This window comes from Bubalus bubalis, chromosome 1, assembly GCF_019923935.1.
Source record: "Bubalus bubalis isolate 160015118507 breed Murrah chromosome 1, NDDB_SH_1, whole genome shotgun sequence".
NCBI lineage: Eukaryota > Metazoa > Chordata > Mammalia > Artiodactyla > Bovidae > Bubalus > Bubalus bubalis.
This window is the reverse complement of record NC_059157.1, coordinates 180402573-180513486: the sequence shown is the minus strand read 5'-3', so window position 1 is coordinate 180513486 and position 110914 is coordinate 180402573. Positions and strand designations below refer to the sequence as shown.

At 46.4% G+C, this 110914-nt stretch overlaps 2 protein-coding genes and 1 non-coding gene across 3 annotated transcripts; 1 reads left to right on the top strand and 2 right to left on the bottom strand.

The window, feature by feature from the left end:
- The first annotated feature begins 6176 nt into the window (after positions 1-6176).
- On the top strand, positions 6177-41701 carry SRPRB (SRP receptor subunit beta). Its single transcript, XM_006051417.4, has 7 exons — positions 6177-6389; positions 6992-7086; positions 7921-7998; positions 12126-12208; positions 23137-23273; positions 32770-32824; positions 40517-41701. The coding sequence occupies exons 1-7, from the start codon at positions 6236-6238 to the stop codon at positions 40728-40730; spliced, it is 816 nt and encodes a 271-aa protein (XP_006051479.3). The 5' UTR covers positions 6177-6235; the 3' UTR covers positions 40731-41701.
- A 6670-nt stretch (positions 41702-48371) lies between these two features.
- RAB6B (RAB6B, member RAS oncogene family) lies at positions 48372-106213 on the bottom strand. The gene is made up of 8 exons (XM_006051418.4): positions 105759-106213; positions 76646-76704; positions 57888-57941; positions 57586-57691; positions 55970-56081; positions 54933-55026; positions 52032-52098; positions 48372-50526 (listed from the first exon to the last, which is right to left on the bottom strand). Exons 1-8 carry the CDS (start codon positions 105826-105828, stop codon positions 50462-50464), a joined length of 627 nt encoding a protein of 208 aa, XP_006051480.1. The 5' UTR covers positions 105829-106213; the 3' UTR covers positions 48372-50461.
- Positions 68029-68100, bottom strand: TRNAC-ACA. The gene has a single exon. It is a non-coding gene; the product is annotated as a tRNA-Cys (tRNA).
- Positions 106214-110914: the final 4701 nt, after the last annotated feature.

Sequence of the window (110914 nt, the reverse complement as noted above, 5' to 3'; positions counted from 1 at the left end):
TGGAACCTCATCTTGCTAAAAATCGTCCCTTGACCCCAACTTCATGGCAGTCGCTGCCCTGTCTCCTCCTACTCTTAGTGGAGCTCCTGAAAGGTGGATTCTCATTAATGACTGAACACAGAGAAGTCAGTCTTCTGTTCCACCCATGTGCCTGAAGCTACTCTGGTCAAGGTTACTGCCCACCTGCCAGCTGTGAAAGCCAATTAGTTCTTTTATCCTTGAGTCTGTTTACTAACTTGATACAGATGACCACTCACCCTTCCTTGGAACCCTTTCCTAGCTTCTCTGGTATGGGAGCCCTAGGCTTTGGTTCCCACCTCTCTGTCCTTTTGTGGTCTTACTGTGGGCTTATCCTACCAGTTCTGAAATGTAGGGTCATCTTCCTGGGGCTCTTCTCTTCATCCAGTGCTCTTTCCACTTTCTAGGCCCTCTCTAAGCAGCGAGAATGACTCCCAGGCATCTATATCTGTAGTTCTGACCCCTGCCCGCAGCATCTAACATGCACACCTCCTCCTGCCTGTGGATCTGTACTGTAAAGTTCTCACAGTAACCAGAAGCCCAACAAATAAAAAGGGAGGTGATCATTTTACTCCTTCCCTCCCCTACTTCCCTAAGCCAGCTCTTGTTCCCATACACTTCATAAAGACAGAGTCTGCTACCCACTCACAGGAGTCATAAACTGAGGAGTCAAATTTCAATTCAGTATTCATTCTATATCTAATGTCAGCAAGTTCTGTTGATTTTGCCTCCTAAACAACTCTTCAAGTTTGCCCCTTTGTTTCCTAACTCCTACCACAGTTTCACTTTACAGTCAGGGACAGAGCTACAGGTAGGGGGTTTCTAAACACAATGGTCCACAGTTCTCAACCTTCTGGTATCCAAAGAAACAGACCTTGGGTCTACTTTGCAGTCCAGACCTGAGGTTCACCTTTTTATACACAGCCTTGCTTTGCTTTGAGCCTAACAACACTGCCTTATGTAATATTCACCTAAGCTCCACCCTTACCCCAAATCCTATAATAATTCTTTCTTATCCTTTGTTTGTTGAGATGTCCCAACCATTTCTCTGGCATGTAGTCTGTCTTACTCCAGTGAATCAACAAATCTAATTTTATCAACAACGCACTGAGTACCTACCATGATCCAGGCACTGTTCTAGAGACTGTGAACACAGTAATGTATATTATAGTCTCTAAAAATAACTTTGTTCTGTTATTTATTATTCACTCTAGATTGCCTTGTCAGTTTATCTGTACAGAGAAATGTCTGAAATCATGTTCACCAGATACTATTGATATAACAATTAAGGTGATTCCTGGTTTTCTTCTTTGATCTTTCATTATTTCATTATTATACTGAGTTTTTAATATAAAAACATGTCCCATTTTAATTATTTTCTTTTAAAAAAATCCTCTATTTTTTCGAAGAAACAGAGTTAAGGAGATAAGCCAGAGTAGGGGAATCACATGATTGGTGTCCTGAGTCTGGGATAGGTTCCGTTGTGATTTGGAACTGCTGGGAACAGGAGAGGGAAAAATTCATTCAGTGAATGAGACATTTTAACTGATGAAAGAGAAGGAAAATTGTCTCTGCTGGTTTTGCTGTAACTCTCCATCTGCTGATAGAATCAGGGAGCAGAACACTTTCAGCCAGCAACAGTCAGTGTTGGTACGTCCTCCTTCTACATCCATCTCCACAGAGCTCCCAGGAGCCTTCGGAGTCCCCGAGGTGACAGGACAAGGAGCCACTGATGCCATCCTCTGCTGCCCTCATTACTGAGACTGACAGCCCCACCTTCTAACTCAAGTATGGAAGGTGTGCACATCTCTTCCGCCTTCATAATACCCAGAAAACAAATGGAAAAAAAGAGTATGACCATGTGTTATCAAACCCTTGCCTCCTCATTCCCAAACTGCACCACCAAAATGGTACTTGTTCACTCACATGCTCTGACTGAAAATCCTTATACAGTGAGGACAGTTCTGGTAGGTGTTCTCTGTGTCTGGCCCTTCCTCCTTCACTGTATTTTTAGTCACTAACAGAAGTTATTATTAATAAAAGGAGGTGTGTGTGTGTGTGTGTGTGTGTGTGTGTGTTGGGTGTTGGGTGGTGAATACAGAGCAGGGATTGGGACCACAAGAAGGAAAAGAAATAGAATGCAGTAAGATTGCTGTCAGTTCTGATCGTTTTAGTTCATAATGTTAATTTAAAATAAAATAGTTGGGGATTTCTCTGGCAGTCCAGTGGTTAGGACTCTGAGCTTCCAATGCAGGGGGCATGGGTTCCATCCCTGGTTAGGGAACTAAGATCCAACATCCTTAGTGAGTCCAAAAAAATTCCCTGGTAACTCAGCAGGTTAAGAATCTGCCTGCAATGCAGGAAACCCTAGTTTGATTCCTGGGTCAGGAAGATCCGTTGGAGAAGGGATAGGCTACCCACTCCAATATTCTTGGGCTTCCCTAGAGGCTCAGCTGGTAAAGAATCTGCCTGCAATGTAGGTGACCCGGGTTCAATCCCTGGGTTGGGAAGATCCACCGGAGGAGGGCATGGCAACCCATTCCATTATTCTTGCCTGGAGCCTGGCGGGCTACAGTCCATGTGGATGCATAGAGCTGGACACGACTGAGCACTAAATATATATATATATATATATATATATATATATATATATATATACACACATTAGTTGGATTACTTACTTTAACTTCACATCCTAAACATTTTCTCTTAATCTGGAGTCCTTATTGCCTCCCTTTATTGATGAAATGTCCTGGAAAATGAATTTTACTGTGTTAAAGCATACAGTGAAGCATAAAGGAGCCCAACAACCTGGGATCAATGGATAAGTTACTCAACCCATCTCAGTTTGCCCTCTGGAAAATTGGGATGGTGGGCCATTGTGAGGATTAAACAAATTAACAAATTTAAAGGATTTAGAAAAATGCCTGGCTCTAGCAAGCACTCATTGTGAGCAGTTATCCTCTTTACTGGGGAAACAGTGGAAACAGTGACAGACTTTATTTTGGGGGGCTTCAAAATCACTGCAGATGGTGACTGCAGCCATGAAATTAAAAGATGCTTACTCATTGGAAGAAAAGCTATGACCAACCTAGATAGCACATTAAAAAGCAGAGACATTACTTTGCCAACAAAGGTCCGTCTAGTCAAGGCTATAGTTTTTCCAGTAGTCGTATACGGATGTGAGAGTTGGACTATAAAGAAAGCTGAGTGTCCAAGAATTGATGCTTTTGAACTGTGGTATTGGAGAAGACTCTTGAGAGTCCCTTGGACTGCAGGACGATCCAACCAGTCCATCCTAAAAGAAATCAGTCCTGAATATTCATTGGAAGGACTGATGGTGAAGCTGAAACTCCAATACTTTGGCCACCTGATGGGACTCATTGGAAAAGACCTTGATGCTGAGAAAGACTGAAGGAGGGATGAAGACAGAGGATGAGATGGTTGGATGGCATCACTGACTCAATGGACATGAGTTTAAGTAAACTCTGGGAGTTGGTGATGGACAGGGAAGCCTGGTGTGCTGCAGTCCATGGGGTTGCAAAGAGTTGGACAGACTGAGTGACTGAACTGAACTGAAGCAAGCACTCACTGTGCACAGTTAAAGAGGATCTTTACCTCCTTACCATCCCCTCCTTGTCCCCCCGAGAGCTCACTTTTCATTCAAGCCCTCACCATCTGTTACAGGAATGCTGCTGATCACTTTTAGGACATGATTTACTTCTGTGTCGCTGACTCTCTCTTCTCAGGCTTCTTTGTGGTGTCCCCTTTCCTCCTCACTCTTCAAACTCTCCACGATTTTTTTTCCTTCTATTTAAAAAAATTTTTTTACATTCACATAAATCAGCCATGGGTGTACATGTGTTCCCCATCCTGACCCTCTCTCCCACCTCCCTCCCCATCCCATTCCTCAGGGTCATTCCAGTGCAGCAGCCCTGAGCACGCTGTCTCATGCATCGAACCTGGACTGGCTATCTATTTCACATATGATAATTTAGATGTTTCAATGCTATTCTCTCAAATCATCCCACCCTCGCCTTCTCCCAAAGAGTCCAAAAGTCTGTTCTTCACATCTGTGTCTCTTTTGCTGTCTTGCATATAGGGTCATCATTACCATCTTTCTAAATTCCGTATATATATGTTAATATACTGTATTGGTGTTTTTCTTTCTGACTTACTTCGCTCTGTATAATAGGCTCCAGTTTCATCAACCTCATCAGAACTGATTCAAATGCATTCTTTTTAATAGTTGAGCAATATTCCACTGTGTATATGTACCACAGCTTTCTTATCTATTCGTCTGCCAATGGACATCTAGGTTGCTTCCACGTCCTGGCTATTGTAAACAGTGCTGCAATGAACATCGGGGTACACGTGTTTCTTTCAATTCTGGTTTCCTCCGGTGTGTACGCCCAGCAGTGGGATTGCTGGGTCGTATGGCAGTTCTATTTCCAGTTTTTTAAGGAATTTCCACACTGTTCTCCATAGTGGTTGTACTAGTTTGCATGACCACTTGTTTACGTATGACTCCCAAATAAAAATCTGGCACCTACTGCTGACACTTCACATTTGTTTACCGTATCGCCTGCATGATATATGATTTTAGACTTCCCAGAGGCACTGGAAATTCCATGTACCCAAAATACAGGCAGTTTTCATTCTGGCTCTGTCCCTGGCTCCAAAGAACTTCAACTGAGTTCTCTCATTCATGCTGAACACTTTGATCTTCCCAGCAATACACACAAAGTGTTTCAGATGCACTCTTGCTAGCTCTTCTTCTCCTTAACTCAGCTTGTACAATTAATCACCAAATCCTATATATTTTCCTTCTAAGTGTCTCTCATAACTGTACCCTCCTTTCCACACTTTCCACACTTCCCTGGTTCAGACCCTGTGCACTGTTTGCCAAAACACTGCAACAGCCTCCACCTGGTCTCCCTGCCTGTCTTTTCTCTCTCAAACCGTAGTACTCCCTTATCTGCCAATACACTATTTCACTCTCAACTGAAACTTCTTATTGCATTTAGGTAAAATCTAGGTTCCTCAGTATATCTCCCAGTCCCTTCATGTCTAGCTTTTGCAAACATTTCCTGCTCATCTCCTGCCAATTCTGCTGAAATGACAACTGCTTAATAACAGACTGCAAACTGGCAGCTTCCAGACCAGCCACTTCTAACTCTATGAGGTGTTTTATTTAGGCCACAAGTTTTCATTACTTGCTGAAATTTTAAAAGTGGAAAATTTCCCTTAAAAACCTTTTTTTCTGGCTTCTCTTAAAAAACTGAAGTACTGGACACCTTGGTCCCACATACCTGTCTGGCAAAGTAGTGGCTGTCGCTTAGGGCAGAGTGACAATTTTCAACAGCCCCAGCCCTTCTCTTTGATTTTCCTGGCTGCTTCCCTTAATGTATGTCATCTCAGGGGCAGCTCTACATTAAGGGAAGTGGCCGGGATTTACAATTTAGTGGTGATGGTGGTGGTGGTGGTGGTTTAGTTGCTAAGTCGTGTCTAACTCTTGAGACCCTCCAGGCTCCTACGTCCATGGGATTTCCCAGGCAAGAATATTGGAGTGGGTTGCCATTTCATTTTCCAGGGGATCTTCCTGACTCAGGTACACTGAATTGCTCTTTCGTTTCTGCACAGAGCACCCTTTCTCCTATTACACCTGCAGAGGCTAACTTGTCCTTCAAGTCTCATTTCCTGTCATTTTCCTCCAGTAGCTTTTCTCTGAACCCATGTGGCTTAAGCGCCCCTTTATTCATCCCCCATACCTCACCTTACACCCTCTGTCACACCTTGTGCCACACCTTATATTCCGATGAATGTAATGCTTGAGTTTGTGTAATGCTTGAATTCCTCACAAGATTCACTTCACCTCAGGAAGGGAGCGACTGGAAATCCTCAGGGGAGGTTTCTTGAGCCATTCATTTCATTCATCCATCATTCTGTCAACAACCATGAAGAGAGAGGGACATTTGACTCATATTCTAAAGGATGAGTGTGTCGCTCATCCTTCTGGCTGGCTGCTTAGTCAGTCTTTTGCTGGGAGTACAGTGTCCAAGAGAACTACATCTCCCATCAGGACCTTCGGTATACCAGCCTGCGAAGGAGGAAATACAGCTTAGGAACTACCACTTCCATAATGCTCCGCTTCGCAGGCCTGCGCAGAGCCCAGGGCCACGTTGCTTTCGCGGTGCCGGGTAGCGTGATCTCAGCCATGGCGTCCGCGGACTCCCGGCGGATGGGGAATGGCGGCGGTGTTGGCGGAGCCTTCCAGCCATACCTAGATTCTTTGCGGCAGGAGTTGCAGCAGAGGGACCCGACGCTGCTGTCAGTCGTGGTGGCGCTCCTTGCGGTGCTGCTGACGCTAGGTAAAGAGGTGGCCGGTGGATATGGCGGGTGCGGGGCGGGCGGGGATCCGAGCTCGGACTGGGCTTCTGTAGACCGCGGAGCAGAGGTGGCACCTGAAGGGCGTCTAGAATGGGAGACACAGCTTATATACTCCTGCCCTCCTGCCTGAAGCAGCAGAAACAGCACAGCGTTAGAGGGGATTTCCCGCGACCCCCAGAGTGATGTCCTGGTCCTTGGGCACGGGTTGCTAGCCCCTGTACTGCCTGAGCGCCCCGTTCTCCCCTTCCAGTGCTCTTGCTACCAATACTCAAGTGGTTTTCTCTCCAAGTTTGAGCATCCTGTGTTTGCGAGCCGGGCGCCGGGAATATAGAGTTAGTAAGGCAAGGTTGCACTTGAGTATACTGGCGGGGTAGGGGATGCAGAAAAGTTGACAGTTGATGGGTGGCTGGCATTCAGCGGAGTCCTCAAGAACAACGATTATAATGGTGGTAATAACAGTGAAAGTAAGTTCCAAATGAATGAGGCATGCTATGGTAGACCTCTTAATTTCCTCCAGCCCAACCATATATGCGTATTGTTGATAATCAAGGCGTCATTTTGGTTGTTTTTCTCTATTCCACAGTGTTCTGGAAGTTCATCCGGAGCAGAAGAAGCAGTCAGAGAGCTGTTCTTCTTGTGGGCCTTTGTGATTCCGGGAAAACATTGCTTTTTGTCAGAGTAAATGCTTTGATTTATACCTCTCTTAACACTTGATAGGAAATTTTAGGGCACCGTATTATTCCTGTTAGGTTTACTTTGGGAAAAAAGCTGTTGCTGACAAATTGGAAAATTAATTTTTGGCTTACTTGGGAGAACGAAAAGACTCTGAAACTGGAACTTCTTGGCCATTTTTATTCTCTTGCACCAGATACCGACATATTTAGCCTTTATCCCATTTAAGGGTTTTATATACTAACTACTTTCATGCCATAGCTAAGGATACCAGAACAGCTGAAGAGATAGATAGAAGACATTTATCTGTATGCAGTGTGTAATTCTTCTGAGAATTTGTCAAAGAAACTTTTATTGGCTACTTAGGCTTCTCTTCACTAATATTTATTTCTAGTCTATGTAGTATTTTTAAATGTTTGGTTTTTGCTACAAAGAGTAGCGGAGGCTTTCTCTTTATTATTATTCTTTTTGAGAGTATAAGTTATTTTCCTTTCCACTAAAGAAATATAATCTCTAATCATTTCTGATGATTGTAAATGTTGAGAAGGTTGGTAAATTTGGCCACTAACCATTTGAAACTACTATTTGAAAATAATAGTTTAAAAATAATAGTTTCCCCCCTCTCATTAAGGAGAGGGGAATGAAGTTTGCAGTTTATTAGATTTTTCTACAAGCAAAGGGGGGAAAAAAATCAGTATGGTCCTTTTTAGCTATTGTAAGCAACATTTGTTTGTTTGACTTTACGCCTAGGAGAGTTAGAGCAGAGTTACACTCTTTAGGTTTGCTATTTATATGTTTGCTCGGATCTCCTCACATATTGCGTTTTGCTTTGTTTTACAGTTGTTAACAGGCCTTTACAGAGACACTCAGACTTCCATCACTGACAGCTCTGCTGCCTACAAAGTCAATAACAACAGGGTAAGAGGTTCCTAGAATGTGGGAAGTCTGACAGTTTTATTTTACTTTGGTGTGTCAGGAAAAGACATTTCTAGGGTAAGTTAGTCTGAGGGCATAGGTACCATTCATAGCTTATTTTTCTGGATAAATAATGTGCATGTGACAAATTCTTCTCTTGATCATCCAAGCAGTGAACTTAATCATGCTCTCACCTTCTCTGTTGTACCGTATGCATGTTGATGTTATATCACATTTTATTAGCTTATATTTCTGTGTCTTCTTTCCAGCTTTACCTTGAGTTCTTAAGAGTGAGCATTAAGCCTTTTTCTTTAGTACATGTATATGGGACAGAATTCAAAAGGTTTAAAGGGTATTTGGTGAAAAGTCGTTTTGCTTTTCCTGTCCCTCCTTAAATAAGTCTTCTCCTTGGAGGTAGTAACTTACCATTTTCCTGGGTAGCCTTCCAGATGGTCAGTGCTATCCAAACAGATCTGTCCTCTTTACTTTTTGCTTTTATAACACTCTGTCCCGCACCTCCCTTTTTAAAAATTGAACAGTATAATTGATACAGGTTGGGTTTGTTTTCATTTTTTTCTTTCTCATTTCCATACATAGTACTACCTGGTTGATTTAGGAGCTGAATATTGTGAGTATTCCGTTATGTGACTACCATACAATTTTTTTTCTTTCTTAAAGCCTTTACTTATGAGACATGACAGAAAAATCTTGTAGGTACACATGGAAAAGTAAATCATAATCATAGTTGAAAGTGAAAGCAGATTGATCAGAAAACTTACTTTTTTTATTTCAGTTCATGTGGAGTTTTTATTTAATAAGAGCCCTATTAATAGACATTTAGGTTTTTTGTTATTACAGTCTTGCTTTTACAAATGGAGTTGCAGTGGAAATCTTAAAGAGTGTATATGAGTATATTTAAAAAATACCAAGAAGAAATCATGAGGAGGACTTTTTATGTACCTGTATGTCTCTAGAATGTAGACAGTGACTGCCAAGCTGATTTTACTGCTTAATAAGTATTTAGTGAGTGATCAAAGATAAAGAGACATCCTTTTAAATGTCTTATAGATAGTTTTTCTTTTTTCAGTAAAGACAGTGTTTCTGACTCAGACCTTTTTAAATTCTCAAGGATTCAGATTTTGAAATTTAAGATCTGAGAGATCTTTAATTCTTAGGATACATGTACTGGAAATTTAAAGTAGAGTATTCCAGGGTATGGTTTAGACCTGTGCTTTCCAATGCAGTAGCCATTGGCTGTTCATGACTAATGAACATCTGAAATGTGACTAGTCCAAATTGAGGGCTGCTATTAAGTATAAAATATACACCCAATCTTGAAGACTTGGGATGAAAGAAAGAATGTAAAATACCAATTTTTTAATTTTTTTATTATGTGTTTAAAAAGATAATTTAGATATATTAGATTATATAATATATATTATTAAAATTTTACCTGTTTCTTTTTACTTTTTTTAATATGACTATCAGAAAACTTAACATTACATATGAGAGTTGCATGTTTCTATTGAATATGTAAAGCATTCTTCTTTTTAACTTCTCTTCCCACCCCTTTTATGTTTTAGATTGGCAGTCCCCAACCTTTTTGGTACCATGGAAAGTACCATGGTTCCATGGTTCCGTGGAAGACAGTTTTTCCACGCACTGGTACTGTATCCCTGTACCCAGGGTTCCCAGTTTTAGATCTTGTCTCTCAAAATAGTAATGTATGTCTTGTTTTTTTAACCTTTTGAATTCACACTTTTTATTTTTTTAAATAGTCAGAACTGTTTGATGCTCTATTCAGTTTAGTCGCTCAGTTGTGTCCGACTCTTTGCGACCCCACGAATCGCACCACGCCAGACCTCCCTGTCCATCACCAACTCCCGGAGTTCACTCAGACTCACATCCATCGAGTCCGTGATGCCATCCAGCCATCTCATCCTCTGTCGTCCCCTTCTCCTCCTGCCTCCAATCCCTCCCAGCATCAGAGTCTTTTCCAGTGAGTCAACTCTTCACATGAGGTGGCCAAAGTACTGGAGTTTCAGCTTTAGCATCATTCCTTCCAAAGAAATCCCAGGGCTGATCTCCTTCAGAATGGACTGGTTGGATCTCCTTGCAGTCCAGGGGACTCTCAAGAGTCTCTGTTACACAAATACAAATGAAATTACTGTTGATGTGAACTTGACATGAACATACACAGTGCATTTGACTATTTTCTGACAACTTTTTTTTGGACATGTCTATATTTATTATTATACAATAAAAATGTTTTCAGTTACCCATTGAGAATTCTTAACTGATATTTTTGTTAATTGCTACCTCTGATTTCCCTAGTCTCCAATATTGGGAGATTGTTAAAAAAATTTTTATTGGAGTATACTTGATATCAGGGCTTCCCTGTTAGCTCAGTTCGTAAAGAATCCACCTGCAGTGGAGGAGACCCTGGTTCGATTCCTGGGTTGGGAAGATAGCTGGAGAAGGGATGAGCTACCCACTCCAGTTTTCTTGGGTTTCCCTCGTGGCTCAGCTGGTAAAGAATCCACCTGCCATGTGGGAGACCTGGGTTCAATCCCTGAGTTGGGAAGATCCCCTGGAAAAGGGAAGTCTTTTTCCCTTTTCCCCACTCCAGTATTCTGGCCTAGGGAATTCCATGGACTATATAGCCCATGAGGTCGCAGAGTCGGACACAACTGAGCAACTTTCACTTTCACTTTTATACTTGATTTACAATGTTGTGTTATTTCAGGTGTAGTAAAGTGAATCAGTTGTACATATACATATAGCCACTCTTCTTGTTTTTATTTTTAGATTCTTTTCCCATATAGGTCATTACAGAGTACTGAGTAGGGTTCCCTGTGCTATACAGCAGGTTCTGACTAGTTATCAATTTTATATATAGTTGTGTGTGTATGTCAGTCCCAGTCTCCCAGTTTTTTCCTATCCCCGCTTTATCCCCTGGTAACCATAAGTTTGCTTTCTACATCGTGATAATACTTCAGTATTTTAAATAAGTTCATTTCTACCCTCTTTTTAGATTTCATATATAAGCAATATCATGATATTTGTCTTTCTGTATCTGACTTACTTCACTTAGTATGACAATCTCTAGGTCCATCCATGTTGCTGCAAATGACATTATTTTGTTCTTTTTTATGACTGAGTAATATATCTTATGGATTGTTTATATTGAAAGTATGTGATGTGATGCTGATTATGCAGTGTGATAGTGGGTCCAACCTGAGGTCCCTAGACTCTTACTGGTATTAAAAAAACAAAAAAAAGTCTTACATACTTTGTATATTACCTATAAAAGATCACACAGACTAAATTACAAGTCACAATATATTTAGCAGTAATTATGTCAAATCTATGCATAATGCTGACTCCTTCCTCCTAAATAGTGGTTGAGGCTCGCTGTGGAGAAAGTAGGAACATCTGAGAAATGATCCATTGGTCTGATACATGTACCAGGGCTATACTCAAATCTTAGCATTGAGCATGGCCACATCTGCCTTGAACTTGAGCTCAAGAATGAAAGCTTAGAATGAGTAGCATGTAAGTGGGCAATAGTCAGTCTGCTCAGTGGGGCACAACTCTGCCTTGTTCAGTGATTGTCACCTGAATCAACGATTGACACAAAGTATTAACAGAACAAAAAAATGGTGTGTCTGGTGGACATATATTTTAAAATTAGATTGCAGTAGAAATATAAAAAGGTGTTTTGTTTTTATAAAGGTTGGATGTCCAGTAACATGCTATCTGATAAAGTATAGGTTCTTATATCACATTATTTAGCTTGTGAATATTTGTTACTGTTTTTCACATGTTTTTGCTTTTGTTCATACTGGTATATTTCCCCAGCTCCAGATGGACTTTCCTGACTTCCCCATACAGGGTCAAGTCTCTCACATACCCTTAGAACATTTATCAGAGTTGTAATTTTACATTTTCCACAGCCTTCTGTGGTCTATAGAGGATGCTCTGTGAACATTTGATTGATTAATCAATTGCATTGACATTTTTGATTAATTAATTAGGTACCATTCACATACCTGAGATATGTTGTGAAAAATTTATGTTGTGAGTGTGAATCAGTACCACAACATTAATATTGCTGCTGCTATCCTTAGGGCACTAACCTGACCTTGATTGACCTCCCTGGACATGAGAGCCTGAGACTTCAGTTCTTGGAGAGATTTAAGGCTTCAGCCAGGTATGTTGGAAGTGGGATGGGCTTGTCTGATATCTGTGTCTCAAGGCCAGCCATGTAGTTTGCCCTTGTGGTATGCTGGAGGCAGCCTCGTGTCCTGGAGTGGGAAGAGCATGCACCCTGGGGTCAGCATTTCTGGGCTGCAAGCCTGCCTTCACTTGGATTATATTAATGTTTGAAAGTATTTCTCAGGAGGTTCAGAAAGTATTTACCCCTTTTATCGTGTCAGTAAATTTTTCATTTACTCTGAGGACAAATTTAATAATGTGTAGAACTATTAAAATCTGAAGAAGAATTTTAAAGCTAGATGGAATCCTAGAAGTTATTAAAATCCAACATTATATATTTCTATCCTTAAATTACCTAACATCGATGGTTGAAAAGTATGGAAGAATATTTTCATATTTCTTTTAGTATTGTCCTAGTGTTACTGTCTCTTATTTCCTAAATTTCTGTTGTTTCAGTTTAAGATGCTTTGTTCTTATTTAGTCTCCAACACTGATAGAAACTTGAAGAAAATCAGAATACTACATTTCATTGATTTTTAAAATCTATGACATTGGAATGCCACTAACAGTTGATGGTATCATAGTTCAGTTGGCAGTATTTTCTTTCTTAGTCAAACCTGAAATAATGTCTTTTAATTGATGGAAGCTTTGTTTTGATGGAATAAGTGAAAATTTCCTTATTTTTGAAAATGTCATATATTTTGTTGTTGCTTCCTTGCCCACAAGGTGGTGATGATGAGCAGTCTGTCAAAATTGATATTGTTACTTGATTTTTTTTTTTAAAAACCTATTTTTTAGAGAATTTCAGGTTCACAGCAAAATTGAGCAGAAGGTACAGAGATTTCCTATATAACCCAACCCCTACACCTAGCATCCTTCGCCTATTAGCAGCATCTTTCACCTAGTGAAATTACAAATGTTCACCCATTTGTTACAAATGGTGTACTTACATTGACATATCAAAATCACACCATCTGTATTTTACATTAGGGTTCACTGTTGGTGTTATGCGTTCTAGGAGTTTGAACAAATGTAGAGTGATATGTATTCTCCATTATAGTATCAGAGAGTAGTTTCACTGCCCTGGAAATCCTCTGTCCTCTGCCACTTCATCCCTGTCTCCCCTGACCCCTGACAACCACTCATCTTTTTACTGTTTCCATAGTTTTGCTTTTTTTAGAATTTCAAATAGTTGGAAACATACAGTATGTTGCCTTTTCATGTTGGCTTCTTTCACTTAGTAAAATGCGGTCAAGTCTCTTCCATGTCTTTTCACTGTTTGATAGCTTATTTCTTTGTGGTGCAGAATAACATGTATCGTCTGGGTTTACCACAGTTTATTCATTCAATTATTGAAGGGCACTGTGGTTGTTTCCAAGCTTTGACAGTTCTGAATAAAGCTGGTTTTGTGTGAACATACATTTCTGGGTAAATATCAAGGAGCACAATTGCAGAATCATATAGTAAGAATATGTTTAGTTTTGTGAGAAATTCCCACACTGTCTTCCAAAGTGGCTGTGCCATTTTGCATTCCCACCAGTGATGGATGAGTGTTCCAGTTGATGTGCATCCTCACCAGGATTTAGTGGTGTCAGTATTCCGGATTTTGACTATTCTAAATGGGTATATCAGTCAGTTCAGTTCAGTTCAGTTGCTCAGTCATGTCCGACTCTTTGCAACCCCATGAATCGCAGCACGCCAGGCCTCCCTGTCTATCACAAACTCCCGGAGTTCAGTTGTACCTAATTGTTGTTTTAATTTGCATTTCTCTAATGACATAGGATAGGAGAAGGCAATGGCACCCCACTCCAGTACTCTTGCCTGGAAAATCCCATGGACGGCGGAGCCTGGTAGGCTGTAGTCCATGGGGTCGCTAAGAGTCAGACACGACTGAGCAACTTCCCTTTCACTTTTCATTTTCATGCACTGGAGAAGGAAATGGCAGCCCACTCCAGTGTTCTTGCCTGGAGAATCCCAGGGACGGGGGAGCCTGGTGGGCTGCCATCCATGGGGTCGCACAGAGTCCGACTCGACTGAAGTGACTTAGTAGCAGCAATGACATAGGATATGGAGCATCTTTTCATATACTGATTTGCTGTTTACAAATAAATTTGCTGTTTTAAATCTTGTTTGGTGAGGTGTCTGTAAAGATCTTTGACCCATTTTTTAAATTGGGTTGGTTGTTTTCTTACTGTTGAGTTCCAGAAATTCTGATCATCTAATGCTTTTTACACTGGTATTTCAACACTGGTTTTCTCCAGTGTGGAGTTTTATAGTTTTGGTTTACATTTAAGTATGTGATCCATTTTAAGCTGCTGCTACAGCTACTGCTAAGTCGCTTCAGTCGTGTCCGACTCTGTGCGACCCCATAGACGGCAGCCCATCAGGCTCCCCCATCCCTGGGATTCTCCAGGCAAGAACACTGGAGTGGGTTGCCATTTCTTTCTCCAATGCATGAAAGTGAAAAGTGAAAGTGAAGTCGGTCAGTTGTATTTGGCTCTTAGCGACCCCATGGACTGCAGCCTACCAGGCTCCTCCATCCATGGGATTTTCCAGGCAAGAGTATTGGAGTGGGGTGCCATTGCCTTCTCCACCATTTCAAGCTAATTTTTGTGAAAAGTGTAAGTTCTGTATCTAAATTCATTTTGTGTGTGTGAGTAGCTGTCTCTTCCAGCACTGTTGAAAACACTATCTCTGCTTCATTTATTGCCTTTGCTCCTCTGTCAAAGATCACTTGACTGTATAGATGAGGGTCTCTTTCTGGACTCTGTTCTGTTCTGTTGATCTATTCTCTCATCAGTACCATGCTGTCTCATTACTATGGTTTCATAGTAAGTTGGTAATGTCAGCTCTCCAACTTTGTTCTTCTTCAGGATTCTGTTGGCTATTCTGGATCTTTTGCCTCTCTATATAAACTTTAGAATCATTTTGTTAGTATCCACAAGCTTAGTTGCTGAGATTTTGATTGGGGTTGCATTGAATCTATAAATCAAGTTGGGGCGAACTGACCGCTTGACACTATTTACCCTTCCTATCCATCTTCTCAGTTCTACTTCAGTTTTGTGGATCAGAGTTTTATAGTTCTCATGTAGATCTCGTATGTATTTGTATCTCTTTCATATTGTAGGATGCTAATGTAAGTGGTATTGTGTTTTTAGTATTAAATTTCATTTGTTCATTCCTGATATTTGGGTAAGCAATTCACTTGTGTATCAACCTTGTATTCTGCAATTCTGCTATAATTGTGTGTATTAGTTCCTAAGCTTTTTGGTTTATCATTTTCAGATCTTCTACATAGACAGCCATTTCATGTGAGAACACAGACATTTTATTTCTTCCTTCTCATATACCTTTTCTTGTCCTAATGAATTAGCTTGAAATTTTAGTATGATGCTGCAAAACCAATGGTGAGATTGGGACATCTTTGCTGTGTTCCTAGTGTTAGCAGGAAATCTTCAATTTTTTCTACCATTAAATATATTAGCTCTATGATTTTTGTAGATATTCTTTATCATGTTGGGGAACTTCCCTTCTAAGTTTACTAGGAGTTTTTATATCATGAATGTTTGTTGAATTTTGTCAAATGCTTTTTTGGATCTGTTGATATGATCATGTGAATTTTCTCTTTTAGGTTATTGATGTGATTATGTTAATTGATTTTTCAATGTTGAATCAGCCTTGCATACCACTTGGTTGTTGTGATACTGTGATTTATAATGAGAAGTATGTATTTGATCTTTGTCCCTATTTCTGGAGCAGAGCTCCTAAAATCCTTGGAATTTCCTAAGTGATGAGAATGATAAAGTTGTCTTTTGTTATGTTATTGAGGTGAGTTTTGGATGGGGGCTGGGTGCCAAGAAAACCAACCATGTGAGTGAGAACTTTTCATTCCCATCCGGGGAAGGGAGAGGAGAGAGACTGGAGGTTGAATTGTGGTCAGTTGTTCAATCAGTCATGCCTGTATTTATTATGCCCTCTGTAAAAACACCAAAGGATGAGATTTGTAGGGCTTCCATGTTGGGGAATCAGAATGCTTCCACCTGCCACCCTGCAAGGCCCAAACTCCATGGGGATAGAAGCTCCTTTGTTCAGGAACTTGCCATATATGTCTCTTCATCTGGCTGTTGATTGATATCCTTAATAATTTTGCAATTAACTGGTAATTTAGTGAGTAAATGAGCTTCCTGAGTCCTGTGAGCTGCTGCTGCTGCTGCTAAGTTGCTTCAGTCGTGTCTGACTCTGTGCGACCACATAGACCGCAGCCCACCAGGCTCCTCTGTCCCTGGGATTCTCCAGGCAAGAATACTGGAGTGGGTTGCCATTTCCTTCTCCAATGCATGCATGCATGCAGAGTCCCTTCAGTTGTGTCCGACTCTGGGCGACCTGATGGACAGCAGACCACCAGGCTCCTCTGTCCACGGGACTCTCTAGGCAAGAATTCTGGAGTGCGTTGCCATTTCCTTCTCCATCTGTGAGCTGCTCTAACAAATTAATTGAATCTAAGAGGGGGGTCATGGGAACCTCTGATTTATAGCCAGTCAGTCAGGAGTACAGGTTAACAACATTGACTTTTGACTGGCTTATTAGGTCCTTTCTACCAAACTAACCAAACCAAAGAAAGGAATTGTGAGACCTTCCAATCTGTAGCCCGTTACTCAGAAGCACAGGTAACAACCTGGACTTGTGATTGGCATCTGTAGTGGAGTCAGTCTTGTGGCACTGAGCCCTTAGCCTGTGGAACCTGATGCTCTCTCCAGGTATCAGAATTGAGTTGAGTTATAGGACACCCAGCTGGTGTCAAGAGAATTGCTTGGTGGTAGGGGGAATCTCCATCCACCACGTTGATATTGGGTCCAAAACCCGTTTATCATGGTGTATAATTCTTCTTATAAATTGTTGGATTTGATTTGCCAGTATTTTCTTGAGGATTTTTACATATATGTTCATGAAAGATGGGCTTCCCTCATAGCTCAGTTGGTAAAGAATCCGCCTACAATGCAGGAGACCCTGATTCAATTCCTGGGTCAGGAAGATCTGCTGGAGAAGGGATAGGCTACCCACTCCAGTATTCTTGGACTTCCCTTGTGGCTCAGCTGATAAAGAATCCACCTGCAATGTGGGAGACCTGGGTTCAATCCCTGGGTTGGAAAGGTCCCCTGGAGAAGGAAAAGGCTACCAACTCCAGTATTCTGGCCTGGAGAATCATGGACTGTATAGTCCATGGGGTCGTAAAGAGTTGGACACGACTGAGCAACTCTCACTTTCACTTTCATGAAAGATATTTGTGTATAGTTTTCTTGTAATGTCTTGGTTTGTATTTTAAAGTAATTCTGGCCTCATAGAATAAACAAGAAAATATTCCTTGTTTATATTTTCTGAAAGAAATTGTAAAGAATTTGTATGTTTTCTTCCTTAGTTTTTTAAATTGAATATATTTGACACAATAACATTGTATAAATGTCCTTAAATATTTGGTAGAATTCACTAGTGATCCTGCTTGTGTCTAGTGCTTTCTGTTTTGGAAGGTTTTTAATTTTTGATTCAGTTTCTTTACTAGATACAGGGCTATTCAGATTGTCTGTTTCTTATATGAGTTTTGGCAGATTGTATCTTTCTAGGCATTGGACCATTTCACCTAGCTTATCAAATTTGTAGGCATAGAGTTATTTATAATATTCCTTGATTATCCTTTTCACGTCCATTTTGTGTCCTCTCTTTTTTAGTTAGACTGGCTAGAAGTTTATAAATTTTATTGATCTTTTCAAGGACCAGCTTTTGGTTTTGTTGACGTTCTCCATTTATGTCCTATTTTCAATTTCATTGATTTCTGCTCTTTTATTCTTTTTTCTATTTACTTTAAATTGCTCTACTTTTTCTAGCTTCCTAAGATGGAAGCCTAAATTATCGATTTTAGGTCTTTCTTCTCTTCTAATAAACGCATTCAGTGTTATCAACATCACAGGGTATACAATTGTAGGTTTGGGGATTTTTTCTTTTAACACTTAAATATTTCTTTTCACTTGCTTCTTGCTTGCATGGTATCTGAGAAACTGGATATAATTCTTATATTGCTCATCTATACATAATATCTTTTCCCTTCTGGCTTATTTTGAGATTTTTTTCCTTTATCTTTGATTTTCTGTAGTTTAAAAATGATATGGCTAGCTATAGTCCTTTGATATTAATCCTGCTTGGTGTTTCCGGAGCTTCCTGTGGTTTCTGTCGATCTGTGGTTTGGTGTCTGACATTAATTTGGGAAAGTTTTCAGCCAATATTGTTTTATATGGTGAACAAGAGATAAAATTTCATTTTTGTTCATTTGAAACTTTTTTCATTGGCCTTCATTTTTGAATAATTTTCTTAGCTCTTTTCACACTGAAGACATTACTCCTGACTTCAAGGATCTATTGTTGTAGATTAGAAAGCAGTACTCAATCTACTTGTCATTTCATGATACAGAATCTTATTTTTATCCTGTGTTGAGGGGTAGATTATCCTTCTGTTCAGGGATGATTTAGCTTTATTGAGGTTGGAATTCAAGTGTACTATTTCAGTTGAAATATTTGCATCTTCAGTTCTGGAAAATTCTAAGCAGTATCTTTTCAGGTAGTTCTGTTTCTACTCAGTTTCTTCTAGAACTCTCATTAGCATCATTAAGCCACATCTTTTCTGCTCTTCTTATCTCTTCTCTGTCATACCTTCCAGGTCTTTTCACCTTGCATATAGTAAGATATTTTTACCTTTATTTTGTAGTTTACTCTATCCTTTTTAGCTGTAGAAGTAGCTGTAGAAGTCTCTGCTTATCTGTTCCATTGCTGCTGCTGCTGCTGCTAAGTCACTTCAGTCGTGTCCGACTCTGTGCGACCCTATAGACGGCAGCCAACCAGGCTCCCCCATCCCTGGGATTCTCCAGGCAAGAACACTGGAGTGGGTTGCCACCTCCATCCATTAGTTCAGTTCAACTCAGTTGCTCATTCGTGTCTGACTCTTTGTGACCCCATGGACTGCAGCAAGCCAGGCTCACCTGTCCATCACCAACTCCTGGAGCTTGCTCAAACTCATGTCCGTTGAGTCGGTGATGCCCATCCAACCATCTCTTCCTCTGTCATCCCCTTCTCCTCATGCCTTCAATCTTCCCCAGCATCAGGGTCTTTTCCAAGGAGTCAGTTCTTTGCATCAGGTAGCCAGAGTTATGGAGTTTCAGCTTTAGCATCAGTCCTTCCAGTGAATATTCAGGACTGATTTCCTTTAGGATTGACTGATCTGATCTCCTTATAGTCCAGGGGCCTCTCAAGAGTCTTCTCCAACACCACAGTTCAAAAGCATCAATTCTTCAGTGCTCAGCTTTCTTTATGATCCAACTCTCACATCCATACATGGCTACTGGAAAAATCATGGCTTTGACTAGTCGGACTTTTGTTGGCAAAGTAATGTCTCTGCTTTTTAATATGCTGTCTAGGTTGGTCGTAGCTTTTCTTCCAAGGAGCAAGTGTTTTTTTAATTTCATGGCTTCAGTCACCATCTGTAGTGATTTTGGAGCCCCAAAAAATGAAGTCTGTTACGGTTTCCATTCTTTCCCCATTTATTTACCATGAAGCGATGGGACTGGATGCCATGATCTTTGTTTTTTTGAATGTTGAGTTTTAAGCCAGCTTTTTCACTCTCCTCTTTCACTTTCATCAAGAGGCTCTTTAGTTCTTCTTCACTTTCTGCCATAAGGGTGGTGTCATCTGCATATCTGAGGTTATTCATATTTTTCTTGGCAATCTTGATTTTAGCTTGTGCTTCATCCAGCCTGGCATTTCATATGATGTATTCTGCATATAACTTAAATAAACAGGGTGACAATATACAGCCTTGACATACTCCTTTTCCAGTTTGGAACCAGTCTGTTGTTCCGTGTCCAGTTCTAACTGTTGCTTCCTGACCTGCATACAGATTTCTCAAGAGGCAGGTTAGGTGGTCTGGTATTCCCATCTCTTTAAGAATTTTCCACAATTTGTTGTGGTCGACACAGTCAAAGGCTTTGCCATTAAGCCATTAAGCAACTTAATCTTTTCTATTAAGTTGTTATTTTGTTCTTTGCTTCTAAAAACCTATCTTTTAAAATTAGTAATTTTTTTTAGTACTATGTTTATTCTTTTCTTATGGTATCTAGTATTCTATTAAATAGTTTAAAATATTTTATTTACTACTTATTATTGTCTTTGTAGTTTAGATCCAGAACCCCTGTTCAAGGGGATGAGATTTTGTTGTTGATATTGTGGTTGCTGGGTTAGTTTTGTTGTTGTTTGTTGCTTTAGGTTATAAAAGCCTCTCTCCAGAAAGGATTCATATTTCCTTCTATTGGGGGCCATGGGGGTTCATTGATGCTGGCGCAGTCTTCCTGCCTCAGGATCTTACACTGTGAGAAAATGTAAATTCATACTGTGTTTCTGCGTGTGGCACAAGAGGCCTAGTGATTCAATTCTTGGATTATTTTCCCACACCACCCTCTGTTAGACTGCTTTTAAGTTCTAGGCTTTACACAGAGCATTCATGTGTTGGTCATTGCACATCTCCTAGGCATTCAAATGCTTGTCCCTAAGGTCTATTGTCTGCTCTTTTCCTGGGTTACTTTGCTTTAGCTCTGATGCCTCTTTATTTCTGGCAAATGAGGATTCTCATGTTGCTGCCTTAGGTTAGGCCCTGCCTGATCACTGTGCTTCTAGTTTGATTATCCTGTTAGTTTTATCTTTCATTTAGGCACCAATATTCTTTGTAAGAGGCGGTAAAGAATCCACCTGCCAATGTTGGGGAGACAGGTTCAATCCCTAGGTCGGGAAGATACCATGGGAAGGAAATGGCAACCCACTCAAGTATTCTTGTCAGGTAAATCCATGGACAGAAGAGCATGGGGGGCTACAATCCATGGGGTCACCAAAGAGCTGGACATGACTTAACAACTAAACAACAGCGTTCTTTGTAAGACAGAAAAACATAAACTCTGTAGGTCAGTGTGTCACATCCCTCTTCTCTCTGACCTGACTTTGCTTCATTTCCCCACCTATCTGCGTACTAGCTTACACTGAGTTCCCAGAGCATTTGTGCCTTGCACAAACTACTTTCTAGACAACCTGTGCCACAGTGATATTTTGTCTGGCTAAAATTCACTCAGCTATTACACTCTCCTTTAAGTCATCTTGATCTAGTTTTATGTAAATGATCTTCTTCTCTGTTTCCTAGCAGATACAATGTCCGTCCTAGTGTCTTACCACATGATTTTGTATATGACAATTTCCTGGACTTGGGAGGATGCATCATTTCCTATTGTCTTTTTAGATACAGTCATTGATTCATTTTTGTTATTCAGTCACTGAGTCAGGTCCAACTTTGCAACCCCATGGACTACAGCATGCCAGGCTCCTCTGTCGTTCACTGTCTCCTGGAGTTTGCTCATATTCATGTCCACTGAGTCATTGATGCTATCTAACCATCTCATCCTCTGCCATCCCTTCTCCTTTTGCCTTCAGTCTTTCCCAGCATCAGGGTCTTTTCCAGTAAGTCGTCTCTTTGCATCAGATAGCCAGAGTTTTGGAACTTTAGCTTTGGCATCCGTCCTTCTAAAGAATATTCAGATTTGATTTCCTTTAGGATTGACTGGTTTGATCTTGTAGTCCAAGGGACTCTCAAGAGTCTTCTCCAGCACCACAATTTGAAAGCATCGATTTTTCAGCACTCAGCATTCTTTATGGTCCAACTCTGTACATGACTATTGGAAAAACCATAGCTTTGATTACATGGACCTTTGTCAGTAAAATGATGTTTCTACTTTTTAATACACAGTCTAGGTTTCTCATAGCTTTTCTTCAAAGTAACAAGTACCTTTTAATTTCATGGCTGCTGTTACCATCTGCAGTGATTTTGGGACCCAAGAAAATAGAATCTGTCACTGCTTCCACTTTTTCCCCCTTCTGTTTGCCATGAAGTGATGGGACCAGATGCTGTGATCATTTTTTGAATGTTGAGTTTTAAGCCAGCTTTTTCATGCTCCTCTTTCACCCTTATCATGAGGCTCTTCAGTTCCTCTTCACTTTCTGCCATTAGAATAGTGTCATCTGTGTATCTGAGGTTGTTGATATTTTTCCTGGCAATCTTAATTCCAGCTTGTGTTCATTCAGTCAGTCATTTCTACATATAAATTAAACAAGCAGGGTGACAATATACAGCCTTGATGTACTGCTTTCCAGTTTTGAACCAATCCATTGTTCTATGTCCTGTTCTAACTGTTGCTTCTTGACCTACATACAGGTTTTACATGAGGCAGGTAAGGTGGTCTGGTATTCCCATCTCTTTCAGAATTTTCCACAGTTTGTTGTGATCCACACAGTCAAAGGCTTCAATGTAGTCAGTAAAGCAGAAGTAGATGTTTTTCTGGAATTCCCTTGCTTTCTCTATGATCCAGTGAATGTTGACAATTTGCTCTCTGGTTCCTTTACCTTTTCTAAACCCAGCTTGTACATCTGGAAATTCTCAGTTCATGTACTGCTGAAGCCTAGCTTGAAGGATTTTGAGCGTGTGAAATGAATGCAATTGTATGGTAGTTGGAACATTCTTTGGCATTGTCCTTCTTTGGGATTGAAATGAAAGCTGATCTTTTCTAGTTCTGTGGCCACTGTAGAGTTTTCCAAATTTGCTGACATATTGAATGTAGCACTTTAACAGGATCATCTTCTAGGATTTTAAATATCGATACGTGGTAGCACTGACTAGTCCTTTGTTAAATACTTATGTTTTATGATTACTTGTGCACACACTTGTATGTGAGCTTATTTTGTGTTATTCATTAGGATTGAATTGAACAAAATTAAGGATATCATTTTTTCAACATAGTGCTGCACTGTTGCATGCTCACATGCCAATTTTTCTCTTTTTCCCCTCTAGGGCTATTGTGTTTGTTGTGGATAGTGCAGCCTTCCAGCGAGAGGTGAAAGACGTGGCTGAGTTTCTGTATCAAGTCCTCCTTGACAGTATAGGTCTGAAGAACACACCGTCATTCTTAATCGCTTGTAATAAGCAAGGTACTGTCATGTTTTCTGGCAATAATAGTTGAGATTTTTTTCTGGGATTCCTACTATGAATTAATAGTTATTACTGAGGATGAAAGACAATTGCTAATAAACTATAAATTCAGGATTTTAAATCTTAAAATTTATTTATACTCTAACATTTTCTTTAGTCTCCTTTACCAGGCTATTCTAAAGAGTGACAAAAGAATAATTATTACCATTCATTTATACAGTGTTTTCTTTTTTTTAATCATAAATAATTTTAATTTATCAAGTTCATCAGATCAACAGTATGTCTTATCAGATACACAATCGAGGAAGGACAGGGTAGAGTCTCTCCTTTTAAATAAGTTTACCATGTAGCACATTTCGTCAAGGAGAGTTTGCAGAAGTCTTTTTCTTTAGCTTCATAAGAATGAAAAACTATTTAGTCTCAGCCAATAAAACTAGGCTTTAGTTTCATTACTTTTAAAACCAGATTAGAAGTGATGTCAGCATCATGAGGTATGAGACACCCTCTTTGCCTCTCCCCTTCATTCTACAACTTGTAAAACATTCATAACTCAACAAAGGTTCCTCTGCCTGGCACACTAGGACCGGAGAGATCCAGAAGTCTACTTCTGAAGGTGGATGGACGGGAATACATAAAGGAGATAGAACTCAGGGAACAGTGAAGCAAGTGCTGGCAGTCTTGGCTCTTGGCCACAGTGGCTGAGCCGGAAGCCCTAGAGATCCCTGTAGCAACAGGGAAGACAGCACACATGACTCCAGCCTCCTGGCTGCAGTGGCTCCTTTGACCACAGGGAACCTAGCAGCAGCAGGGATGGTGGGTCCTGTGACCATAATCCCCTGGGTCACAGCAGTGGTAGGTTGTAAACCTGACAACCCTAGATGTGGAGAAGGTGCCCATGACCCTGCCTCCTCCACCTTCGCCAACCCCTCCCTGTAGCAGCAGTGGCCGTCCAGGCCACCCGGGAGCACAAGCAGTGACCGTGATAGTACAATCAGGCAGAGGTAGTGGAGGGTGGAAAGTGTCAATTCTCAAATATAGCCAGAGGCAGCTCAAGTATGAAAAGTGAAAAACTTGTGTTATAGCAAGAAAAATAAAAGAAAAGCCTCTAATTTCCAACTTAGAGGTAATAAAAACAAAAACCCTTTACTTACATAAGAAAGGTATTTGCTAATTTAAATGCACTGGCAGAGGAATAACTTGTCGAGTACCATGTGAAACCACATACACAGTGTCACAAAAAGTTAACGAAAGTTCTTCAGAAACCAAACTTAAGTCATGGAAGATTGCACTCTTAACTGATAGAGAATTCAAAACAGGTGTTATGAAAAAACTCACCAAGCTACAAGAAAACTCAGGAAGGCAGTTCAGTGAGCTTAGAAATACAATTAATGAAAAGATGAAATACTTTGACAAAGATATTAAAAGTCTAAAAAAAAACCACACAGAAGTTCTGGAGCTGACTGTGTCGATAAATGAGATGAAGATGCATTAGTAAGCACTGGAAATTAGAGCAGACCTATGGAAGTGTGAATTAGTGAGCTTGAAGATAGATCTAGAATCTTACGTTAATTCTCCTACTTCATTATCCTTCATAAGAATAATGGTTATCCCAGAGAAAGAAGAGAGAATGGAGCAGAGAGCTTACTTAAAGAAATAATAAAATTTCACAAACCTGGGGAAGGAACTGTATATACAAGTCCATAAAGTTAATACAACACTTAATAACTCAATGGTAAAAGACCTTCTTGAGGGCACATTATGTTAAAATTGTCAAAATTCAATGATAAAGAATTTTAAAGGCATCCAGGGAAAAAAACAGTAACCTACAAAGGAACCCCTATTAGGCCATCAGATTTTTCAGCAGAAACTCTATAGGCAGGAGAGAATAGAATGACCTATGCAAAATATTAAAAGATAAAAACTGCTGAAAATCCTTGTAGCAAAGTTGCCCATCAGATATAAAGGAGAAATAAAGCTTGAGACAAAAGCTGAAGTAGTTCATTACCACTAGGCCTGTCTTACAAGAAATATTGGAAGGAGCTTTTCTACCTGAAATGAAGAGGCAAAAGTAAATAAAACTTAAGAGTAAGATGATAGGTAGGTAGATTCAGAAAATTGCAACTTTACATCAGAAGAGGCTGCTAAACAATTATTGCATAAAGATTAACGGAGAAAAAGCAGTAAAAATACCCACAGCTACTGGAATTTGGTAATGAACTCACAGTATAAAAAGAGATAATTTGAGATGACAAAATATAAAAGGGGAAGAGAAAAAGAACTCATAAATGGCAAATGAATATAAGATGCTATCAACAGAAAAAGGACTAAGTTATCTATGAGATGTTTTATACAAATCTAAAGGTAACCACGAAATATAAGTCTGCTGCTGCTGCTGCTGCTAAGTCGCTTCAGTCGTGTCTGATTCTGTGCGACCCCAGAGATGGCAGCCCACCAGGCTCCCCCGTCCCTGGGATTCTCCAGGCAAGAACACTGGAGTGGGTTGCCATTGCCTTCTCCAATGCATGAAAGTGAAAAGTGAAAGTGAGGTTGCCCAGTCGTGTCCAACTGTTCATGACCCCAGGGACTGCAGCCTAAGGGGCTCCTCTGTCCATGGGATTTTCCAGGCAAGAGTATAATAGAGGAGGAAGCTAAGAAAAACATGATAGTAAACCATCAACTAAGATATCAGGCAGGAACAATGGAGATAAAGAACAACCAGAAAACTAAAGATAAAATGGCAGTACTAAGTCCTCATTTACCGGTGAAAAAGTGAAAGTGTTAGGTCACTCATTCGTGTCCTAACTTGTTGTGACCCCATGGACTGTAGCCTGCCAGACTCAGTCTATGGAACTCTCCAGGCAAGAGTACTGGAGTGGATTGCCATTTCCTCCTCCAGGGTATCTTCCTGACCCAGAGATTGAACTTGGGTTTCCTCCATTGCAGGTGAACTCTTTACCTACTGAGCCACCAGGGGAGCCCCATTCATCAGTAATCATACTAAATATAAGTGGATTGAATTTACCAATCAAAAGATACAGGCTGGATGTATTGAGAAACAAGATCCAACTACATCCTGCCTCCCAGGCTCTCTGCTCTGAAGAAGAAACATAGGCTCAAAGTGAATGGATGGGAAATGATACTCCAAGAAATAGCAGGCAAAACAAAGCAGGTGTAGCCATCTCACATCAGATCAAATTGACTTCAAGTCAAACAAGACAACAGGATGAACTTATATAATGATGAAGGGGACAGTCCATCAAGATGTACTTTTTATTAATATTTAAGCATGTAAGCAGAAGCACCAGAGTATAAAAGGAATTATTAACAGATATAAATGAAGAAGTCAACAGCAATAACAGTAGGGAGCTTTACTACACACTGACATCAATAAATGGATCATCTAGACAAAAAATTAACAAAGTACCATTGGCCTTTAAGTGAAACGTTAGAGCAGAACACTAAACATTCCTTCCCAAAGCAGCAGAATATACATTGTTCTCAAGTGCATGTGGAACATTCTCAAGAATAGACAATATGTTGGGATACAAAACAAGCTCCAATAAATTTAAGAGTGAAATCACATCAAGCATCTTTTTGAACCACAAAGATATGAGACTAGAAATCAACTACAAAAAGAAAGCTGATAAAATCACAAATATGTGAAAAATAATGGTTATGCATTGTTGAACTTTGCTGTTTGATATTGGAATACATTCTTTATATGTGGTTATCTTATACATCATTTTGATGTGCATTTCTCACTTTATTATTATTTTTTACTAATGACATTACTTGCTGTTTATATTTAGTTTAAACTAGGGAAGTGAGTGTTAGACAAAAAGCATATTTGAGCTGTTTTCTTATTTGAGTTCAACATGGGTTGTAAAGCAGCATAGATATCTTGCAACATCGACAACACATTTGGCCCATGAACTGCTAGCAAACGTACAGTGCTGTGGTGGTTCAAGAAGTTTTGCAAAGGAGACGAGAGCCTTGAAGATGAGAAATGCAATGGTCAGCCATTGGAAATTGACAGCAACTAGTAGAGAAGATCATTGAAGGTGATCCTCTTATAACTACACAGGGAGTTACAGAAGAACTCATTGTCGACCATTCTACAGTTATTTGGTGTCTGACGCAAATTGGAAAGGTGAAAAAGCTTGATAAGTGGATGCCCCATGAGCCAACTGAAAATCAAAAAAATCATCATTTTGAAGTGTCATCTTTTATTCTACGCAACAACAAACCATTTCTCAATCAGATTGTGATGTGCGATAAAAAGTGGATTTTACATGACAACCAGTGATGACCAAATCAGTGGTTGGACTGAGAAGAAACTCCAAAACACTTCCCAAAGCAAACTTGTACCAAAAAAATTCATGGTCACTGTTTGGTGATCCACTACAGCCTGGTGAAAGCATTGAATCTGAGAAGTATGCTGAGCAAATCGATGTGAAGCACTGGACACTGCAACGCCTGCAGCCAGTATATGGGTCAACACAGTGGGCCCAGTTCTTCACAACACCCGACCACACGTTGCCCAACACTTCAGAAGTTGAACGAATTGGGCTACAAAGTTTTGCCTCATCCGCCATGTTCACCTGACCTCTTGCCAACTGACTACCACTTCTTTGAGCATCTTGAGAACTTTTTGCAGGGGAAATGCTTCCACAACCAGCAGGAGTCAGAAAATGCTTTCCAAGAGTTTGTTGAATCTCAAAGCACAGATTTTTATGCTACAGGAATAAACAAGCATTTCTTGTTGGCAAAAATGCATTGACTATAATGGTTCCTATTTTGATTAATAAAGATGTGTTTGAACCTAGTTATAGAATGGAAAGACTAGACATCTCTTCAAAAAAATTAGAGATACCAAGGGAACATTTCATGCAAAGATGGGCTCGATAAAGGACAGAAATGGTATGGACCTAACAGAAGCAGAAGATATTCAGAAGAGATGGCAAGAATACACAGAAGAACTCTACAAAAAAGATCTTCATGACCCAGATAATCACGATGGTGTGATCACTGACTTAGAGCCAGACATCCTGGAATGTGAAGTCAAGTGGGCCTTAGAAAGCATCACTATAAACAAAGCTAGTGGAGGTGATGGAATTCCAGTTGAGCTATTTCAAATCCTAAAAGATGATGCTGTGAAAGTGCTGTACTCAGTATGCCAGTAAATTTGGAAAACTCAGCAGTGGCCACAGGACTGGAAAAGGTCAGTTTTCATACCAATCCCAAAGAAAGGCAATGCCAAAGAATGCTCAAACTAGCACACAATTGCACTCATCTCACACGTTAGTAAAGTAATGCTCAAAATTCTCCAAGCCAGGCTTCAGCAGTACGTGAACCATGAACTTCCTGATGTTCAAGCTGGTTTTAGAAAAGGCAGAGGAACCAGAGATCAAATTGCCAACATCCGCTGAATCATGGAAAAAGCAAGAGAGTTCCAGAAAAACATCTATTTCTGCTTTATTGACTATGCCAAAGCCTTTGACTGTGTGGATCACAATAAACTGGAAAATTCTGAAAGAGATGGGAATACCAGACCACCTGACCTGCCTCTTGAGAAATCTGTATGCAGGTTAGGAAGCAACAGTTAGAACTGGACATGGAACAACAGACTGGTTCCAAAGAGGAAAAGGTGTACGTCAAGGCTGTATATTGTCACCCTGCTTATTTAACTTATATGCAGAGTACATCATGAGAAACGCTGGACTGGAAGAAGCACAAGCTGGAATCAAGATTGCCGGGAGAAATATCAATAACCTCAGATATGCAGATGACACCACCCTTATGGCAGAAAGTGAAGAGGAACTCAAAAGCCTCTTGATGAAAGTGAAAGTGGAGGGTGAAAAAGTTGGCTTAAAGCTCAACATTCAGAAAACGAAGATCATGGCATCCGGTCCCATCACTTCATGGGAAATAGATGGGGAAACAGTGGAAACAGTGTCAGACTTTATTTTTTGGGGCTCCAAAATCACTGCAGATGGTGACTGCAGCCATGAAATTAAAAGATGCTTACTCCTTGGAAGGAAAGTTATGACCAACCTAGATGGCATATTCAAAAACAGAGACATTACTTTGCCAACAAAGGTTGTCTAGTGAAGGTTATGGTTTTTCCAGTGGTCATGTATGGATGTGAGAGTTGGACTGTGAAGAAGGCTGAGCACCGAAGAATTGATGCTTTTGAACTGTGGTGTTGAAGAAGACTCTTGAGAGTCCCTTGGACTGCAAGGAGATCCAACCAGTCCATTCTGAAGGAGATCATCCCTGGGATTTCTTTGGAAGGAATGATGCTGAAGCTGAAACTCCAGTACTTTGGCCACCTCATGCAAAGAGTTGACTCATTGGAAAAGACTCTGGTGCTGGGAGGGATTGGGGGCAAGAGGAGAAGGGGACGACAGAGGATGAGATGGCTGGATGGCATCACTGACTGGATGGATGTGAGTCTGAGTGAACTCCGGGAGTTGGTGATGGACAGGGAGGCCTGGCGCGCTGCAATTCATGGGGTCACAAAGAGTCGACACGACTGAGCGACTGAACTGAACTGATAGTGATTTAAAGTTCACTGTCTCATACCTGAAGACTCCACCAAAAGCCTGTTAGAAATAATAAATGAGTATGGTAAAGTTGCACGATGCAAAATCAGAATGCAAGATCTGTTGTGTTTCTGTACACCAACAAAAAACAAGCAGAAAGAGAAATTAAGAAAACCCTATCATTTAAAATTGCAGCAAAAAGAATAAAAAAATACCCAAGAATAAATTTAATCAAGGATGGGAATTTCCTGCCAGTGATTAGGCCTCTGTGCTTTCACTGCTTGAGGGCGCTGGTTCAATCCCTGGCTGGGGAGCTAGGATTCCGCAACATGCTATAAAACTTGGTTTAAAGAAATGGAAAGATAAAGGATGTTTCATGCTTATGGACGGTAAGAGTTAACATGGTTAAAAATGTCCATTTTTTCTATAGCAGTCTATAAATTCATTGTAAAAATCCCTATCAAAATCCTTGATGACATTTTTCACATAAATAGAACAAAAGTTCCTTACATTTATATAGAACCATAAAAAACTATGAATAGCCAAAGCAATTCTGAGAAAAAAGAACAAAGCTGGAAGAAGTGTCACATACCCTGATTTCATATACTGCAAAGCTATAGTAATCAAAACAACATGGTATTTGACAGAAAAAAAGGTTAATGGAACAGAATTGAGAACCCAGAAATAAACCCACACATATAGGGACAATTAATTTACAACATAGGAGCAAAGAACATACAATGGAGAAAGGACAGTCTCTTCAGTAAATACTGGTGGAAAAACTTGTACCGCCACATGTGAAAGAATGAAACTAAACCAGTTCCTTACACTGTACACAAAAATTAACTCAAAATGGATTAAAGACTTGAACAGAAGATCTGAAAGCATAAAACTCTTAGAAGAAAACAGGAAATTCAGACTGTGACATTGGGTTTAGCAATTTGTTTTTGGGTGTATCTCCTCAGTCAAGGCAAACAAAAGCAAAAATAAACAAGTGGTACTATATCAAACTAAAAAGCTCTGCACAGCAAAGGAAACCATTAACAAAATGAAAGAGACAATGTACTGAATGGGAGAAGATAGCCAAGTATATCTGATAAGGGAGAGCCCATATAGCTCAACAACAACAAAAATGAACAGCCCGATTTAAAAATGGGCAGAGATCAGAATAGATGTTTTTCCAAAAAAGATAAACATATGGTCAGCAGGCACATATGAAAATGTTCATCACTAGTGAAGATGAGTATCATTAATTATTAGGGAAATGCAAATCAAAGCAACAGTTAGACATTACTTCACCCGTTAGAGTCATTGTTGTCTAAAAGAAATGCGGTAGTGAGGATATGGAGAAAAGGGAACCCTTGTGCGGTGTTGATGGGATGTAAATTGGTGTAGCCACTGTAAAAAACAGCGGATATTCCTCAAAAAGTTAAGAATAGAACTACCATGTGATCCAGTCAGTCTGCTTCTGGGTATTTATCCAAAGATAATAAAAACACTTGAAAATACAGATGGAAACTAAACTTTTGGTAGTAAGCACAAAAGTGTATACAAAAATTGAATCATAATGTTTCATATGAAACATATAATGTTGTAAACCAGTGTGACCTCAATAATAAGATAAACTTCTTTGCTAAAAAAAAGTTAAAATGAGATAGACTAGCTGATCTCTATTGGCGTTTTTCATACCTATTCTCATTCTATGAAGAGCCCAGTGCATTTCTTAAAGAGGAGCTAGTAATAACCCTACCAGTGACTAATCAGGAACAGTGTTAAGGTCATTAACTGACTTCTTTGTTTCTTTTATTCAATATAAAAAGAGGAAGTAATATTTATTTGGCTTTTGCTGGTGCCACACCAGTGCCTTTTATTACCAGAGTGCACTTGATGCTGTAACATAGCATTTTAGTATCAGCTGGAAATGTTAGTTTAGTTACTTATTACAGGTCGAGTATTTCTGTTGGAGTGAAAGCTTTTGTTAAAATCACAAAGCAGGTAGCTATTCTTTTTGTCAGCACTGGCTGGACTTATATGTGTTGATTTAAAATGTCTGTAGGATGTAGAAAACTTTTATGAAAGACTAGTCAATTTTAGGGTCACCAGCTTAATATATTTATAAGCATTATTATAATATAAATATTTGTGCTTACTTTGATAAAGGGAGGGAAGGATAAGTTGGGAGTTTGGGATTGATATCTATACTGACTACTATGGACTTCCGTGGTGACTCAGACGGTAAAGAATTAACCTGCAATGTGGAGACATGGGTTCAATCATTGGGTTGGGTTCTATCCCTGGGTAAGGTCATGGCAACCCACTCCAGTATTCTTGCCTGGAGAATCCTCATGGACAGGGGAGCCTGTTGGGCTCCAGTCCATGGGGTCACAAAGAGTCAGACATGACTGAGCAACTAAACACAAGCACACTACTATATTTAAAATAAATAACCAACAAGGATCTATTGTCAGGCACAGGGAACTGCTTAGTATTCTGTAATAACCTAAATGGGAAAATAATTCAAGAATAGATATATGTATATGTGTAAACGAAACACTTTGTTGCACACCTGAAACTTAACACATTACAAATCAACTATGAGAGTGAAAGTCGCTCAGTGGTGTCCCAACTCTTTGCGACCCCAGGGACTATAGCCCTCCAGGCTTCTGTCTATGGGGTTTCCCAGGCAAGAATACTGGAATAGGTTGCCATTTCCTTCTCCAGGGGATCTCACTGACCCAGGGATCGAACCTGGGTCTCCTGCATTGCAGGCGAATTCTTTATCACCTGAGCCACCAGGGAAGCCCATAAATCAACTATAATCCAATATAAAACAATTTTTTTTTAAAAATGGTGGGGCAAAGAAACCTAAATTTAAATGGGGATTTTCCATATGTGCAGGAAGTCTTGGGAAAAGACCCTGTTTTAAACAATGTCTTTTGTTTCTTTACAGACATTACAATGGCAAAATCAGCAAAGTTAATTCAGCAGCAGCTTGAAAAAGAAATGTAAGTAAAAATAAGTCCTGCTGGTTAATTGTATATCTTATCACTTTGGAAATATGCATATATTGCTTAAGGTCTTTGGTTTTGTGTGATTACCACGATTAAGCTGAAGATTAGTGTGAAATATATTTGTTTAAAAATTGACAACAGAATTAATGGAATTATAAAAAGTATTAATGGGATGTTTATAGATATTTAACATTTTCATGGAAAGAAAATCTTAGGTTTATTGAAACTGGAAGCTCAATTTGTTTTCCCACTAGTTCTAGCTATAGCTTATAGTAGATATGAAAGGTTTCAAAAACAAAAACTTTGAAAGCCATGGAAATTTTTGTTGACAGAATAAGAAAGGAACACTTCAGAAACATACAAAAATCTGTGATACTATTTTGTAACATTTTTTTGTTTGTTTTCAAGATGTGTGACAGTATCATTTGGCTTGTGTTTGACAGGTTTTTGATTCCACACATAAGTGTAATCATATGATATTTGTCTTATTCTGTTTATGTTATTTCACTTAGCATAATGTCCTCTAGGTGCATCCACATTGTCACAAATGGCAGAAATTTCTTTTGTAGGGCCCAGTAATACTTTTGTATACATGTTCCACATTTTCTTTGTTTGTCCTTCAGTGGACATTTAGGGTGCTCCATACATTGGTAGTAATGGGGCAGTGAACGTAGGCGTGCATGTATGTATATCTCTCTGAGATTCTGATTTCAATTCCTTTAGATAAATGTCCAGAAGTGGAATTGCTAGATCATGTGGTAGTAGTTCTGTTTGTGATTTTTTGAGAAATCTCGGTGCTTTTTTTATTACAGCAGTACCGATTTACACCCACCAACACTGTACCAGGGTTACCTTTTCTGCATATCTTTGCCAACATTTGTCTTTTTTTTTTTTTTCCCTTAATGTTAGTAATTCTGTCTCATTATGGTTTTGATCTGCATTTCCCTGATGGTTAGTGATGGTTAGCATTTTTTCATGTAGTTGTTGACTGTTTGTATGTCCTCTATGTCTATTCAGATCCTTTGCCCATTAAAAAAAATTTTCATTTATTTAGTTACTTTTGGCTGGGCTGAGTCTTCGTTGTTGGATGTGGGCTTTCTGTAGCTGTGACGAGTTGGGGCTACTCTTTGTTGAGGTATGCAGCTTCTCACTGCAGTGGCTTCTCTTGTTGTGGAGCTTGGGCTTCAGGACTCAAGGGCTCCGTAGTTGCTGCATGTGGGCTCAGTAATTGTGGCGTGTGGGCCTAGTGTTCTGTGGCATGTGGAATCCTCCTGGACCAGGGGTCAAACTGATGGCTCCTGCATTGCAAGGCAGACTCCCAACCACTGGACCATCAGGGAAGACCTTTTGCCCATTTTTTAAATTGAATTATTTGATTGTTTTTTTACTGGATTGTATGAATTCCTTATATATTTTGAATATTAACCCTTATAAGATACATGTTTGCAAATATTTCCCTCATTCCATAGGTTATCTTTTCATTTTGTAGATAGTTTCTTTGGCTCCGCAGGAGCTTTTTAGTTTGATGTAATCACACTTGTTTATTTTGCTATTGTTTGCTTTTAGTCTCATATCTTAAAATAACTGCCACAGTGTCAGTGTTTTCTTTTTGGATTTTTATGATTTCAGATCTTATATTAAAGCCTTTAATCCATTTTGAGTTGACTTAGTATATAGTATAACATGAGGGTTCAGTTGCATTGTTTTGCGTGTGGATATCCAATTTTCCCAGAGCTGTTTATTGAAGAGACTGTCCTTTTCCCATTATATACTCTTGTCATCTCTGTTGAAGATTAGTTGACTGTGTATGTGTGGGTATGTCTTGGGCTGTCTGTTCCATTGTTCTGTATGTCTTTTTAAAGTACCATATGGTTTTGATTACTATAGGTTTGCAATATAATTTGAAATCTGGGAGTGTGATGCCTCCAGATTTATTGTTTTTACTTGGTTACTTTGAGCATTATAGTTCTTTTGTGGTCCCATATGAATTCTAGCATTGTTTCTTCTATTTCTGTGGAAAATTCCATTGAAATATTGATTGAGATTCCATTGAATCTATCAGTTCAGTTCCTTAGGTGTGTCCAACTCTTTGCGACCCCATGTACTGCAGCACTCCAGGCTTCCCTGTCCATCACCACCTCCCGGAGCTTATTGAATCTGTAGATGGACATTTTAACAATGTAAATGAAGAAGGGATATCTTTCCATCTATTTGTGTCTTCAGTTTCTTTCGTCACTGTTTTACAGTTTACAGTGTACAGCTCTTTGACCTGCTTTGTGTTATGCCTAAGTATTTTATTGTTTTTGATGCTATTATAAATGGACTTGTTTTCTTAATTTCTTTTTCTGATACTTCATTAGTAGTGCATTAAAACAGAACTGGTTTTGGATGTTGATTTTTGTATCCTGCGATTTTACTGAGTTTATTAGTTCTGTTTTTTGGTGGAATCTTTAGGGTTTTCTATATTTAAGATCATGTCAGCTGAAGTCAGAGATAATTTTGCTTCTTCCTTTTTGATTTTGATGCCTCTTATTTCTTTTTTGCCTAACTGCTCTGTCTAGGACTTCCAGTACTGTGTTGGATAGAAGTGGCAAGAGTAGGCATCCTTATTTTGTTCCTAGTTTTAGAGGAAAAGCTTTTAGCTTCTGACCACTGAGATTGATGTTATCTGTGAACTTGTCATATATGGCATTTTTATTTTGAGGTATATACGTTCTATAACTGTTGAGTTTTTATCATGAAAGGATGTCGAATTTTGTCACATGCTTTTTCTGCATCTATTGAGATAATCATAAGATTTTTATCCTTCAGACTCTTAATGTGGTGTATCTCATTATTTACAAATGTTGAGCCATCTTTGCATTTTGGGCAAATTCCAGTTGATTATGATGCATGATCCTTTTAATATACTGTTGAATTTGGTTTGCTAATATTTTGTTGAGGATTTTTGCACCTATGTTCACAGGGATCAGTTCAGTTCAGTCACTTAGTTGTGTCCGACTCTTTGCAACCCCATGAATTGCAACACACCAGGCCTCCCTGTCCATCACCAACTCCCGGAGTTTACCCAAACTTATGTCCATCGAGTCCATGATGCCATCCAGCCATCTCATCCTCTGTCATCCCCTTCTCCTCCTGCCCCCAGTCCCTCCCAGCATCAGGGTCTTTTCCAATGAGTCAACTCTTTGCATGAGGTTGCCAAAGTATTGGAGTTTCACCTTCAGCATCAATCCTTCCAATGAACACCCAGGACTGATCTCCTTTAGGATGGACTGGTTGGATCTCCTTGCAGTCCAAGGGACTCTAAAGCGTCTTCTTCAACACCACAGATCAAAAGCATCAATTCTTTGGCGCTCAGCTTTCTTCACAGTCCAACTCTCACATCCATACATGACCACTGGAAAAACCATAGCCTTGACCAAACAGACCTTTGTTGGCAAAGTAATGTATCTGCTTTTCAATATGCTATCTAGGTTGGTCATAACTTTCCGTCCAAGGAGTAAGCGTCTTTTAATTTCATGGCTGCAGTAACCATCTGCAGTGATTTTGGAGCCCAAAAAAATAAAGTCTGACACTGTTTCCACTGTTTCCCATCTATTTCCCATGAAGTGATGGGACCAGATGCCATGATCTTTGTTTTCTGAATGTTGAGCTTTAAGCCAAGTTTTCCACTCTCCTCTTTCACTTTCATCAAGAGGCTTTTGAGTTCTTCTTCACTTTCTGCCATAAGGGTGGTGTCATCTGCATATCTGAGGTTACTGATATTTCTCCCGGCAATCTTGATTCCAGCTTGTGCTTCTTCCAGTCCAGCGTTTCTCATGATGTACTCTGCATATAAGTTAAATAAGCAGGGTGACAATATACAGCCTTGATGTACTTTGGAACCAGTCTGTTGTTCCATGTCCAGTTCTAACTGTTGCTTCCTGACCTGCATACAGGTTTCTCAAGAGGCAGGTCAGGTGGTCTGGTATTCCCATCTCTTTCAGAATTTTCCACAGTTTATTGGAAAAATCCACACAGTCAAAGGCTTTGGCATAGTCAATAAAGCAGAAATGGATGTTTTTCTGGAACTCTCTTGCTTTTTCGATGATCCAGTGGATGTTGGCAATTTGATCTCTGGTTCCTCTGCCTTTTCTAAAACCAGCTTGAACATCTGGAAGTTCACAGTTCACGTATTGCTAAAGCCTGGCTTGGAGTGTGTACAAAAATTCTAAACATTGTGTATCCATTAATAAGTTCTTGTAGTCATAGCTACTTCACCTTGAAGATTCCCTCTCTTTAGCATTTGTTATGAGGTAGGACTAGTGGTGATGAACTCCTACAGCTTTTGTTTCGGAAAGCTTTTATCCATCTTTCATAGCTGAAGGACATGTTTTCTGGGTATAGTACTATTGGATGGCTGTTTTTTTTCCCCCCCAGCATTTTGAAAATATCATCCCACTCTCTACTGACCTGCAAGGTTTCTGCTGTAAGATCCACTTTTAGTCTTGTGGAGTTTCCCTTGTTTGCGACCGTTGACTTTTCTCGTAATGCTTTGAACAGTTTCTGTCTTTGGCTTTTGTCCGTTTGATTATAATATGTTTCATTAAAGCTCTCTTTATGTTTAATCTATTTGGGTTTTAGCAGCTTAGTGGATCTGGATGTTCATTTCCCTCCCCATATTTGGGGATATGGTGTCATCTTTTTTTTTAATAAGTTTTCTGATTCTTTGTCTTTATCTGCTCTTTCTGAGAGCCCCATAATGCATACATTGGTTCCTTTTATGATGTCCCACAAGACTTTCTTCTGTCTTTTTTTTTTTTTACAGTTTCTTTTTGGTTTTATTACAGAGTAATTTCAAATTACCTGTGTTCAAGCTCTCTGATTTTTTTTGTCCTGCTTGGTTGAGTCTGCTGTTGAAGCTCTCTGAGTTTTTCACATCTAGTCATTGTGTTCTTCAGCTCCAGAATTTTTGTTTTTCATGATTTCTGTATCTTCGTTGGCTTTCTGATTTTTTTGTTTATTCTTTCCCTCATCTTGTCGAGTTGTCTATGTTCTTTTATAGCTCACAGGACTTTCAGATGATTATTTTGAATGATATGTCAGGCAGTTTGTAGATCTCCATTTCTTTAGGGCCAGTTTTTGGTGCTTTATCATGTTCCTTTAGTGGTGTCATGTCTCCCTGATCACTTATGAGCCTTATGTCCTTACTTTGGTGCTGCACATCTGAAAAAATAATCACTGCTTCTAGTCTTTATAGACTAGCTTTGTCAGAGAAAGTACTTCTCTAGTCAGTCCAGCCAGAGATCTGGATGGGCTTGCTACTGGGTTTCTTGGGCAGGTTGGGCTTGTGGGTAGGTGGGCCTGCTGCCTGGGTCCATGGAAGCTAGCCTGGAAACTGAACCTGTCTTGGCTGGACAGGTGCCTGTGTCTGCTGGGGCTGGCCTGTTGGGTGCTGGGTTCCATGACACAGGGGTGCTCGTTTCACTCTCCCTCTCCTGTGTAAATCATAGGTGTCCACGCTACACTGTGCAGGCTGGCAGGAGCAGTAACATGGCGATTTGAAACTGTCCCTTCTGCCCTCTTCAGTGCGTCTTTTCTCACTTCTGTGTTACAGCCATGTGCTGTAATCTCTGACCCCGATTCCTTAGCTCTCATGAAAGTATTCTTCTGTGTGGATGGTGATTTAAATTGATGTTTCTGTGAGAGGACTTGTTCTGAAAACGCCCATTCTGCCGTCTTGCTGGTGTTACTCTGTGGTTTCTGTCCCTTCCGAAACTGCATGTTCATCATCTGTTCTCCTATCTTGATGTTCAGTCTTTTGAGACTGCTAAAGCTAAAAAAATTGGAGTTAGATGATTTGTTTTTCTAAAATTTCTGTTGCAATTGTTGAGCATTATCTTTGGAGAAAAGTAATAATATTTGTATATCCATTTTTTGAAAATTGTATATAGCATTTTAACTTTTTTATTTTGTATTGGGATATAGCCAACTAACAAGGTTGTGATAGTTTGAGGTGAATAGTACAGGAACTCAGCCATACATATACATAATATCCATTCTCCCTCAAACTCTCTTCCCATCCAGGTTGGCACATAACATTGAGCAGGGTTCCATGTGCTATATAATAGGTCCTTGTTGGTTATCCATTTTAAATACAGCAATATGTATGTCCATCCCAAACTCCCTAACTATCCCTTACCCTCCACCCTTTCCCCCAGCAACCATAAGATTGTTCTCTGTGATTCTCTTTCTGTTTTGTAAGTAAGTTCATGTGTATCCATTTTTTTTAAAACAGTATAGTTCAAGTCTTCCCATGTTTAAAACATGTTTTCCTTGATTCATTTGCTTTTCATTCTAAAGAGCCATAGAAAAACAATACAGAAAGAAATGTTGTATTATAAAGGCAGTGAAATAAAATGTTAAAAAGTTATAAAGGTTAATATCAGTTAAATTAGGAGTCTAGTTTAATCCTGTGTTTGTGAGAATTACGCCTTATCAGCTTTGAAGCATTTCATAGTTTTCTGAATGAAAAGAGCTGAATATAATGTTTGGGTTTTTTTTCTTTTGAGTTTCTTGTAAAATATTTTACATATAAAAGAGCATACATGACACATGTATTGAGTTTAAAGAATCAGTGAGATGAAGACCCATGGACCTAACATCTTGCTTAGAGGGCCCTTTAAGGTGCTCCTCCTCAAATGCTTTTCCTCGTGTTAATTGTTTTTAAGATACTTTTCCCATATGTGTGTCTTTCTGAACAAGGTACTTAGTTTTTTGTATGGATTCTGCACTAGTTTTTATGAAATCTTACAGTACTAAGTCATCCTTTATTTTGTTAGCACATGTTCCTCTGCTTCTGGGGAGATAGACCCAGTGAGCCTTGCTTTTGCACTTCTTATTAAGGCCTGCAGGTGGCAGTTAAATGACTTAAATTGGGAAGGTATTAGTAGCTAAAGAAATTGGACTGAATATGAGAACCTGCAGTTTGTAGATTTCTAAGCTCTGTATCCAGAGAGACTCAAGATAAAAATAAATATCTACCTACCCACACTTCACTTTCAGAAACTTAAGGTTTTGAAACCAGCAGGTAATGTAAAAATATATCTTAAAAAGGCATCATGCAGGAAATCCTAGTAGAAGGGGGCACTGTGCTGAAAGAAGGTTGGTGTGACCTTGGTTCATTACTGACCCCCTGTCATCTGGCCATGTGGGCTTCCCTGGTGGCTCACTCGGTAAAGAATTTGCCTGCCATGCAGGAGACAGCCTGCAATGCAGAAGACCCGGTTTCAATCCCTGGGTCAGGAAGATCCCCAGGAGAAGGAAATAGCAATACACTCTAGTAGACTTGCCTGGGAATCCCATGGACAGAGGAGCCTGTTGGGCTATAGTCCACAGGGTCACAGAGAGTCAGACATGACTTAGCAACTAAACCACCACCATCTGGCCATGTTAGGTTGGACTGCTATCCTGTCTGTCTGAGAGAGTGACCTATAACTTGTAAAGCAAAGGATTATTTAACAATCCTAATGGCATAATTGACAGTTTTGTGATTCAGTATTTAAGTGAGTGTTGAAATATTTAATTAATATGATTTTCTAAATTAATGTGATTTAATTAATTAATGTGATTTTCTAAAGGGCTTTAATTGTTATATAAGAATTAAGGTCTTTTTGCTTCCTGATTCATTTTCCTTTTGTCTCACAGCAATACTTTACGGGTTACCCGTTCTGCTGCCCCGAGCACACTGGACAGTTCCAGCACTGCCCCTGCTCAGCTGGGGAAGAAAGGCAAAGAATTTGAATTCTCACAGTTGCCCCTCAAAGTAGAGTTCCTGGAGTGCAGTGCCAAGGGTGGAAGAGGGGATGCTGGCTCTGCGGACATCCAGGACTTGGAGAAGTGGCTGGCTAAAATCTCCTGAGGACTAGATCCAAACACAAGATGTGAATGTGTGTATGTGTGAATGACAGTTTTGGAAAAGGATTTGGTAGTCTGGAGGGAATATTTCAAATATAGTTAGGAACTTTTCCTTATTCTGGAAACACATTATTGTTGAAACCAGTGTGGAATTTTTTTTTATTTTTTAAGTTCAGTTCTCCCATATTGCTTTCAAGCTAGTTATTTGATTTGCTTTGTGTCTTCCCTTTTTAAAGTGTATGTAAGATCCCTTTAGTATATGCTTGATGTAAGGTCTAACAAGTGGACCTCACACAGAGAGGATACTATCATGAGAATATGATGTCATCTAAAGTGTTTTCTTATCCTCTGCTTCTGTGCTTTGGCCCCCTTATCCTGGAAACAAAGATGTCTTGTGTGGATCTGGGTGATTTCCAGTTGCCCTTCATGGGCAATACATGAATCTTCAGATTTGTTGGTACAGTTACAACATGGTCTCCGGACATGTAAAGAGAGGTTGCAAACAGCAAGGCCGTGCTGACAGTAGTCTGTTCTTCATCAGCTCAGTGACTTGTCCACACTCTAGCCTTGTAACACTTAAGTTTCAGAAACATTATGAATTCTTGGAGTCATTCCTAGACAATGGAACTGTAAGTGCTAAATCCCCAAATGCTACTAAAATGTACACTAGAAATGACCATTCTAGTGGTTTCCCTTAACTAGGGAACATATGGAGATTTAGAAGCTGTTCTCTTTTTCTGATGCATGAGTGCTCCTGGGCTATATCTTTATGTGCCGTTTGATGAGCTCCTATTTTGTACTCATAGCATGAATGCTGTGGAACAAATACAAGATGAAAAAAGTTGTCTGTAGATTTTTAAAGTGCACATTCACTGATGGGTTTTTTTTAAAAGCAATTTCAAAGTGATATTCTTTGCTATCTTTTTAAATGTATGGCTTTATAAATGGCTTTTTATAAATGATTAGTATATAGGCTTCCCTGGTGGCTCAGTCCATAAAGAATCCACCTGCAATGCAGGAGACCCGCCTGAGTACAGGAGACTCTGTGCACTGAGTGCAGGAGAAATGATTAATATATTTCTTGGTAAATAAAACAACCTGTGTATGGGGCTTCCCTGGTGGCTCAGTGGTGAAGAATCCGCCTGCCAGTGCAAGAGACACAGATTCGATTCCCTGATGCAGGAAGATACCACATGCTGCAGAGCAACTATCGAGCCTGTGCTCTAGAGCCCAGGAGCCACAACTGCTGAAGCCTACACACCCTAGAGCCCGTGCTCCACAAGAGAAACCACCACAGTGAGAAGCCCACACACTGCAGCTAGAGAGTAGCCTGCTTGCCACAACTAGAGAGAAGCCTGTGCAGCAACAAAACCCATCATAGCTCCCTGCCCCCCAAAATAAAAACTGTCTAGCGCAAAGCATTTACATAGAATGGTAGAGTGAATACAGGTAGGCGCACGTGTTAGAATTCAGGCCTGTCTCCACATTTCTGGGGCCTTATGATGGTAACGTACATAGAAACTTCAATCCCTACTTCAAACACTCAGAGATAAGCCAACTAAAGATTAAAAAGGAGACAAAGGTGGCTGTGGATAGGTGAAACGCTAATCCCAGCACAGTGAGGGAAGAGCCATAAAAGAGGAGGTGCAGGATGCTCCAGGAGTATGCAGTGGGACCCTCGTAACGTTGCCTTGAGGGTTCGGGAGAGGCAACGGAGAATGGCATGGAGCCAGTGGCATCCCAGTGAGTGTGGTCCCCACATACATGTGCTGTGGCCCAGGCCTCTGCCTGCTGTCTTCATTCCTGTGTGTCACTCTGGCTCTGCCTCAGAGCCCCTGCCCCTTCCCCGCTCCCACACCCTGCATCACACAGCTTGCTGCTGGAGTATGAAGTAAACCCAAGCTGACACAGAGATGCCATTAGAGTCCAGCCCTGGCGGGTTCTTATTGGGAAGTGTCACTGCTGATACGTCTTACTGTCTTTTGGACTTTTTCTTGCCTTTTCCTTATTAGCCAAGTAGTTTTAGGAAGTAGGTAAGAAGAATGAACCAGAAACTCAACAGGTATGTGATAAATGTGACATGTTCACATAATCAAAGGCAGTGCTCACCTAAATAAACATCAGTGGCTGATGCTTCCAGTAAGGGGCATGCGTGTGCTGTCAGCTGTTCTGTTGTTTTTTCCAGAGGTGAGAAATTGTTTCACTTCATTAGAGGAAGAAATACCTGAAACAAGTGACTGAAGAAGGGGAGCAAGGTTGAATTTTATTCAAGACCTTAAAGATGATCTATAGAAAAAGGAAAGATATATCTCAAACAGTGATTCTCAGATGTTAGCATGCATCAGAATTAAGTGATGCTTGGTCAATAGCTCATCTGAGGACCCCGCTTCTGAGCATTCAGTTCAGCAGTAGGCCTCGTGTGGTCTCGGGAATCTGCATGCATAACATGACCAAGCACCTGGGACTCCTGGGAGCAGTCTCACAGGTAACCTGGCCTCCTGGAGTATCACATATGCCTTCAATGTGCTTTGTTAACGTTCTTTGGGCCACGGGCCATGTTTGTTTATTTTATTTTACGGTGCCAGGTCTTAGTTGTGGTACGCTGGGTCTTTAGTTGTGGCATGCAGACTCTTAGTTGCAGCACATGGGATCTAATTCCATGATCAGGGATCAAACCCAAGCCCCTTGCATTGGGAGCACGGACCGAGTCTTAGCCACTGGACTGCCAGGGATGTCTCAGGCCCTGTTTAGTTTTACTCTCAGGGTGAAGTAAGCAGGCAGGTTACATAGTCCTTCTGGGCGCACTCATTCTGCCTCCTGACTCTGCCACAGTCATCCCATTGTTGTGGGTCTGGGCCACCGTGACTCGTCCTTGGGAGCTTGGGTTATCAATGGGAGGTCAAATTATTTTCCTGTGGCCCTGAAGCCATTCAGCCAAGGTAGGCCCATTTCTACTTGGGCTGGGAGCCAAGTATGGCTAGAGTGGAAAGAGGGCTGTCAGGTCACAGGGCCAGCAGACTCAGCCTGACTGTGTGTCACAGATGGGAACATGGCAGTGTCCGAGCCACTGCATGTTGGAGGCAGAGACTGCTCTCTGGGCCTTTGCCTCCTGATGGGAAAGAACCTGTGCTCTGCGAGTGCGGAGGTGCAGATTGCAGTGCAGTGTGCACTGACTGCCCTGGTAAACACCACCCACTTCCAGAATGGAGTCTCCAGTGGGTACAGAGCACACCTGCAGACCGAGGCTGCCCGTTCATTCCAGCTCTTTAAATGCTTTACAGACATTCTGGGGCCTTCGTAGCCCCTCTCCTGCCTGCCTGTTGGCTGGGGTTTAGTTTCTGATCAGCGTTAACTGCTGTTGCTGGGGACTACCTGGGGGCTGCCCTTAGATTTCCGTATGCTTTCTGTCTCAGTGCTCCTGCTGTGAGTAAAAGGCACTTGGCTGTGTTCTGTTGGTTTGAGATCATTTCAGCCAGAATATTGTCTTTTTCTTTTTTTAAAGGTTTGAATTTAGAATGAAATCAAGGCTTCAATTGGTTTATGCCCGTTCTCACCTAAAGGTGTATTAGCAGCAGTTACAATGCTTACCTCTTCCATTCCAGCCCTTTGAGTACTTAAAGAAAGGTGGTTGCCTCACCTGACTTTTGCACAGGAAAGTAGTTCCACTTCCTTTTTCAACTATGAAGTCCTGACCTGTTGACTACTCACACGAGCTGTGTATGGCGTTCAGAAAATGCCAAGCACTGTGCCCAAATCTGGGAATTCTAAGTGTGGCGTACTTCCTGCTTTTGTGGGCATACAGTCACATTCTCAGGTGAAGAAACAGCCCCTGCTTTCCCCTCTCATTAGCACAGGCTCCATCTTGGCTGAACCAACCTGTCCGCAACCCCCTCCCCTGCCCCCGGCCATCCCTCCCACCATGCCGCATGCCCCAGGGTGAGCCGCCTCAGTACCACCCTCACTTTGGCCCTTCCTTGTCTGGCTGCACCACCCATGCAGCCCCAGCATGGCCTCAGTGCCTCCTGGGATCCTGGCGTTCCCCACCCTCACCCCACCCACATGATCTTGTCATATGTGAGACACTTGGTGTTCTTTTGACTTCAGATATTTTTGTTTCAACTGAAATACGCTTTTTAAAAAAAAAAAAATTGGGGGTTATCACAGGATTATCAAAGCTCCTTTCTGCACCATTGGTCACTGGGTGACCAAAACACAGCTACAGTGATAGAGGAGATGGCCTCAAGCAACATACCTTGATGGCTTGCAGGGCGCTGCAGGTGGGACATTCACAACTCCAGTTTTCACACTCATGTCTGGGAAGCCCCAGCATGCTTCCTTCACCTGCTGGATGTCATGCGTGTAAGCAGGATGCTCAGGGAGACGACCCACTCCGTTTCCTGTCTGTAGTCACATTGCCCTGAATACCAGTCTTGGGGAAAAGCTGTCTAGAACAGCATTCTTCTGGCTTTGGTCTGGTCCATATGGGCATGTGCACTTGGGCTCTCAGGCCTCAGCCCCTCGACTTGCCTGGTAACGCCTCCACCTCACAGTTTACACCTGGCACCCAGGGAAGTTAGGCTCAGTGGGCAGGGAATCTTAACTGCCTACCCTTCCTAATCAGAGATGGCTTCCTTGAGGTGGCAGATTGGAGGGTGTTCCAGAAACTTTTAGAACCTTTAAAGGAGAAAGATAGTGAAGTTGAACTTGACGAAGAAAACCTGGTGATCTTGGCTTTCCCTGCGGCCCCAGGATTCCCAGCATTCCCAGTCCAGGGCAGTGGTGGGTTGGATCTTGGCCTTTGTGTTCTCTTTGGGTTGGTCCCCTGGCCTTCAGGGCCCCTTTTAGTCTGGAGGTGACTGAGACCTGAAGGGCTGTCTTAGGGATGCTCTCTAATTGGTGTGAGATGCTGCTGGAGGGCGTACGAGGTAGCTTCATCTGAAAGGTGATTATGGTTCATCTTAAATTCTTGCCTTTAAATACTTTCCAGAAATCATGGGAATAGAGATCCAGCCTCTATACCCACCCTTCCTAACCCTCAGCCATTGCAAGTGGAGAGCAGGGATGACAAGAGAGAACACAGAGCCCTGAGTCTCAGTTCTGCCTGGAGTTTCCCTTTCCATCAGCCTTCAGGCAGAATGGAAATTAAAGTTGAGCGTGTCCTGCCTTTTCCCCTTCTGAGTTGAGAGCCCAGTGAGAAGCAGGAGGGAAAAGCAAAAGGTGGTGGTGAACACCACCCAGACATGAGGAGGGTCTTCTTCATGGAGCATGCATTTGAAGAAATCTGTTTTTCCACACCCCTTCCACCAATATATGACCACACCGCTGAGAAACATGAAACAAGAGGCTTTGTGTTGAGAATTAGGACAGTTTATTGTTTGATCAACATGCTGAGTCTTCCACATTTTACACAGTTTTATGTAAAGTCAATGTGGCCATTTAAGCCTGCTGAGCCAGTGAGATGGGAATGCCATCCTTTGTGCTCCTCATGGCCAGTCACTTCCATGGGGCTGGGTGAGGAGGAAGGTGACACACACCTTGTGATACACGCTGGCCGTCAACCTACGGAGGCTTTGCACTAGAAGGCAGCTTCCAATCCAACTGCAAGGACAAACCACGCCCTACCATGAGCATCAGCAGGGGCGGGGTCGGGGTTGTCTGGTGTCCAGGGAGTTTACGCATTGAGAGCTCAAGGTTTTGGATCACTGAAATAGTTTATTTCAAACAAAAAATCCAAAGGGTGCCCTGGTGTGACAATCAGAGTGGACTTGGGGGCTGGCCCTTCTTTGCAATGGAGGAGCCTGAAATGTCCTCAGATACACTGGTCTGAGGAGCACACGTGCCCCATAGCCCTGTGTACCAGTGCACAGTCACACTTGTTACACACATGTCAGCAACAGATGAGTGAAAACACCTTGATTCTGACCGCTTGCAGTTTACTGGGTAATCAAGCGAGTCACCCTTCTCGGACCTGGTTTTCCTGCATTTCCTGCAGGAAGGGTTGTGAGCCTTCCGCCTCACTCTGCTGTGGCCAGGGGACAATGTCTCACATTCTTGGGGGAGAGGTAGTTAGAAACTGGTGCGCACTGGTTGATGCCCAGACACTTCGGCTCGGCTGCCCCTCGTGTGGCTCAGACACGCCTCACAGCCCTCCGCTACCTGTTCTCACATCCTGACACCCTCACCTGCCTTCTGCCACGTGGAGAAATGAGGCTTCTCTGCCTGCAGGACACCGAAGCCAGCGGTGCCATTATTGTCACGCCTGGTACTTGAGGGCAGGGGCTCCCAGCACTGCCGCCACCGGGAAAACGACAGCGTCACATCCAGTATGTGTCCGCACTCTCGGCTACCACCATAGCAATCCTCGTTTCTGCTGCCTGAAGCACTCGAACCGATCTGGCCATTGCTCCTCAGACCTGGGCCATCTCAGACCAACCGAGGATGCTGACAGGAAGAGTGCGGTGACAGCGACGGCATGGAGGCCTCGGACCGAGTCAGCATGCTTGCTGACCTTGGACCACATGGCTGCAGCTCTAGCACCCGAGATGCCGAGACCACCCCTTCGCTCTGGCACGTCTGCATTCATAAACACGCTTTCTGCTTTCTCCACCATATGCTTGATTTTTCAGATGACCACAGAACAGGAGCTTTACTGACAGCATTTTTTCCTTTTTTTTTTTTTTGAGATTCCTCAAAAGAGAGGGCTACAGAAGATGAGCCTGCTGTACTCCCAGGTCAAGGGTGCTCTGTGGAGAGACAGACTGAACCACTGGCTAAACTGAGATCATTTCCTAAAAGGGTCCCTCCTCTCTGCCTCGTGCTAGCCCACTTGGATCCAGCAACGATGGGATACTCTTACCAGGAATGCTGAGGAATTTCATGACATTCTCTTCAAGGGAACCTGATCATTTCATTATTGAACCTTAAGTCTGAGACAAGATCGTACCTACAAGCAAGAGGACAGTGATGGCACCTGCCCCCAGTGGGAGCCAAGGAGCCAAAGCCCTTCTGTGCTGGAGGTCTGGCTGCCCTGACAGATCCAGGAAGAGGGGTGGAGATGAGGCCCAAGGAGGGCACTCATGGAACAAGGTGGTGCCACCAGGATAAGAGGATAAGGGGAGGCAGTTGCCCTCCCCACCTCCCCTCTCCTACAGGGCTGGGAGAGCTGGGCTCAGGAGACAGGATGTCATGTATGTATTGGGAAAGGAGGGCTCACGGAGGCCACATCAAGCCACATTGTATCTACTTCATCTCTTACTATTATTCTAGGCTGTGATGGGGAAAAAAAAAAAAAAACAAACATGAGAAGGGGGCTGAGTTTCACCTTTTTAACAAAAATTTTAAAGAAAAAGTACTCTTTAGTACCAAGAAAATAAAAATCCACCATCCATTCACTGAGACCCAATGAGATCCCTGCAAATTGGGCTGCCCTAGGGGCCACAAGCAATGGCCCTCACTGCCAGCCAGGCTTGGTGCTGTCACCTGGACTCCTATGAATTCTCACGAGGTAAGTAAGCACTCTTCCAACAAGCACCACTTGGGGGGTGTGCCATGGTGGGGGTTCTGGCCCACATGGGCATGCACACTTGTGCATATAAGTACAGACAGAAACAGTGTGCATATTCCCAGGGTCTATTTTTGCCTTTAGTTAACACATCTATGCATTGTTTTATTGATGGCAAGACAATCACAAGTTTTTGGACAATATTAAGTATTTCTTATTTCAACACATTGCAGTACTTTTGGATTTCCAAAACTGATATCACAATGCAAGTTCCAACTTGAGAGCAGGAAAAACAAGAATATACATCGAGCACACGTATCTTTGTGAGAATGTGTGTGGAAGGTGTATACACAAGTCTATCTCTATATATAATTATGTACACACATATAAAAACTCAACATGTGACATTGGAATTACGTTCGTACGTTGGTCTTTACCTTCTGGAAGAGGAGCTCAGTGGGAATTCTGCTTCCTCTTTGCTTCACCTGAAGATAAACTTCTCTCTAAAGATCAGCTCTGACACACAGTCCCCTTAGCTGAGTGTGTGACAGGCCCACTGGACACAGTATCAGTGAGTCCTGCCAGGTCCCTGCTGCACTTAGTAGCTGCCATTCTGGATTAGTTTCTGAGAAGCTCCAAACTCAACATAATAACTTGTTGGGATCCTGCTTTATGGTGGAATTTACTCCCTACCATACGCCAGATAGTCATTTAGCTCGTCTATGACAAGCCTAACAGCGGCCTGGAGGAAGAGCCAGGGTTCACTGATTTTGGCCAGAGTGGTACCCTCCGCCTGGCTTTGTGCAGACTCAGAGTTGGTGAGTCTGATCTATTTGGAATGCTGGTCAGGTGGGCAGCATCACTTAGTGAAAGAGAGTTCTTTTCAAAGATTTTACAGATAGGTCCTCAAGACTAAGTCCTTCTCAGAAATGAGTCAAAAATGGCCAGGGCGGCTCTCTGGAAAGCCTTCTGGGGACCCCACCTCAGCTCTACCCTCAAGTGACCAGAGTGCTGCTACAATATCTGCAAAGGTCTGTGCACAAAAATGTCAACTGCCCTGCACCAGGGAGACAGAAACACGTCAAGAAGTCAGCTTTTCCAAAACAGCACTCAACAGTATTAGCAACCAAGGATCAGCAAACATGCATCTTCCTGGTGGCAGGTCTGCAGACCCTCCCTTCCCCCACCACAGACAGGCCAATCCTGTGTGGAACAGGCTCCAGCTTCCCTGGCATCCAAGGAGGAGGGCTTCAGGGGCACACACTGAGGTTCCTTCTGCCCTTCCCTTAGCTTCAAACCAGACACGTTTGCTGATCGTTGGACGGCTTGGTTAAAACATTTTCATGACTACATATGGTGCCCCCAATCTATAAACTACACCTTGCCCAGCCCACAGTTGCCAACAGCACCCCGTCCTTCCTTCCTGCCCATGACCTCTTGCTCTGCCAGTCACTGCGTGGACCACAGAGCACAGAAGGTTGCCTGTGGCAAGTGTCCTCCACCCCCTTCAAGGCTTTTCAGGGAGGGGAAAGAGGCAGAAGTGATTCCAGTGGGCCTGGCCTGGGCTCCCTGCAGTTCACAGGCCTTACTTCAGCTCGGGGCTGTGGCTTGTGTCCTACTCTGGCCACAGAAGGACGGAGTCAGAGCTGCCTCTTCAGAGCCCGTTTCCTTCCATCAGTGTTTGATTTAACTACGGACGGCCTGTTTGGTGAGGCCTGGTTGGTCTGGGCCAGACAGCCTGGGGATTGGAGCCTAAATAAATTGCCCAGTTAATTGTTTAAATTTATTGGTCTGAGGGTGGGAGGAGGGCAGAGGTGATGAACCATTAAAAGAGGACAGGAAGGAGGAGGTGTGTGGAAAAGGTTCTCTGTAAGTTTACAAATATACAAAAACAAAAAGCACATCTTTCAAATAAAAATGACTACATTTTTATCTGGCAAAAAGTTGTATACACATGATTTAAATTTTTTTTTTAAATTTTAAGTTTTTGGCAATCTTAATAAAGTACAATATATTACAACCAAACCAAAAAATAGTTGTTTAAGTAACAGCTGTTAAGAGTGACGTGATCCCTGATGCCCAGCCTCCCTCCCCACCCACCCGACTCCTAGAGACAGAGAGAAAAGAAAACTCCTCCTCTGGATAAGCTCATCTCCCACCCCCCTTAGGAAGCTAACCAATAGGAAGCAACACAACAAGCGAGTAGTGTCAAAGGAAGCCGGGGTCAGGCTGCATTAGCAGGAGCAGCCACCCTCGCTGGCCGGGGGCTCCTGGGGTTTGTCCAGCTTGATGTCAATCACTGCAGGAGTGGAGCTAAGGAAGATGACTTGCAGAGAAGCTCCCACTTGACTCCCGCCCCGGTACCCACTCAGCTGCCCTGAACAGCCCCTCTGTCCCTCCGCAAATACCCAGGGGCTTGCACTTCGCTTAGCCTGGGTGGGTAAGACGCAGGGTCGCCAGGTCCCACCCTTCCTCCTCTTCCCGGACCGTCCCCCACAACATTACCTCTGTCTACCAGAAGCAAAGCTTGTCCTGGGGCTGTGGGACCACTATGTAAATACAGGCTTGACAGACCCTTTCTCAAAAGCCTTCCTGGTGGGGAGCCTCGGCCTTGTTCCCTGTCAGCCGCACCCTGAAGTACACAGGAGGTGCAGAGCCTGCTGGCTGGGTGTACAGCCCACCTCGCCAATTACAGGGTTACCTGGGCCTTGCTCAGGTGGGCACAGCAACCTTGACCCCCTCACTTCAAGCTCCAGTTAGAGGGGGTCCTAGACTCTGAGCTTGCTGCTGTGAGAAGCCACACCCCCTCTATAGCCCTTTCCATGGATGCCCTGGGGAGTGTGGGTTGGAGGAGCACCAATAGGAACCGCCAGAGTTGGGCGGAAGCAGTCCTGCTATGGGATCAGTTACCCGTGTCCCAAGGCGGTTTTGTGGCCCCTATGTAAGGGCGATGGGAGAGGTGCTTCAGGAGTCAAGCAGTATAAAAAACCATGCTTCCCTAAAGACACCTTGCCCTTTCCCTCCTTACCACTTTTTTTGCCACTGGCCATGGCATATATTCTGAGTATGGCCTTGTCCATGACTTTTCCTTATTTTTTTTTCTTTTTATGGTCCCTAAACCTCAATATTCTTTTGTATATTTTTATCTTGTTTTGTGTGTATGTAGTATTACATATACATAAACATACATTTTTTATAACATGGCAAAGTATAGATAAACTAGTAAATAGACAAGAAACAACTGACTTCCTTTCCACTGGGCAAATCGGACCACCTGTCTGAGCCTCAGTTTCAGCCTCTGCGTGTGGCCCAAGGTAGAGTGGACTGGGTGAGTGGTGTGCAGACCCTTTCCCCGGGGCAGTGGGGAGGCCCCAGGCTGTGCCGGGCTGGGTTGAGGAGGCAGCTGTCTCATGTAGAGGAGGCTGAACCATGCTCAGATCATGTCTGAGTGTACAGAGGTGGAGATTCTGCTTGTCCACATGAAACACAAATCTGTGCTCACTAAACAGAAGGGAACTCACTTTTTCTCACTCCCTGCCCCACGCTGTCACTCCACACACATCCCCCTGGCACCCCCACTCTGTTCTGGAAGCTTCTTTGCTTCAAGCTGGACGGGGTCTTGAAGACCTCAGAGTTCAGCGTCATTCCTGTACATATGAGGCTCCACAGCACAGCTGCCCATCAGGAAGGCTGGCCTGGGGACCAGGCAAGGGTTTGTCCACTGTTAGAACATATCATGTGATAAATCCATGAATAAATGACTTCTGCAACATCTTTCACTCACTTGTCAAAGGAAAAGGATACTCCCTTCTTTGCTTTTCTCCTGGACATTCTCCATTCCAGGCAAAGCCGAGGCCACACGTCGGAAGAGCTAGGGAGAGGGGAGATGCAGCATGAGCCCCATCCTTCCCCCTCTGCTCCTGGCATGCCCACCTTCTGCCTCTTCTCACCCTGACCTCAGGCTCTTCTCCTGTCCTGTCCTGCTGACTGCCTCCTGGACAGCAGAGACTGCACCCTTGACAGAAGGGACTGCACCTAACTTCTCCCTCCCAGCCCCTAGCACCCCTCACGGCACTGGGCCCCAGCAGCCCTCTCACCCAGGCAGGCTGGCCTCGGGGTCTCGGGGGCTGAGTGTGGGTCATGGTGATGGCCAGGGATCCACCCCCGGGCAGAAAACGATCTAGGCCCTGGAGAGCTTCTGTCCCACTGGCCACCTGGGGGCCAGGTGTGGGGAAGTGGCTTTCAAGTGCCCTTATGACAATGACCCTCTCTTCAGGGAGTCTTGCGAGTCCACAGCATCGAGGCAGCTGGCTTCTAGGAGCCAGGGCTACAGTCAGAGTAGAGGAGACTTTTCAGAGGGAATAAGAACATGGGAGTGTGAGTGTGATATTGTGGGTTTGCTTGGGCGTGGGCGAGTGTGACTGTGTGTCCTGTGTGTAGAGGAGTGTGTGTGGTGTGGATGTGGATGTGCGGCATCTGTGTGTGTATGTGGGGGGGTGCGTGTGTGCGACATGTATGTGCACATGCAGGGTTTCTGTGCCTGTGTGTAAGTGTGCATGGAGAGCTGTGTGGTGTGTGTCTGCGCACATGTGCTCGCTGGGGCAGGGGTGGGCAGGGTGTCAGGGGTGCTGGCAGGACCTAGGGGGATGGAACCTAGGGGGATGACAGCAAGTACAAGACAGAAGATTCTGAATGCTCTTCCCATCTCTTGACAAACACCAACTGCAGGAACTAGGTGAGCTCTGGCCTTAAAACGTCACTGCCTGACTCTCTGAAGACAGGGTGAGGCTCATTCATGGTCTCATGGCAGAGCCCAGTCACGTGGGACCACCCAGGCTGGGTGACAGGACCAAACATGGTGAGGGTGAGGGCCCAAGTGGGGAAGACGCTGGTGGGTGGGGTGCAGAGAGGGGTAGGAGTGGGTGCAGAAGTCCAGTCACTACCCGAGCCTTCCTCCATGATGCCCCAGGCAGCCCCACTCCGCCTGTCTGGCTGTCAAAATAGTCACAGCCTCTGTCAATGGCCAAGTTGCCAGACAAACAGAAGCTCTAAGGGTCACATGGGGGCCTCTGAGAGTAGACAGGCTCACATTCAGAGTCCAGGAGCTTGCACTGCACGGAGACTCCTCTGAACCACCCAGGGTTGAACTGACTATACACAACTCTTGCTCAAACCATTGCCTGGCTTTCAGAATGTTCTGGAAAGGGGGCATTAGCATCTCTGTCCACTGGGGGCAGAGGCCACCTGCCCTCTGGACCACTGACCTCTGCTTCCCCGCCCTCCAGGTCTTTCCATCAGGACCGCACAGAGCCACAACCTGGTGTCTCCTGTAGGCCTCCAGGGACGGGGGAGGCTGGTAAGGGGGTGTGAGTTAACAGAGCAACACTGAGGCCCTCCAGCTGGGGCGGGGGCATCCCCTGGGTCTGGGAGCTCATTCTGTCCCTTCCCGCTCCTCTGCCACTTCCCACTGGCACAGCACTGCCCAGGCCAGGTAAACCCTCAAACCCTCACTGCGTGTGGCCAGCTGCTGCATGGCAGCTTGTCTAGTGCTCTTGGACACTGCTGGGGTGGCAGGGCAGAAGTGACCCCAGCAAGGCCCCAGTGCCCCTCCAGCCCCTGTGCCCATGCCAGTCCCCTGCCTGCGCAGCCCCCTCCTCGTCAGCTATCCAAGTCCTCTTTTCCTTGAAGACACAGGATCCTCACCTTTTTTGAACCCAAAACTCCTTTGGCAGGCTAGTGAAGGCTATGGCCTCCTTTCAAGCATGTGAAATGAATAGTCCACTGTCCATAGAATTCTCTAGGCAAGAATACTGGAGTGGGTGGCCATTCCCTTCTCCAGGGGATCTTCCCAACCCAGGGACTGAACCTGGGTCTCCTGCATTGCAGGCAGATTCTTTACCATCTGAGCCACCAGGAAAGCCCAAGTTTTATGTAAAGGAAACCATGTAGTATTGAAATAAATTTCTAAACTCTTTAAAGATACAGACTCTTGACACAGCAACACCTGTGTTCCTCAGGAATGTGTCAAAGAGCCGGAGCCGGCAGAGGACCCCCTGAGATACTGAGGGGGGAAACACTCAAGAGACTTGAGACACCAATAAAGCCAGGGGAGCTACTAACACAAGGAGTCCTGTTGCTATGCTCATGGCCACAGAAAATGCTGCCCATCTCTCAGGGGGTGGTGCAGAAACAGGTGCAGTTGTTTCCACCCAAGTCCACTGACCTGCTGAAGGCCATCTTTGAGAAGCCTCTTGCTCCGAGGCTCAGCCCTAACCCCACCCCTTCTACGGCTCCTCTGAGGAGTCTGACTCTGCGGGCCCTCCTCCTGTGAGCTCTAATCGCACTGAGGGTGGGCTCTTTTCCCCACGTCTACCTGGCCCAACACAGCCCCAGGCGCTTGCCAAGCACAACGCAGGAACCCCAAAATGCTGAGTGGATGGACTCTCCTGCATGCCCATCCCAAGTGAGGGAACAGGTAGGAAAGTGCTGCTTCTCGGCTGCCTAGAAGCTGGGGGCTGGACAGCCACGGCAGCTCAGGGGCCGCGGGGCTGGCTGCTGGGTGCAGCTGATCCCATAGCCCCCGATACCCTGAGGGCGAGCAGTTAGCTCTGGAGGAACTCACTCCCCATCGGGTGGGCCACCTGGTCACTAGCCCCTGGCACCAGAAGCCCAGTGTGGGCCCCTGGTCAAGGCAGCATGTCCCACCTGCTTCACGTTGTAACCAGTCTTCGCACTGGTCTCGATGAACATGACACTCAGTTCTTTGGCACGCTGCTCGCCTTCCTCTATGGTTATCTGCCTGGAGGGGAGATGAGGGGAACCAGTTTTCAGTAGAGAAGGAGCCCCCAGTCGGGGTGGAGGGAGTGGCCTCAGATGATGAGGGCACTTCGGTTGGCCTGAGACCAGGGCTGAACCCCAGGGCTCCCTCAGGGCACATGAGGTGCAGAGCAGAGCGGGAAGCCAGCATCCCCACTCCACTCCTTGGCAGCACTGTCCAGGCCAGGAGCTGGCCCTGTGGCTGGTGGGCTGCTGGCCCCTACCCACTTTTCCCAGGATCACCACTGCCGGAGCACACATTTGTCACACTCTGCCAGCCACAGACCACCTCTCTGGGTGGAACCACCAGCCCCATTTGCCAAATGAGCACATTGAGGTCAAAAGTAATGGCCCCAAGGTCACCTACTGCAAAGAAGCTGGGCTTTGAGCTCTGTTTTCTTCACTTCAAGGACAAGATTTTAATAAAGCAGCTTCTCATTCAGAATACTCCCTAAACGGTCAGAGTGCATTTCAGGAGGCCTTCAGTCCATGATTGGTTGCTTTATCTGCCCCAGGAGATAAGGAAAGGGAGCCAAGGTAAGCCCTATTCCTGGAGGGCAGCCTCTTTAGGGACAGTGTCACACCCAGACATAGAGCTGGACCAGGAAACTCTGTGTGTTTATGCCTGGGGACCAGGCCCTTCACACTCACCCCAGCATCAGCACAGGCATTTCCCAGGGGCAGGGCCAGTGGGAACCCGAGGGCCACTGTGTCCATGACTGAGCTGAGGCCAGGCCCAGACCATGCATTGCTGGGCTGGCCGGGCACATGGGAGTTTTCAAAGTCTTTGGGGCCCCAACGGGGTCCTTCCCAGATGCAGGGGGCTGGGTCAGACAGGGCGCTCATCACCTACAAGTCCCAGGACACCCCATCCAGGAGGTGTTGCAGAGGAGGGCGGGGGGTGGCCCAGAGCCCCCTGCACCTACCTCTTGTCAGCCAGGTCCGTCTTGTTGCCCACCAGCATGATGATCACATCGCTGCCCCTCTCTGTCCTGACATCATCAATCCACTTAGAGGTCTGCTGGAAGGAGTTGAGATCTGGAGGTGGTAAGTAGGGATAAAGCTTGGCATGAGAGGTGGCCCCATGGGAGAGGGGAAGGGTGGGTGGGGAGAGCGTGCACCCTCAGACACTTGGGCAGGGCAGCTGGGAGCACAGACCGGTGGGCCTGGACCTTCCTGAGAACACCTGGGTGTATTTGTGGAACTGTGCTGCGGGCCCCCGAAACCCCTCACATTGCTGAGCCACCCACTGTGAGGAGGTCATGGCACCTGGAAGGCCACTGGGTCATGATTCGCTCCATGGACTAGTGGCTTTCGGGCCCATCTGAGAGTCAGATCTGACTTTGCAGGCTCAGAGCAGAGTGAGGTATGAGTACAGTGGGTTTGGCTGAGCTGGAAACACTGTGACGCTGCGTGTGGGAGAGACCACGGCAGCCCTGGGGCAGGAGGGCCCTGCAGGGTGGCCTCCCACCGACAGGAGCTCACAGAGGTTTCCAAACAGCACCCTCAGGCCCTGCAAGTAAGGGGAGTAGGAAGTGGGCCTGGGAGCAGACAAAAGCCAGGAGAGGCCAGTGTTTTCAGGGCAGTCCCCTCCTCAGTCAGAAGCTGAGACAGGCTCCCAGAGGAACAGACATAGGGTGATGCTCACCACTCAGCAGCCTACAGGCCCAAGGGGAGGCAAAGCTCCCTGTCCTGGAAACCTGGGCTTCCCACAGGCATCAGGGGCCCAGGCCTCCTCAGAGCCCCGCTCCCATGCTCTCAGGTGTGCAAGGAGCCTGTGGTCAGGGAGACGGTGTGGGGAGAAAGTGGGGAGGGCTAGAGGTAGCAGGCTAGGGCATCCTCCCACCATAAGCTTGACTGCAGCCCAAGGGCTTGCGAGGTATGTGCCATGACACCTGCCTGGGGAGTGGGGCTCTGCACTGGGCCCTAGCCCTCATCCCCAGCACACAAGTCTCCCTCAGGGCTGTGTGTCTCTCTCCAGAGCAGCTGATTTGGCCAGAAGAGCCACAGGGAGTGAGATGAACAGCCCACCCATGGCCCCCAGGGACCCACTGGGCCTCCCCTCCGAGAGCCCTGTAAGGAGCTGGGGCGCTGCTAATAGAACCACAGTTGCCAGTCAAGGCTGGTCCACGGACCGGCATCTTTTCACACCTGCACGTGTACACACACACCATACAAAGAAGTTGCTCCCTAGGGGTCTTTCTGGCAGCCAGGGCCCAGGACGGTGCTGAGGGGCAGGAGAAGGGCCAGCCTTATGAGCATCTGCTCTGCTCCACACACAGGCCTCTGCTCTGAACAGGGCCACCCTGGTCCAGTATGCCGTGCCCGGTGCAGGATGGGGGAAGGCTCAAAAGCAACTCACTCTCCACTCTGAACACCTGCCTTTCTGCAGTCAGAGGACAAGCACACACACATGTATATGCACACACACACACACACACGCACACACACACACACACATGCTGCACCCTGGCTAGGGCCGCACCTGAGCCCTGGAGCCCTGTGAGCTGTCCCCTGCCCAGCACCCAGCCCCCATACTCACTTGTGATGTCGTACACCACCACGGCCACCGTGGAGTCCCGGATATAGCTGGGGATCAGGCTGCGGAACCTCTCCTGGCCGGCTGTGTCCCAGAGCTGCAGCCGCACCTGTCGCAGGGTGGGCAGGAGGTTCAGGGCATGGTGAGGTCCTCAGGGTGGGAGCGGGGGGCTGGGGGAAGTTCTGCGGTGCTGGCACTGCCAGGTCTGGGCAGGTATGGGCTTTTAGTGGTGCCCAGTACAGGCCCCAGGTGATAGGTCCCAGGGAGCCCTCCCTGTCCTCCCAGGTCTCCAGTCAGGCACTCACCGTACGATCCTCCAAGTACATGGTTTTTGACAAGAAGTCAATCCCAATAGTTGCCTGTTAGAGAAGAGGACAGAACAGTCAAAACTGAAAGGTCGCAGGCAGGAGGGCAAAAGCTGAGTCATCCGGGCAGGGACACAGCCAGCAAAAGGGGTTACCACCCAGGCCAAGCCTTGGGTGGGTTCTATTTTGCTGTCCCACACCCGAACTCAACAGTGAATCCTCTCGTCCCTCTCAGAGGAAATGAGATGAATAAGGATGAGGACAGGTTGTTTTTTAAGAGAGTGACACACTCTTTGGAGAGGAAGAGAAAAGTGCTTCAGAAAAAGGATAAGAGAACAGGGGAGGAAGCTTGCTTGTGAACAAGGCCACTGGATCTCCTGCCCCACTCAGGTGGGGGCCTGGAGTAGCAGGAGCTGCGTGGTCTCCCTGTCCCAGCCTGCTTGTGCCCTGCCCACCTCCTTGCCTCCCAGCCTCTGTGGCAAAAGCCTCTCTCCTCAGACCTGGACTTCGGGTGCCTAGCTTGGGCTCACTGCTGCCCAGGTCGGTGGGGGTGGAACGGGAGCAGGGCAGCTTGCCGGTGTGGGGGCAGAGAGCAGCTGGCTTCCCACAGGAGCATCACATCCAGCCACAGCAGCATCTTGCTGGGAAACCCCACTGGCTCTTTTCTACCCAAACCAACACACTGGAAGTCAACTGTCTGTGTCATGCCTGTGCTTCCACTCTCCTGGCATCAGGGGAGGCAGCTGGACCAGAGGGAAGGGCCCAGCACTCAACTGCTGTATGGCCTGAAACAGGCCACCCAACTTTTACGGGCCTCACCAGCACGCAGTGTTTGTGACAGGAGCCAAGATGCTGTCAACGTGGAACAGTCACCGCCACGCAATTAATAACAATGAAGATTCAGACACAGCCTGAATGTCAGGGCACCGGTGAAGTACAGTGTGGTCCCATATGATGAGAGCTTGGCATTCATTAAAAATCACGTTCTTGAAAAATATTTAAGGATTTGAAGAAACAGTCATTAAGTAAAAGAAAGCAGATTACAAAATATCAGCTTGATTAACTGAAGTAGAGATACAAGCATTTTTCTTGTTTTCTTAGATGCGGAAGTGAAGGCACGGCACACTAAGGCCTTAACAGTACTGACTATTAAGTGCTGACTATTAACACTGACATAGTGTCCAAGTACTGACGCTATGGGTGATTTCTGTTTGTTTGTTTCCTTCATTATACTTGTCTCCATTTTCTACAATGAACATATAATAGTTCTAAAAGCAAAATTTTAAGTATTTTATTTTAAATATAAGGTTTTAAAAAAAATAAGCTTAGTTGAATGGAAAATTGACTTCTGACTACAAAAACCACAACCAAAGAAACCCAAAGAAATAGAAAAGCCCAGGTCTGCAGGCCCCCAGCTGACTGCAAGCAGGTGTCTGTATACCCCCGACTCCCTCCAACTTCACAAAGGAGTTAAGGTGGCTGCGTCCTCCTGGGAGCTTGCTTTAGTGCAAAGACAGGGAGTGTCAAGGAATCATACAATCCTAGAACATTCATGCTAAACAAATACCTTAGACACAACTCAGTCCTCTACTCTGGAGACCAGGAAAGTTAAAGCCCATGCCTACTGTGACTCTGCCAACCAATGGCAGAGATAAGAGGATTGGCGTAAAATCTTGGCATCACTTGGGCACTTTCAACCCAGCTTTGTACACCTGTCCAGCATGGTGTAGCCGTTGGGGAATGTGGAACTGACCAGCAGCTTGTGGAATGAGCTTTCTTCCTTAATAGCTACATTACGTCCGTTTTATTAGTATATGTTAGAGCAATGATCCTTGTCTGCTGATGCCCACAAGGAGAAATATACAGAGTAGGTGGACATCCCTCAACTCCAGTGCTCAGTGGGCTCCCCAGCGCCTGCCAAGCTCCTTCCATAAAGTGACCCTTGAGCTAAAAACCAGGTTCATGACCTCAAGATTGGTGACAGGGACTGGTGGCTGTCCCCAACATGAAGTCTCCCTTTATACAGTATTAGGGCTCCAAACATAAAAATGAACTCATAGCTGCCCCAAGTAAAGACACTATTTCTCAGCTTTCTTTGTAGCTGGGTGGCTAAGTTCTAGTCAATGGGATGTGAAGGTGACATGTGTACCTTCTGAGATGGGTCCCTCATGGGGAGGCGGGATCTACCCATAGCTGCTTGGAATAAAGACAGGTGATAATAAGTCATACTGGCCCATCTAGATGAGAGTGACAGAGTAGTGATGACTGGTGAACAAGACAGAGGAAGCCTGAGTTCCTGCCCTGTACAGCTTGTCTCTGCAGCCTGAGACTCTTAGACTATTGTGTGACAGAAAACTGAACTATCTTGTCTAGACTATTGTGTGACAGAGAGCTGAACTATCTTGCCTAAGCCACAGTTATTTGGGGTTTCTTTTTAACATACCTTAGCTCTGACCTAACTAATAGAGCAAAGAACCACAGAGAAACATACCCCTAACAGGGTAGGCAGCATGGATGGTGATGGTGATGTTCCTGATGATAACGTAACAACGATACCATTTCAGCTCATATGTGCTTCCATGGAGGACAGAGAAGTCACCAGATGACATGACAAGGATTGTGCCATGTGGATCAGGCCCTGGTAAGCCTGATCAGTGGCCTCCATAATCATAAAAGCCATCTACTGAACACTCACATACTTTACTACCCCTAACAACAGTCTGAGCAAGTCAGCAGTAATGATGAGTCAGGCTAGAAGGACCAACTTCCTACCTCTCCGGCTCTCTCCCACCTTTAGTCCCACTTTAACGCTTCTTTTCATATCAGAGAAATATCTGGTTCCTTAACTGCCCACTCTCTTAGACCTCTTCTGGCCACACTTTCCATCCAACTAGGCTGCTGAGCCACTGCAACAAGACCTTCCTGCAACCTGGTGCCGAAGCACGTGTCCTTGGACACAGCTGAGCCATCAGCTCTGCTCAAAAACGTCTCCCTAAATTCTGCTTCTGATGATGATTAAATAGCTTGTTTTAAACTAACCCACCCAAGCTGCTGCTGCTAAGTTGCTTCAATCGTGTCCAACTCTGTGTGACCCCATAGACGGCAGCCCACCAGGCTCCCCCGTCCCTGGGATTCTCCAGGCAAGAACACTGGGGTGGGTTGCCATTTCTTTCTCCAATGCATGAAAGTGAAGTTGCTCAGTCGTGTCTGACTCTCAGCGACCCCATGGACTGCAGCCTACCAGACTCCTCCACCCATGGGATTTTCCAGGCAAGAGTACTGGAGTGGGGTGCCATTCATTGCCTTTTCTGAACCCACCCAAGACAACTATTATAAACCCTGGACAAGTACAAGAAATAATTTGCAATCACTGAGAAGTGACCAAAACAGGCAGACAAATAGAGGGGTTATAATCTCTAAAGGAAACAAAGAAAACAAAGTGAAATCCTATGCTTAACCAGCTTTTCCCCTGAGGTAGCTTTCTAGTCCCGCCAAGTTAGAAGGACTTGGTAACACCTCAGGCTTTTCATTAGAACCCCAGAAGGGTCAGCTTTGGGAGAAAGGACATTATCTCAGAAATAAGGGTTATATCAGAGGACTAAGGGAAAAACAAAGAGAGACCTATCCTATAAAAAGCTTTCAACGTGGTAAGTGAACCCTTCAAAAAAAATCAGTTGCACATAATTTAATGCCCTATTGAAATAAAATTCAATACTTTTCAGAGGAAAGTAACAGAATTCAAGAATCTAAAACTTATTCACAGTGTCCACTACACTATGAGAAAGGATTAGACATGAAGCAGCAAGAGATTTAAGCCAATAATTGAGGGTTAAAAAAAAACCAATAGAAACATATCCAGATGACCCAGACATTGGATTAACAGACAAGGACTTTAAAATAATTATAAATGCACTAAAAATGGAGAGGAAAAAGATGAATATAATGGGTGAATTTCAAGAGATATAGAGAAACTAAAATAAAACCCAGAAATCTTTTTTAAAAAATATTTATTGATTTGGCTGCACCAGGTCTGAGCTGTGGCCTGTAGGATCTTTTAGTTGTGTCATATAGGATCCAGTTCCATGACCCAGGAATTGAATCCAGGCCCCTGCATTGGGAATATGGAGTCTTAGCCACTGGACGACCAGTAAAGGCCCCAAATCCATAAATCTTAACACACAAAAAAACACAATATCTGAAATAAAAATCCCCTAGGTTTGAATAATAGCAGCTAGGACACTTCAGAGGAAAGGGCAGTAAACTTGAAGACAGGTCAAAAGAAATTGTTCAAATTGTAGCACAGATTTTAAAAAGATAAATTAAAAATGAATAGAACTTCAAGCACAGTATAAAAGACCTGATATATATATATATATGCATATGCACTTGGGTATATATATATATCAGGTCTTTTATACTGTGCTTGAAGTTCTATTCATTTTTAATTTATCTTTTTAAAATCTGTGCTACAATTTGAACAATTTCTTTTGACCTGTCTTCAAGTTTACTGCCCTTTCCTCTGAAGTGTCCTAGCTGCTATTATTCAAACCTAGGGGATTATATATATATACGCATATGCACTTGGGGGAGAAGGCAATGGCACCCCACTCCAGTACTCTTGCCTGGAAAATCCCATGGATGGAGGAGTCTGGTGGGCTGCCGTCCATGGGGTCGCTAAGAGTTGGACACGACTGAGCGGCTTCACTTTCACTTTTCACTTTCATGCATTGGAGGAGGAAATGGCAACCCACTCCAGTGTTCTTGCCTGGAGAATCCCAGGGACAGCGGGGCCTGGTGGGCTGCTGTCTATGGGGTCGCACAGAGTCGGACACGACTGAAGCGACTTAGTAGGAGCATGCACTTGGGCTTTCAGAAAGAGTAAAGGCAAAAACAAAACAAAAAATGCATCATAGCCAGATACTTTTTCAATTTGACTAGAAACATCCACGCACAGAAGTTCAGTGAACCTAAAACAGGATACAGACAAAGAAAATCACACCCATCCAAGTTGTAGTCAAACTGCTAAAAACTAAAGATAAAGAGAAAACCTTGACAGCAGCTAGGAAACAATGACAGGAGTGACGGTTGATTTCCCTTCAGAAACAACTGAGGGCAGAAGACAATGGAACAACCTCTTTAACATTCTAAGAGAAACAACCACCGCCATCCCTATCATGTCAGCCCAGAATTCTGCAGCTAGTGAAGATTTCCTTCAACAGTGAGGGCAAAACAGAAGCATTTTCAGATAAGGGAAAGCTGTGATGATTTGTCACCAGTGAGCCATCATTATGAGAAATACTTCGGGCTGAAGGGAAATTTTACTGATGGAAGTTTGGATCTTTAAAGAAGGAATCTAGGAGCACCAGAAAAGGTAAGTCTGTGGGTAAATATAAACACAAGTGACTTGTCCTTGACCACCTCCTACTTCTATCCATATTAGCAATAATTCATAACATCCTCCCCTCTGTTTGTTCCATTTCATCTTCAATCTTCAGCGAGACTTACTCTCAGAAGATGGCCTCAAATCTTACTTTATATTAGGTACAAACCACTTCATTCCTTGCTTTTCCCCCTCTTATAATAATAATAATTACTGTTGTTACAATGACTAAACATTTGAGTGCTTATCATGTGCCAGGCATTGTCCTAAGTGCTTTATATGTATTAATTAACTTATGTTAACTTGTTATGAGTTATATTCTTTAGTATTTGTACATTTCTGCTGAGAAAACTGAGTAAAGTTAATCCCTTAACAACGTGGGGGTTAGACTTCCACACAGTGGAAAATCTGCGTATAACTCATAGTTGGCCCTTGGTATATGTACTTCAATTCCTCTGTTCAACCAACAGCAGATGGTGAAATTCTGTAGTATTTAATATTGAAAGCAATTGCATAAAAGTGCACCAGCCCAGTTCAAACTCATATTATTCAAGGGTTAACTGCATTTGAGGCATTAAATTCTTTGCCCAGCATCAACAGCTGGAAATGGGAGAACCAGGATTCAAAGGTATTTGCAAAGATGTCTATGTGTGTCCAGCTGTATTCCCATCCCTCCAGGTGCTGAGCATTTGCTCCTTCTATCAAAGCAAGCCTCTCCCTGGGTTCTCTTGGCTCTGGCCCTCTCAGCCATCAAGGATCTTTTCTCTGTCTGCAACCTTTCATTCTCTACTCACTCTTTCCTTTCATCCAAGAAACATTCTTAAAATTCTTGCATCTTTAAAAAAAAATCGGTCCCTATCACTAAGTGGCTCTCTAGCTTTCTGCCAATCTCTCACCTCCATTCCATTGGTATGCTTCTTGGGAAAGGGCCCCAAGCCAGCTATCCCCACCTCTTCTCCTCCCACCCACTGCTCAGTCAAGGTGGTCTGGTTCCTGCCCATCTGCCCACTGAGGCTGCTCTGGCTGTGGTTGCCATGGCCATTCATCTCCAAATTGTAAGGACACTCTATAGGCCAGACTCTACTAGTAATAGATGAACTTGACCCAGTGGAACAGTCCTCTTCTTTGACACTCTGGCTTCCTTTGCTTTCATGACATGACTCATTTCTGGCTCTCCCTGCCTCTCTAACTGCTGTTCCTCATTGGCCTCTTACAGGATCCTCTTCATTTCTCTGTTCTTAAAACACTGGTATTCCCAACTGTTTTGTGTTAGGTACCTCATTTACATTCCAGTCTACATCCCAGGCCTCACCTCTGTCCTGAGCCCCAGATCCAGGTAGCTGATCGCATACTGGACATGTCCGTCCATGTGTCTTCTAGACCCCTCACTAAACTAGCCCACTCTCCCCTCCTGGCTTACTTCTACTTTCCCCATCTCCATGAAAGGCACCTCTACCTCTGTAGGTGCCCAAGCCTCCGGAAGCCCTCCTGAGTTCTTCCCTTGTTCTCAAGTCTTCTTCCCTTGTTCTCACATCCTCACAGTCCACTCCCTCACAGTAGAGAATCACTGAGCTGACACTTTGCCTCCAGAGTGTTTTCAACTGCCCATTTCTCTCCATTCCCACCATCACTGCCCCAATTCAGTCCCCCAGCCTCTTTTACCTGAATAGCTGCAACAGCTTCCTGACTCATCTCTCTGCCCCCAGGTGCTCCCTGGATAATTTTTAAAATTTATTTATTTATTTTTGGCTAGTCTGGGTCTTCAGGGCTACATGCAGACTTTTGCTAGCTGTGGCGAGCGGGGGCTGCACTCCAGTTGCAGTGTGAGGGTTTCTCACTGTGGCATCTTCTCTTGTTGCAGAGCACAGGCTCTGGGTGCACAGGCTTCAGTAGTTGTGGCTTGTGGTCTCTAAAGTGTCTGTGGTGCACGGGTTTCGCTGTTCTGCGGCATGTGGAATCTTCCCAGACCAGGGATCAAACCCATGTCCCCTGCATTGGCTGGCAGACTCCTAACCACTGGACCACCAGGGAAGTCCCTCTCCTGGATAATTAATCTTTCATGTAGCACCAGCATTATCTTCCTAAAACATAAATCTTACCATATGACTCCCCCTACTGCCTCCAGGAAACCGTACAAACGCTTGAGCTTGGCCTGCACAGGGTTTGCTCCTAGCTTCCCCTCTTTGATCTCATTCCCCGCTTGCCCAGCTTGTACTTTACACTTTTAGCAATAAGACTGTGGTCAGGACTCTTACACATGTCACTTTGTGTTTCTGTGCATTTGCTAATGCTGTTCCCTGCCTTTTCTAATGCTCTTTCACAAGGTTAAAACTTATTCAGAGATCAAGATCCACTCCTTTGCAAGTCATTTTCCAAGCCCTCAAGTTGGCCTCAGGGCCCCTCTTCTAACAGTTTCTCTACTAAACTGGAAAGATCTCACGTTGGTCAGTTTCTCCCACTGGCCAGTGATTTGGTAATTCTCAACATGTAGTCCATGGACCACTTGCCTCAGAATCACATCAGAAGCTTGTTAAATATGCAGGTTGCTGAATCCAACCCAGACAGACAGAATCATAATCTCTGGGATGTCAGTCTGGGAATCAGAATTCCAGACAAGCCCTTGGATAACTCATTTGAGGAATAAAGTTTGCAAATAGCTGTGCAGACTCTGAGCTCCTGCTATAATTGGTCTGAGGAGGCTATGGTACCCAGAAGGAGGGGCAGATTCCCTGCCCGAGGTGAGAGACAAGGAGATGCCCATGCCTGCACAAGAAGGGACTAACCATGGATGAAGAAACCAAGGCTCACTCAGGCTTGAGGTCGCCCAGGTGGGTGGCAGAGGCAGGGTTAGGGCCCAGGTTTCCCTGACTGCAAAGCCCCTCCTCCTGACACTTGAGATGTATTCCCTCTGCTTCCTGAAGTCCCTTCATTTCTGAAGCTCTCATTGACTGTGTGTGTGGGAGTCACACCCTGTCTGGCTCCTTAGTGTCAAAATCTGTGGCCATTGGCCATAGCTTGGCAGAGTCCACCTAAGAGGAAGGTCATTTGCATTTCAACGACAAGAAAAGCCAGCTAAGGGCAGAACAGAAACAAGAACTTTTAAGATGGCCTTGAGTACCAGAAATTTTCTAGCTCATCAGCATCATTTATTTTTCCAGACACAAGGCACAAGCAGCTGGCCCTACAGTACTGCCAGCTCTAGCCCATGACTCCCAGACAGGCCAGATCTACAGGGAGATGGCAGTAATGGTCTTCCCTGGGCAGCTCCTTTCTGACATATGGTGTAAGTAAGTAATACTCATTCACTTATCACTCTTGAGTGCTTTCTATGTGTGATTCGCAGACCAAAACAGACTCTTGTCCCTGTGTATAAGGAGCTGTTCACTCTCCTGGAATGCTCTTCCACATGGTTAGCACCTATTCAGAGTTCAGGATTCAGCCTTGAATTTCCAAACTTGTGGAGGAGCTAAGATGAGCACACAGAACTAATCAGAACACAGATTAGACAGATGGGCGGGACTATTGTAATGGAGGGCATTAAGAGGAGGGGGCTTCCCATGTGGCTCTAGTGGTAAAGAACCCGCCTGCCAATGCAGGAGACATAAGAGATGCAGATTCAATCCCTGGGTGGGGAAGAACCCCCGGAGGAGGGCATGGCAATCCACTCCAGTATTCTTGCCTGGAGAATCCCATGGACAGAGAAGCCTGGTGGGCTACAGTCCATAGAGTTGGCACAACTGAAGCAACTGAGCAGGCGTGCATGCAGAAGGAGGGAGAAGTAGTGGATTGGAGGCACGGGGGAGTAAATCCCAGACACGGGGAAGAGGGGTTCTGATTTTGGCAATAGCAGAATTCCTATCAGACCAACCCTCCTGCAGACTACAATGATAAACTCTGAGCAAAATGTAACGACTACCTGAAGGCACTTACAAACAGGTAGAATCTAGAGGGGAGTCAAAAACTTAAGAGAATGGCTCTGGGTGAGCCTCCTGTTTTTATGATTGTTTATTCACCTGAAGGCAGTCCCGGCTGGAGCTGAGGGGTAGGGGCTAACACTTGGCAAGAAACCCATAGTCTTATTGGTTAAAAAAATGAAAGAACAGGTCATAAAACTATCACAGCAGCTAGAAAATGTGGAAAATCCTGGAGATGAGAAAGCCACAGACAGGGCACCCCAAATTCTGCATGAAAATGCTACTCAAATCCCTGGCCCAAAGAGACCATAAGCAGCTTAAGACTGAAAACCAAACAGACAGGCAAACAAAGCTGAACAGAACTTTAAATTGCTGCCTACCACAGGGAGGAGAATTGAAAATCTGGGTTCAATGAATATTATTTCAAAGGAACAAGCAGAATCCATAGTCTTAATCACAATGTGTAGTATACAACTCAAAACTACTCTAAAGTGAAAGCCATATTCAATAAAAAAAAAAAAAAAAAAAAGAATAAGTGGAGACCAACCTTGAGGTGACCTAGATGCTGAAAGCAGCAAGCATTTTTAGATACCTAATATAATTATGCTCAAGCATATAAAGAAATATATGCTCATAACGAACACCCAGATTTTAAAATCTCAGCAGAGAAAGAGAAACTATAAAGAAGCAAATACAAATTTAGAACAAAAAATACAATATCTGAAGTTTTAAAATCGTGTCTGACTCTTTGTGACCCCATGGACTGTAGCCTATCAGGCATCTCCATCCATAGGATTCTCCAGGCAGGAATACTGGAGTGGGTTGCCATTTCCTTCTCCAGGAGATCTTCCCAACCCAGGGATTGAACCTGGGTCTCCTGCACTGTAGGCAGACGCTTTACCATCTGAGCCACCAGGGAAGTCAAAATGCTTAACAGTAGACAGCAAATGACAGATGAGTCAATGAATTTGAAAACAGATCAACAGGAATTGTTTGAAAGGATAATATGGGAACACCAGACAAAAAGAACAACTAGCTACCCAGGCAGGCCATGGGCTTCCCTCATAGCTCAGTTGGAAAAGAATCTGCCTGCAATGCAGGAGACCCAGGTTCAATTCCTAGGTTGGGAAGATCCCCTGGAGAGGGAAATGGCAACCCACTCCAGTATTCTTGCCTGGAGAATCCCATGAACAGAGGAGCCTGGCAGGCCACAGTTCATGGGGTCGCAAGAGTCAGACATGACTTAGTGACTAAACCACCACCACAGGCAGGCCACATCCTCCTAAAAAGGCTCCAGAAATCTTGCTGATTTCCTGTTACGTGCCACAGCCTCCACTCCCTCCAAAGTTCAGTAGAGGTCATACAGTGTGTGTGTACTGATGGGAACATGTGTATGAATATGTGTGAGTAGACGTATGAGTAGAGACACGCAGGTGTGCATGCAGGTGGAAAGAAAAAGATGTAAAAAGATTGTGAGGCATGAGTGTGAGGTGAGATGAGGAGGAAGTCATTTCTGCTTTGAAGGTAAAGTAAAAGTGAAAGCGAAGTCGCTCAGTCATGTCCGACTCTTTGCGACCCCGTGGACTGTAGCCCCCCAGGCTCCTCCGTCCATGGGATTCTCCAGGCAAGAATACTGGAGTGGGTTGCCATTTCCTTCTCCAGGGGATCTTCCTGACCCAGGGATCAAACCCAGGTCTCCCGCATTGCAGGCAGACACTTTAACCTCTGAGCCACCAGGGAAGCCTCCTTTATCTTGAAGGTAAAGCCCAGATCAATGATACGCACACAGCCCTGGTGATGCCAGAGGCCAAGGGACTGAGATGACCAGGAGCCTCCATGGGGGAGGAGGACAGATTTCTGACAACAAACCTAGACGCTCTGTCAATGCCTCCTGGGGTGGAGGACTGCCAGCCCTGGAGGATCTGGCATGCAGCTAGCCGAGTGCCTCATCCAAATGGGTCCTTGGTCTGTTTTCAGGGACCTCTGCCAGTGCCTTAATGGGCTTGTCCTAAAATAATGACAGCCTCTTTGACCCTCAGCTTCCCATCTCTAAAATGGGGACAATCATAACTTCCTTCAAGGACTCTTGGATCAAGTGAGTTAGACTATGTGAAGGTACTCTGTACAAACAAAATGAGGACTGATCGACCGATGGTAGGATTTCCAAGAGAAGCTGTAAAAGAAACCCACCCACTCAACCTACAGGAGACCCTCCAATAACGTTTCTCAGGCTGGTTTTGTGGAACATAGCCTCCTGAGAGAGGCCATCTACAAGGATGAAAGTGAACTGTGATCAAGTGTTTCTAGGAAAGGTTTCATGTTCCAGCCCGTAGTGGGAGGCCATAAAGCACAATGACACAGCAAAGGCTCTGAGAAGTCCTGCACAGAACGATTTCATGTAATCTGATGTTTCCCAAACTCTTGGTCCTGGGAAACTTGGTGCTTATAACTGCTATTCACATCCCAGTAAACGAGTGTTCACAGAGCCTCAGGAAAGGCTGGCCTTCAGAGAAATGAGTTCCAAAGGAACCACAGAATTCATTCTCTGTATTCTGTTTCCTCTTATGAAGTAGGTAGTGAATTATTCTTGCTGGAAACTATTCCACAAAGATGTAAAGAGGATATCAAGATAACAAGAGCAGCAGGCCTACCTCTGAGGACTCTCCATGACCCCCACAATCCTTCCCTCCCTTCCCCTCCTTGGCTGTGCTGGGTGAGCCTCCTGTACTGCCTGATGCCCTTCCAAGGAAGCCAGACTGCATCCTGCTGTGGTTAGATCACCCCAAACCTGGCAGTGCTTATTTATTCCTTTAATATTGCCAACTGTACTGCTTATGAAAAATGGCAGGCACTTCATCTTATACAAAAAAGGACGGACCTTAACAAGGCGGATTTCATAGTTGCATCATGTTTATCTTCTTCCGCAGGTATGTTAACTAGTGTTAACAGGGGCTCAGACACACAGTGAAGAATGATGGCACATTATACGCCTCCCTCTGCACAAAAGCTCCCATTGGCCCAGCACATGCCAGAGGAAAGAGATGTTTCCTGAGGCACTTGTTGACATCGTTTTTGCTATGTGCATTTATTATGAAATGTAATTTTGTATCCACTTTCTGACAAGACACAGTAATAAAGTCTGTGGTAGAAATTTGCATGGTAATTTGCATAAGTTGACTCAAGATTCTCTTCTCAGAAAAGAAATCATGAAAAGGAATATATGCGTATCTTCTTTCAGCCTTGGCCAGGCCTTGGCCCGTGGCTGGGGAAGCATCTTGGCAAGTAGCAGAAAGCAGCTGGGCATGGCAGGCCCTTGACAATGAAGCTGCTGTTTATGCCCTGCACCACCAACTCTCAGAGGAGAGTATCAGGGTAAAGTCATGCAAATGAGCATGCAAATGAAGCTGGTGAAACTTAGGGATTCAGACCAGCAAATGGGTGCGGTGGGGGAGGGAGACAGCAGCTTCTGGAAAACATGCTGGGCAGGGTCTGGCCTGGCCAGCAGCTCAACCAAGTACCTTGGGGGAGGGGCGGTTGGCTGAAAGGCCACAGGGCAGGTACCTGGATTCTTTCCAACACTTTAGCCTCAAAGGTTACACAGTCCCCATGACCACTTTCCTCCCAAAGGGAACCGGCTTGTGCTAGTCACCAACCAATATAAATATGTATTGATTGCTCTTTCATTTCCTGACTGTGCTCTAAAACATCAACCAACAATATATACTTTCCAATTTTAAACAACGGGTTGTATGCGTGCATGCAAGTTGCTTCAGTCATGTCCGACTCTTTGCAGCCCCATGGACTGTAGCCCACCAGGCTCCTCTGTCCATGGGATTCTCCAGGCAAGAGTATTGGAGTGGGTTGCAATGCCCTCCTCCAGGGGATCTTCCTGACCCAGGCATTGAACCCACGTCGCTTATGTCTCCTGCATTGACAGGCAGGTTCTTTACCACTAGTGCCACCTGGGAAGCCCAAATAAGGGGTTCAGTCAGTCAGTCAGTCAGTTCAGTCGCTCAGTCGTGTCCAACTCTTTGCGACCCCATGACGTGCAGCATGCCAGGCCTCTCTGTCCATTACCAACAAATAAGGGGTTAAGTTTCATCAAAATTAGTCAATTCTTCCAAAAGCTACCCAGATGCCGAGGGATGTGTGGCCTGAAGCTCCCTGAGAGCTCTCCCACAGGCTCACAAATGCACAAGCCCTCTTCTCGGCTCTCAGGGAGAAAGAGGTTCTGGGGGGAGGACTTTTAAGTGCATCTACAAGTAACCCACAAAATAAATTAGGAAGGATTACTAACCTGGGCCAGAGTTGCATGATTGGGCCACTTCCCTTATGAACACTAGCAGGTGCTATTGGACTCCCCTAACACCAACTGGCAACCTCCTACTCCCTTGCAGGGCTGGAAACTGTGAAAGAAAAACTCTGCTTTCCCAGCCTCTCTAGAGGGTAATGGTGATCAGGTGACTCAGTTCTGGCCAAGAAGACACAAGCTGCAGTCTGCTGGAGGGGGATGGGATTCTAGGGATGTTCTTGCTATCCTTTTTTTTCCTGCCTTGAATGCAGAGGTGATGTCTGAAGCAGCAACAGCCAAGATGCATGAAGATATGAACCCACAGAACAAGAAGCCAGAACAGAATGCCCAGGGGCCTGGGACACGCCTGATGGCATCACCGCACAGCTGGGCCAGCTCAAGGCCCACTGTGACTTCTGGCACCTGAAAAACCAAAACCCTCCCTTGTTTGAGCCAGGTTAGGCAGCCTTCTGTACTAGAGGCTGACCACATACCTAATTTTAATATGCTTGACAAAAGAGTGGAAGAGAAGCCAGAGGAGAGGAGGGAGGGAAGGAAAAGATGTCACAGTCAATCTGCCCTCAGACCAGTCCTAGGTAAATGTCCAAATGAAGCACCTGGGTGACTGGTGCTGCTCCAGGGGGTGTCTGAGGGCAGGGTCATCTTGCCAAGCTGCCTGGCATTTAGGGGTATTTCACTGTATAAGAGTGTTGCCTCACATTTTGACCACAGAACCCAGTATTTGTGAAACATGGAACTCTTTCTTAACTGTATTAATATGATAAAACCATCATGTTGCTAGAGTTGGCCAAAGACAAGAGTTCAGGGTTCTGCCAGAAGCCTGGGGACCTGGCAGCACCCGACAGAGTGCCAGAGCTCTGCACAGATGCACATGCAGGCCTGGATAGGCGGGCCGCGGTTTCCCATACAAACACTCTGTGAGCAAGTTGTTGTTAACTTCACTTCATCATCATCAACTTCATCTGCAGTGGAGTTGTTGTTTAGTACTGCTCTCTGTAGAGTATGGTAATGCACGTTGGTATCAACAGTATTTCTGACCTAAAATTTCCCATCATCTAGGCTTTAAGGCGTCCATGAGCTATGCTTTAAATACAAATTGACCACATTCCTACTGCTGAAGTTTGAGGCCACTGATCTAGGTGATGTAGGGGTTAAGTGCCATCCAAATAATTTCTGGATTAAAAATGCAATACTAAGAAAGTGGGATGCTAGCCCAGACTCTCAGCCAAGTGACAGCGGTGGGATTTCAACCCAGGCCTCTGAAGGCAGCATTGTTTTGGAGAAAAAGAAGGAGCTAATATCAGAGGATGTGCTGACTCAGTGTGTGACTCAGTTCTCCTCAGGGTGTGACCCCACTCTGCCCACCTCGACAGGGGTGAAGACCCTGCCCTGTCTCCTCAGGTGCCGGGTGGTTACCTGAACACCACCTAAGCATACGTGGCCTCTTGGATTCTATGGAGAAAGGCCTTTCTTCCTGGCCCTCCGCCTGCTGTCTACAATCTGACCCAGGAAACTCATCAGCTCTTAAGGCTTCAGGGATCCAGATCCTGCCAGCCCTTCCTGGGCCCACTCACATAACAGCCATTTTCAAACATCTTCACTTGGCTGTTCTACCATTACTTCCCACTCGACTTTTTGTTTTCCTTTTTGTTGATGGTACTGACACTCTTCCGGGGTGTCTGGACAGAAACCCAGGGCCACTCAAGCCTCTCCCTCCTCTGCACCCCACAGGCCTACTCTGCTTGCTCGCCCCTCCCATAGTTCTGTGTGTCCAGCCCAGGCTTGGCCCAGGCCCCCTCACTCAGCCCTGCATGACTGATGCGTGATGCCCCTCCCTGCCCTTCCACCCGCAGAGCTACCCCAAGTCTGTGGGCCCTGCTGCAACTGCCATCCTGCCCTGGCCCAGGCCCCCAGGCCCTTCTCCTACAAACTCTGGCTTCTTTGATTCCCATCAGAGCCAGCCTTCAGGAAGCCCCACTAGCTCTCCACTCTGCCCCATGAGCCCAACCCCCTCCCCGAGCATCTAGGGCCACTAAAGCCTCATCAGCAGGATCCCAGATAGGTCTGGTGGGGAACCCTGCTCTGCATGCCTGGGTCCTCATGCCAGCCCCTTGGGGCCTCAGGCAAGTTCAGCCCCAGACATGGGGGCGGGGGGACTCGCTGTCACACAGGATGACGTTGAACACCCTCTACCCTCCATGCCCTGCCTCAGGGCACAGCCAGATTCCGTGGCAACAAAGAGTAAGCATGTGGCAAACGTGTTGTCAGAGTACTTGAGCAGGGAGGGGGGCAGGAGACAGAGCCAGAGGCATGCAGCAAAGGTGGGAGTGAGGGAGTCAGTCCTGAAAACTGTCTGGGCACCTCAGCCAATGAAGGCGAGGCAGGAGGGTGCTGCTGGGCTACAGGGCTGATACATGAGGTATGAGTGGGCAGTGCTGGGGAGTGAGCACCATGCAGGGGACAACTGGGAACATCCCCAGAGCCCTCGGGGTTGATGTCTACTTCCCAAGTGTCTCTGCCATCATGTTAAGAAAAACTAACATTTCCCTCTCTCCATCTCCAGAGAATTTATTAAAATGGGCCTGTGTACGCACAGAATTGGAGCCCCAGCCTCCCAGCCTAATTACCATGTTAGAAGGTATTAGGAAAGAAATTCCACCTGCAGTCAAAAAAAAGAAGTCAGAAAAGCCTGCGGTGGGGAGGGCACTTGGGCTTTCACTGCTTGTTTCCATGGCACTGGACAATGACACGGGGCCACTGTGGCAACTTAGTGTGATGGGGTCTAAAAATCAAGGCAGACAGTCCCTCCTGACGCCACTGTGGTATGAAGAGGCACCTGATACCAGCTGTGGGCAGGCCCTGGGAGGGCCCCTGAACGCGGCACTGAATCTGAGGGGTCCAGGCCTCAGCCAAGCCGAGAGCCCATCCGGCAGCCAAAGCAGGAGGCGTTCCTGTAGAGCCTGGGGGACGGCGTACTGGGGAGAGGGAGCTGCAGAGGGGCACAGAGCATGGCACGGCCCAACCATGGGGCACAGAGCATGGGGACAGCCCAACCACAGGGCACAGAGCAAGGGGACAGCCCAACCACAGGGCACAGAGCATGGCACAGCCCAACCACGGGGCACAGAGCATGGCACAGCCCAACCACGGGGCACAGAGCATGGCATAGCCCAACCATGGGGCACAGAGCATGGGCATGGCCCAACCATAGGCAGACGTGCGCTTGAGCCTTGGTGAGTCAGAAGAACATTTCACAGCAGAGAGGAGGAGTGGGAAGAGCATTCCAGCAAAGCTGACACCATAAACCAAGGGTTGGAGGCCTCAGAGTGTCACTGACTTGGGAGCAGCAAGCAGGAAAGCCCCTGGACCACAGGATATAGGACAAGCAGTGGGTCATGGGAGATGACACTGAAGATAGAAGTGGGCTGAGATTTTGAGGGACTCCAACAACATGGGGAGAAGTTGAGGCTTTGATCTACAACAAAGGACCACTGAGGCTCTTGAGAGCCACTGCAAAGACCTTTTGGCCTCCTCTGCTGCCCATCACTGCCAGGAATACCAACCAGCCAGGAGTATCACTATTATCAATGGGGCATCAACAAGTATTATAAGTATTATAACATTTGAAAGATCAAATAATCAAAATAATGTCTGTAAGATCATTCATACACACACACACACACACACACACACTCTCAAGTGAACACCAAGTCAGACTTAAGAAGTTAGAGCTGTGATTCAGATGTAAAGTGATGCAGGAAGACTCCCCTTGCAGGGAAGAGAGGCCTCTGGCAAGCCCACCCTGGTTCAGAGCGTGGCCTGTACCAAACGAGACAAAGTGTGGCTGAGACAGTCATCCCAGAGCTGATGTCCAAGGTTGTGTACATCACTCGGGACCCCTCTAGTCAATTCTTACCAAGTCTACTAGTTATCTGGTATTTCAAATGACAGCAGATAAAAAAAAGGGGGATAAGAGGGAGACAGAGAAAGGGGCTGTATTTTAGGCAGGCATGCTGACTGGTCCAGAGTGAGACAGACAGACTAAAGAGTAGACACAGAACCATAATTGGCAATGAGCTGTGCTCTGCATGTTCTGTAAGTCCGGGAAGGTGGGGAGACCTCTTAGCACAACAGTCCTCAGGGTGTTCTATAAATATTTATCCTTCGAGGACTCAATGACAGAAGGATTCCATGACCAAATACATCTGGGAGATTCTGCACACCACATCTTTCAGCAGATCAAAACCATGCACTGATATGGAAAAGGCCCTGAGAAGTCCTGCAGGAGAATTCTGTTCACCAGTGATCCTCAGTCTCTTGCCCCTCAAACACCTACTAACATCCCTTAGAACTACTAACTCCCAGAACCCACTGGCTTAGAAAAATGCACTACTACTCATCTGTCTTAAGGAAGAAAACAATAAATTTTTTCTTAAAAATAGTTGAAATGATTAAGTTTGGTGCCTTATGATAACAGCTATAGTTGCAGGGGAAATTCGCTTCATTTGACAAACCTCGCCACTCACCCATGGTGCCAGGAAAGTGAAATGATACTGACCTTCAAGAGCTCAGCCTTTGGCTCCTGGAGCCATTTCTGTTTGACTCCAGATCTCCCTTGAGAGCCAGGGGCACTCAGGTCACTTCACCTAGCCTCCTGCCCACGTAGAGCAGTGTAGGCCCATCACACTAGTCTCTCCAGGGAAGGAAGGTCCCCAGCAACCACGTGTGTGTGTGTGCACACACATGAAGATCCAGCCAACAGCCACGTTAGAGAAGCACATTCCCCTACTGCTCTTTCACGACCCTCATTTAGAATCTTGTCCATCCACCTCCATATGATGATTCCCAAGAATCCAAACACTGTAATGATTTAGACCTGCCACAGGGGCAGGAGAACACAAACTGAAAGCTGTCCTTTCTCTCCTGGAAACATTTTCTTACTGAGGTTTGGAGCTTCAGAAGGGCTCAGGGTCTTTACTGGTGGGCTGGGACCAGGGTGCAAATGGGAGGCTCCTCCAAGGCAACATAGATGTCCTGGGCCCTGTGCATACCCTACTCTCCTCCAGCATCAGCAGTCCTGGGAGGGTGGCTGGCATGGTGCAGGCTACAAACACCATGAGGCTTAGTGAGGGGCGGGGACCCAGGAACTCACCTGGTACGTGTTGTCGAAGCTGTCGTACATGAACCGTGTGATCAGCGATGTCTTCCCGACTGTAAAACAAGAAGACAGGGGTTCAGCTGTGATCCCGGCCAGGCTCCTCTAAACACATTTCATGCAATGAAAACAGATAATGAAATCAAAAAGCCCAGAGGAAAAGATGAGATGCAGAAACAGAGTGGCAGGTGGGGACACTGAGGTGAGGTATCCATGTCTACATTGGGTGGGCTGCAGGGGACTCCCTGCCCTGTGAACTCTTACCACACAAATCCAGGTCTTCCTTGGCCCATAAGAGACATATAAGAACGATCAGAGAAAGTGCATGCATTACAGAATGCTTCTGTCACAGGCCTACATTCACCTGGAAATAACACTTTGCCCTTGGTCACAGGCTTGGATAGAGGCACACTCTTTTATTTTAGCCTGGAGACTGATGAGGAAGGTGACTCTCCAAGGAACCAGAGGGCAGGGGAAGTAAATGGATCATTCCCCAGTGTCTCTCATGGGCAGGACTATTCTTCAAAATGTGTACCTGACTACCCAGCTCCTCATTGGATATTTAACATCCCTGGACCTTGCTGGGTAAGTGCCAGGGGGATCCCCAGTCATTGTGACAAGTGAGGACTCCCCTGCACATCTGCAAATCCCCCTAAGGGCATTAACATCTCCAACTGAGAACTACTGGTAGGACTAAGGGGAAAAGGAAGTCTCTGCGGAATCCCGTAAATACTTCTAATTTCCCAAACTGCAGGATTTGGCTTCTGACCTAACCCTGTGCAGGTCCTCTGAGGCCTGGCAGTGGCAGAAATGCAGTAGCAGCATCTCTGAGTATCTGGGTGGGGAGGAAGGGCGATAAAGGAACATTTGTTGGGTCAGGCCCAGTATGGAATGCTACACCATCCCACCAAGCCTCTACTATGGCCCTGGGAGGCTCAGAGGTAGACTGGACCCGCTGAGCTTGGCTCAGAGTCCCTTCTGCTCTGGGCTGTGAGAGACAGGTAACTCTGGCAGGGACAGCAAAAGATCCAGTGCCCAAGAGTTCTCCATTCTGCCTCTCCCCAGTTCTCAGATGGGATGTCCACAGGCCGAACCTGGCAGTGTGGCTGGTCCCTGGTTAGACGGAGCCAGGCAACCCAACAGGGCTCCCCTGGGAAAGGTCCCTTTCCAGTTCGGAAGCCTCAGCAGTACAGCAGACAAGGGCAGCCCTCTCCTGGCAGCCGGCATGTGTAATGAAAGGGCAGTCATCTTCCACAGGGAGAAGGCATGCAGCTTGGTTCCAGGCTTGCCCAGACTCCACCCTTTGTGTCTCTTCACTGGGCTGTTCCTGATTCCTATCTTTTGTGGTAAAACTATAATTGTAAGTAAGAGTGCTTTCCTGAGTTCTGTGAGTTGTTCTGGTGAATTATGGAACCTGAGGAGGGCTGGGGGAAGCCCCAGATTTGTAGCCAGCTGGTCAGAAGTGCAGGACCCTGGGGACCTCACTCACAGCTGGTGTCTGAGGTGGGTGTCAGTCTAGTGGGGAACGCTGAGTCCCCCACTTAAACCTGATCAGTCTGATACCAGCTTAGCTCAGGTAGTGCCAGGACTGAACTGCAGTATATCTGCTGCTGTCAGAATAGCCCCACTTCTCTTCTGAACATCTCTGGGGTGAGCAATAATAGACCCAGGATCTCTTGGCTAAGTTTACCTGGAAACTGCCCTTTGAGCTTCCAGTACAAATTAAATCTGTAAAGTGCTTTCCAATTGCTTTAAATCTCTGCTTAAATTCACATGAAAATGAGAAGTGGGGGCTTCCGACGCTGTGAGGATTGACTCTGAGGCCACAGAAAAGTGTGGCTGTTAACTGCTTAGGGGAACCCAGAATGAGAAGTGGAGCAACCCCAAGCCAGCAGGAAGAGGATGAAATCAGGGAGTGCATGGGTCCTCCTCTTCCAAGAGCTATGGCAAGTTCTGCAGCCTCAGGTAAAGAGGCACTGCACGGCCCACTGGGAGCTCCCGTCTGTGGTGACACGCAGCACCTTACACCTCGGGGAAGGGAGACTGTCCTTTTCTCCAACAGGCTTCTCCCCAGGACAGGAAGGAGAGACAGCAGAACCCCTAAAATCCACTGAGGGAACAGGAGGCTCTGGAGGAGCTGAGAGAGCAGAAATCTCTGCAAGGCTTCTCTGCCAAGTCCCTTCTTGGGGCACCAGCCACGACCAGTGGCTCCCCAGAGGCTTGCAGGATAATGGCTAGGCAGGAGGAGAAAATGCCCAAGAAATGAGTAGCGTTTTGGGGACCGCACAGGACAACCTTTTAGGCATGGGGTCCTGGCCAGTGTCAGTATTTTCTCAGCTTTCTCACAGACCCAATAAAAGATGACCACCTGAACCATGTATTTATGGAGGTTGTGTCACACACACTGCAGGGGCTGTGCCGGGTGCAGATTTACACGGCAGCAATAAATAGGGGAGACGGGACACCTGCCTGCCTAAAGCCTGTAGGACTTCTGTGCTTGCAGCAACAGTAAGCCCCTAAGTCCACCCTGGTTAGTCCTCAACTCTGAGTCGGGTACTTATGCACCTCCATTTTACACAAGGGGAAATGAGCTGCCAGCTCCTTGCCCAGGGCCAGAGCTGAGCGGGGCCAGGATGAGGCGGTCGGACCGGGGACTGAGTTCCTATGCCTCACGCTCCTCAGCATCTCTGGGTCATGCTGGGTTGCGGGATTCTGCCAGGTCATCACTGCCGCTGCTGTAGATGTCATGGAGCTCCAGGAATAGCTTCGCCTAAGCCAAGGAACCTTTTTCTTGGGATGGGCAGGAGGCAGGGCTCCCCCCTACTCGGGCAGTGCTTGACCCAACCTAGAGGACCAGAAACTAGGAATTCAGGCAAAACGAAGGCTTAGAAAATCAAGGATGGATGGGTTAAGACACCTGGGGTGCAGCACCCCAAACTGAGGCCTGGACTGAATGACAGCCTCATTATGGATTTGACACAAAAGGGAATGATTTCTTCCCATTCTTCCAGGTCAGTTTTTTTCATTTCTCAGAACAGAAGCCCTCCTCTTCCCGGCCTCAGAGCTTCCCCAAGACCACCCATAGTCTTTCCACGGCTGCCGGGCCAGTGTGGCTCAGACTCTGTCTGAACCTGTCCACTTGGCCTCCCTACCTGGAGGCCTCCTCCTCGCCTGGGCCTGGGTCTGCACCCTTCACTTGCAGGCAAGTGTGGCCGGTGTGTCCGTGGCCAGTGCGTCCTGCCCCGGCCCCAATTTGGCTAAGACTGACTGCCAGGCCTCCACCCTGATCCGTGGCCCCAGGGCTCCGGGGCGGGGCTCACCAGCCTGAAGGGGACCGACCACCCCTCAGAGTAGAGCCCCAGGCAATGCAGCAGGAAAGGAGCCTCCACACTTTGGGCCCAGGGCCCCGAGACAGAGCTTTACCGAGGAGCCCCTCACTGCCCTGTGTCACCCACGGCTGCCCTGTGTCATGTTGAGAAGTGGGGCGGGTCAAAGAGCCCCTGCATCCACACTCCTCTCCCCCTGAAGGGCAGAGGCCTCTTCCTGACCCCACACCCCACCTTCAACAACTGCCCCAAGTGGAAGGTGCTGGAACCTGGATACGGAGAACCCACCTACCAGGTCACTCTCAGGCTCACCACAAAGAGCAGCAGGACAGCTGGAGCCATCACCTGACTGGGCACTGCCACTGGGCTGTGGCCAAGGGGAGGCCCCAGAGGGGCCGCGCATTCAAGCAGCTCAGACAAGGCTGGGTGGGGGAGGGGAAGGAGGGGTGGGGGAAGGGAAGGAGGGGTGGGGGAGGGGAAGGAGGCCCTCCCCTGAGGTCCTCCCCATCCTTCTGCGGGCCCCCTGCATCCTATTGGAGGGCCGTCCTGCCCACACAGCTCTGTTCTCAAGGTCACACTGCCCCACTGCCCTAAGGACGGCTCTCAGATACCACCACAGCAATGCAGAGCTCTTTTCAGGAGCAAAGATTCAGCTCTTCTGGCAGGATTTTATTAAAAATAAGCAAGCAAATCATTACTGAGCTTTTTCCTCTCTGCTCACAGCTCGGTAATATTCTCGTTATCTTCTGGCGGTTTAGGCCCACAGGATTAAGCAGGGAGATACATTTTCCCTCTTTCACCCAAATGAGGGTGAGAAAATTCATCCTGAGCACTTACTAGGAAGCCCCAGAAAGAAGGAATGGAAACGTTCTTACTGATCTTCTACTCAGCACCACACAAGAAATTCTTAGTTTTCCTCATTAATCCTCATCGGGATCCAAAAAGGTGGTTCTTATCTCCACGGTCATGTGGCTGGGAAGCAGTGGAGCGGATGTCTAAACCCAGGTATGACGCCTAAGACCTCACTGCGTGCAGGACGTTGCACTGGTTTATGGAAAGGTCTGGCCAGCAGCAGAGCAGGAGGTCACAAAGGGCAAGGGTTCTGGGGTTCTGGCTTGGTAGTCAGGAAGGCCACAAGTGGTGGGGAGCAGGCCCAGTGGGAAGCGGGGGTTTGGAGGCGAACAGGTATTTCAGGCAGAGGGAACAGTGTGAGCGCTGAGGCAGGGAGACAAGAAGCTTGTGTGAGGCGACGGGATGGGAGGCAACAGGCTACTTACAGTGGAGAAGGGGCAGCAGCCTGGCCAGGAGCCCTGGGGACACACTGGGGCCCTCCAGGTCCACGTCTGACCTTGGTCTCAGGGGAAATGGGGCCCAACCAGGTGTGTGAGGAATAGATAACAAACACTGTTCAAGGGAGCTCTGTATGGGCACTGGGTTGACTTAAACCCAAATCAGAAGCAAGCCCAGTGGGCCAGGGCTAGATGGCCAGGCCTGTGGCCACACCACGGAGCACAATTCCCTCCCAGGGATGGCAGGAGCTTCCGAAGGGTCTTACGCAGAAAGGCAGTGTGAAAGGTGTGGCAGATCGTAATGTCCATGATGGCTCACAAAATACGCCCCAGCCCACACGCTCTCCTTACAGCGCCCCGCTGTCACTCTCTCCGGGGCGAAATTTGCGGGCCTGTGACTATGGTAGAAATGGCACTGCGTGTGACTCCAAAGGCAAGGTTAGAAAAGACAGCACAGCTTCTGTCTGGAGAGCTCCAGCTCCCTTACACTCTGGAAGCTAGCCCTCCAACCCCATCGCCATGCTGAGAGGGTGCCGAAGGCAGCCTACACACAGGAGGACCACACGGAGACACCCATATGGCAAGAAATGGAGACCCCCAGCCAGCAGACCTGTGGGTGGGGGAGCCTTCAGGTGACTCGAGCCCACCCTTGGAGCCATTAAAGTGGGTCAGAGACACCCTTTCCCTGCTAGGACCTGCCCAAACTATAGATTCCTGAGCAAAGAATATAGCCTCATTGTCTTGAGTCACTAAATTTTGGAGTGGTTGCCAGGAGAAATATCGACAACCTCAGATATGCAGAGGATACCACTCTAATGGCAGAAAGTAAAGAGGAACTAAAGAGCCTCTTGATAGGGGTGAAAGAGGAGAGGGAAAAAGCTGGCTTGAAACTCAACATTCAAAAACTAAGATCATGGCATCCGGTCCCATCAATTCATGTCAAATAGAAGAGGATAAAACAGAATCAGTGACAGATTTTATTTTCTTGGGCTCCAAAATCACTGCAGATGGTGACTGCAGCCATGAAATTAAGACACTTGGTCCTTGAAAGGAAAGCTATGACAAGCCTAAACATCGTATTAAAAAGAAGAGTATCACTTTGCCAACTAACGTCCGTATAGTCAATGCTATCAAAGCTATAGCCAGCAGCATTCACCTGGACCTCACCCATGGGGCCATTTACTCCCCCAGTCTCCCATGACCCCCACTCCCCATCTCAGTGCAGGTCCCAGGAAAATGGATTTTTGTACTTTCAGGTGGCTTCTAGGTAGCAACAGAGGATGTGAGGCATCTCTACTCGCTCAAACACCTGCTGGGGGCTCATTCTGTGCTAGGCCCAGGTTAGGCACAGAATCCACAGTGGAAAGCAGATGACCCTCTGCCCTGCAGCAGCGGCCTGGCTAAGCTGACGGAGCCAGAGTCAGGTGCAAACACCCAAGAGGCAAGGCAACTTGAGACAAAAAAAAGGCAAGGTCACTCTCTGCTGGGGAACTGCAGAGGTGTCCTGTAGGAAGTTGCAACAAACCTAGACGGCATATTAAAAAGCAGAGACGTTACTTTGCCAACAACGGTCCATATGGTCAAAGTATGGTTTTTCCAGTAGTCATATACAGATGTGAAAGTTGGACCATAAAGAAGACTGAGTGCCAAAGAATTGATACGTTCAAACTGTGGTGCTGGAGAAGACTCTTGAGAGTCCCTTGAACTGCAAGGAGATCAAACCAGTTAATCCTAAAGAAAATCAACAATGATTATTCATTGGAAGGACTAATGTTGAAACTGAAGCTTTAATACTTAGGCCGCCTGATGTGAAGAGCCAACTCAGTGGAAAAGACCCTGATGCTGGGAAAGACTGAAGGCAAAAGAAGAAGGGGGCAGCAGAGGATGAGATGGTTAGACAGCATCACCAACTCAATGAACATGAATGTCAGCAAACTCCAGGAGATAGTGAAGGACAAGGGAAGTCTGGTGCACTGCGGTGTACAGAGTAGCCAAGAGTTGGACATGACTTAGTGACCAAACAAGAACAGCATGATGTGCTATGAACATTTGTGCCCACATTTTTTTATGGATCTATGTTTTCATTTCTCTTGGGGAAAAACCTAGAAGTAAACATTTCTAGATCAAAGGGTTTGTGTATGTGTAACTTCATAAGAAACTATTAATACCTGTTTCCAAAGTTGAAATGGAAGCAGAAAAATCTAGTAATTACTTATTCTGTAGAGCGCAAGTAACATTAACTATAAAAGAAAAGACCTGATGCTGGGAGAGACTGAAAGCAGGAGAAGGAGACGACAGAGGATGAGACGGTTGGATGGCATCACCGACTCAATGGACATGAGTAAGCTCCAGGAGATGGTGAAGGACAGGGAAGCCTGGTGTGCTACAGTCACTAAGAGTCAGACACGACTGAGTGACTGAACAACAACAACCCGCAGGAGGTGGCACTCGGGCTGGGTCTTGACAGGTGGAGACGACACATCAGGGGAGTGACATTCCCAGGGGAGTGACCAGACAAGTCTGGTGACATGAGGCTAAGGCGTCCTCTGCACACAGCTATCCCTTACCCACATCTCACCACTGCTACTACCTGAAGCCAGAGACTCCCAGGAGTCTGGGGTCAGTGCCCATGAGAGCTCCTGGGCACAGCTGGTACCCAGGTCACAGGCTGACACCTGAGTAGGCTGTGAGCCCCCAGACCCCAGTGCAACATCATCTCCCTCTGTGAAGGACTCCTCTCTGCCCTGTCATCTCTACAGCAGTGTGGGTGGAGGTAGAGAGATATCCATGAGGGCCAGAAATGGGGCAAAGCATGAGACAGAGCACAGGAAATTAGCTGGAGACTTGATGGAGGGTCTGCCAAGGCCTGGCAGCACATGCCCCACCTGAAGAGGGTCCCCCTCGCTGATCCACGCCCAAACCTTGCCCCACAATCTGTTCTCTGTGGCATGCTCGTGTTTACTGCCCACACCAGTGCAGGGGTGCCATTGAATGGTCGGTGGGTCCCGTCCGGTCCTCCTAGGGGTCAGAGGGCTGGGCCCAGAGTGGGAGATAGGAAAGCAGGGCTCACTGCCATCTCCAGGCTGCTGTGGCGGGCTGCCCTCCTCTTAGACGCCTGTGCTTTTAGAGAAGGGAAAGGGTCTCTGCATTCTTGGCCCAGAGACCCTATCAGCCGACCCAGGTCGCAGAAATGTCCACAGCTGTCACATGGGGCTGTCACTCAGGGCTAAAAAGGCAAATCTGCTTCCCCAAGGCTCAGGCCAAGCAACCCACTCCTAGGATGGGCCCGGCTGACTCAGATCTCCCATCAGCTCAGTTTCCAGAACATAAATGGGAGATGCTGGGAAGGGCTGCCCACCAAGGGGTCCAGTCCTCGTCCTGATGCTGGGAAGGTGGCCAGGCCCTCCCTGTTTAGTGTCCCTGCTCTGCAGGGCCTGGGAAGAGGGCTCCACCATTCCCCTGCATACCCTGTCCACAAAGTCCCCCATTACTGCCTGACCATGGGCTACACAGCCCCCAGGCCCTGCGATGACAAGAACGACAGCTGGAGACATGAGCTTCATCTGTCGGATTCTTGTTTCCTTTTGTTCTGTTTTCACAACCAGAACCCAGGCCCACCCTCCTGCAAGGTGGACAAGCATGGGGCCCCAGGGCCCAGGCTCCCACTGCACACACCCTGCCGCCTTGTGCTGAGAAACGCTGCCGCAGAATAGGGCTCTGCCAGCTCCTACCTGAGCCCTGAGGGGCCAGCTGGCTCACCGTAGGCTGAATGAGGAAACATGTGAACCTTCCATTTCAAACCATCCCCCAAAGGACTCAAACTGTAATTAAGTAGTATGCAAAGCTCTTCTTTGGACACTTTAATTAAGTGTGTTAATTCCCTCTGCCAGCAGATGCTCAGTCACCTGGGCCTCACTGGGGGATCCAGGGAAGACAGAACAGAGGAGGGAGGAGGGGGGAAGAAGCCAAAAAAGGGGTCACAGGACAGTGTGGGGGGGCTGCTCTGGCCCAGGCCTTTCTCCTGCTCCAGTTAGGAGCCTGGCCTATCCCTGATGCTCTTGCTTCCCCACTGTCCTCCACCTGTCCCCATCTGCTCTGTCTGAGCCCAGGACACCAGGAAAGTCTGTCCTGGGTCAGGGGCAGTAGGGTGTCATTCACTCTGTCCCCCCCACCAATGTATGTCTCAGCTTTGCCACTTACAGAGCTGTGCTAAGTCACTTCAGTCGTGTCCAACTCTGTGCAACCCCATAGGCAGCGGCCCACCAGGCTCCGCCGTCCCTGGGATTCTCCAGGCAAGAATGTGGAGTGGGTTGCCATTTCCTTCTCCAATGCATGAAAGTGAAAAGTGAAAGTGAAGTCGCTCAATCGTGTCTGACTCTTAGCAACCCCATGGACTGCAGCCTACCAGGCTCCTCCATCCATGGGATTCCCCAGGCAAGAGTACTGGAGTGGGGTGCCATTGCCTCAATGAGGTCAGACTAGGTGGTCTTTAAGGGCTGCTTCCACTTTGAGGCGAGTGACAATGCTTACCAAGCCTGAAATGCAGCTGAATAAAAGGACCAAGGGAGTGGCTCATTTCCTGCTATGAGCGGAGTCCCTCTGACCCTTGGTTCTTACTAACTTTCAAACACGTCATACCCACTCCCACCTGCATCAACCTGGAGCCCTGAGAGCACAAGAAGGGTCTGCACTCCACTGTCTGCTCTGGTGGAAGAACAGAGGATTGAGGGGCCCAGAGGGGGTACACTGGGCTGGGAACTGTGCACATGAGTACTTGCACTCATTTGCATTAACCCTCTCCTGTTTCTCCCCACAAAAGGATCACTGGTGAATTTTGAAGCTATCACTGTTTAAAACAATATCAGGATATAATAGCTACCTATCAGTAACAATAGTGAATAGCTGCCCAATCCCTTTGAATGCCCCTACTACACTGGGGAGGTCTAACACCATCCTCCCCAATGCAGCAGCCTCTCTTGCAGCTCTGTTGGAGACATCTGACTTAGGCTCCTCCCACTAGATACTCACGTGAGACTCACCAGAAATGAATCTAGTGAGGTGTGGGATGCCCCTGGATTCTGCACGCAGGGGCGGCCATGACGTGGGTTTCAGCATCAGTCTTTGCCGGTTCTCAGCACAGTGACTGTCTCTCCCCCTGGACCAGTCCTGGTATGACTCAGGCTGCTGCTCCAAGCCTGGTCCTCTGAGCCTCCCAGAGACTCTGAGCTCCCTAGTCATTGCTCTGATACATTGACTGTCTGCCTGAATCAACTGGAGAGTGAGAATAGATTTTTCTTATTTGCAACTAAGAACCTTGAGAGCTATATAAGACAAAGGACAAATAAGCTAAAAAGAGAAGGCTGGACCAAAAAAGTTTGTTCACAGACATACATCTTAAAATATATTACTCAATCATTAAAGTCAGACTAAGATATTGCCCAAGACTCCTGACAGTCAAAAAAGTCAAGCAAAAAAAAGTTAACACAACCAACTGTACAATTCACAGTATTCATAAGATACAACCAAACTAGCTTCTAATAATGAGTTTTCAATAAGAGTTGAACAGCAGAAAGTTCTTGCAAAGAGTCTGGAGTTCAGAAATCATGCAGCAAATTTACATGTTTATATAATTAATTGTAAAACACTGCAGATGAAAATCAAGGATGCAAACCAGACCAGACAACACCACTGCCCAAGCCAATGTTCTCACTCATAGGCCTAGACCAGTGTCCCCTACAAATAAATGATTAAATGAAAAGCCAAAGACCAAAGGATGTTACCTTCCAGTCAACATCGTGTAATAAGGATCAGATTTGCCTTCTCACTGGAAACAACCAAAATACAGACAAAACATAATAAGACAAGACAGTACATCAGGCAATGAAGGTCAATAAACCCTGAGGGATATGAAACAAATGAGCTGAACTCCCTAATTGCTTCAGATTGTTGCTTTGAGAAAATTTCAGGCCATGGGACAGACAGTAAGGAGACAGAGCTAAGAGTCCAGAGAAAACAAGGCAGCTAAAGTTCACAAGAGAAAAAGGAGGTACAGAGAGGGAGAGGGAACACCAGAGGTCTGCAAAGTGACTCCCTTAAGTCTTCGGCTAAGGATTGCTCATTAAAGATGTACCAAAAAAAAAAAACTGCTCAAGACTTGGGAAAGAACCACCCAAATGGGTTAAAAAGGAAACACTGCCTGGCATCCACACAGACCTGGGATAGTGCCTGCTCCTACCAGCCAGAGTGAAACGATTCCTCATTCATGGGACATTGGGGCAAGAACTCAGAAGGGCTGTGCCTCAACAGTAGGAGATAATTAGCCCCAGACTGAGCACCACCAGTTCCCAGCTAACAAATCCTAAGAATATCTATAGAAATACAAAAACTGTACAATACACAGTATGACAAGATTCATAATGTCTAGCATCCAATAAAAAATTACTAGGCATGAAAAGAAGCAATAGATCCTTAATAAGGAGGGAAAAAATCAATTGAAACTGACACAAATGTTAGAATTAGCATTATTATGTTAATATGTTAATATGTTAACATATAAATGTTAGAATTATTAAAAAAAAAAATTATTATGACTGCATTTCATATGTTCAAAAAGTTAAACAGAGAGATTTCCCTTGTGGTCCAGTGGTTAAGATCCACCTTGCAATGCAGGACACACAGGTTTGATCCTTGGTAGGGGAACTAAGGTCTCACATGCCACAGGGCAATTAAGCTCACATGCCACAACTACCAGGCCTACATGCCACAACTAGAGAGCCTGTGCACCTCAGTGAAAGGTCCCGTGATTCAATGAACACCCCACATGCTGCAACTAAGACCCAACACAGCCAAATAAGTATTCTTTAAAAAAGTTAAACAGAGATATTTAACAAGACACAACTCATCCTCCTAAAAACTATAATGTGGGAGATGAAAAATATGTTAGATTGGATTCGGTTCAGTTCAGTTGCTCAGTCATGTCCGACTCTTTGCAACCCCAAAATCGCAGCACGCCAGGCCTTCCTGTCCATCACCAACTCCCGGAGTTCACTCAAATTCACGTCCATCAAGTCAGTGATGCCATCCAGCCATCTCATCCTCTGTCGTCCCCTTCTCCTCCTGCCCCCAATCTCTCCCAGCATCAGAGTCTTTTCCAATGAGTCAACTCTTCTCATGAGGTGGCCAAATTACTGGAGTTTCAGCTTTAGCATCATTCCTTCCAAAGAACACCCAGGGATGATCTCCTTCAGAATGGACTGGTTGGATCTCTTTGCAGTTCAAGGGATTCTCAGGAGTCTTCTCCAACACCACAGTTCAAAAGCATCAATTCTTCAGCGCTCAGCTTTCTTCACAGTCCAACTCTCACATCCATACATGACCACTGGAAAAACCCTAGCCTTGACTAGACGGACCTTTGTTGGCAAAGTAATGTCTCTGCTTTTCAATATGCTATCTAGGTTGGTCATAACTTTCCTTCCAAGGAGTAAGCGTCTTTTAATTTCATGGCTGCAGTCACCATCTGCAGTGATTTTGGAGCCCCAAAAAATAAAGTCTGACACTGTTTCCCCATCAGATTAATCCCAGATTAACTATAGAAGAAAAGATTAATGAACTTGAACACATATTAATATCTAAAATAAAATTCAGAGTTAAAAAGAAAAGAAATAAATTATTGGAGTATCAGTGAGCTATGGGATGACATCAAGTAGACTAACATACATGTAATTGGAGTCCTTGAAAGATTTGAAGAAAGTTTTACTGAAAATACTCTGAATTTGAAAGAAAATATAAACCCATAGATCCAAAAAGTTCAACAACCCCCAAGCAAAGAAAACATAAAAGAAACCAAAGTTACATCATAATCAAACTGTACCAAATCAGTGATACAGAGAAAATCATAAGAAGAGCCAGGGAAAAATAACACATCATATACAGAGAAACAAATATAAGGAAGACAGGAACTTTTCCTCAGAAACAATGCAAGCAAGAAGACAGTGGAGCAATACCTGTAAAGTGCTGAAAGAAAAATGTATTAATCTAGAATTCTGTAACTTTAAGACATACACAAGCTAACATCTTTCAAAAACAAGAATGAAATAAAAAACTTTTTCAAATATTCAAAAGCTGATAGAATTAATCACCAGAAGACTCTCATAACAAGGAATGTTACAGGTGGTCTTCCAGGAAAAGGTGAAATGACACCAAATAGAAATGTGGATCCACATAAAGGAATGGTGAACACAGGGAATGGTCACTACATGGCTAAATATGTAAAATTTCTTTCATATCAGTTAAATATCTTTAAGAGACACCTGGTTGTTTAAACAAAAATAAGAAAGTTATTGGATCACAGACCTAAGAGAACACAGAAGAAAAATCTTTGTTACCTTGTCAGAAGCCATGCAAACAAGAAGACAATGAAGCGATACATTTGAAGGACTGGAAGAAAAATACTGTCATCACAGAATTCTATACCCAGCAAAGATCTTTCAAAAACCGAAGTGAAATAAAAAAAGTCAGGTACCAAGACTATTTCTAGCTAGCAGACCGACAACACAAGAAAGGAAGTTCTGGGGACAGAGGAAGCAGGACAGCAACACATTTACACACCACACAAGGTTAGTACACTCACTGACAGCCCTAGATTTTAACCCTGGCTCTGCCACTGTGTGGTCTTGAGTTAGTCACTATCTTCTCTGAGGCTCAGAGTCCTTATCTGTACAATCGGGGAAGAAATGCCTACCTCACAGAAGTGCCATGAATACCATGAGAGGAGTAAAAAGTTATCCTTCTGGGTAAAAGGCATATGGAAAGTCTTCAGAATATTCCTACAACTTTCTATAAGCCTAAACTTATTTGGGCATAATTTTAAATAAAATTTTATTTAAAATAAAACTTTAATAAAAAGTTAAAGGAAAAAATAAGATGATTTTTAAAAATTATGCACACATATACATATAGTGCATAGACACTATATCCATGTCTCTCAGATTCTGAACACATTGAGGAAATGGCTTGTTCTGATTAAACATTCTGGTCAACATGAAAATTTCCTAAGGAACTAGAATATAACTGTACTTGGCATCAACAGTCTTCACAGAGAACCAGGACCTTGCTGGGTGGGAATTGCTGTGAGCCCTTCTAACCACAGACCGGAGAGGGAGCAAGCCTTGACAGGCCAGCTTGGTGGGCAGAACCCGGCAGAACCACACAGGCACGTACTCACCAAGATGCATGCAATACACACACACACACACACACACTCAACCCAGCAGGCACCAGAAGCCCTGGTGTGTGAAGAAACTCTCTAGTCCTCCTGATGTCTTAGCTGCGAAACTGAGAAATCATCAGGATTTCTTAAAAACTCCTTGAGATCTGAGCACACAGTGATCAGCCCACCCACTGTCTGGACCCTCTCTGCCTCAGAGAACCATCTCAAACACTCTTGTCAGCTTCAAAAGGTGCTGAATCTCCCCTCCATGTCCCCAAAGCACCAGCACCAGCAAGCTTTGAGTGTTAGCTACCCTCCATCCCCAGCTAGAATAGAAGCCCTGCCCACAGCACACACAGTTACCCCCAGGCCTGGCTTCCCTGGACAGCCAGACCCTGGGTGGGCAGAATGTGCTCCATTCCAGTCAGCTTGAGGCTCAGACCAGCTCCACACAAACCCTGCACTGGCCATCATGTCACATGTCTGAGAGTTGCATGGGTGCTATGGAGAATTCACCCACGGTGAGGATATGCACATTTGAGAGCAGGAAGAAGGACACACTGAATTCCCACCACCAGCTGATCTGTTGACAAGGCTGATGTTAATGCAATTTGCTAGTTTATTTAACTGAGAAGAACACTTGGCCCATCCACAGCACGGAGGTTTGCAAAATGATATATGTACATTTACACTTTTCTTCCTCAGGCAAATTGTTGGTGGCATTGCTGTTAAAAGCCCCATTCTAGAGAGAGGAGGGAGAAGGCAATGCCACCCCACTCCAGTACTCTTGCCTGGAAAATCCCATGGATGGAAGAGGCTGGTAGGCTGCAGTCCATGGGGTCGCTGAGGGTCGGACACGACTGAGCAACTTCACTTTCGCTTTTCACTTTCATGCATTGGAGAAGGAAATGGCAACCCACTCCAGTGTTCTTGCCTGGAGAATCCCAGGGACAGGGGAGCCTGGTGGGCTGCCGTCTATGGGGTCGCACAGAGTCGGACACGACTGAAGCGACTTAGCAGCAGCAGCAGCAGCAGCAGGGAGAGGAGAACGGGGTAGTGACAGAGTGGGTAGATAGAGTGCAGAGAGCCATGGCTTTTGTTTCCCAGATTATCAGCTGAGGTCCAGTCAGAGGGGCCTTGTGACAATGGACCCACAGCCTCCATGCATGGAGGCCTGGTCATGAGACCAAGGTCCCTTGTGCAGGTAGAAGGTGGCCTCAAGGTCACAGGCTGCTGGAGACAGGGCATCCTTCTGAGGAACCCTGGGCTGGCTGATCAGGAGTGCTGACTCCAAGGCTTCCCCTTGCACAGGGGCTGTTCCCATCACTTGTATGGGCCCAACACCCCTCCCTGTTCCTGCACACCCTCACACAGTCTGCTCACTCTGAGCACCTTGCTGCTTTGCCACAGAAGAAACAGGCAAAATCCCAGGCCACTGCATGTTCAGGCTGGTGAGCCAAGAATGGACATGGAGACTTCCCCACTCAATCAACAGAAAGAAGATCCCTCCTGCCTTCAGGATGGGCTCAAGGGCATCTGCTCAGGCTTCACACAGGGAGTAGGGATGGACCTGCAGGTGAAATTTAGAGACAAGGACCAATGTTTCTGGGGTGGAAGATGCATTCTATATCTCAGCAGGCAAGGAAGATTCTGTCTCTAGCCCTGTGGACCAGAAATGACTGCTGGCCAGGCACTGGGGTGCTTGCAGGGCCAGGCTTGGGAAACAAGGAACTGGGTGGCTATCCAGGTCTCCTCCTGGACTTGGATGCCTGGGTACCAGAAAAAAAAATGTAGCCAGCCTCACCTGTCTCCATCCCACAAGCTCCAAAGCAGCACCACAGAGAGTGGGAACCATCGAGAACGTTGGAATTAAACTTGACCACGCCTCTCACTGAGCTGAGGAGATGTGAGGTCAGAGAAGAGGGGCCACTTGCCCAGGATCACACAGAATAAGGGTCGCAGTCAGATACTAACTCTCCTGGTGCACAGCCCAGAACTCCACCTCAGAGGCTCGTCTGAGCCCATCAGGCTTACTGAAGTGTGCCCAGGTCAGGAAAGTGCTGCCTCTTGAAGCCCTGGGAGAAACACAAGGGAGGAGCAGCAGAGATTCAACTGCAGTGAGGCCCTGAAGCCTGGCTTCCAGAAGGATGACAGATCAGAGTGGCCTCAGAACACCAAATCATGGCAAGAAGGCACCTAGAGATCACCCGATCCAGCCCTTCACTTAACAGAGGAAAAATCAGAGACCCAGGGAGCAGGAGGGTTTGGTCAACGTTACACGAAGGAAAAGAACCAGGGTCCAAATCTCGGGCTACCTCAATGCCTGCTTTAGGGGGGCTCCAGCCAGCTGCTTAGCCAGGGGCAGGTCACAGCACCTCCTGGAAGCTCCAACTCCTTGTCTGCAAAAGGAGAGCATCTCTACAGTGTGTCCTCCCTGGAAACATTTTCACCCCATCTGTACTAGTTATCTGTTGCTGTGTAACAAACCCACGAAGTGGATCAAAACAACATATATTTATTATATCACACTCTCCTGGGGCAGGAGTCTGGGCACAGCTTTCCTGGATCCTCTGGTTGGAGTCTCACAAGGTTACAATCACAGTATTGACTGGGCTACATTTCTTTCTGGAGCTCGGGTCCTCTTCAAAACTCCCATCTGTGGTGGTTGACAGAATTCACTTCCTCGTGGCTGGAGGACTGAGTCTCCATTTTTCGGGGAGCTCTGGACAGGGTCTGCTTTTCCTCTAGAGGAAACACCCACAGTTCCTCGCCGTATGACCCCTCACTGCTGCTGCTGCTAAGTCACTTCAGTCGTGTCTGACTCTGTGCGACCCCATAGACGGCAGCCCACCAGGCTCCCCCGTCCCTGGGATTCTCCAGGCAAGAACACTGGAGTGGGTTGCTATTTCCTTCTCCAATGCATGAAAGTGAAAAGTGAAAGTGAAGTCGTTCAGTCGTGTCCGACTCCCAGCGACCCCATGGACTACAGCCTACCAGGCTCCTCCGTCCATGGGATTTTCCAGGCAAGAGTACTGGAGTGGGATGCCATCGACCCCTCACTACCCTCTCCCAACACAAAAGCTCACTCCTTCAAGGCCAGCAGAGGAGTCTTTCAGAACTACAATCATGGGAGTGACAGCTATCATCCCTGCCATACTATGTTGGCTAAGCAGCAAGTGTTGGGTTCCATCTGATTCAAGGGACTACACAAGGGTGACTCATTTAGGGTCACCTTAGATCCTTATCTGCCAAACCATCTCACATTCCTAAAAGATGCCCCCTCTCCTCTGGACTTAGCCTCCGCCTCCTCTCCTGCAGCAGTGTCAGTGGCTGGGCACCTGCAACAGAACCTCACAGGTCTCTCTGTTAGAGGCTGTGACTACCTCACCATACATTTCCCACAGCACTGCCAGCCCTCCGGCTGAGGTGGAGAGACAAGCAGACACTGCTGTCTGGGCTAGACCTCTGGTTTAGATGACCCTTAGCTACACAACAGAGGAAGGAGCAGAGCTGTTCTGGCCCAGCCTCTGGAGTTCTGCCCTCTTCTGACGCAGGTGGGAGACAACAGGGTGGGTGGGCTAGCTGGACACCTTCCCAGACCTGCATGTCACACTCTGACGTGGGCAGCAGCCTGCAGTGCTCTGGCTGGATGTGGGGGAGTGATGGGTTAGAATCAGGGGAGAATTTCCGGATGCTGGTGCTGCAAGTAGGATCTGTTAATATCCCAAAATAAGTGGCTGATCTGAGAGTGGCTTTTTTTATTTCCCCAAAAATGCTTCTCAGAAATGCTCTTAACACAAAGAAGAACAGAACCAAACAATCTCCTGGATCCAAGGCTTGACCCCACTTGCAGCCACCCAGTCTGGGAACCGTGGTGGCCCAGTGGGGAAGAGATTTGTGGAGGCACCAGAATGTTCAAGGAAGCCTGGAGTCGCAGCACTGGTGCAGTGAGCTGACAAATGCCTCCCTCATCCCCCAGGACAAAGTGAGAGCCCTTCTCTCCACTCCTGCTCTGCCTGGTGAGGGGTCATCAGCCTCCTCACAGCAGCGGGTCTCGACCTCTCACCTCATCCTCCACCTGAATACAGAATTAGTCCCATCATTCCTGTGCCCAACAGAAATAAGTGTCTCCACAGGATCCTTTAATTCTCTTTGGTCAGGACATCGGGGTGGACAGCACCACTGCCTAGAGCCTACACCAGCCGAGCTTCCCCAAGGCCGCAGCGTGAGGCGGCCAGAAGCCCCATGATGGTGGCGCTCTGGCGTCTGTGTCTGGTGGGGGGCCTCCCCTCAGTGCCTCCATGGCCTTCTCTTTCTGGCACCCCTGATGCTCCCATTTTCCTCCCCTGTCCCCTCACCCCTCACTGGATGGGGAAATACACAAGAAACGCTTGTTCTGAATGATTCACTTGATTCTCTCCGTCTGTGTGATGTCTGTTCCCCACTCACCAACGTGGTCAGCACAGAACATTTTCTCTACCTCTCTCTCCATTGCCCCCTCCCCAAGAGGGACCTGTCCCCTGTGTGGAGGTCACACTTGCAGTTCTGCAGTCCCAAGCCAGGAGTGTGTTTCCTGGTTCCGCCTTTACCCCGGGGAGGAGGGCAAAAAGGGTATGGAGCAGGGGTTTGCACGGGTCAAAGCTGGGCTGAGCTGCTTGCTGCCAACTTCCAGGTTGATTTTTTCTGGGCCAGCAACCCGGGCAGGGGTGACACCGCTGGTGAGCACCAGTTGAGGGCACAGGTCTCCCTATTCACTCTGACCTCACAGATGGTGAATGTGGCCCTGCCCACTGAAATGTGCAGTGACCACTGATGCTGCTGCTGCTAAGTAGCTTCAGTCGTGTCCGACTATGTGCGACTCCATAGACGGCAGCCCACCAGGCTCCCCCGTCCGTGGGATCCTCCAGGCAAGAACAGTGGAGTGGGTTGTCATTTCCTTCTCCAATGCATGAAAGTGAAAAGTGAAAGTGAAGTCGCTCAGTCATGTCCGACTCTTAGCGACCCAATGAACCGAAGCCTACCAGGCTCCTCCGTCCTTGGGATTTTCCAGGCAAAAGAGTACTGGAGTGGGGTGCCATTGCCTTCTCCAGCAGTGACCACTGATGACTCCCAATTAGGATATTCTCCTGACACGAGCTACACTGACAAAGGAATACCCAGGTGGGGCTCAATAACCTCCAGGGCCAGAAGACAGGAGGGGCAGGGAGCCGAGGTTACCAGGGCTTTGGAGGGTGGCATTTCAGGCCTTCAGAACAGACTATGAGACCATGACCTGGCTTGTGGGTGGGGGCTGGGTTCAGGACAGCAGGACCTTTCTTCCATGCTGGCTCCCTGACTCCCACCTTTGCTTTTTGTGCAGCCCACTCAAGACCAGGTTTCTGTTTCCCAGGTGGGGAGGGAGGCTCTTCTCCATATAGGCCTCCCTCCAGTCCTCAGGGATCCCTGAGCTTGCTAGGGGAGCTGGAAGCCACAGAGAAGAACAAGGGGAATCCACGGAAGAAAGCAAAAGAGGGAGTCAGGTGTCTGCTGGATGGGAAGCCCACCAAGGGAGGCAGTAACAGGAGGCTACAAGAGGGCTGGGGCATGCACACACCCAGCAGCAGCTTCTCACCAGGTGGTGAATCCTGCCCTGAGCAGGATGGGAAGAGCCTGGAAGGGCAGCCAGCAGTCCAGGGGCACCCAGGGGATGTAGGGGCTGAAGGATTGAGGAGCTTAAGGCAGCCAGTTTGGGTACATCTGAGGACAGTGTGCTCTTGCAGAGGACAAAACCCCCTCCTCCCCATCCCTTCATTGTTTCCGAGTCCTCACTCAACAGAGAAATGATGAAGAAAATATACATCCCCAGCAGAGCTGAACTTGAGGCCTGGAAGAAAGCTCAAGTTGACACCTGTCACAAGCCCTTCTCCAAATTCCATCCTCTGAATGTTCCCAGAGGCCTGGTTCAGGGCACCTGCTTGCAACCTGATCATATCTTTGTCTTTCAACCTATAGACACACCCTTCCTTGGTTGAAGCCCCCCAGTGTGTTCTGGCTACCTATGGGGAAGGCTCAGACACTGGCATGTGGCCTGACCCTGCTTCCCCAAGTAGAACTCCTCCCACCACATTCCCCCGACCACACCAGAGCCCAGCCACGTGAAGCACACCCAATTCCCTGGAAGACCCATGCCCATCACAGGCCTTGGCCTTGGCAGAGCCGGGCCCTCTCATGATGAGCCAGGATGTTCATGATGCTTCCCCTCACCTGCCAGTGAATTCTTGCTTACTGTATACCATCTCTTCCAGGAAGCCTTCCCTGACTCCCCAGCAGACCACACCCACAGGCTTGCTTGTGTACTTAATATTCCCATCAACACTGGCTGAGGCTTACGACCCACTTACCTTGGGTCAAGCACTATTCCACTCACAGGGCAGAACCTCTGGCCTGCAGTCCCCGGGCCATGTCCTTAGGGAAGGACAGTAGCAGTGAAGTTGAGGTACTTAGCCTGTGAGCAACTGTGGGGCCAGGGAGTTCAGGATGAGTTTGGCTGGCTCCCTGCCAGGCTGGGAAGCAGGGAAAACACTACCTTGGGGTTTTCAGGGCCCTTGGGGTCCTTCCTAGCTTGGCGGTAGCAGCTTGTTGGCCCTGCACGCTCTGTAAGTGCCTCCGCCTCTCACAGCCTCACTTCCCCCCTCTATAAAATGGGATGGGCAGCTCCACCTGTCAGATCAGGAATGCACGCCCTGCAGCTCACTACACAAAGAGAGTCTATGAGTGACTCTCCAAGCCTTGAACCCTTACTTCTCTCCCCCTCACACATCTGCAAGGGGAGATCACCATTACTATTCATTAACAAAATGACCTCCTCTGGAGCACTCAGCATTGTCATGTATTGATGCAATCAGTACATTATGAAAGTCATGAAGACTCTACTGTCTTGGGGAGGGAAATGAGCACAGGGGGTCCTGTTCCATCCCAACACCCAGACAGAAAGGGCCAGGCCGGGGTGGAAGCCCAGGGCTTGAAAGGACAGCGCTGGTGATGGGGCTGGAGTGGGAGCCAGGACTGGGTCAAGAAGCCTGACTGGTCTGTGGTGGACACTGCATACCCCGCTTTGGCTCTGGGCCTTTCCCAGCCATCCCTGCTTACCACTTGCCCACCTGCCTGAAGAAGGAAGTGTCCTGGAGTAGGCGTACCTGAGACTGTCCTCATCATGAGTCCTCTGTATGGAATAAATGCCTCCCGGCAGGAAGGGCAAGACAGCTCTATCCCTGTTGCCTGGCAACCTGAGCCAAACACATCATCAGCAGGGATGAACCACAGCAGCCTGAGGGCACAGCAGGGAGGGCTGGACCCAGGTGGGTGGGCCTAGAATGCCCAGGGCAGCTGCACAGGAGACAGCTGGCAGAGACCCTGATCCCGTGTCTTCATCCTTGCAACCCCTCTATCCTGTGCTGTGTCCAGGCTGGGAGTGTTACTGGCTTGGCATCCTACTCTAAGCTGGTGCTGAATAAAGAACCAGTTAGAGCTCCATTGGCCCATGATCACCAGGTCCGCTAGCCTCCAGAGGGATATCGCAAACGCCAGAGATGGGCTGGGGCTAATCCAACCACATGGCCAGCTGATGGCAGGCACCGGACAGAATCAGGGTCTCCAGGGCCCTGACATTTCCAGGACTATGAGGGAAGAGGAAGCCAGAGGAAGGGTTACCCCCAGAGCTGGTGGGAACCAGCTTCTCAGAGTGACTGGTTCTTCCCTCCTGTGTAATTAGCTCTCAGCTAGAACTTGGGGAATATTCTTCCTCCATGGCAGTAAGGCTGACTTAGAGGACTTTAGTGACACCATCCCTATCAGCTCCCTTTAAACCATCCCAGATAAGCAGCTCACGCTGTATGAGAACAGAGGGCCTGCTATGCAATCCCAGCTCCATCAGACTCCCTCGAGGAGACCCTGCTTCCTTCCGAGAGCCCTCCTCCCCGCTCGGGGCCTCAGCATTGCTACCAGTCTGGGGGAATTAAAGGCCACCCCCACCCCCGCACCCCACACCGGCCACGCTGTTTGCCAGCTCTGCCTCAGCAAAGAGCCTGACATGTGATTTCCCAGGAGGCACTTAATATGGACCCCGTTTCCACACAACCTCAGTGTTCTTCTGTCTCCCTGCCCCCCTCAAGCCTGGGCCTGCCTTTGAGGCACAAGGCCCAACAGCTCATGGTTTCTCATGGTGAGCCGGGTTTGGATTTCCAACCTGCCACATAAGCAGGGAGTCGCTGGGCGTGACCAGCTCTCTCAGAGCCTCTGCCAAACAGGATGAATCCCATGTCTATGGCTCCCTGCGTGGAGCCTTGAGCACACTGGGTTTTCCCAAATGCCACTTGGGTTAACTGGGGGAGGGCACAGGAACCCAGAAGGGTCAACTCCATTTTGTCAGGAAGGGCTGGCTGGGTCTGGACACCATGTTCCCTTCCTCTCCAAGCCTCTAGAATAATGGTTCCTTCCCTGGTAAGGTGACCAGGCCACCCCCCAGCTGAGGATCCTCTGCCAGTTCCCCACCACCCTTGGGAGAAAGTCCCAGGTCCCGGCCAAATCAGTCTCTGTGACCTGCCCTCGCCTCCTCTCCAGCCACAGGGGAAACTGAGTCAGTCTGTGATCCCAATATTGGAAACCTCTTGCTCCAGGGAAACCCGTGAAGGCAAGAAGCCCCACCCCAGCTGCCCAGGCCCTGGAAGAAAGCTGAGGTCTGCAGCACAGAATGCACCCAAAAGAAGTCCCCTTCTTCACCTGCCCACTGCGCCCAGCTCCTGCTGGGGCTCCCGGATGCCATGCTTTTCGAGCATTTTATGGAGGCAGCCTTTACTTTAAAGGCTCCATCCTGCCCTCAGGAGTGAGGAATAATCTGCTTTCTCCTGCACCCAGGTCTGTCCTTTGATTATGTCACCCCCTAGGAACGACTGCTACCTGGTCCAGGACGTGTGGTTGAGCCACCTGGGCTCCCACCAGCCTTGTTACCAAGAGACCAAAATAAATATGCCTTTCTATTAAAAATACATCATTTTACTAAAATAATACTGTATCATGGTAGTGAAAATTTACTTTTCAAAATGATCTCACTTAGTTCAGGGCCAATGTTACCGAAATAATAAAGGGAATTGGAAATATCAAGTTTGGTATTAGAAGCTCTCTTAGGAGTCCTCAGGCATTAGGAACCTTCATTCTTCCCTGCCCTGTTCCAGGAAGCAGAAACTGGCTTTCTCATCCTCAACAGTCCCCTCAGGGCTTAAGTGCCTAGCCCTGCCTAAGGCCTGATTTCCTGGCAGCCTGTCTTTCGGGATCTAACAAAAGCTGGCCATCTCAGGGTGCATGGGGTACTTCTCTCTGGCAACCTCCGCCATCTTCTCTGTAGTGAGAAATAGAAAATGATGACAGACACACAGACAGCAGTACAGAAGAAACGCCCAGCACAGCGTTTATAGCCCATTCCCGACGTTTATGAATTCTGCAGTTCGACCTAACCTTTCATCACCTTCTGCAACACAGCTGTCCATCTTGTTTCTCTAAATTATTTACACTGAGACCAGACAGCCCTGCACATTCAATGGCTCATTCATTCCGTAACAGTGGAAGACACGGTGGGGAAGACAGGGACACTATGCAGCCTGGATGCGACACGGATGGTACCACCCTCAGGCCTGCCCTGGGTGGACTTGCAATGTCAAGATAACACCTATAAGGATAACTATTCATGGGCTAATTTTAGGGATGTAAAAGGACAATGATGTTGTTATATTTTAATTGTATTCATTACAATTTGGAGGCTACAAATGATAATGATAATCAGACCATGTAATTATTGTTACGCCTGCACCACCAAAACCAGGTCTCACAGTTTCTTGTTTCTCTTCTGGCTGGTTCTTGAGCATTTATCATCAGCACTGAGGATATCACTTTTTTCTTATGCCAGAAAGAAGAAGAAAGCACGCACTAAGTTGTATCTGACTCTTGCAACCCTATGAACTGTAGCCTGCCAGGATTCTCTAGACAAGAATATTGGAGTGGGTTGCCATTTCCTTCTCTAGGGAATCTTCCTGACCCAGGAATCGAACCCAGGTCTCCAGCATGGCTGGCAGATTCTTTACCCACTGAGCCACACGGGAAGCTCTGTTTCTTATGCTGAGTACAGGTTAACTCTTGTCTTGGTGTCTGTCTGTGTGTGTCTGACCTCATATACCCAGTTGTTTAATCAAATAAAACAAAGGTTCTGGATCTGTATCCAACATCCAAGGTTCCCTCTCTTACCCAGCCACTAAGGCAGGGAGAAAACTTGGGAAGAGAAAAAGCAGGACCAAGAAGCTGAGTCTCCTGGTGACTCAAACTGGATCTCACAGAAAGCTGGATGTGTCCCTTCTGTCCCATCTCTGGGGGCCTTGCTGCTCTCTCACAGTTCTTCAGAGATGGTGGTAGGGATGGGGGTGCCCTAAGAAATTCAGGTTCCATAAGATGAAGGGTGAGTTGAGCACAACCAAGGATGAAATGAGCCAATCCTCTATGAAGACTCAAGTGGTGTGGATAAAAATCCTCTGGCTTGACAAAGTGGCAGGTGTCAGGAGAAAGAACCTTATTTCAAAGCCGCCTTGACTCCTTTCACTTTCAATGTACTGATGGGCCATCAGCAAATCCCACACAGCAAAGATCTTTCATCATTTTCAAATGAGATATTTAATAAGTACAAACCTCCTGCAGTTGGACAGGTGGGAAAGGTGACTAGATCTTAGGTGCTGAAATTTGCTCTTAAGGGGCTTAAAATTCAGGTAGGATTTTTGTACCTCAAAAATGTTAGTAAACATTTTAAAAATCCTAAATAATCAACACAACAGAGGTCCCGGGGAAGCATATGATTGTTTTTAAAAATGTTCAGAAAAAGCAAAGCTCTGCCATGGCAAGTGCCCAGCTAGACTGGGCACAGCAGGGCCAGTGGGTCTGGGAGGAGCAAACCTCTGGGGTTAGGCACAGTCACCAGGCCAGTGGTGGGCTTCCGGGGTGGCTGTGGCAGTGTGCATGGTGGGAAGGCAGGGGTCCAGGGTGGGCCCGGCCATGGGCAGGGAAGGAGCCAGCAGTGAGGACTGGGATGAAAGTGGATGGACAGCTCCTTCCTTCTCAGCAGTAGCAAGCCTGAGGGTCACCTTCAGCATCCTGCTCCCCACCCCACACACTTATTCTACAAAGTGGGGAGAAGAATGGACAAAGCTTCCTAGAGAGGATGGGCCCCTTGTGAGACCTACCCCCTGCGCTCAGCCCAGCATGCTGCCTGTAGAAGCATCTCCTCCTCTTCTCCTCTGAAGCCTTTAGAAAGCACTGTGGTCACCTGCCCCCGGAAGGTGGGTAGGACACCCTGCTACGTGCTTCCACAGCAGCTGTTTCTCCCTCGTCACGACTCTCGCAGACCTTTACTGGAATTATACCCGCAGACATCTGCACTCCCCAGTGGACTGTAAGCTCCATGAGGCAGGGATCCACTCAAAGATCTGATTGAATGAATAAATGGATGCTGGGAGGAGGAAGGGAGACATGGGTGGGGGAGGGAGAGAGGGATGGCTGAGCAAATGACTAAACAACAACGCTGCCTGCAGGGTCCGCAGGGTCACTGCGCGGCACGAGTCCAGGGACACCACTCACACTGCGTCCAGTGTGTGGATGGCACCTCCAGCAGCACCACTGCCAGGGGGAATGGGGGGCACCTAGTCAGGGGGGCAGCTGGCCTGCTGACCTCAGCCTGGGGAAGTAGACCAAACTTGGGTCCACCCGTCTTCCTGCTCTGGCTGGAGGAGTCTCGGGGAAGGGAGATTAGCAGAGGCCAGCGTGCAGCAGATACAGCACTCTTCCTCCTCCAGGCCACACACACTTGCAGAAGCTCTGAGTGAAGCCGGAAACCCCTCAGAACGCCAGCAGAACTCAGAAGCAGGGCTGTGTCCCTGAGGTGAGCTCCTTCCTCAGATATCTGCTCATGCCTCCCTTCTCTGGATGCCACCAAGTGCCCAAATCAGGACTAGTGTGCATCACCCCCTCTCCCCAACCACTGCCAGTGGCATGAGAGCAAGGCCAGCAGGCTCAGAGAGCCATCTGAGCCCCAAGAGGATTGTTCAGCCTCCCCACTGCAAGGAAACCCTTCATCCTGGGTCTACAACACTCTCTGCACAATCCCTCCCCCTGCCAAGCTGACAGTGGCCAGCCCTGTATTCCACAATCCAGGGCAAGCAATCATTCTGCGCCTGGAGGGGGTGCTCTCTTATAGACTAGAGGTATTCTCTCTAGAGTGGCTCCTCAAGGTGTCCCAACCAAACCTGGTCCCCAGTATATCTCTGAAGGCCCCATGCCCCTGGTATTATCTGGTTCAGGACACCCTCCTCATCACTAGGCTCCAGGGTGGGCACTCCTCTCTGGGACCCAGCTGTCCTTGCCCACTGGCCTAGAGAGATGCCACCATTATGCCAGGTACAGGAAACAAGAGAAGGCCACAGCCCTCCACTTCCTTCCCCTGGCCCGTTTCCAGGAGGCTGGGGACCAGGTTTGGTTGGGACACCTTGAGGAGCCACTCTAGAGAGAATACCTCTAGACTATAAGAGAGCACCCCCTCCAGGCGCAGCTTATACAGGCCAGCCCACTGCTGTTCTAGAAGTCTCTGCTGTGCTCAGCAGACCTGAGTTCCCCATGTACAGAAGGGGAGGGACCTCCAACGTCACACAGGGAGGGAGACCCAAGGTGGAGGTGATGGCCAGAATTCAGCGGCTCCTTCCACTACACAGGCTGTGGAGGATGTGGGCACAAAGGACCAACATGTATAAAAGTGCATGCAGGCAAGATGGAAGTCTGTTTCGCCAGGCTCAGGGATGCACATGTCCCCTGCATAACTCCGGGACCCCAAAGCTCTGTAAAATTGAAGGTAAATAACCCACTAATGATATAACAAAGTGGGAGGAGTCTTCAGGGCCTTAGAGCTCCCTGCCAGAAAGAACCAGTGTGGCTAATGGCAGTGCCTTTTCCCCTAATGACCACATTCAAAGGGCCCAGAAACCATGATCCCAAACGACTAGCCTGGCATTCCCACCAGGTCACCCAACCCAGCCACAATCCTGGCCAGAGTAGAGTTTGGTAACCACCACCTCCTAAGAAGTAAAGATTCCCAATTCTTGTCTTTCCCAATTCAAGGTCAACTCATTTCCCAATGGCACGTTAGTGACTGGGAACAGGAGACATGAGTTCCAGTCCCAGAAGTGTTAACAACTCACAATAGACCTCTGGGTCCACACCCCATCCTGGGGTTTGAACTTCCCTTATAAACATGCTGAAGAGGTGGGGGCTCGCTCTCTGAGGCCCTCAGCTCTTGTTTCTGTGATTTTAGGTGCAAAAGGGGTTTGCAGAAGGCCTCAGCCCATCAGAGGTTCTGAGGGAGCCCAGAGTTTTCACTCAAACACACCAGATGCATTCTCCTTATCAAACCCCTGGCCCTTCACTGAAGCATGTTCAGACTTGGAATAAAAACGTGTTTATTGACAACCTCTCTGGGTCCAGCCCTTTGAGAGACACTGAGGAAACATGAAGGGGTAAGAGAACAACCCTCAGGCAACCATCTTACAGAGACAGAAACTAAGGCTCAGAGAGGCTTCGAAATCTCCTCAAGGGAACACAGCTAAGAATTCAACTCCCAGGGCTCTAGCACTGTAAGATTAGCACTGTAATGTGAAGACCAACCCCTCTACTCCCAAATCCTTTTAGGCACAAGAAAAAGTTAGTTTTGTGAAACTGGAATCTACTAAGATCAGAAGCTCAAGAGTCCAGGACACAGGGCTGGCTGGATGAGTTGTCTTGTTCAGAAATGCCCAGCTTGGCCCTAAAACCCATGTCAGAGCTTGGCCACCTTCTGACACCCTTCTCTGAGCCATCCCTCCATCCTAGGTAATGAGCAGCGGCAGGCAGGCGACTGTCATGTGACCTCCACAACCAATATGTACACACACATCACAGCAGCTCCTGGAGCTCACCAGGTCCTCCCAAGGTTGTGTGTGTTGCGGCCCCTTGTACAGACAGGCAGTAAACCAGGTGAACTGGACTGGTTTGTAGAGCTACAGCTGGTGGTCTTGCCTCCAGAGACAGCCTTCTTCCAGAGCAGGTCAAGGCCCAGCCTGTCTCCCCGCAGCCTCAGGTGAGAGGCCTCTGCAGAGATGCTCTGAGAACTGCTCCTTCCTACAAGTGTCAGAGGCTCCAAGCTCTTCAGTCTGGTCTTCCCTCCTCAGGACTAACCTGGCTTTCAGAGATGCTTTCCCCAGGGGAGCTACCAGACAGCAGGAAAGCCGTTTGTCTCCCCGTCTCCCTGGCCCCTGGCCCGCTGCCACGGTGGCCTCCCCTCCCCCAAGAAGGGCGGTGAGCTGGGAGGTGGGGGTTGGAAGAATCCGCCGAGAACGCTCTTGGGAGGGGTGCTGGGAAGCCAGGCAGGGCGTGTCGCCTGGTCCTTTCTCTGCCCAGCGCCGGGCTTCGCGGCTCTTGGTGCAAGGCGCCCCGGTACCATCCCCCAAATCTGCCCTGCACTGGGAACCCCTGTTGTCATTGCTCAGACCCCTGAGCCTCAAAGCGGCTAAAACACAGCAGCGAAGGGCAGCGGGTCTAGAACGTTCTGTGCCCAGTCGGACGTAAGTCAGGGGAGGTAGGCGCCCTGTTCCCCCACGATCTGCACCTGCTCTTTTCAGAAGAGACAGATGTCGGTCTTCTCCCCGCGGCCGTCTGCCCCAGGGCCTGGACGTGTCCGCAATTACGGTTCCCGTCAGGGGCCCCAGGGAGCCCCTCCGGTGCCGCGGTTTGGGGAGCGGCCAGACGCCAGTGCCGTCTCGTTCTCTAAAGAGGTGCACTCGCCCTCCCTGCGACCCTCATCGGCGCCCCGCCACCTGCGCGGTCGCCCGCAGCCGGTGCCGCAGTGCGAGCGAGCCAGCGAGCCCGGAGCCTTCACGCCCGCGGCCGGCGCCGCCGAGCGAGCCGCCGCCCTCCGGTCTCCCCGCCGCGCCGCACCTGCACCGCACCCCGAGCCCCCACCCCAGATCCCACCCTCACCCCCACCTCTGGCCCCAGCGCCTCGTCGGTCCTTACCCTTGGAGCCTCCCCTGCCAGCCCCTCCGAGCCGGCCACGACCTCCCCATCCCCAAACCTCTCCTCTACCCCGGCACCGAGGGGCCTTTTCGAGCCGAGGTCGGGGTCCCAGTGCGGTGGATGATTTGGCGGCGGGGGTGGGCTCGACTCCAAACCCGGGGAATAAGCGGGGTACTTACCGCTCTGCTCCCCCAGGAAGACCAACTTGAATTTTCTCAGTGGGTTCCCAAAATCTCCCCCTGCGGACATGGTGCTGGCAGCTGGGGCTGGGAGAGGAGGAGGAGGAGAAGCGAAGGAGCAGGGAGGGGAGAGGAGGAGGGCGAGGGGAGGCGGCCGGCGGTGCGGGAGCCGGAGGGGGAAGGGCTGGCTGCGCGCGTCCCTGACTCCCCAGCTGCGTCCCGGCCCCGGCCTGCGGCTGCGTGTCCGGTGGCGGAGGAGGAGGAGAAAGATAAGGAGGAGGAGGAGGCAGGATGGGGCTGGGCGGCCGCAGGCGGCGCTTGATGCGGCGCGCTCTGGACGCCCGAGGCGCGGCGCGGACTGCGAGGATCCGGCGGAGCTGGGCTCAGGCGCGCGGGGCGGAGGAGCGCTCTTCCGAGCCGCACCAGTCGGCCCCCTCCCGCCTAGGTTCTCCGCCCGCGCCTGCGCTCTGCGCGCTCCCTAGCCTCTGATGTCATGCGGGGCCCGCGGTGCTGCGGGGCTGAGGGGCGTCAGTCCACCCACCCGGAGCCCGCACTCGGGCGGGAGAGGGTCGCACAGCCGTGCCTTGAAGAGGCTACCGAATCGGACCCTCTCTCATTGCCCCACTGCGTCTGTCTTCCCCACTCCACCTCTCTTTTGAATGCAGAAAATGACGTGAAATTGTCAAGGGATATTTGTTTCTGGTGTTTAAACCTAGATGTTACCCCTTCTTTCTCCCCCTGCGACACTGATACACACTCAGCGCAGCCATCCGAGAGGGTGAAAAGGAAAGAAGTCGGGGCGGGGGGTCGGTGAGCCAGGGTGTGGTGGACCGTGTGGGCGCAGACCGGCTCTACTGTCATCTCGAGCGTGTGTCTGGCCCTCCCTCCCCTCTTCTCCCCAGATCCCTCCTCTTGGGCGCCTCTGTAGAGTCATAGGTGTCCCCCCCCCCCACGCCACCCACCCGCAGACATGCCCAACTGGAGAGGAGCACCGATAAAAGGAGCACCCTACTTCAACCGCTCCTAAGCATCACTTTATCTTAAACCTAATGCCCTGTGGGAGAGAAGAGGAACGAGGCCCTGAATGTCAGCTCTTCCATCTCCAGGATGGAATCCTGGATCCCTGGACCCTGGGATCTATGGGCTGACAACACCACTCCTTGCCTTGGCAATTAGGTGTATCTGGACAATGAGCTCCCAGAGGACAGGAGGGAGACCTCCCATTTGCCTCTGCATTCACCTGACCTGGTAAGGCACACAGATAATTTGTGAGTGGGTGAGAACAAAGAGCAGGTGCCAGGCGTTAGAGGCTCTCCCAACCGGGTCCTAGCATTCTGGGTAATTGAGGTTTCACCAAACTGCTTCTGCTGTGCTGCTGCCACGTGGTCTGTTCTTTTAGGGCTGTTCAATGAATGTTCATTTGGGATTATACCCCAGATGTTAGGGAACAAGTTGTGTGTGTGTGTGTGTGTGTGTGTGTGTTTTATTCAGAGAGAAAGGTGAGAAGCAACCTTCATCTCTGGAGTTTTCTAGGGGACATTTGTTGCTCTCTTTTTGACTTACATAGCTGGCTTGGAATGTCTTCCTGTCTGGCTCCCTGGTTTATTTACTTAGAATCTTTCTCTCATTGCTTATTAAAAACTGTAGGATGAGTTCCATGAAATCAGCAGTTGAGTCTCCACTGCTGAATCCCAAAGACTTAACTTTGAGCTTAGGAAATGATTGTTGAATGTTTGGATGAATATCTAGACCCCAAGTCAGTACAACTGTTCCACTTACTGAAGAGGTTGTGTTTTCTCCATTGTATATTTCCCCCTACTTTGTCATAGAGTAATTGACTGTAAGTGTGTGGGTTTATTTTGGGGTTCTGTATTCTATTCCATTGGTCTGTGTGTCTGATTTTGTGCCAGTGGCATGCTGTTTTGATTACTGTAGCTTTGTAATATAGTCTGAACTCAGGGAGCATGATTCCTCTAGTTCTTTCTCAAGATTGTTTTGACTATTTAGGGTCTTTTGTGTTTTCATAAAAATTTTGAAATTATTTGTTCTAGTTCTGTAAAAAAAAATGCCTTTGGTATTTTGATAGGGATTGCATTGAATCTGTAGATTGCCTTGGATAGTATGGTCATTTGAACAATATTAATTCTTCTAATCTGAGAACTTGGTATATCTTTCCATCTATATGTCATCTCCAATTTCTTTAATCAGTATCTTTTAGTTTTATGAGTACAGGTCTTTAAACTTCTTAGGTAAGCTTATTTATAGGTATTTTATTACTTCTGATGTGATGGTAAATGGGATTGTTTCCCTAATTTCTCTTTCTGATAGTTCATGATTAATGTATAGAAATGTAATAGTTTCCCATATATTAATTTTGTATCCTGCAACTTAACCAAATTTATGGATGCGCTCTAGTAGTCTTCTGGTGGCATCTTTAGGATTTTCTATGAATGGTACCATGTCATTTGCAAACAGTAACAGTTTTACTTTTTTCTTTCTTTCCAATTTGGACTCCTTTTATTTCTTTTTTTTCCCCTTGATTGTTGTGGTTAGGTCTTCCAAAACTTTGCTGAATAAAAGTGCTAAGAGTGCACATGGTCTTGTTCTCTTCAATAAGTGGCACTGGGAATACTAACCAGCTATGTGTAAAAGAATGAAGTTAGAACATTTTCTAATACCATATACAAAAAGAGACTCAAAATGGATTAAAGACCTAAATGTAAGACTGGATACTATAAAACTCCTTGAGAAAAACATAGGCAGAACACTCTTTGACATGAATCATAGCAATATTTTTCAATCCATTTCCTAAAGCAAAAGCAAACACAAACAGGACATAGTTAAATGTAAAAGCTTTCACACAACAAAGGAAACCATTGACAAAATGAAAGAGCAACCTACTGAATGGGAGGAGACATTTGCAAATGATATGACTGATAACAGGTTAATATTCAACATATTTAAACAGCTCATACAACTCAATATAAAAAAAAAAAACCCAAACAACCTGATTTTAAAATGAGCAGAAGAACTGAATAAACATTTTCCAAAGAGGAAATGCAGATGGCCAACAGGCTTATGAAAAGATGCTCAACCACTAAGCATCAGGAAAATGCAAATCAAAACCATAATGATATATTACTTAACACCTCTCAGAATGGCTATCATCATCATCAAAAAAAAAAACCCCACAAATAACAAATCTTGACAAAGATGTGGAGAAAAGGGAGCCCTTGTGCATTTTTGCTGTGCGTGTAAAGTCGTGCAGCTACTGTGGAAAACAGCATGGAGGTTCATCAAAAAACTAAAAGTAGAACTGCTATATGACACAGCAGTTCCACTCCTGGGTATATATCCAAGAAAAAAAGAAAAGCTAATTCGAAAAGATACATGCACCCCAATGTTCATAGCAACATTTATTACAATTGCCAAGGTATGTAAGCAACCTAAGTGTCCATTAACAGATGAATGGATAAAGAAGATGTTGTGTATATATAAAATGGAATAATACTCAGCTATAAAAAGAATGAAATTTTGCCATTTGCAACAACTTGGATAAACTTGGAGGTCCTTGTGCTAAGTGAAATACATCAGGCAAACAAGGATAAATACTGAACCATGTTACTGATATGTAGCATCTAAAAACTAGAACAGACTAATGAATAAAACAAAAAAGCAGATTCACAGATATAGAGAACAAACTGTGATTACCAGTGGAAAGGGAAGGGAAAGGAAAGGGACAATATAGGGGTAGTAGAAAAAAGGGTTGTTATGGGATTATATGAAATCTTCTGTTTGAAACTTCTGAAAGTTGTAAGGCACTATAGAACTTAAAGAATCTTTCATTCAATAAAAATTTTAAATAAAAATAAATTTAAAAAATAAAACATACATTCTTTTCTCACTGGGGGAAAAAAAGAACAACTGTTCTACTCCTCAGAATGGCCTTTGGTTTGGAGCCCCATAGACTATAGGGCATACAGTCTGGGATACAGGCCCTGAGGTATCTCCTCTATGGTACCTGGCATCAGGCTCAGGGTCATTTTCAAACTCCCACCCCACTTCTGCTCTGGGGTTTTGGTCTCTCAGGAGACTGCATCCAGATGGAGTTGAAGGAAGCTCTAGAAGGAGATGAGCCTCCCAAGCCACAGTCCATAGGAGGGGCAGCCAACGGGGCACCCTTCCTCCCACCCACACCTTCTCCTAACATGTCTCTTACCATACCTTCCCATACTTTCTCATTATGTCCTGAGGGAATCATCTGTGGCAAGACAAAGTGTGGCAGAAAAAATACCCCCTTTTAGTTAAGGCTGGACAAGTCCATCCTTCCCTGATCATCCAGTCCATACATAAGTCAGAGTTCGGTAGAGGAAGGAGCAGGGAATGCAGGCCCCTCTGCGCACTCTAAGCCTCTGCGTCAGCTCAGGTGCTTACCAGCCCCAGCAGGCTGACCGTGGGCCAGAGTGCACCGTGGGGATCTGTCAGAATTCTTCCAGTTTGAGTGACAGAACCCTGACTCCAGCTACTTCAGACACAGTGGCGTGGACTGGTGCAGGTAGCGATAAGAGACGGTGGCGTTGCTCACAGAACGTGGTCGTTGTGCTGTGGGACTCCTTATTTGGAGTCTTGTCCTTAGCTTGCCCTGGAGAAGACAGGCTTTTTCCAGGTGGGAAAAAAAAAAAATAGAAAGAAATGAAGTGTGGCTGCTGTTACACTCAATTTGGCAATCTCACTGAAACAAGTTTCTTCCACATGGCATCCTTGTGTTCCATTTTTTAAAATTATGTTAAGCTTCCTGTTGAAGCTGACAATGTATATCTAAGTTGTAAAGAAAACCTGTCAGACTTGCCTGGTGGTACATGGGATAAGAATATGCCTGCCAATGCAGGGGGCATGGGTTCGATTCCTGGTCAGGGAAGATTCCACATGGCGCAGAACAGCTAAGCTCATGTGCCGCAGCTACCGAAGAACTCTATGTATAGAGCCTGCGCTCTGCAACAAAGGAAGGTACCACAATGAGGGGCCTGTGTAACGCAACTAGAGAGTAGCCCCTAACTCCACAACTAGAGAAAGCCCACACGCAGCAGCAACAAAGACCCAGCACAACCATAAATATATAAAATATAGAAAAAGAAAGAAGAAAACCTGTCATTCAG

What these genes read in the sequence shown, in the direction of transcription:
- SRPRB (XM_006051417.4), top strand. Translation starts at nt 6,236, where the DNA reads ATGGCGTCCGCGGACTCCCGGCGGATGGGGAATGGCGGCGGTGTTGGC. An exon ending in AGATTTAAGGCTTCAGCCAG is followed by an intron (nt 12,209 to 23,136) that starts GTATGTTGGAAG and finishes TTTCCCCTCTAG; the next exon opens with GGCTATTGTGTTTGTTGTGG. An exon ending in AATCGCTTGTAATAAGCAAG is followed by an intron (nt 23,274 to 32,769) that starts GTACTGTCATGT and finishes GTTTCTTTACAG; the next exon opens with ACATTACAATGGCAAAATCA.
- RAB6B (XM_006051418.4), bottom strand. Translation starts at nt 105,828, where the DNA reads ATGTCCGCAGGGGGAGATTTTGGGAACCCACTGAGAAAATTCAAGTTG. An exon ending in CTTCCTGGGGGAGCAGAGCG is followed by an intron (nt 76,705 to 105,758) that starts GTAAGTACCCCG and finishes CTTGTTTTACAG; the next exon opens with TCGGGAAGACATCGCTGATC. An exon ending in GGTGGTGTACGACATCACAA is followed by an intron (nt 56,082 to 57,585) that starts GTGAGTATGGGG and finishes TACCACCTCCAG; the next exon opens with ATCTCAACTCCTTCCAGCAG.